This window comes from Melanotaenia boesemani, chromosome 19, assembly GCF_017639745.1.
Source record: "Melanotaenia boesemani isolate fMelBoe1 chromosome 19, fMelBoe1.pri, whole genome shotgun sequence".
NCBI classification, from domain to species: domain Eukaryota; kingdom Metazoa; phylum Chordata; class Actinopteri; order Atheriniformes; family Melanotaeniidae; genus Melanotaenia; species Melanotaenia boesemani.
The window spans coordinates 20,189,710-20,331,465 of NC_055700.1; the positions used below are offsets into that span (position 1 = coordinate 20,189,710).

Genomic DNA, 141,756 nt, shown 5'->3' on the forward strand with positions numbered 1-141,756 from the left:
GTTATCTGTAAAGTTAAATACAGAGATGGTGGAGAAACTCCCCATGCCCAATTCCCTGAGTAAGGCTCCTACATAATTGCTCTTAGTTGGTTTGTGGAGGTTTATTATGAGTACTAAATTTTCTCAAATTAATCTGAACACTGATTGTTAAAATTATGCTATGATTCAGCTACTTCAAACCCTTGTTAGAACGTTTTACACATGCTGAAGTGGCATACTAAATTATTGGCAGTAGGACATGCTGCGTGAAAGCAATGACCCCTTAACCAATCCTCTTGATCCATCAAGTGGAAAGGCTTTTGTGTTTTGTGTAAACAGAGCCCATGAACTCAACTTTCCAGCAGTTTTTGTCCCAGTCACATAACTCTGAGATGAAATTTTTGTATGATGGTGAAATTATGTTTTGAAGTGAGCTACTTTCTGAAAATTCTTCACATAACTTTTATATTTACAGCAATGGTGGGAAAGTAGGGTCCTCAAGTGAAAGCGGGGTGGGGGGATTTGATTCCTCTTCAAGTATTTAATGAAGCTCTCCTATGAAAATTAATTATCTACATATTCTAATGCAGTGATGCATCTAAACCTTATTCCATGTGCAATGTATTTTATTGTTTATAGTGGAAATAATTAGTCTAAGACTTTGAAGCTTCCTCTCAGTATTGTTTTGATTAACCTGCAGAGGGCAATGAAACACTACACTCCTAAAACCTGTTCTACCCTAGTGATTCTTGTACATGTACATTTATGTGTAAGCAATATTAAAGAAATACACATTAAAAGGTAATAATTAAATAAATAACACACATTAATCCCAGTAATCTCCTTAGAAAAACACTTATTTTTTTTCCTTTTTTTTCTGTATTCATGCTGTCACACTCATCTCTTAATTTCTCTGGGGTATTTCACCAGTTGGTCCAGCCTGCTGTTTTAAAACAAACTTTATTGATCTGACTCTGATTGTGACACTTGCCAATGAATAAGGGATCAGGTCTTCTCCTCTGTTTTGCTCTGATTTGCCAGGTTAGAAAAAAAGGAAAGTACATTTATTCACTTGATCTCCTGTGTTTTATCAAGGTGTTGCCAGAAGTATGAAATTGAAAGGTGGAAGTGAGGAAAACTGTCTGACAATCTAAGAAAGTTACCATACCTAAAATCTATAAAGAAAAAAAAAATAACTAATGCCAAAAGATTATGTATAATTTTATATATTTTAATTCTGCATTTCATAATAGATTTATATTACTTGATGTATTTCTGCCATTCAGAAATCACCTCATAATTATGATTATTTTCAACCTGGCATACTGTCTTTGCTGCTCAGGTGAACAAAAGCTGCATTTATTAATGTAAAATGGGAGTAGGTTAAGACCAAAGGTCAAGTGGTGCCAAAGAGGGCATGAGATGGTGGAACTAAAGTCAATTATTGATTAGCCCAATGTATCAGTATGAATACAGACATCCCCAGACTGTCTGGGGGCTTAGAAGTCATGAATGTAAAACAGGAAAAAGTCAGACGGTCCTTTATTTTGTTGTTTTCTGTCAGTGTCTATGTTGCTGTAAAAAAGAAGCCAGATGGGGGACCATCATAGTCACGGTGTTAACTATGAGTCTATACATACACTGCTCATGCAGACATACAGCTTATTTATAATGTACTTTAGCATGGGAGTCAAGCTTCAGTATTGTCTATACTGAAAATTAGTTGAAAAGTGTGGAGCATGTTGTAAATTTAAAAAATTACCTCTTAAAATTTCCAGCCTTTGTCTCCTTCTGTGATTTAGCTTGGTAGTGATATAAATTCTCTTTAAATTCTTAGCAGCTGTGCTTGCTAACTGATATAAAGCTAATACTTTTTTTGACAATCCCAGATGGTTGCACACCTGTTTCTGCAACCATAACAGGTTTTATTGACATATAATATAGTACATTTGAAAGACAGCCAAAAATCAAGTGTATTTATTTTTATCCTTTAACATGTGGCAAAAGATGACAAGCTGAGATAAAGTTGATTGTCTGCAGGTCCAAGTTACATACAAAAACATAAATCAGTGTACAGAAGACAGTTATGAGCTTAGATTAAAAAATGTTTCCATAGGTAGAAAATCCAGGTGTATGATGCCAAACTGAGCAGCTGTGAACGTTATGCAAACCATACAACAACATTTAGAAATCACGAAGAACAGAATGTGAACAAACACTTTGGGCAAGGGGTTTGTGGGCGGGCTTGTGTATTTCTTTTGAATTCATAAGACATCTGGCATCCCTGAACACCCCCCTGCCCTTTATTCCAGCACACCCACCCACCCACACACACACACACACACACACACACACACACACACACACACACACACACACACACACACACACATGCACCAAGACCTGAATAATGAGGTGTCATGTCTCTCTAACACCCAGGGACCTCCATTCATGCCTCATCTATTCACGTCATCTTCCAAATCCATCTCTTGTGCTGCAACTCTCCTAACACACTATTTCTCTTTTACTCACACACAAGCACACATACACACACATAATGAAGCACGCACATACCAACACACAATAAAAGTGTGTACAAACCCACACATAGCATTGGGATTGAGGTCAGGTCATGGTGCTGAGAGATGAGACTTCTATTGAGAATAATTACAGTTGAGAATTTGCAGCTCCCTAGCCTTTTCAGTATGGACATTTCCTATTGGTTAGACTGGCTTGTGTCTGGCCTACCAGCTGCCCTGTTTGTCACAGGTGGTGAAAGTGATTATTATGAATAATGAAGATATTATTTATCATCTGAGATAATCTGACAGGAGAGCTGCCGCTTGCTGCTTTGCCACAATGGCTGCCATTGTTAAGGTGCCCATAATTTATGTTTTTCATTTGTCTTGCAGTCGTGTGAAAATGACAAAACACTGAGGTGAAATTAGAGAGCAGCCACGGCTGTCTACTTTTCTGGCTGTTCAGCAATAAAGGCAGTATGCTATCTTTAAGGATTCAACAAACTTATAATGCAGTAACTTTTGTAAGTGAACAAACATAAAATGTAAAGTCATAAAATCATGTGCAAATCAGCCAATTGCAAACCTAAGCTTTGTTTTGTTGAAACTATGTAATGAAGAATAGTTGCATAAAACATATGACTATTTCCTCTAGTGTGTTCAGTGAAAAAAAATTTTGAGAGGTTGATTGTGACATAGGATGTGCAACAGTTTAGTGTGTCTTGCAGAATTTGGTTTTAGCTGTTAGCTTTTGTGCATATGCATGGACTGCGTTCATCATTAAAAGAGTGTCATCAAAAACCAAGAAACAAACCTGCTGTGATTCACTTCTCACAGCTACCATCATTGTTTAAATATTCAAGCTCTTCAACATCAAAAATTCACAAAGAAAGCACAAAATATATATTTATATCAAAATTTAGTCAACACTGAGCATGAAAGCAATAGAAGATGTTAGTTTGCTTCCCTCAAAGAGTAAGAAAGTTTTTCATGTTTTTCTAGAGCATTAAAACCAAATTTAAACGGTAAGTTTGTCCCATTAGCTGATAGAATAGCAATGCCCCATTGAGTATTCAATAACAAGGTATAGGTTAAAGCAACAAGGACACAGCTGCTTACATGTATGCACAAATACACGTGGTGCCATGCCTCACCTGTCCCTTACCTCCAGTTACCTGCTGGCTGCATCGTGCTGATGACAGCTTTATAACATTGCAAAGAGCAAAAAATTCATCAACACTCTTATGTAAATGTGCGTGTACGTGTGTCTCATGAGCATGAGCAAGACCGATAGCAAACTTCTTTCAGTAGCTGATTTAATCTAATGTCTATTTTCACAAGTCATCTTTTTATTGATTGACGAAAGTGTTGATACAAGAGGAACGGAGGTGGGATGTGCAAAAAAAAACAAAAAAAAAAAAACGTGTGGAACAAATTAAAGGAAGCGGGTAGCAAGTGCAACCATAGGAGGGTTAGTAGATCGCACTGGAGCAGAATAATTTATTCAGCCAGCGTGTAAATAGTGTGAAGTATAATGCTATTAGCTGTGATTATATTAGGCAGCTATTTCAGGGTGAATCTGCACCCAGCTGCTATCACAGATGTGAGAGGAGAGGAGAGGTTGATGCAACTTCCCATCCATGAAACCAAGGATTTATTAAAGGCAAACAAAGCACCTATGGTATATATCGATATGATCTTTTTTCTTATTATTATTATTGTTTTGTCTGTACACTTGCATCTCTTTTTGAGCTACAATCTTTCCCATGCAGGGGAACATACATGTGCATCCCTGATGAGTCCTGATGATTGCACCGTTTTATCTGTGCATGTGTCTTTCATGTACATCAACGTCTTTCTGTAACTACATCCTTGTGACATAATATATTAGCAAATAACCCCGCATATCCAGGATTTGTGTTTGTGTGAACACCCTCACCACATCTTCCAAGCCCCCGCCGCCCTCCTTTACTGTGTTGAGGTATCCTTGTTCGCTGTATTGTGATGTTTTTATCTGTGTGTGATTGCTACAGGTCCCCTCAGCCAAAACACGCAGCTCTCCGAAGGCACACACAGTGCCAGCTTTAGCTGCCCTCTGAGGACTTTATGTCAATAATATATGAGCCCTGATATACACACAGTCCAACAAACATTCATGTTAACCCTCACTTTTACGCACATTCTGATGCCTGTCTTAGCCTCTGCATTTACACTGCTCTGAACATCAACACTAAGTGGAAGTTTGCACGCAAACATGGCGGAAACCAGAGTCACCTCAGGCCAGCTGCTCTGTCATCCAATGAATCAAGCTCAAACTTGTGTTCCCCCTGTCCATCATCACTGTATCTGATTTGACTGTGGAGGATGTTTAATTAACGAGCACTGTTTGTCCTTTTACATCCTCGCCTGATCTTTCAAGACTTCCCATCACTCCACTTTCTAGCGAGGAAGAGATGGAAGAGGATCAAGGAAGAGTGATGTAAGTGAGGAAAGGAGAAAACTGTGTCCTCATGGGAGTGTGTGTGTTGGGGTTAGCGTGGGAACTGTTGGTGCAGCAGGCTTGTTTGTTGGTGCATCTAGTGATTGCAACAAACTTCATGTGAAAGCTCTACAGGCCAAAGTGCTCTAAGTGGGAACGTCAGCCCAGCCGAGGATCACAGTGTACTCACAGCATGAACACACAGTACATCTAAATCCAGTACCAATACCCATAACCCATTGTCAATTGGACAATTTGTATATTAAAAGTGACCATTCACAAGATGTACTAATTAATTACAGTGCTACTGTACAGCTGTAAGAACTAATTAGAAAAGCCTCTGATTCTGAGAGTAAATTAATCATGAATTGTATTTCTCTATTTAAACCACACTACTGAACTTTGGCAGATTTTCTCAGTGAGGTGCTCCCTGGTGATAGCTAATTTAGCATCCATCTTGCATCCTACCTCTACTCTGAGCTCACTTCAGTCAGTAAAAGTCAGTCCAATGTGGCCCCTGAATGATTCAATGAGACATAGCCCTATCCCTCTAGACATTCCGGTAGTTAAAACATTTAAATACCTAGGTATAGAGATCTCTGCCTCGTTGCAATCTATTGTCCAAACTAATTATGACGGGGTCTTGTCCAAGATTACAGCTGACCTTGAGAGGTGGTCATATTTGCCAAATTCCCTTAGATCACATGTCTCAATCATCAAAATGAATGTTTTACCTCGTATCAATTTTCTGAGCTCTATGCTCCCACTGCCACCATTGGCTCGCTATTGGGATAGATTGCAGAGAGTTATTACTAAATTCATATGGAATGGAAAACGTCCCCGTTTGAAATTATCCACAATCCAAAGTTTTAGGTCCGCTGGAGGCTTGTCACTGCCCAACTTCAGGCTGTATCACTGGGCTTTTACACTGCGTCCATTGGTTGCCTGGTTTAACAGCTCAGTGGATGTGTCTTGGCGGATATTGGATGAATCTTCGGCATATCCATTAAAATTACAAGAAGTATTATTTGCAAACACCCCTCTGAGGAGATGTCGGGCACTATATGGTCCCATCTTGTCTCACGCTATTGCAGTTTGGCGTTCTGTAGAGAAAGCTTGTGGTGTTATTTCTAATTGGAACCCTTATTCCCCCATCTTTAATAATGAAAGTATTTTGATTGATAAATGCTCTATTAAACAAGCTCAGTGTAGACATTGGTTCGATAAAGGTGTACGTTCCCTTGGCGATATATTCGGAGATAACGGCCTGCTTTCATTTGAAGATCTTTGTGTCAAATTTAACTTACAGTGCTCCACTTTCTTTTTCTTTCTGCAGTTAAGATCGGCCATGAAAGCCTATGGGGTACCATGGAATGTTCCACTAAAAAGTCATCCTTTGCTTAGGTTTTTTAATTGTACCAGTGGACTGAAAGGTGTAGTTTCTAAGCTGTATGTTTTTATTCTAGAGATGACTTATGTTCCTTTACGCCTGAACTCTTGTTGGCAATCTGATATCCCTGATTTTCCTCATAATTTTGATTGGGAAGCAGTATGGAACTCTGTATTACACTCATCTAGGAACCCCGATCATCAACAGATTCATCTAAACTTTATCCATAGGACCTATATGACACCCCGTAAACTTTACAATATGAAACTGAAGGCTGACCCAAGCTGTTCGCTCTGCCACACGGGCTCAATAGGTACCTATTTTCACATGGTGTGGGAATGCCCAGGCGTGGCGAATTTTTGGGAGGGGGTAAGGAATAGTCTGTCTATTCTGTTGTCTTGTGATGTTCCCCTTTCACCTTTGGTTTTGATCCTCGATGATACTTCTCTGCTGAAATGCTGTAAAATGAAAAAGAGAATCTTTTTGGCTGGCTTGACCGCTGCTAAGAAGATGCTAGCCTTAAGATGGAAACCTCCACACTCTTTGTCCCATCGTCAATGGGTACTAACATTTATCGATGTATCCTACTTGGAACTGTCCACAGCGCGGATGCATAATGCGAAGGAAGAAACTATAAATCTTTGGAATCGAACTGTGTCTGATCTTAAGGCCCTTTTGGAATGAGGCGTATGTGTGTTTATTGTTTTCTTTGTTTTGCTATACGACTATATATTGTAGCATTTTCTCATGTGCAGATTTACCTTTAATGTCCTGGACCTGTGTTGTATTGTATTCTGTTGTTCTGTATTTCAAAAGATAATAAATATTTGATCACAAAAAAAAAAAAAAAGTCAGTCCAATGTGGACTCCTATCTTGCTCTCTCCCTTTCTCCATTAATTTTCATCACTTCCTCCAACACTGTCCTCTTGGGTTTCTTTGCTGAATCAGCCACGGTGTGCATTTAAAAAGTCCAGAGTGATGATATCCAGTTGCAGGCGTGTGATGCAATGCCACAAAATAAAATGCTGTTGTGAAGTGATGGGGGGGGGGGCGCTGTGAATGCGGTTTCTCAGCCTTTGGGATGCTGCTGGGTAACGATGGCTTCAGGACCATACATAAGGAATGTTAGTGTACCATCAAAATGAGTTAGAAAGACATATTTGTAAGGTCACAAAGCCACTTTAATGAGCCCCTTTTACTATTAGCTGTTTTTTTTTTTTGTTTTTTTTTTTCTTGTTTATCCCATTCTAGGCATCACTGACATCCTTTTGTAAAGCTGGGTTCACACAACAGTATTTAGGCCCAATTTTTAATAGATATATGTCAAAGGTTGCAGGAAAAATAACAAAGGTCTGATGTTTGATTGGTGGATATCAATCACCTAAATTCTTTAAAGAAGGATTTTTTGCCTCCTGCAGTCATAAACATGTTTCAGAATCCAACCGAGTGGAAGCTGGATATTTTGGAGTTTTGGGGAAGGAGTTTGAGGACATGAAGATAATATCTAACAGATAATTACAAAAAGCTTACATCCCAAAAACATAACAGAGAGCATTGTCATTTGGTTAAATTAAAACAGAAACTATGAGTTCATTTCTACCTGCTAAGTAAAACAGATTTACCAGGAGCTCCTTGTATCATAGTATGATGCACATAAAAAGAAATAGACTTGTCTGCTTGACATCTGGGACTGCTTGATAAAGATCTGTTAGTTGAGTTGGGGGTCGTAGTGTGTGGCCCCTGCTGGTGATTGCTTATGCAAAGTGAACTAAACAAGTTATCAACACCCAAGATCACAAGAGAGTCACATCGGTTAGTGTAACAATAACCCAGTAATGGAAATCTTGATAGCATGAATTTCACTGAAATTTTACTTCCAGGAAGTATCGCTGATGAGTTTGCTTCCATACGCCACCCACACAGTCTGCTTTAGAACTTCCACTTTAGAAGGTTTTAAATTGTGTTTTGCCTTACCAGCAAAGTGTGACAGCTACAGTCTGTCTACATATTTCAGTTTATTATTTTTCAGAAAACATATCCAGTCTCATTTTGATCAGCGCAACTGTAACACAAGTGAATTGAAAGATTCTGCTTAATGTATAAGTAAGCCTGCAACTGAACATTTTACACAGATCTAAAAGCTATGCTGTATACTTTGCTGAGCATCAAACTTCAGACCTTTTAAACTGTGGACATGTTTTTCTTTTCTCAAGTTTGAAGTTCTGCACCCTGTAACAGCTCTGTAAAACTTTACTAATTAGTATTGACAATGAGAATTGGATTTATAATAATGAGAGTGTTATCACTTTAGATCCAGGCTATTGCAGTATTTCATGGTCTGGCTGTGAGGACACCAAGCGTGGATTGACATTTATGAGCTATAACAAGAACATTTTTCTGGTCATTTGGAACATTTAGTCAGCTACTGAACTTTTCAAGCCTTCAAAGTTAATAATGGTTACCTTTTTAAGCGCCCACCCCAACTCCATCTCTCTTCTATCATACTCTTTATTTCTTTAGTCTACTTGTTTTGCACCAGCCTTCTGTCTGTCTTTCTTTCTGACTGGAATGAATGGATAGGAGAGCTCATTAATGCAATTCTTTATCATTTAATGAAGCCATTGGATTAAAGGTGATGCTTTGACCAATAAAAGGGGACAAATGAGGAGTTGCGAGGGGAAGACGTAGGAGGGAAATAAAACCATCAGCTGGTAAAACCAAGTGAGAAAATATCTAATTGGTACTAATGAGTCAAATTATATATTTTTTACAAGACATTGGTTGTTTATGCATTTATATTTTCTGCACTGATTTCAAGTCAATTCTCCAGTGTTAACAAAACCATCACTGATTTTGTGTAATGTTGCTTTGCATTTTTCAAATATTTTACTGTAGTTGATGCAAATAATCCATTATCAAATCTTTTTTTGAGACTGTCCTTCATTTGTTTACACAGGAATCCCACAAAAGGTTTTGCTAACTTGTGAAAGTAATTTGTTTATTTTCATGAAACATGAAAATGACAGGATGGACACATGGACACATAAAATGTTATTGAATGGCCCCATTAATGCAAAAAGTTTAAAGGAAATGATATCTAAAAAAAATGTCAGAGGTCCTTTTCTCATCTAGGGGGAAATTACCAGTTGAACAGACTGGTTTTGATCCACTTTGCCTACATGCAGCCATTGAATAAATATGTCCAAAATGAGCCAATAATGTGGCCTTAAAAGTTAAACATTTACTGTAGAACAAGAATAGAAATTGTTTTTAAGCGGAGAATCTCCCACTCACTGCAGCTGCTGCTCTACATACCTTCATGCAGGTGCTTCAAACTGTACAAAGCTCCTGTTCAGGAAGCATTCACTGTGGAAATGTTTCCATTAGCTTCTGCAATGTCACAAAATTTATTCCCATTCACAATTTGAGCCCAATCAATCCTGGCATTGTCATCATGGAATATGCCCATCAGGGAAGAAAAACAGATAGACTGCCCCCACATGCTTGTACAGGCACTAGGCATGATGGCTGCATCACTTCATCTGCCTCTCTTCTTAACCTGATGCTCCCATCACTCTGAAACAGGGTAAATATGGACTCATCAGACTACATGACCTTCTTCCGTTGCTCCACAGTCCAATCTTTATGCTCCCTAGCAAAATGAAGCCTTTTACTCCAGTTAGCCTCACTGATTAATGGTTTTCTTATAGCTACACAGCTGTTCAGTCCCACTCCCTTACGTTTTCTTCACATTTTTCATGTGGAAATATTCTTACTTTAACTATTAAACATAGCCCTCAGTTCTGTGGGTTTTTTCTTCAATTTGATTCCACCTAACGTTTTAGTGATTACCAATCATCATCATCCTGGATTTTTTCTGTCCACATTTCTTCCTGGATTACGATGGGTCTCTATGATCCTTCCAGTTTTTAATAATGTATTGAACAGTCTAACAGCTAACAAGTGTTACTTTAGCTTTTTGTTTTTTGTAAGTTCTTCTATTTAAGCTTTCCAGCTTAAAAAAAGTTTTAGTTTTTTTTTAAGTTTGTTTTATGTTTGTTTATTTAATGTTTTTAATGTTTATGTCAAGCACTTTGAACTGTCTTGAAATACAAATAAACTTGCCTTTGCCAAAATATTTTCCACAACCACAAGATGTGACTTTCTACATGGCTGTTTATGCACAGCTGCACCCGTTTAGGCTAAATAACTTGTTGTTAGCTGTAACATAATTATTAATGCAGTAATTAATTATTATTTAGTAATATTAGTATCAGTAATTGATATAGGAGGCTCCTACCTACTTGTTTAGTTAAAGGGGGATATATCATGAAAAACCCACTTTTTTAGCCCTTAAATACATGTTTTTGAGCACTATTAGTGTTTATCAATGCAGAAAATTTAAATACATTCTCTCTTGATGCTGTGTCTATATCTTTATATTCTTTTTGGGTCATATTTTTCAGTCTGTTTTCTCTTTCCTCTATTACGTTTTCTTATCTATTACGTCACAGTATTTGCTGTGGGTCTGCTAAAAAAGGTCATGGATTTCCGGGTACCCAATTTTGTGAATTCGTTTTTTTTTTTGTTTGTTTGTTTTTTTCTCAAAGCAGTTCTGTAGTCTACGTTTAGTTATGCCGAGGTAACCAGCAGACAAGTCTAAATGTGCAGTTGTTGGGTGTATCAACCCACACAATTCCTTACATCGTCCCCCGGCATCAGAGCCTCTTCAAAGTGCCTGGTTGGATTTAATTTTTCACAGAAGAAGTAGTGGGGAAAGTCCTTTTTGTTTGCACGAAGGACTTCAGGGACGAGTGCTTCAGCAACCTCCGTCAGCTTAAAAGAAACAGATGCTGATTTTGACTTCTAAATAAAAACTATTGAAATGCAGCAGAGAACAGGTGGGTCTTTAACCTTGATTTAAATAAACTGAGTGTTTCAGCTGATCTGAGGCTTTCTGGGAGTTTGTTCCAGACATGTGGAGCATAGAAGCTGAAAGCAGCTTCTCCATGTCTGGTTCTGACTCTAGGAACTGATAAGAAACTGGAACCAGATGACCTGAGGTTTCTGGCAGGTTCATAATGGGTCAAGAGGTCACTGATGTATTTTGGTCCTAAACCATTCAGAGCTTATAGACCAGCAGCAGAACTTTAAAATCTATTCTCTGACGAACAAGTAGTAGGCTGTAGTAGTAGTAGTAGTAAGCTGGCTGTTTACTGCTTAACAAATACATTTCTAATTTCTGAAAGTTTCTTATATTACTTGTTATTTCCCTATGAGAGAGCGGACATGTTAAGCTTGACAACATCCAACTGCATTTATATAATGTGATGAAAAAATTAAATATAAATGTAAATACTTACTATCCACTGTTTCAACCGCCAATAAACAAAGATAAAATACTAGTAGTAATGTCACTGAAAAAATCAGAGGGTTTCATAAAGGGCCATTTATCCCATAACAACAGGGTGGACAGTGATTCCAGCGACACAAATAAGTTACTGTGGACAGTAAAAATATGTAAAAAGATTATTGATTTATTATATTATAACCACTTATTACACACAGAGCAGTGTGTGGGACATGCCAAAATCATGTACATTCAAAGAAAAAAATATGTATAAAATGAAAAAAACATGTTTTATCAGACTTTTTATTGGGCCAATATGTGTGTCAATGTTTGTTCATTTATAATAAATCCCCAGAGTTTTGATATTCTGCAACATTTTCATGATTATTGGGCGAGTCTGATCAGGACACCAAAAGGCCCCTTGTGGTGATCTTGACTAGCTGATTCTCCACACTGAAGTGGAGACTGACTAACAACCGAGAGTTACTGTAAGTTAGAGTTAAGCGTAAAAACTTACACTCATCTTCTGAGACTATGGTTGCCTCTGAGGAAGTGAGGTGAAGAACAGACTGACTGATCTGATGTAAATATTCAAGCAACATTAAAAAAAAAAAAAAAAAGTTTTGAGATTCAGTTTGAAGAGGCGCAGGACGTCAAGCTCTGTCCTGTTGTGGATTCTTGTGGGGATATGAACATCAAATGGGTTTCTGGAGCTTTAAAGTGCGGATGAAGACTGCACTATATCCCCCTGACTCCTGCCAAAGAGACTGTATTGTGTACATGTAGCAGTGTCAACATTGTGATACCTCAGCCTAAAGAGACAGAGCAGGCTCATCTCTCTCACTCTTTCCATTTGTTCTCTTGCTTCATGATTGCTTTCACTTTTTTTCTTATTTCCTCTCACAGTAAGCATTTCTCTGGATCACTGCCTTACCCTTTTTGCACGTTTTATATGTCTCACTGTCCTTCAGCTCAGTCATATCCGTCTTTCTTCTATTCTTTTCTCAAACCTTTTACTTTTTTCTTTTTTGTTTTTTTGTTTTTTGTTTTTGTGTTTTTTTACTACATTTCTGACAAATTCGTACTTGTTAATGTTGGGCTCGTGCAACCCTATTATGATGAAGACAGCATAGTCCTTTCTCCTTGCCTTGTCTTCTCTCTCTCCATTCTTTCTTCTTTCAACCCTGAGCACCATTAGGGAGTTTGCATTTCTTATCACTTATATTAGAATAATGCATTTAGAATTAAACATTGGCTTCAGTAAGGTGGAATGGACTGATTAACTTCTCAAATCACCATCATTCAAGGTTCAGACAACGTAATATTATCTTGCTAATACAAAGGTTCAACATCTCTCATGTTTCAAGAAATAAAAGAGAGTTGGGCATGTCAACTTTTATCCTGCCCTTTCATCTTCCATAGTGTGTCACCACCACTGTGTCATCTCAAAGGGCTCTGACAGAAAGAAGGCATAACAGAATTTATTAAAATTCTTTTGCCTTGCCTTTGACTGTGCTGGACTGTCCTCTTACACAGCGTTTTTCAATGCTTACACTGTAATGGACACTTGGAAAATGATCTTATCTTGACTGTGCATCACACTATTTATAACTTACAGTTAAGTTTTCATGTTTCCCTATGCATGTTAACTAAACATGGTCAGTAAACCACTAAATACTAATAACTGTGCATTATTAGCATGAATGTTATGGAATCTAATATAGCTACCAACCTGAGGTGTTACAATATAAAATTAGATGAGTAATTTTACTGCCATCATAAACTCTGGTTCATAATCAACATTTTTTTCTAATAGTATGCCTTAAAAACTTTAATTACTACCAAGATAATACATACAAAATTGTCAACAATACAAACAAATACAACGTGCATGTTCTTCTGTGTTTGATCATCTTTGTACACCAATTAAACCAGATTAGCTGGGAGAAGACTAGTTAAAAAAACTTCTGTCCAATAAATAACGTCACACTAACTTAAAGGTCCCATATTATGCAAAATTAACTTTTTAATGGTTTTGGAACAGTCATACTGGTCCCCCCGCATGTGTAGGAGACCTGTAAGTGTGAAACTCTTTCAGGCGCTCTCTCTCCCCCCTGCTCCACCTCTAGGGAAGTAAGCGCTGAAATGAGCTTGTTTGAAAGCGTGTACGTTATGACGTCATAAGGGACAATAACCACTCCCCACAGAGCGATGGACCCGTCTACCGGCTCTCAAAGCCCGCCCTCTAAAAATCACCTAGCGCCCAGTGTTTTTCCCTCTTCGGCAACCCTCGTTAGCGGACATGGCTAAGCGACAGAAGCACTGTTCTGTTTGTGGCTGCATAAATGAACACGAAAACGTTTTTTTACTTCCATCCACTGAACCCACGAGGACTGAGTGGATTAATTTTATTTTTGGAGGAAATGTACCCGGAAAACTTCCAAAGGTTTTGCATGTCTGTGGCCAGCATTTCAAAGAGGACTGTTTCCACAACATGGGGGCATGGAAAGCAGGCTTCGCCAACCGTTTGAAGCTGAAGCCAGGTTCAATACCAACTGTCCGTGACACAGCTGGAGAGGTAAGAGCTGGCAGTTATTTTATCGTTTCGGCCTTATTAGTCTGATAGCTTGAAAATATATTAACCTGTCAATCACCTCATGACGGGCGATGCGATGGGCGGAGCCAACAGCTGAGCTGCTCCACCAGGGTTCCGCCCACCATAAACGGCACATTTCTGAAGCTGCTAAAAAGAGGGAGGTGAAGAGAAGCCGCTGCACTCAAACTGAGGGTCGATTTGTCCATACCATGGCGGAAATATTTTATTTAGATATTAATGAATGGTCTCAGATTGGGAATAAAGTGTATAATATGGGACCTTTAAGGGAACTTGAGCAGTCAGTGAAAAAAAATGAAGCTTCAAAACATCCAACAGCAACAATGTGTCATACACCTGCAGGAAGCACTGTGGGAGCAGCACAGCAGACATAAGAAGAGTGCATGACACAGGTGAAGACAGAATCGATGAACACACACGCTGTCTGCACCAAGGCCAAACCTAAGGCTTAACATACATGACAGGTCTCTCCTTTGACATTCTGCTGTGTAATGCCATCTATTAAATCTTTCAGACTCAGCTGGCAGGTCCCTTATAGCTCCTCTGAAACCTTCTTTTGTGTGGTATGCTACTTTTTGTCAGTTTCTTTTAGGCCAAAGTCATTGCAAGTTTTGTAGCTTCCACAAAGCAGGTTCCCTTGGGGTGCATGACACTTTTACCTTCAGCAAGAACTTACTTCCATCTTGCCAGAAAGAGTGTGCTTACTTTCCATTTATCTGTTAAAAACAGCCTTATTCAGGTAAAAATGATCTAATAGTGGAATTATTTTGGTTGCCTGGGTTACACTGAGAAAGATTAGACCCAAAATTGAATTTCTCCTTAGCCTAACCATGTAGGTTTGATTCCTGAACTTTGCCAAGTAGTTTTAATAACATAGCTGAAACAAGGCAGTATTCAAAATAGAAGCTGAGACAAAGGGATTTATGTGTGAGATTTATCTAGTTTTTGAACCTTTGATGCAATTAAAGGCTTTGTTATAATCATATGTTGCATTTCAGGGTTTGGACAAATGTCTGTATGGTTTTCTAGACTGGAAGATTGGTTAGTATTTTCTGTTATTCAGAGAAATTCTTTGTTTATTCTGCTATGCTACATTTATTTAGTTTGGCAATGAGCTCAGAAACTGTCCTCTTCACAAATGAAACTGAACAGCTTAACTGGTCATGATTAAAAGTTATTACAGAACAATATAAGTTCATGCCAAACGTGATAATTTTTTATTGTTACTCTCTTTAATTTTCTATCACACCCTTTTATTTGTCAGCAGCCCTCCTCTTCCTCTTTCTTTTATTTTTGTTCACATTGTTGTCCTTCATCTGAATCTGCTCCCTCTCTCTTTCGCTCTCCCCTCTTTTTCTCTCCCTTAGTCTGCCTTCTCTCTCCCTTCTCCTTTTCTACCCCCACCCCCAACCTGTAGAGATAGAGACCCTGTAGAATTACCATCCTCTTGATCTATAATTACCACACAACTGTTTCTACCCCTGGCTCTCCTTCTCCTTGCTTACTTGCCAGAAAGTCTTAGATTGTACATGGGATACATATATCATCTATTAAAGCTTTTTTTCTACTTTATCCTCATTTTTTAGATAGCAGCCTTGTGTTTGTGTAAAGCAATGTGTGAACCACAGAGATTCAGCACAGGATATTGAACATGTGCATGGCAATCATATGATAGGACGACCTAGATACTGGATAAAACATTAGGCAAATAATCCCATCTTTTCACTATAACCACAAGTGTAAAGTACAGAGTCACACTGAGGATTCCCATCACATAACTGCAGCTGCACTTCAGCTGTCTTACATGTCTTTCTTCTCAGCTTATTCTCTTTGGATATTTTGGCTAACAGCATCTTTTTCATGTTTGCTTGTTATATAACCACGGTATCATCCTCTCAGCATGTTTTTGGGATGATGATAGAATGCAGATAGATCCAGTTTTTGTTAATATCCACTGCTTTCCTGATCCTGTCTAGCTAGTTTTCTGTTTTTAGAAGAGCCATAACATGCCTTTGAAAGCTAGCAATTTGACACAAACTAAATGGAACAACGGAAATGTGTTTCTAAGTTATAGACTGTGACAAAATTATGCCCCCAAATGTTCCAACCTTCATCAGTGGAATCACCATTGATGACACAGTATGTCCTTTTCCTTTCACTCCACCCTACCTTCAGCTCCAAAACGTACCTTCCATGTGGAGCTGCACTTGCAAAAGTAGGGTTTTTTTTTTAGGACAGAAATACTGGCAAACTTGAATTTTTTTTTTCCCCCAATTCATCACCTTAAAAAAAGATTCAAGGCTCTTTTCTGTTTCAGTGGCAAACAATTCCACTTTTTTCAGAAATAAACAGGTAAAATTGTCATAAATCTGTCCTGTTTAAATTTAATATTAATTTAATATTTGTAGAAATGCATTGTTTCCCTTCATTAATGTGCCATGACTTAAATTCCTATATGCACTCTCTTCCACTCTGGACACAAAACTGACATTTCTCTGTTAATCAGTTTGACTTCCTCGATAAAGTGTCATTGTTGGAAAATTTTACCTAACTCATTTAAATCACGTGTACAGAACTTCTGTGCACATACAGAAGTTGAGAAGAGTGAAAAGAAAAGTGTGCCTTACATGTATCCAAACAAAGAGTAAAGGTGTGAAAATCAGCCTGATGTGTGACCACGCACTGAGGACCAGAGCTTGTTTACTATCAAAGACATTTACTTCAACCATGATGGTGACAACGCTGTCAGCAATGCCTGCACATATATACAGTATGTAGAGCATTTTATTCATTTCCAGATACGTTTAACACCTGTATACATTATATCTGGAAACAGGTTTTTGAACTGTCAATTCTTCTTTTAAAAATCACTGAGTTAGTCTATTTCTATTTTCCAGATAGAGATAAAAGTCATTCCTTGACTAAGTCTTAAAAATCCCCTTTTTATTTTTTTTTTTCAAAAGTTAATATAAATATTCTTTAAGAAACAATAAATTTAAAACAATAATTTCCCAAAACATAATAGGTTGTGTTATTCAAAACTGCTTCATCTAGTACCTCCCTTGTACTTTAGAAAGAACCATATGCCTCTATTAGCTCGAGTGGCCATATTACTACTACCATATTACTTTTTTTTAAAAATGGACCATAGTTATTTGTAGGACCATGATGTACAGTCATTAGTAGCATGTGTACCAGCTTTGTCAAAGAAGCAAAAGCATTAAGAAGCAAAGGGAATTTACTATCACTACTGAATGATAGATGTCAGTTATTTCATTATGTTCTCTGAAAGGGATATTGGTGCTCCAGTTGTTAGGTGCTGCCAGTTATCCTCATCCATCTGAGAGTAAACTAACCGGTCTGCTACAGGTAAGACACTGGCAACCTATGTGTGCTTCTCACAACCTTTACCTTTGTTGTCTGGAGCTAAATTAAATTGCACAAAAAGGAGTGGTGTAGAAATGAGAGTAAAAGGTTGCAAATTCTATTCACATGTTCTTTTAAAGAAATTAGTGCTCAAAAGCTGGAAAAGTGCACCTCCTGTGGGTAATGAAGATAAACAAGGCACTTGGTTTAAATGATTTAAACTTTACGGTTTGCCTCTTGTGCCCCTCTGATACAGAGATATACCGCAAGATGTTCCATCAGTCTTTTAGAGAAGCAGGAGATAATGACTGGAGACAGGTTTGTCTGACATAATATTTAGCTTCACAGCTGAGATCAGGAAAACTGAGCATGACAGCTTAAATTGGACAGAACTTAACAAAATTAGCCAGTTTTTTGTGTGATGAAATCAATAGAGCAGCATGAAGCAGTGACCCAGTATTCTTAGTTTCTCCATCTATGGTAGTTTTGTAACCACAGTGGCTGCCTGTTTTAAACCAGTATGTCATGTCATAAAAGTCAGTCAGTTGTTTGACTATGACAAAATTAATAAGGCAGCAGATGAGGCAGCAAGGGTAAACACAGTTTGTAACCTACACTTCTATTCTCCTCAACATCTATTATTCATTGGCCAATATGATTCTTTCATGAGGCAAGCTAGTTGCACATAATTCATAACGCAGGCTGTGGAAACTAGGACAGAGTGAGATACAAGCAGTGAGGGGGAAGGGGGAAGAGGAGGGGGACGGATGAGAGAGCTGAGTGAGAAAGAGGGTGACGAAAAGGATGAAGACAGAGAGGGTGTCTGGATGAGGAGGTGAGAGCAAAGAAGAGAAGAGAGGCAACAGGATTTGGGTTAACAGCAGTGCAGTTGAACAACAGCGTTTCATGGAGTGTTGCAGAGAAAAAACAAAGATGGAACTTGGAAGATAAAAGGGTTGGGGAGGAAAGGGAGAGGAAAAAAGAGAGTTTAAGACATCGAAGGGGGGTTATGTCTAGGTGATTTGACAGACATCTCTATCAGACAGAGGAGGGAGGAGTCTGAAGTGCAAGGGGAAGTTTATCCTTGGTGCTTTGTTTTACCAAAGCAAAGAAGGAATAGATTTGGTGAGGCTTAACTGTACTGCCTGCTGGGGAAATGAATGCATTTCCTGCACATTTCCCAACAGAGTTTATAACATATATTTAGCTATCTGCTATATATTATATTGAAAGCTCCATAATTCTTAATTTGGCAAGAAACTATAGAAGAAATTGCAAAGCTCAATTAAAATGGCAAAAAAAATGGTTTCTTGCACCTGTGGTTATTACTGCCCATATCTGACAAAAGGAGGGAAAGAAGAGAGATGTAAATGAACAAAGATAGAGCTGTAACTTCCTGGTTAAAGAGGTGAGACATGGGGACCAAAGTTTAGTCTGCTTCTTTTTGATGTCATGCTGGGAGCGAAAAAGATCAAAATTCAACACTCATTCAACAGCTGTGTGGATGCATGTGTATGTGCGTGTGTGTTTAAAGGAAGGCAGGAAGAAACAGAGAGCGAGAGATCACAGAAAGTGTGCACTTTCTCCCCTGCTATATAGCTCTGGGCCATGTACACAGTAGAAAGTCACGACCCCAAAGTTCAGTACATGATCTGAATTCCAATGGCTTTCTGACTGAGATGGAGCATTTGTGACTGTGCAAGCATGTAAATGTGTGTGTATGTGTGTGTGTTGGAGGGTTGGGTGGAAGTATACGAGGGATAGAAATTCCTGTGGGAGCTGAGAGCAGAAAAATAGAATGCTGAACTGTGACAATGACACACTACCCTGGTGCAGACACAACCATATGCACACAACACACACAAACACAGGAAGAGAGCTTGGAAAAGGTGTGAGTCCAGGGCAGGAGAAGGTGACCGCAAACAGAGTAAGAACAAAGCTGAGCATCTGGGAATCTGCATCCATATATCTGTGCCAGAATATTGGAGAAGCAAGGTCTTTGAAAGAGTTTAAAAACAAAGACATCACAGGTGACACAGAAACTCACTGGGATATCTCACTTTTGAGAAAGACACACAGGTTCAAACAATACTAAGGCTACCAGTTCAAAGGATACTTCAACTGAGTTATTTCTGAGCAACACAAAGGCCGTGCTCCAAATCTTAAAATTTGTAGCATTGGAAATTTATAAGGCTTGTTCAAATTCTAAGAAATGCAAGAACAAATTGAGATATTTTTTAAACCCCCTTAAACCGCGACAATTAAACCACAGCAAAACAGATTTTGTTTGAAATGTTTTCTAAGATCAAGAGGTATCCCTAAATGAGCCAGCCCTGCTGCCTTTGTGGTGCTTTCTAATTGTGATGGCTAGCTGCACCAAAACCCCTCAAAAGTGACTAATCTTATGTGGCCTTCCTTCCGCTTTATGCTTTAGTTAGTAACTACCAAAAACAATTTCAATTGGAATCTTCTTCCTGCTCCATGGCAAAAAAATAGTCATGGAGTGGTTTGAAGAGCATCACAGAGAAGATGCCATGTGTGTGATGTGCTGGGAAAACAAGTCTAATCCGCTGGGGTCCCACTTCACAGCTTCCAGAGCTAAAATGTTTTTCTGTAAACATTTAGGTGAAAGGAACCTTTAAAAATCTTGTAGCATAGCAGGTTGTTGACTTTGAGCTGTTTTTTGCATAGGTACCAAAACAATTTTAGACAGGCATTTTTAATGTTTTACTATCCTACTGTATATCTCAGCTGTAAAATCTCCTGTCTGGGCTCATTTGCCTCAGTATACTATATCAAGTAAACTAAAGACTAATTATAGTTGGGCAACTATCAGAGCTGTGTTTACAAATTTGTTAAAAAAAAAAGTTAATTAATCTGTTATTGCAGGCACAAACTGTGCAAAAGGTATAACATCCAAGACAAGTTGTCAGTCCATCACAGGACACAGAAGACCCAAAAGGACCCTGCATATCTTTAAAGCACAGAAAAATCAACATTAAAACAAGATTGACCTCCCTATCATCCTGCTTCTTAACAAAAAGAAAAGAAAATATATACTTGCACAAATACAAATGTTAAAAAAAGGCATTTTACACTTTTTCTGTGGCCCCAAAAATATCACAAAGTAATTATTAGATACCTGACCATCACGATGAGATTTTGCTCCTGTGAGGGTATACGGCAACATGACCCCATCACTGCGGTTTAAAACAGCTTCCTGACTCATCCGTTTACATTTCTCTTTTCTCTCCATCATTTGTTGCTTTATTTGAGTTCATGCATGTGCGTACATAAAGTTTGATTTTCTAATCTTATTCCCAGTTTTACTTTCTACCCAAGCATTAATTATGCAGACTGATTCAACACAAATGTATATATTTTTTTTTTCTAATAACACAGTGGAGCACTTAAGGAGTGCTGCATTTGTCTCTCACATTACAGTGTCTGTTACACGTAATAGTCCCAGAAAATGCTTTTCTCAGACTGTCTGGTGGCTTTTCTGGATGCTAACGCTATTAGAGCAGTAAAATAATAAATTAAAAAAATGTGATTGATGGGGCTGCTAGGAAACTAAATGATCTTTGTAATGTAAAATCGAATTACCATAATTATTCTGTGTTACATAGCAACAGTTTTAGAAATGTACATTTTTAAATGAATAAAGACATGTACAACAAAGTGAAGTGATGAGTTTGTACTGTCAATATATTCACATCGTATTTACTTGTAACTTAAAGTACAGTGGTATAACGGTAATAAAGGCAGACAGGGTGATCTTAGGCCATCTATCTCTGGAAAAAGACGTCACCCAAGGTCACAAGGAAAACTCAGACCTTTGCTTTATTTCTCCAGTGTTATTTTAGAAGTCCGATTCTTTCCATCCTTTACTTAAAACCCTCAGATTAGCACTCAAATGAAACTTAAGAGGATCCTCGGGCTACCAGCACACCCATTTAAAATCAATAGCAGGAGACACTGCCCCCTTGAAAGATCAATAGTTGCACTTAATGGAAGGAGTCGAGGTAGGATTTGTGTTTTGTTTTGTTTTTCATCTCATCAAGACGTGCATGAAAAAATGATTTAGTCAGAATCTGTAGTAAGAACAAAGTTAGAAAAAATGAAAGATGGAAGCAGTTTATAGGAATTGTCATTATTTAAAATGAAAATAAATTGGTCACTGGTGTTTACTGGTGTTTTTTGACCTGAAACAGCTAGTTTTGTTGTTTCTCTCCGGGACCTTCTCTCTGATCCCTCACCTCTGACTCACAGTGTTTCACATGGATTAGTCCTGGAACCTATTCTATTTACCATGTATATGTTACCTTTGGGCCATATCATACCCACTTTTATTATTATGTATCACTTCTATGGAGGCGGAGGCAGACTGGGACAAACAAGCCTTTCATTTTGGCCCTATACAGTAATTTGTTAATAAAATAAACATCTATACTTCAGCACAGTGATGAATATTAAAGCAGTATTTATCCCACTTTGTGTTTGATGGAGAATGAAAATAGAAAGAACGGGCATAAGAAACGATGGACCAGATGAAAACTGTTCCTGGATGAAGTGTAGAAGCAGTGTCTGTGTCTGTTGCTGTTCTCTTCTTGAGATGTTTTCTCAACCAGGTTTAACTAAATATCGAGATAAAAAACTTAAAAGTTAAAAAGTGAAAGTAGTCATCGGTCCACAACCAATAACAAATTGCTAAGTTAATAAATAAAATCTGAAAGCTGCTGACTCACTGCTGATGTTGATGAATGATGGTTAAAAATCCTCTTCTCACTTTCAATATGATGATTTAGTTCAGGAAGATATAAAAGAACCAAATTTAAGATCTGCTGTTTTAACCTGCTGGAAACTCTGAAGTCATGAGACAAACCAATGGGTAATAAGACAGCTGTTTTATCACTTCATCATAACTTTGTAAACAGCTTTGTGTGTGTGTGTGTTGGTTGTTTATTTAACTCCAAACCATCTTATTTTCTCATTGTATTTATTTCTATATTCATTCTTTCTCTCTTTCTTTCTTTCTTTCTTTCTTTCTTTCTTTCTTTCTTTCTTTCTTTCTTTCTTTCTTTCTTTCTTTCATTCATTCATGTATTTATTGTTATGTTCTCAACAATCAGCTGTTCTCCTTAATGCGCCTGTTGGTTACTGTGTCTTTAAGGGTGACAGTAGCAATGTACGGCAAAAGTCGTAAAGTGTGTAGTGTGCGTCAGTTGAATAAACGCCACAAACGGAGCAATACGCAGTGGTTATTGAGTCCTGCACAAACACAATATTTATTTCCAGAGCCAGGTTATAAATCTACCAACATGGCTTGGGTGTAGAGAGAAAAAAAACTAGAACAGTGAAGGAAAGTAGACACGCAACATAATTGTTGGTTTCCTGAAAAAGTTCATTATTAACCTTTTAATTTTTTTGATGCCTGGAATGTTTCATCATGCGTCTATCAACACAAATTATCCATAACACTGAAACCATGGACATCTGCAGTAACACTGCTCAGTGTTCTGCTGGGAAAGCATCCTGGCATTCACATGAATGTTAAATGGACACTCAACCCCCAGTCAACCCCCCCACACTCCACTGTAGTGGCAGAATTCTTCTGCTACAATAAGATCTGATGGCGTCTGAAATCAAACCCATCCAATAAAGAGCTCATCAACTTATTAAACATGTCTTTGGACTGCAGGAGAAAACTGGAGCGATCTGAGCAAATTTCTGTAAACATTAGTCCAGTCACAAGTAAACAACTAATAGCTACATATTAACAGTAAACTTGTAAAAAATTGAAACAATATATTTCCTTAAACCACTCCAAAGTTTTCATATCACTCTTAGGTGTGCCAGCAGCTTTTTAGTGACGATTTTTTATTCAGTTTGACAAGTTGAAGTTTCTCCTTTCTGTGTGTTGCTTGTTTTCTCCATATTTATTGTTTTTTTTTCAGTTTCCAGTTCCCCTTTCACTGATTCCTCTGTAAAAGTAGGTTTACATCCCCTCTGAGAGAACTTCCTGTAGCATCTCAGATGATGTCTCAGTCATCAGGAAAGCTCCATGCTCCTTTGAAATCATGCACACTGGCAATATACATGTGTAACTGAGTGTGCGCTAATGTACCAAATGTGTGTGCTACAGTATAATAATTGTAATTAGCTGTTTTCCTGTGTCGGGCTGTTTGCAGTTTGAAGAATAGGCTCCGCAAAGTGCCCTAAGGGTTTGTGTGTGCACAAAAGTGAGAGTAATTATGTTTGTGTGTGCATGACTCTGGTGGCTTTTTTGTTTATTTTGAGGTCAAGTGACACCACCCTTCCTGTGCATGCATGTTCCCTCTCTGGCAGTGTGCATCTGTGTAAGCATATGCGCCTGTATGTGTTTGTGTGCATATTACCACCGGCAGAGTGATGAGTGTGCACTCAGAGAAGTCTTAATAAAGCTGTCACCAACCAACCGTCTCTACGTTTCCCCCTCTCACCATCTTTTTTTTTTTTGCACGATTTTGTGGTTTAATTCCTTTACCTCTTCTTTCCCTCAGACGGCGTCACAAAAATAAAATTTGTGCCATGTCCCTCGTGCTATTCTGCACTCCCATCATTAACTCCTGTCAGTATCATTTTCTTTTTTATTTTTTTTCTATCACTTTCCCCCTTTTTTGTCCTCCCTTGCAGAATTGAGGGATTATGGAGATGAGAATGGGTATTGTTGGGGATATACCCTGGGTCTGTCATCCTCTGGTAAGAACTCTCAATGCCCCCCCAGCAGGAGAGAGACACATCACTAGAATAAACTGTATGTAACATAAATGCTATTATGCTGTTGTTAAGGTATCTGGTACACATACATAAAGATTTACGCACTAAAGTCAATGCAAATATGCAGATAAATGCTTTAATACACAGCAAAATGAAACATGCACATCTTTTATACATGTAATAAGCCAGTGAAATGTATCAGAAAATAAATGCAAACACAAATGAACACCTAGAAAAAAAAAACACAGAGACAACTAACAGAGCTGTAATAGCACAACTAACTAGATGAGGCAACTGCCAGGGGGGTTGATACCGCAGAAGGGGGTCTGCTCACTTATTTTCTATCTCTACCAGCGTTACCGCCTTTGAAGTTTTAATTTCTTTCCCTGCATGTTTGCTGGTTGTGTTTGCTGTATATGGAAGAGGAAAAATGGAAGATATTTGCACAGTGATTGTTGTGTGATTCATCAGCAATGGAGTATTTCCTAATCCAATAAAATGTGTGCACACTGCTATGGATTTAATCTGAATGGGCAATTCATGGTGCAACATTGAACATGATTATATAACTGTTGTAGATAGGTTTTGCTTAAGGCTATCACACTCATTTTAGGACTGAAAATCCTCAGTCTGATTTTTAACTGTATTTTAATATGTTCATGTTCCTTTACTGTCTTCTTAGACCCGGTGTTTAATTTTTTAATTTTAATTTTTCTTTTTTTTTTTTTTTTGTCACATGGCTATGCACAAGCAACTCAGAAAAATACAAAAAGAAATCAAAAGCACAGCTTAAGGCACAACCATGCTTGAAAAGAGCAGGAAGAAGAAAACTTATAATACCTGCCCCTTTTTAAAAACATAATACACGAGTAAATAATTTATCAGTTACCTAACAATACTTAATAGAAATACTCATATATATTTTACATATTAGTCATTCAGCAAATTCATATGCTCATACATACATATATACATCAAAGGGCTTCTGTCCTATATTTATGTAGTATATGATTTTTCAAAATACTTTTAAGTTTATTAAGAGTTTGACATAATTTCATTTCATCACTTAAAGTGTTCCATAGGTTAACTCCTTTAGTTGTAATACAATCATATATATATATATATATATATATATATTTTTTTCTTTTCTTTCTTACCATTAATGTTTTTAGCATGCTTGTACCTCATAGTGCATATGTACTTTCCCTTAGCTGAAACAACTCCTTGATACTTTGAGGTACTTTTTGATGAATTACTAGGTACATGAATTGTATTATTTTAAAGTCAACTACATCTCTAAATTTGAGTGCTTTCAGACTGACAAGGAGTTGGTTTGTGGGTTGTCTGTACTGAGCATTGCAAACAATTCTTACTGCTTTTTTCTGAATAATATATATGAGCTCTGTATTTGTTTTAATATGCGCTCCCCCAAAGTTTCACACAAAAAGTCAGATATGGGAGTATGAAGGAGCAGTACAAAGTATATAATGAGGTTGAATTCATAAGATTTTTGGCTCAAAGTCATATTGCAATTGATTTGGATCTCTTTGACTTGATGTAGCTTATCTGTGAGTTCCAATTTAATTTCTCATCAATTATTACTCCAATAAACTTGACAGCTGTTACTCTTTCTATTTCTATTTTGTTTATTCTCAGTTTCTTGTTTGAGTTAATTTGACAATTTCCAAAAATTATATAATTTGTTTTATTTAAATTCAATAATAAAAAAAAAATAATAATCAATAAATAATAAATTCAACAAAAGAAATGGATGTTAGATTGTTTTGCAAAGGTTTATCATTATTATTATTTTTTTTTTTTTAATTATTTTTAAAGGACAAAAACAATGGAATTTGTAGTCTTTTTCACACCTAAAGCCAAATCGGAGAATACAAAACGATCTTGGTTTGGGACAGTTTACCAGACAAATGCCATGATCTCATAAGCTACAAATCTTTATTATTGCTTTCTTTTTTATTTCCTTGCTGAGTTACTAACCATCACTAAAACAGTCCTCCTAGAAACAATTTTGTTAAAAAAATAAAAGCATAAAACTACATAATGTACCAAACAGCTTGCAATAATGTGCTCATCTAAGAAGAATAGCTAAGTGAAAATCTGATTTTAGAAGTGAGAGTCCACACATATTCTAGATGAGAAAATAAAATATGAGCTCTAGTCCCCAGGATGATTAACTATATTGGTTTTATGGGACCATCTAACCTTTTAAACAAGTTTTGTTTGGTTTGTTTCTTTTGTGCAAAGATTTTTTCACATTTATAACTAGCTATGTTAAATTGAAATCATAACAAAGGGTTATTGTCATTATACCTATGATTCTGTAGTTTTGTATTAAGGTCCATTAAAATTGTTCTTTTTGTGTTAGAAGAGCACAGAACATTTTCTATAGCCTGCCAGGTTTGTAAATGCATTTCTATTATTGTTGCATAGAACACATTTGACATGCAAAACATCACATGTTGTAAACTCACATATAACATGAGGTATTTGACAGTATCCCATTTTTTGTAACCTTATTATATATATTTTGTAATCAAAATATACTTTCTACTTGGTTAAATAAATTACCAGTTTTTTTTTTTGTTTGTTTGTTTTTTTTGCGTCTGTGTAATCTAGACTGGGATACAATCAACATGATCTCTAAATTATAATAACTACCATCCTGTCCATTTTCTAAACTGCTTACACACACACATAACACACATGCAAACTCAATGACATCCGGACCCCCGCTTGTTTATTCATTGTTTTTGTTATTCATTCCGAAAAATTGGATGACAAATTGGAACGCAAACTCATCAGCTACTCTTTTTATACCAGCATTAGTTGAATAGCAAGCACAGGTCCCCACAGAGGTGGCAGCGAGGGGATTGGAATAAGCTTAGAGGCGAATGTGGACTCTTGTATTGTTGAACCTGTCCCTGTGCATGTCTAATACTGTTAAAAGTTCTAGGTGTCCTTTTTGTTTGTTTTTTGTTTGTGTTTTTTTATAGTCTTTTATAAAAACATTGCTTATAGTGAGTAGAAAAGTGGTCTGCTACCTCTTCATGCTTTGTTTTTTGACCCTCATTCTTTAAGATGAATGGCTTTTTTCACTAATTTTATGTATTTGTTTTCATCATTTAATTAGTTGTTTTGTGCCTTTATAAAAATGCTCTCCCATCACATGTGGGTGAATTAGCATTTTTGTACATGCACCCATGACTGAAATAAGCTGTTTCAGCACTTTTAAATGCTCTGTCTCCCATCACATGAAAGAAACATAAAGCCATCATGTCCTTTTTATGTCTCTTTTTATTGCTGTCCTATATGTGTGGCTGCAAGCTGTTCTCCCAGCATTACCAGCTGTGCCAGTGCTCCCCTGGCAGGTAGATGATGAAACCTGATGAAGTGAGATGGCACTGGAATATTAGCTTTTTAAGCAAAAATTTGTTTTGCATCCCAAGTACCTGCATTTAACATGAATTAAGAGTAATGTAATGTGATACGGCATATGGCAAATAGACAAAATAGCTGTCACTTTGACTTTCAGGAATCCTTGGCATGGACAATAAAACCAGGTGAGTGTAACTGTGTTTATGGAATACCTGTTCATTTGCATTTGAGACTTTAAAGGTTTTTAGCCAGACTGGGTGGATTTTTCTTTTCTTTTTTTTTTTTCTTTCCCTCAAAACAACCCATTTTTGTTATTTGCCCCACTGGTTTTTATCTATATAGAATGTGAAGTGGCTGAATTCTTAGAGATGTAAATTTGAGAGTAATGAATGATCTATTGGGCACAACAGGCATATTTTTTCTACTGATGAGCATCCAGTGAGCCCATACACAAGCTGTTATTAGAGAGCCTCTACAGTGTCTAACAGCTGCACCAGCACTCTCCTGGCAGGCAGCATAGTCACAAAACCATCTGTGTCTGCAAGCATCAGGCAGCAACACCAGTGCAGTATATTTGTCCTCCATTAAAGTACCTCTTCTCCCTCAACAGCTATAGGGACAGAGAGAAGCTTTTTTTATGCTGCTCAACATAAAGTCTGTGATAGTGTGTGTTGGAACAGATTTTACACATCACATAATCAAATTCCTCACAGTGTTACCTAGATGGTCATTTTTCCAGCTAAACAAAGCTGATAACACTGCATGTAAAAAAAAGCTGAATATGTTGGGAAAAATGTGAAGTTAATCAAAAAACAGGTAAGAAGTAAATTTGCTGAAAAAGATTATCTCTGGCCTGTAATACAGGCTGGAGAACAGCTCACTGAATCAATTTTGCAAGGTATGGAAAAAATGTTGGTTCTTTGTGAAAATGACAGACAATCCCAGATTAAGGAGGGCAGTAAAATCCAAGACTAGTCTGTTGTTCCCACACAGTTATTCATTATAAAAAGAACTGCACATCCACATCGCTTTACAAAATTCCATTTTTGTAAATGTCAAATAAGCTGATGTGTATCTTTGATTTGAATTAGTTTACTTGTTCTTTTCATCTTTTTTTCATGCAGGTTTAACCAGTTTAATTAGGTTTGCATTTGGAGGTCAAGCTCACTGTTTTGATAAGTCTAAAGTAAGATGTATGATGTTACAAAAGCTTAATTTACCTTTTGACTATATCAAAACACATTAAGTTCTTCCAGTAATATCTGTTCACATCTGTCAAGCTTTGCATCTACTTCATTACCTAATTTCTCACTACCGAACATTCAGAAATAAAGAAACTTTCCATGTTCGTGTGGCATAAAATTTATTACTCAACACAAACTCAAGATTTATTCATTTACTTTTGATAAATATACAAATAACTGCATCTTTATAACTATAACATTTGTTTTTTCTTTCTTGTATTTGAGTATAATTTGTGGTTCATCACAAAAAAATTAAATATCCTACTCACTTTTTAATAATCATCCACACAACATAACTCTGTCTGATGCTGCTCACTGGGGACTCATTCAATTTCACATTTCATTTAATCTAAGCACCATGCGTGGTAAAGAGGCTGACACGTGCATGTGTCTCAGTTGAGGTAAATTTAAAAAATGTGGAAAAATATATATAATATGTGTATGACTGTTGCACTTCTTTGAGTTTTGTTGAACCAAAATCACATGTAAGTTCCTAATTAAACAGATAAACAGCGTACCAGTAAGCCATGATAGCGTCGATGTGGTTGCGTTCATTTCCTTGCCTTATAGCATACTTTGATTTTATCTTACTGTGGTAACGCTGGTAGATAATAAATCAGTAAATTAACTTAATATATTTTTAATTTTCTGCTAAAACATTTTCTGTTAGTAGCTGCACAGCCACATTGTGTTTTTAAGTAGTTTTGTTTTTTTTTTTTTTTTTTTTTTTTTTTTTTTTTTTTGCAAAACTGCAACTGCAAGCAAGAGAAGAAGGAAGAAAATCAGCTCATCAAGGTATGGAGACATATTTTGGCATCTATTATTCTATTTACTGTGTTTTAAGTGGAAAAGCCTTTGTGGAGCGGACTTGTCTCCACAACTCATTCTTTTGCATCTACCTCTGTTTTCGTCCTCCTGATAATGGGATGGTTTTTGCTAGCTTTCCATTAGGTCAATGAAGTTCACATGCTATTGACCATAACGTTGCCGGGCACCACCGGGTGCAGGACAGCATTAAAGTATCAATGATATTGATAACATGGCCCACTGCTTTGCTCCCTTCAGCTTTGTATTGTTAGAAATAACAACGTCAGCATTCAGAACTGCAAACAGCTAATAAAATAATGCAGTTCATACATTTTTTTCTTTGCTTTGATGTTCACAGATGTACACGCACACTATTCTATTGGCAAATAAACGCTTCTGCTAGTCAGCAAGGTTTTTGTAGAAGCAGTCTGTAGATAAGTCTGTTTAATTTTCCTGTAAGACATTGTGTAGACTGTGCTCAGCTGAGAAAAGAAGATAGAAGAGATAAGAAATTAACACAAAACTGAGAAAAGGATTGATTTTAGTAGGACAGTTGTAGTGGAATAACAATTGATTGAATTACCCTGGGTGTGTGCTCCTGTGTGAGTATGTGTAAGTACAATGTACAAGTTGTAGGTTGATAGGAGGAGGAAATCCTGCATATGGCTTTTGTAATAAGTGTGTGTGTTTATCTGTGAGAACACGTCTACAATTTTTCTACTTCTTGTTAAAAGCTAATAAGATGTGAGATGATTACAAAACAAAGGTTATTGTATTTATGCGACTGGATACAACTTTGAAACTAATATATTTTAGCAGTAGGTTTTTCCTCTTGAGTATTTTGCAGACGGGAGAGATTTATCACCTGGTAAAGCAGAGAAAATGAGATTTCAAACATGTGGCAGACATAGTGAGAGGTTCTATTTAAGAAAGGCTATGGTGTTTTCCTTACCATAATCACATAGTTTTTATCAGCTGAACCTGATCAAAATGAAAGTGCAAAAGAAAAGGAAAGTAAAACATCCACATATCCTAACTTAATGATCAGTGTATGAATTAGAAGATCCCAAGAGACAGCCAAAGTTTAGTTCTAATGGATTCCTCCACCTATCCATCCATCCGGAGGATAGTCCAGCTGTGATAAGGTGAGAGATTGGGTGTACCCTGAATAGTCCATCACAAGGTAACCATACACACTTACAAATCTTTAGATTGTGGGAGAAAATCTGATCAGGCAGGAAAAACCCAGGCAGACACAGGGAGAACATGCAAACTCAGCACAGAAAGGCCTCAACTTAGATCAGATCCTTCTCGCTGTGAGGCAGCAGTGCTAACAATTAGGAGAAAAAAAATGTTCCAAAATTAACTACTGAAATTCTGCAATGCCTAAAGGACAATGGATAAGCCCCCAAAGCAAGCAGTTAGTAAAAAATAAACTGTCACTGCAAACAAAGCATTATTTATTCAGGACTATATTCCTTAATCAAAGCATTCACAATACTTCTTCAAAATCTGCAGAGGGTGAAGTGCAGAGATGGCTGTTTAAAGCTTATGCTTCCATTAACTTATTTATCAAATTAGATGATTTCTCAAGCATTTTCAAGCAACCTACCAAAATAGCTTCTGCTGTGCAGGACACACTAAGCACTGAGTAAGAAAATGTGTAATAAGCAAGACAACAGAAGAGTCGCTCCATTGTTCATGAGTAGAGATGAGAGAGTGGTGCAGACTGTGCAGTTTGTTCATAAAAATTAATTAAATTGTATAAATAAACCAATTAAAGTATGCACACATTAGTCAAAGGGAGGAAAGATATTGCAACCCCTTAATGCTGCACTTGATTATAAGAATCTGAGTCCAAAACAAGAAGTACCAGAAATGAAAATAAGACCCAAATTGGTACCTTTTAAAGAGCTTCTAGAGTTCTCTGTCTTAGGAAGACCAGAAAAAGATTGACTCTGTTCCCATTAACTCGGGTCCTTTCCATCATCTGTTCAAGGCATCTTGCAGAATTTATAGAAATAGAAATAACTATTCATTATAACCTGTGAAAGAGCAGCGAGTGTCCGTTGATGTAAATTATTGGTCATTTAAAAAATAGGTGAAGATAATAAGCACATCCCAGATGAGTAATACTGGGTGCTGGACCAAAAAGGTAATATCAGAAAAAAATATATAGTCCGCACAGCAGAAAATGCTCCTTAAAAAGTTTAATGTGTGTTACGTTTAGAGCTTCTTTGTGTCAGAAGAAGTGCAGAAGCCCGAAACGTAACATCATAGTATCGCATAAATGATCAATTTAACTTCTGAGTATCTATGGTTACAAGTGGATACACAAGCATATGCAAAACAAATGATTGTTCAGTATGCATAGGTTCAGCACAGCTTTGGGTGTGTAGTCAACACGGTACATGTAGCTAACTAAAGACTAAACTGAAAACAGTTTTTCTTTTTTTATTTATTTTGGTTTAGAAACTATAAATGGGAAAATCAAGTGGTTTGGTTGTTTTTTCATTTTTCATTTCAAGGGATAAAACAAACTGCTTGAAAATACTCAGACCTGAACAGATCAGTCAGAAAATAATACAAAGTTACACAAAATAGAGCAAATCAAACAAAGTGCATTAGACTTACCTAATTAGTTCAGCTAAACTCTTTGGCCAATATTTGCATTCTGTGTTATTTTTTTGTCTTTCTTTTTTTTTTTTTTAATAATAATAATAATAATATATTAGCTAAGGACAACCTTACATACACTCAGCAATATGTGTTCCTGCAGTAGTACTAGCTTTCTTGCACTGCAGCTCACAGTAAAAAGTACATTACAGAAGCCTATGTACATTAGCACACTACCTTTGTACTGCACTTGAAGGGCCACTGTTACCAAAAATGCTACTACATTTTAAAGTTTTTCTTGCCATTTTTTAATACAAACTGTATACATCTGTGCTTAATTTCACAAAACTGTACTATTGTAATATTGAACATTTACAATAATTAGTGGACTGGCTTGATTTCATGGAGAGAAAAAGCAATTAGCCATACTTAGAGAAAAAGCTGAGAAGAGTGAGTGATAGAAAGTGCAGGGACTGATGTGGGGAAAGACTGGCAAAGAAGAGGGAAGGAGGTGGGGGTAGATTGGAAAAGACAAAAAGGATGAAACAGATTAAAAGGATAGGGGAGTGGGGCTTGCCTGTGGGAAATGGAGGCAATCGATGGAAAAAGATGCCAAAAAGAAGCAGAGGAGGGGGTTTTGTGTTATATAACTCCAAGATGGCAGCCCTGGTTTTTTAGAATAATCTGAATTCTGGAGCACCCTCATGTCTCCTCCAGGCAGGCTGATTTCTGTGTAATCAAATCACAGACTCTGTCTCCTGTGACTGGAATTGCCAGAATCTGAACATAAGCTGAAGTATTGTTTATGCATCTGAAAATGTCAGAAGACTATAGTTGACAAATTAACATTTTAACACAGGGATTTCTATATTGTACATTTTGAACAATGAGGGGTCAAAAGCATCTCTAATAGGATATAATGTGACCCCACTTGTCCATCCATTAGGATTTCTTTGCATTAGTTGGCTCAACCAAACTCCAGTTTAAAACTTTCTTCTTCAGGCTCTGTGCATGATCCCATAAAAACAGGCATTAGATTTGTTGTTTTACTGCACAAAATTCATGATGCTGGAAAACTGCTGTTGGAAATGATGCAAGAAAGGAATGTTGCCCAATAAAATGGTAGTCATGTAATCTCTTGGACACTTTAATTAACCATGAATTCTTATTTAACCACTATGCTGCAGTTTTTTTTTTTTTTTGACTGTACATTTATAACATGTGAAAAGTCCTGTTGGAAAGGTTAGCAACAGCTCTTTTAGCCAAGTCTATCATTACCATGGAAACAAAGACAAAGAGGCATATGTTTGTGATATTAAATTAAATAGCTAGCTGCCCACAACCGGGCTTTGCAAGCCAAAGACCCCAGTTATCCAGTCCACACATAAAGTTGGAAATAACCTTTTTTTTTTTTTTAAATAAGAAACGACAAATCAAAATTATTCTTTAGACTCTATAGATTGAATTTTAATTATTATATCAATGGGCTAACCTGTTTTCTAATGTTATCAGTGTGAACCTCATCATAGTCTCACACTAGATGGTATAATACCAACATTGGTTCACAACACAAAACTCCGTAGTTTCAAGAGTTGTAAACTTACCCCATTTTCTGGGCAAATAAATCATTACATTCCAACATCTTCTGTTTTAAATCATTACAAGCCAACGTTTTGAATTACTTGACTATTCATGTTATTTCTTTGTTTCTTTTGTTTTGCTTTTCGCCTTTTGAAAATGGCCTGAAAATGAAGAAAACTTCATTTATTTATTTTTTACAAGGACTTTATTTAATATTTATGGAACATCTCATCTTTGATTCTTTCACTTTTTTTTGTTCTTCTCTGATTGCACTTGGAAAAAATGTACTACTCAGCCATTACACACTCTTTTTTTTTCATGTAAAGTACATCTTCTGTATGTCCTGAGTTAGGAGATAAAATGTGTGAAATGAGAGCAGTAGGATTTGGAGCAGCATTCAGAGGGGAGCAGCCAAAATAAAGAGAGAATATAAGCAGCACTGCCTGCCAGCCTCACTGAGCTGCTAAGCAGGGCTTAACGATGCCCAGGGGGGTGTGTATGTGTGCGTACGTGCACATCAGTATCAGTATGTGTGTGTGCTTGCTTGTGTGCTTTCCTTCGTTATAAGCCCAAAAACAAGAGCTCCATGTTTCGGGGTCAAAGAGAGGCCAGAGAACTTGGGGTGCAGAACTTAGTTTGAAGCCTGGTAACTTGTCAAGTTGTTAGCAAACTGTCACAGTGAAAGCTGATATGTTTAATTCTTGCCTCTGCAAGTATTGGAGTCCATATGAGGTTGTCTGAGGTCATATGACAGTTGTTAAGCTTTACTGGGTCTTCTAGACTATATAGTGCTATAATGGTCCAGCTGAAAATCTTTCAAAACAGTCAGTTCTGCAGCACTGTGATGGAGTTGTCAGCTGATTTTTACTGGACTAGAAGAGTTTCACCATGAGAGTTATAGCTAATAAGGTTCACACCATCACCCAGACTCAAGCTCCTTTCCTTCACGGACAATGAAATGGTTAGAACAGTCTGAAGACCATTTCTGTCACCCTGAATATTGTGTTGGTGCAGGTTGCACAAAACTTAAGCCTTTAAAGGCACATAATTCACAAATTTTCTGACCTGATGAGTTAGCATTCCTATATGGATGCACTTGGTCCAGGTGATGGAAGGGTCTTTACTGGAACATCTGTAAGAAGAAATACTGCTGTGGTGCTTTTTTTGTTATAGGAGGATTATGCATCCTGAGATTAAGTGGAGTTTCAGATGGGATATAGAAGCTGCTGAAACGTGTGAGACTGGTATCAGCACTCCTTTATGTTTCCATCTGCATTAGGCCAACAGGACTGTGGCATTTGAGAACGAGTAACCAGAAAGATGGAACACCGAATACAAAATACAATCTAAAAGTTTGTTTGCTAATTTAGTTTGTCTTTCATTTCACTCTTATATAGAACAATATACAAATAATGGTCCACCACCTGATCCTTGATATTAGGTTCTGTTTTGTGTTCCATCTAATACTCCTGAACTAAATATGGTCATTTCAAAGATTTATTGGCAAAGTTACAGGATTATAAAAACAAAGTAATAGTTAGCTAATACTTGCTACAGCACAACAGTTCAGTCCTCAACCGGTTCACATCACTGCAAATTATTTTCTCTCTGATAGATTAAATTTTTCCAGATCCTAGACTGTTCCTGGTCCATTTCATGCCCATGATTGCTCATTTTGATAAGGCTGTGTGTATTACACTTTTCTCCTTAGTGTCAAAATTCTTATAAAAGACATATGTAACTCTTCTTACATATATATGCTGTGTGTTTGTATATATAGACATATATATCTGTTTTTCTCACCACATTGTGTCAGTGGGATTGTTAACTTGCAGGTTGCACTTTAATATTTCACTGAGCCATGCCAGTGAGACAGCATGAACAATAGCAGGATCCTGGAACTGGAACATCCAAAAGGATTGCTGCCATCACTCATGTTAGTAATTAGACACATGCTTTTCCTGGTGTGAAAAACAAAAATATCTGCCATGAGTCCAACATCATACTTGGAACACAATTCATGAGGTTTGCTGGTGTTTCTCTTCCACAGTGCTCCATCTAGGTTTATTTTATTTTATTTTATTTATTTATTTTGAATAAGCAAAAGATTTGCCTAGCTATGTTTATACAGTATCAAGTTAGGTCAGAAAAGAAAAATTGTTGCCCACAAGGAAGTAAATATTTTCTTTAATGCTATTGTGTTGCAATGTGTGAGCAAATACTGTCATGGCATTCCAGAAAATCCTGCACTTCCTTAAAGCAGAAGCCAGCTGGTCAAGCCCCAAAGCTGATTAATTTGGGTATTGCTTGTGTGTAGTGTGTAAATTGTGTTTGTTAGGATAATAATAAATAGAATTATAAAAAAAAAAAAATCAGAAATGAGAAAGAAGCTTGTGTCTGTGCATGAATACTATATATTTTAAATATACCAAATATTTTAAAGCATTTTGCAGTAGCTGCTTGGATAAAACTTGGAGCATGTTTCATCTAAGTTGCATTCAGGAAATCAAATTCAGAGGAAATGATAAGTGTGACCGCTTAAAGTTTGTTTAAGCTTTATCCTTGATCCAAGCCATATGGACCACTAACACTACACATATTTGATAGAGAAGATGAGTAAATCTGGAGAGATTTAGAAAATAAATGAAAAAAGGGGCCTTCAAATGGAATCTAGATTTTGGTTTTATTAAAGAAAATAGTGTTGGACCAAATTTATGCAAAAAATGTTAACAAAAAAAGAGGCACTGTACAAACTCAGTGTGTGTATGGCACTCACAGTGTAAATACAGAGATTGTTTTGTTGCAGTCTGGAATATAATGAGTTCAGTTTGGGCATTGCTTGGATGCTTATGATGTGAGATCTTCTCATTTGAAAATCGGCTTTGACTTCCTATTTCCTGCAGCAGACAGAAGTGCCCTTACGGTGCCAATAGAGTATTCCCTGAAACAATTGTGTGTCACTGTGTATGTGAGACAGACAGAGAGGGACGTGCAGCCGTGCATGTGTGTGTGGCATGAGCTCAAATGATTCTCTATGACCTTGTTTTCCCTTTCCCTCCCCTACTGTCATGAGTGGGCAAACCGGAAAAAAAACACAGCTAACTGTTCAGCCCCCAAGCTACCTTCACATCAAATGGCACCAAACATGCTGGTCCTAAGGGACACTTTCATTTGCTCGAACAAAACAAACTGAAATCATGTAAGACCAACATTTTCTGGTTTTCTTTTGACTGGCAATGGCGTTTAAATATTTTACAATATATGTTATGATTTTGTTATGCTTTAGGTTTTTGTGTGTGTGTAGTGTGTGTGTGTAGTTTACAATCATGTTCTCTTTTACAACTCAACATGTACTTCTGCTTGATAAAAAAAAAAAAAAAAAAAAATATCCATCTTTAGTATACGTTACTCCGTTACTGTCACCCACCAAAGCACATGCTCTATGACTTCCTGTTGCCAGTTACTTGTCTTTGTCAGTAAGTGATGCAAAGGCTGCACCAATAGTAAACAAAAAGTAACACAGTCCTGTTAAAGGAGAGCAGACGGATTAAGATACTCAATCCTCCTCATGCACATAATGATACAAGAAGAGTTTTCCAATCCAGTGACCTGGTTGAGCTAAAACTGTAGCTTGACACTGTTGCATCTGTACAGTGATAGTTGCTTTGTTTTGACTCACTAAATAGATTTAGATAAGAAACTTATATTGTTCCAAGTAAAATGCTGGCACCAAGGTTACTTGGTTAGGTTTAGAAAATTGTCATGATTTCTATGGAACTTCACACCAGTGTTTATTTCGTTTAACAGTTTTTGTCATCAACTAAAACAAGACTATTAACTAGTTAATAGTTTAATAACTAATACACAAGAACATAAACTGTGATGTGTATTGACACTTTCCTTAAATAAAAAGGGGAAGAAAAAAAAAATTGTGATGAGATCCAGACTTGTTGTCAAACGTTGTCACACGACGTCATCTTTTTACTTCCATGTGTGTGTGCCAGACACCATATGGCAGAAATAATGCATCGGTATAAAGTTGTTTTCAACTACTCAACACACCCTAAGCATTCGCATATAGTCTTTCTTCAAATACTCGCACAATTTCTACAGTTGTTTTCCTGTCTTCATTCTTCTTCTGCTGTTTTGTTCCCGTTCTGATTCTTTTCTTCTTCTCTAGTTTGTTTTGTTTCCCTGGTCACCTTTCAGCTATCCTGCTCAGCACTGTCTATGTGATTTTCTGTGGTATTGCTCTATCTTCTGCATAAAGCGTCAGATAGCTAAGCTCCTTAAAAAAACATACATAACCAACACAGAAGACCGACAATACTGTCTGTCCATCTGCAAATCCGTCTTCTGCATCAAGCATAAATGGGCTTTAAATCCCAATGTGTGGTAAGGTCCATGCATTCGATCTTCCCATGGAAAGATGGTATAGATTCAATTAGGGCTGGATGATTAATCAACAAAATTGATTAATCAAATTTGCTGTTTAAGATGATTTATCTTCATGAAAATTGGGATTTTTTTTCCTCGTTTATATATACCACAAATGCTCTCTTTTGGCTTCCATAGTAAGCAGCGGACTCAGCCCTCCCTCGCACCAGAGCTATGACTGTCTGAAAGCACCTACAAATATATGAAGTGAGCCTTCGCTCACGAATTTAGCTGTGCACATAACCCCAGTGACAAATGTTGCTCTCTTTGAGAGGCAGAAGACAACTTCAGCCCACAAACTCTCATTTAGAGACAACCAACATCAGGGGAATTATTTCCACAGTGTATCCCATATGATAAAGATACAGATCAATCACATTTTTATTTATAAAGTACTTTACAACAACCCAAGATGATCAAAGTGTCCCCAAAGAACACAAATTGGTGTATCCAGCATCCTGGATTTTTATACCACAGACATTCCAGTGATTGCGCGTGCACTGCAGACGCGTCTTTGTGACTTTACATCAGTGTTACGTCTGGGGAAATGACACCAGACAGGAGATCGGACAGAGAGCGAGAGAAAAAATTAAGATTGTTCATGAGTCTCAAATTGTGTCCAAGTCAAGTCTCAAGTCACTGGAAATGCAACTTAAGTACGACTTGAGTTCCCACCGACACAAGTCTCCATCTCTGTTCAGGGGAAATCTTTTTAGAATAGTGCATAACCCTTACACTTCATATTATAGTTGACTAGATTTATTATTTTATTTCACTGACAAAACTGAACTAAATCTCAAACAATTCAGATGACTGTGTTTTAACTAAAACTTTAAAAAGTTTAGTCATAAGAATGACTAAATCTTAATTTTAAAATAAATGAAGTAAAAAATAAACAAACATTTTTATGAAAAAAATCAACACTATTTCTCTCAGCCTTGTTCTTGAAAAGATAGGGGTTTGTGTCATATTAACAGTGAGAACAACCTTGAAATTTTATGTAATAAAATCATGTTTTTAATTCTGGTAAATAAGGGAATTACATTATACATTTGCTATAAAAGTAGCCTCAGGTTTTGCTCTTTACTGACTATATGGTCATGTCAACTAAAAATAGGAAAAATTACTGACACTCCTAAGTCATTTACACAGGAGAATAAATGGAGAATGTTCACACGAAAAATTGGCAGCAGTATATTTTCTGTGTAAGATGCATTTCCACATTTGGAAATACTTCAGAGTGGCACTTAAAAAAAGCCCACAGAAGGCAGAACATAATGGGAAAGAAAATATGCTCCAAAAATATTCATGATTTCTTCATTTATACTACATCATCTTATTTGTGCTTATTACCAAACTATCTTTGCTATTAGGAAAGGCAATTTCCATAAAAACCCTTTCATTAGTGATCTGAAAATATTTTGAACTAGTCTAACTCCATCAATTTACCAAACACCCTTTAAGACTAAATAAATAAAGACAAATCAACAATAGCTGAAAGTAAGGGTGATTTGGAGGTGGATTTTTCTTACACTTTCCTTTCGCAGATCTTTTATAGAATTAAATCGACACCTCCAGGAGACAACAACGGTTTCTGGCATCCCAGAACCACCTCCACACCCGCTGTCAGTGCTGATCAGACCCCTACACATCTACAATACACCACCATCCTGGCATTACACTCTCAGTTATGCTTATGCTTGGCGAGGGAATTTGATTACTTATTGGCTAAGTAGTTGTGTTTCAAATTAGAGGTGGCTAAAAACAATTTTTGTAAAAATAGGAGGTGGGAAAGTGTACAGCAACGTGGGCTGACATGGGAGGTTGCAGTGGGGTCACAGGAAACATTAATGTGTTCCTAACTTGTTCAAATAAGGAATAAATCAATGCATGTATGTGAGAGTGTGTCTGGGTGCGTACACAAGGAGCGTGGGAGGTGTCAGCAGGGTAAGCCACAGGAATATCACTAAGAACCACTCAGTGATCAAAGAATCTAATTATACCGTAGAGAGTGGAGGAGAAGAAGAGAAAAAAAAATACAGCAGACACAAACAAGAAGCAAGTGGTGGAAGGCTATGGAAAGTCTCATCTTTGAGTTTTCAGTCCCCAGAAATATAAATTACTTTGACATTCCTTTGAGCAATCCTAACCATCCAATGCTTGATTTAAATGAAAAACTACAAGAAGAATGCGTCACTGCAGCCAGAAAACTGCAAAAGAACAGAACGACTAATGATTTGTGTGAATGTGTTTGTGTATTTGTAATAAGTGTGTACAAACACTGTGAAACTTAATAAAGAAGTGTTTGTGAGTACATTCATGAGAAACTAGTCGATATTAAACCTGATTCAGGGCAGCCATCTAATTAAACAGACCAGAAAAACTACAGCTACTACGTTTAGAACCTTAAAAATAGGAAGTCTTAAATTAAGTGAATAAATCTTGTAAATAATGTTAGATTAAAAGATAAAACAAAACAAAGTTTTTTTTAGTATAGCAAAGATTATAGAAACTAGAGTGATGGAGCAGGAACAGATCAATAGGTAGAGTGGCAATCTTCCATGTGAGAGTGTAGCATACTTTGTACACCACGCATACTGCATATATGGAACAATACATAACAGTGAAAGTTGCTATAGGTATGTATTTGAATGGGTAAATGAGAAACATGCTGTAAAGGACTTTGAAGAACCTAAATAAGGACCAAATGTGCCATATAAATGTTGGCCTTTTGATTCCTTGTTACAAGAATGAGTTAAAGTAATCCTTTAATAATCATTTTAAACTACTGTATTGTTGAAGTAGAGTTAAGGTTGAAAATTATAAGTGATAAATTATTTGTTAGTCAGAAATGAGCTCTTTAAGTTTTTATTCTAGTGGTTGATTGGATGGGGTTGTACTGGAAACACAAATTTCCCTGAGGAATTCCAAAGGGTTTAATAAAGTATTTCTGATTCTGATGGCAGTGGCAGGAATGATCCGCTGTATCCATGCATGACCGGGGTCTTAACATTAACATCTAAAACATTTAGCAGAGTTTGCTGACAAAGCAGCGTTTCTGCATGAGGCTGCAAATAGTTGTCATTTAAAACAAAAATGTCAAAGGGAACTTGACATAGATATTACTGATATTCGGTGGGACATGACTCGGAAAAATGTGAGAATGCAAAACGTCTGCAATAGAATAAAAGCTATGCAATTAGAGATCCTACACAGGATATCATATCATTGTAACATAAGTTTCAGGCAAGACTTACCAATGTGCCTCAAGTGCAAAACAGAGATGGCCAATATGACTTATTGTTTGTGGTCATGTTGGAAAGTACAGAGGTTTTGGAATTTTGTTGGGCAGGATATGGAGACTGATCCAAAATATATGCTGCTTGGTATAATAAATAATTATTTTGCTGACAAATACAAAGCAGTCTGTATGATTTGTTGACATTCTGTGCAAGAACGTGTATACTCATTAGGTGGATAACAGTAAAGGCTCCATATATAGCTCAATGGCACAGCACAATTACTGAGTGTGTTTTTGGATTATTTGACATGTCTGTTAAACTCTAAAGATCATGTGTTCTATAGAACATCAAAGCCTTTTCAGTCTTACATGGATCTGAATATTTTGTCCAATATTACAAGGGGCTTCATATAGTTCCTATTGCCATAAATTTCAATGTATATGTGAGCCAAATATTGTGTTTTGTGCAGTAGTGTGATATTTTTTCTGGAATTTTTGTTGTTTGTTTTAATATCTAAATCAAATGAATAAATATGCTGAAGAATAAAAAAGGTATTTTATTATGCAACCTGAACCCCTCTGTCAAACCTACCTTTAAATGACTGGAAATGTCTTGTGGATGCATGTGCTTAAATCACATTACAGTTGGTACTATGGCTTCATTGCTTCAATTGGCTTCTTATTTGTTATATGACTGATTTTAATATATCATTGGTAGTTTTGTGGAATGGCCTGTAAAGATGAACTTAAAATAATCTTATTCAAGAATACTGACATCAACCAACCTGATGCTCAAGATGTTTGGAAATTTAACACAAAATTTAACATCTAATGTCTATACACTTCATATTTGATTTGCTCAGATTTCCTACCTTTGGTTTACTTAATAATTTTGAACTGATATCACCTTTTGACTGGAAACCAAACCAATCACCAACTTGTAAGAGTGAAATATATATATATATATATATATATATATATATATATATATATATGTCAAGACCACAGTCTATGATTACATCTTGAACATTTATGTAGCCTAAAAAATAAGGTGAAAAAAATATGATATTAATGTTTAAGTCTGAATGTTCTATATATAATTTCTTTCCGTTTCTTTAAGTTTCTTGCTGCAGAGCTGCAGTTACCAACCCAATAGACGCTGATTTTATTATTCCCTTAAAAAAGTACAACACAAACCCTCACAGGGGTGTTGGATTTGCTCTTTGGATTCACGCATCAGGTTAAGTATTGGCGTTTCAGTGGAAAGTAAACCCAGTCGACGCTGCAACAACAGATTCCTGCTGTAATTTACTTCTTTTATCATGATCCCAGTGGCTCTACAGTCTGCACTGTGCTGCAGAATATCAGTTATTTAAAGTTCAACAACCTTAAAGGGGCGATGTAATTCAACTGTGTGAGAGTGTGAAACTAGGTCTGGAGATCTTTTCCGTTCACACATCGTCTCATACAGCCTCCCGTTCATGCAGGAGTGCTGCGCGGGCGGTACCAACTTCTCGAGATCCACAAACTAATGCTTTTTAAGCTTAAGTGATGACGAGCGAGAAGTGATCGATTATCATTTGAAAAAAAAAAAACAAAAAAAAAAAACAGACCTGCAGTGGCGGGGTTCACCTGTGGAGGTTCTGTGATTGGAGAGACATTGCACTTCACTCCGCCCCCTTGGCTCGCTGCCCGCCTCTCCAGGACCCGGAGCGCACTCCGCTCCTCATTACCCTCCACTGGCCGCAGCGGAACATGAGCCTCTGTTTTACTGAGTGGACGTAGATCGACACAAATGGTTCTACCACGTTTCCCCGTTTTGTGCTGACCGAAACTGTTGTCTTGTAAAAAGAATCTGCTGCTGTCACCGGTTCTGATTTTCTTTTCTTTTTTTTTCTTTTTGGATGCGCCATGCAATCTCGTTGGTGGAGTTGTGGCATTCGGCTGGTGGCATGGACATGGGCTTTGAGTCTGGTATTGCTTGGAGCGTGGTGCATCCCCGCAAATGAAGGTAATACGATGCACTGACACCAACTGTGTGTGCCCGTTTGGGCTTTAACTGGTACTGAAAAGTCTTCGGTTAAGATGCTGCTGTATCAAGTGCACTATGAGTCTACGCGGCTTTAACCTCATTTAACAGAAAAAAGTCCCTTTATAGAATTGTTTGAGCAGGTGAATTTATGACAGCGTTGTTTCACAAGCCTCTAATGACTCTGTGTTCCGACACGATAAAAACTGAATTAAAAAGGACCTTTGAACAGAACATGTCTGTCTCTCTGATAACCAGTCCTATAAAGACATGCCAGCGCCGACAGACGCGCAGAGAGCTGCGAAAATCTGTGGATCAGTCTCAAACATTTTCCCGTGGAGCGTGTAAAATGCTCATATTAGTGCATCACAATGACCTTTACGTGCTGCATTATTGTTTTCTGAAAAGGCTACGGGGATTCACATCTTCTTGACGTGGCTTTGATTAGTTTGAGGCTAAATGTCAGGGATTTTAAATCGATGTCCCGGCTTTTCTATTTTTTTTTTGTGATGCTGCCTCTAACTGTTACTGGGACGCTGGTTATCCTATTAATTTTAAACTGGTCTAGTTTATTTAAGCAGTCTTTGAAGATGCAGTTTGCAGCCTTTTGAAAGCCGCATTCTGAGATAGTCCTACATAGCAGACAGATAGCTCAGATCTTTTGCAGGCGATACATAGTTGCCAGATGTTAATAGTTTAATTTGTACCCTCTTAGATTTGCTTGAGCTGATGTACATTTGCATGTCCCCAACTGAATCTGGGATGTGGATAACTGTAAAGTAATTTAAATATTAAACTAAATGGGAAGAAATAGAGGTATTAACCAGTGTGTCAGATATTGTTCCCACGCTATTTTGCACAGTGACCAGTATTTGAAAAGAGTCAGATGAATAGTATTGTTAGAAGCTAATGAGAGAGCATTATCCGGGAACTGGAGAACATTCATCAGCCTGCTTATTCTGCACATGACAGATTTATGTGGTCAAAGTTTAGATTTACAAAAGTGACTCCTAATGTGTGACCATAGTACAATCAAGTCTCCTGGTGGGGGTTTGCAGGGCATCCTTCTGCAGCCCATAAAGTCCAACTACTTTGTCTTTGTCTCTGTGTCCTCTGGATTAAAAGGCTAAAACAGCACTTTAGTTAGGTGAAAATACCATTTTCATTGTTCCATGAAAGAAACATGGTCCTACAAGTAAAATCTATCCCTTTAGGTTACTCAGATGAATCTGTCTTTAGCAGCAATAACAATTCTAAGATATACCTAAATCCCCATGTTGTTAAAACACACCTTTGGTTAAGGTTAATCACCAGGCTGTGTTGAATAAAGATTAAGAGACAGCCACAAAAAACACAACCGCATTTGATCTTTCACATCCTGAAATTAGTCACCCTTTGTTTTCGTCGTCGTCTCTGATTATCAAGCCTCTCCTCAGATTTTTTCCTTCCCAACATGTTGATAAAAACATGTTTTAGTTTCACACAAGGGTTCTTTTTTGCCTCCTTCTGGAATTTAACTAGAAAAGTCATGAGCTAACAAAGCATATAAAATATTACTGTTCAGTGGCTCATCCCTCAAAAATGATTTGCCAGAAGCTGCCATTCACTGCAAACTTTAGATTGATTTGGCACATGTTTGCATTGTAATTGATAATCATACAATTGAACGCATAACTGGAGAGGAAAGTTAAGCCAATAATTGAACAAGCCTGTTCTCTCATTTTACTTATTTATTGTCATTTTAAACTGTTAAAAAAAAAAAAAAAGGGGGGGGGGGTTGGACTTTTTCCCGATTTTAATATGAGCTGAACTTACTGTTACAAACAAACTGATGCTCTGCAACAGATTATGTCCTTAAATTTCATCACATACTTGCCTCATGTAGCTAATTTTCATTTAAAGTTCAGCTTTTGCTTAGATCAAACTGGAAGGAGGGACAAATTAGCAGGAACAAACATCTTTTTTATTGAATTTAAGGACTTCTGACAGTGGGGATTATTTCCTTGCAGTGATGTATCTGCTGATGAATGATTTTAAGGGAAATTGTGCACACTTTGCCAAGTTGATAAATTTCCTCTGCTGAAGCTAATCCATTCTTATTTAAATTGATCAATTTCAGAGTATGTCTGAATGCGGAGCCAGCTGCCTCACATCTGCTGTGGATCATTGTTTTGTCTGATTAATTTGATTGTCTGGTGATAATATGCAGAATATGAGCCCTCAGACTAAGGACTGTTAAAAACCCATTATTTTACTTGCTTTTTGGTTACAGTTTCAATAAAGAAACTTGGAATCTGATAGAAATATAGCAACAGGCTTGAGGGAAGTGGATGTCTGCTTTTTTTAAAATGTAAAAACAGGCCATTAAACCCAAAGCGATCAAAGCCAGCATGTAAATGCTACAGTTAAATATCAACAGATACAGGGAAGGAGGAAACAATATGTTGAAGAAATGAGCTGGTGTGTACTGTAAACATTGGTTTCTGCTAAAATATTGCATTAGGGCTCAATGCGAATGTAGGTAAAGGCTATTTTCTGCTGTAAGAGTGTCAAGGGTCCAGTTTACTAATAAATACCAGCAGCCTTGTGTCTCAGAATGTATATTTAGTTTAATCTTTTGAATTTTGTCAATTTTTTCAAAGCTGCAAATCCACTTACTCTTCAGCAAATCTAAAATATGTATCCTTGAAGTATTGTCACTTAAGACTTTAAAGTTATTTCAGCCATCCAGTGATGATGACTTTTAGTAATGCATGCTAACATGTATCTGGTTTGATCCTTGGAGAGCAAGAGAGAGTAAAGGAGGTAACATGTCCCTTATGATCTAGTTCAGTATCACTTATCTCTTCTTTATGGCCTAATTAGTTGTCTAATCACCTCCTAAGGACATCTTTTATTATTCTGTACAGAGCGGTGGAACCAGTAAAATGTGTGTATGTGGGGAGGGGTTACACAAGTGTATTTTAGTTTAATCTTACATTCACAGCTTGTTCGTATAGTAGGTTTTAAAATAAGCAGGAAGAATTACCAAAAAATAAAATAAACCATTGTTATGAATTTACAAAAATCCTAATCCTTGGATGTTTTGTGCATCACTTCTGTCATTATTACACTGCAGCTAAGATGGTGTTTTATGTCTGTTGGTGGTCAAATGACTAGCTATTTAGCTTCTCCCATTACATGCAAGTCTAAAGGCTTAAAAGATCATTATCGTAGACTTTCTCTTTCATTGTTTAAGTACACTCTGCACACTTTGAGCACAGACGTTATCTTAGGGCAGATAAAGTAAACTGAACTCCGGCCTGAGAGAACTTAATTTTACAACACTTAAAGCTGTAGCAAACAAAGACATATACAGGCTGTCATAGAAGAGATGCGTCATGCGTTCATGTGATTTATGAGGGTCTAGGTAAACAGCGGCTAGGAGTTTGTTCTGACCCAGTCATCTGGAAATAAGTCTTTGGCCTCTGTCAAAGTCACTTAAGTCATTACACCTGCCTATTTCTACCACAGCCAACACGTTTATGATGGGAACCGACTATTCATTAACTGCCTAATGTATCCCGGACTTGTGTTGACATGCATTGAGCTAACCAACCGACCAGCAGAGAAAATGTTGCAGCTGGAAGACTGGGTCACTTTGTAGTCCCAACATATAATATTACCTACTTTGTTGTAGAAGGAGAGTTCAGACTGTAGTGAAAGGAAAAAAAGGAGATTTCACTTTAAAGAGGACTGCACAGATGGAGATGGAAACATGTTTTGAGGAGTGGAGTGGTCAAGTAATTGCACTTGACTGCTTTCAGCTAAGAGGCTGAGCAAGGAGGCTTTTTAATGGTTAAATCTGAGTTACAAGTTGTTTTGAAAGACACTGAATTGTGTAAAAAAAATTGAGTTTCTGGTAAGGAAGATGTGTTTTTGCTATAAAGGCTGCTGAACATTTAATGAACACACTAATACAAGTAAAACAATATAATGCAAAATGGGGAAAACAATCTGTATTAAAGTAAAAAGCACACACATACACACTCAAACTAGTAGCAAATTCCAATCTAATGAAATAGATTTTTAATTGGACGTTAATTTAGACAAATGCACATCAATAAAAATCATTTCACATGAACTAAGATTGAGCTGAAGAATAAATGTGAAGCTTTCAAAAGGTACTTCCAAAGCCTCATTTTGTCATTAAGGGTTTGTCCATTTAAAAACTCTCAAATCAAATTGTGATGCACCTGCAACAAGCCCTGACCTTCTTTAGTTGATTACTTGATGAGTGTAAATGGTTTTTATCTTGACAACATTAGTGAAGATAAAACAGAGAGACAAACACAAACATCCCCACAATATGCCATAAGTGCATGACTAGACTGGGAATCACGCGGATTTGGTATTTGATGGTGGCTTTTACAAAGAGCAGATACACTTAGTCTTTTCTGTTTTTATAAATGATATTTTTTTGTGGTTGTTTTATGCATATTTTAGAAAAAAAAATTTTCTTTAACTTTTAACAGTGAACCTGTTGGATTCTCGCTCGGTGATGGGAGACCTAGGATGGGTGGCTTATCCGAAGAATGGGGTGAGTATAAAAATCTCTAAGACATGTGAAGTTATCTTTGAATAAGTCAGATTTAAGTAACTCTGCATCTACAAAGGGATAGACTTAATTTTATAGTTAAAAAAAAAAATGTTTTCTGTAAAGACGGAAATGTTTCAAGAAATGTGTTTGTCCACTCAAAACCAGTGAAAACACAGTATGTCAGGCCTGTAAGGGGTAACTGCCACAGAAGTGCAACAAAAGCAGGATTAGAGATGATACACATAAACTTGTGTGATTTTAAAATGGTAAATGGTCTGTATTTATATAGCGCTTTACCGTACCTGGAATGATACCCAAAGCACTCTCATTCACCCAATCACACACTGGTGGCGGAAGCTGCCATGCAAGGCACTAACCACCACCAATCAGGAACAATTTGGGGTTTGGTGTCATGCTCAGGGACAACTCGACATGAGCTCGACAGGCCAAGGATCGAACCGGCAACCCTCAGGCTACAAGACGACCTTTCTACCCACTGATCCACGCCGCCCAAACAAACAAAGATGGCGGAGATCTAAAAAGGAAACAAAAGTGTGGACTGATGAGAAAGAGAAGTTTTAAAACCATTTCATGTTATGGAGCTTCTGCAGCACAAACACAACACTGTAATTCGCCGTTGCTGTTAGATGTTAGCAGGGTTTGTGTAATGGGGGTTAAGGGAGAGATGGGGTTATGTTTATGGGTTGTTAACACGGAAACATAACAATGGCATTTTTGGTTTTATTCACTTTGGGACCCAATCTAAAAAATAAACATTTTTGGGCTCCTGAAACCTCATTATCATGTGGATGAAATGGAGACACCTAAACTCATCTGAGTGGGGACATGGCCTAAATTTGATGTTTTATATTTGTAGCCGCTGTGGAAACTTGTCATCGACCATACTGCTACTTTCCTTTTTTAAGAAGTCCATGTTTTGTTTGTTTTATTAAGTTATTCAGAACCGAATTTACAATAGTTTCAGAAGATCCATCGGATGAAGTTAGCAGATTATTATATACCAAAACATTATAATTTTTCTCAGTCTAAAAGCTGTTTCTTGTACACTTCAGGTAACTTAGAATTGCATTGCTCCCCTTTTTTAAAAATTTTTTTTGCAATAAAGTTCAAGTGCTTCATTTGTGTTTGTTGAGGTTAAAGGTCATTTAATTTCCAGGAACTTTCTTTTCATTATCAGGGCAAATTGAATTCATGAATAAGATATTGAAAGTCACCGTGGAATATATTATTCTCAAGCCAGGAACTGAATATCCATTTCCAAGTATTCCCATAGTGAAGGCTAATTAGAGAATGACTTACTAGAGTTGTAAAAATGTACCTTTATGCTATAATATACTGTAGTTTAATGAAGAAGAAATGGGGCTTAAAGAATTATTGGGTATTCTGAAGTTTCAGTGTAACCTTGACTCAAAAAACAACAGTTCTCATCTAAATTGTCCACCTTTTCTCGATAAAATCAAACGTTCAAACCTCTTTAGAGTTTATGTTGTGTTTGGTTTAAATAAAAGATCGTGCATGGATCCGTTTGATCCACATGAAAAATCGTTCATATTGTAGCTCCTCTCTGCAAACATGCAGCTTTACCCAGCAGACAGTAGTGCTGACCTTAGTGTTTTCTCAGCTCTGAACATTCAAAGCACCACTCTCTGGCTGTACAGTATAAAGATGGGAGCGATTGTGCTGACAAAAGCAGGCGTATGTGCAATAATATTAATGAAGACGTGATTATGATGTACTTTTGTGTGTGTGTGCGCTTCAAACAGTCTGGCTGCATTATTAACTACATTCATGGGAGATGGAGAGGAAATAAAACTCATGGTAAAACATATTAAAGATCTCATAATGATATCCTAATTAGCCATTTGTATTCAGCTGCACTTCAGGTAATAATGTTTTCCAATATTTAATTTGTAGTCCAACACACAGAACAAACATGTCTGATAGAATAGATAATCCTCTGTTTGGCATGTTGAAAAACATGTATTTTTTTGTAGTTGGCTGATATAATTTGTGTTTGTACAATAGCATACCATCTGTAGCACACTCCACACACACACACACACACAAACACATACATTCACAGTTCCAGTCTTGGCTGAATAAGTTGTGGAAAAGGGACAAAAAGTCTTTATTACTTTAAGTTTCATGTTCCAGATGGTTCGTTTTATTCCTGGTTTGTCTCTGCTTCATTGCCTGTTCTCATATTCATCACTTCTCCTCCTTTACCTTTGGTTCAGGTCCTATTTTTGTTCCCTTCTCCTTTCCCTATCCCCAAACATTTGCTTGACTCCTTCTCATCTCATTTTCTTCTTATTCTTTTCATCAGCTTGTCATTTCATTCCACTGCTTCTCTGCACTCTCTTCTGCTTTGTGCTCCCTTCAGCTTTACCCTTCCAAAGCTTAGAAGTTCTTTGAAAGTCACTGAAACCTGCTTTTAAGCCAGATAAGGTAAAATAAGGGCTTTACCATGTACATATAAATTAGAGCTGTGATTCTTTGTTGGCCTCACAGTTTGTTTCAGTTGTGATTAATCTGCAAATGAATCAGCTCATCTAAAAATGCATTTTAATGTTTAGTTATATATGAAAGATGGATCAAATATACTTGATGTATTCCAAGTAGTTGGACCATTGAGTACAAATTGCCATGGTAATATAAGCCATCTACATATGATTGTCTTCATAGTTTGGTTACTCTGACTCTCTCTCCTAATGCCACTCTCATTGTAGCCATCTATCTCCTAAATGCATGTTTTAGAGATGAAAAAGAAGCATGGAGAAAGCCACTCCGGTCAAGTGAGCCTACACTAACAAATACTTGGGCAATATGTAAGTGTGAGATCACTTGATTGCAACAGAAAGTCTAAGTTCATGCATTGAGCAAGTTTGTGTGTGTTCAGACACAGAAGTTAAATGTAAAATGGACGAACTGGTTCGGAAGATAAACATCATTGGATCTATCACCTGGCAGTGGTTCAGGTTTCACAAGGAAAATGTTAAATAAAACAAGGTTACCTGCAATATGTGCTTTCAAACCATGCCACAAAAGGCAGCAGTACCACACATTGTTTCACCCCCTGCAACTTCATCCAATACAACATGAGGAATATCTCAAAGTCTGCATTGTTACATCTCCCCCCACACAGAAGAAAACGTCAACCTACTTAGCCAAAAAGAGGTATGGCTGCAGTAACAAAATGCATCACCAAAGACATGGCTTCAGAAATTTCATAAAGACACTTGACCCAAAGTATGATTTGCCTGGTTTCAAACTCTTTGCAGAGAAAGCACTACCGAGATATAAAATGTGTATTACGATAAAGCCTAAAAAATATCTCAATATAATTGTAGGCCATAATGCCCACCCCAGTCTGGATTGCATTTTTATTTAGCATTTTCAAACAGCAGATTAGTGTCTAATGAAAAAGGAGGGAAAAGCTACAAATTTTAAATGTACTCTAAGTGTCTAAGTGACCTTCCTGATTACTGTATATTACATTAAGGTCAGTTACCTCTAAAATGCACAAATCCAATGACTACATGACTAGCTTTCATACAGAGTGCATTACCTGGGCTTTTGTTTGTGATGGAAGCTTACATTGCAACTCCAAGGTCTTCTGAAATCCAGAAGTTTTCTACCACCACATAAGTATATAGATCATTGGCTATGAAAGCTGCTGCAGATTTGGAAGATATTTTCCTTTTCTCAGAGTTAGATATCATAGTTAAGTGTTTTGTTATTCTACTGAGTCAGAGTGGAAATGGTTAACATAGTTCCCTATGCTGTCTTAGTTGTATTACTAAAAAAACAATATTTAGTAAAGCAGATTTTATACACTGTGTCTGTTGTATGTAATTCATTCTTTTAAGAACTTCACAAAATCCAAAGTTGTCTTTTGATTGCACATTATGTTTTCCTCTGCCATGTTAAGTATTAGCGTAAGATTGGAGCAAACTTCTTGTTTGATATTTTGCTGGCTCCTCGTCTTTGATGTGCATCTCTAGTTGAATGCAACATGCTGTTATAACTGCACCTTTTTCTGCCCAGTCCATCGAGAAAATCACTAATTCAGAGTTGTAGACTATAATTTTGTGCTGGCTGCATTCTCAGAATTTATTCTCCATCACCACACTGATGCAAAAATTGTTCGCTTCCACATAGAGATGCATCTTAGATCAGCCCTCTTCTACAAACTTCATATTCGGTGTCAGCTCTCTTATCTATCACCTCTATAACTTCTCGTTTTATTGCACTAGAGAAGAATGTACTTGAATATTGGGTGGGCTGCTTATCACATGACATTGACCCTTTGAATTTTATTTTTTTTTTAAGATTTTCCTGGTGCATTAGTAGTGCAGTGATCACCAACTGTGGACCTGCTAAGCCACTGTCCTGCAGATTGTATGTGTTTATTTGCTGCAATACACCTGAGTCAAATTATTAACGGGTCATCTAGAGGCTTGTGCTGAACTTGACGACAAGTTGCCATTTGGATCAAGTGTGTTGCAGCAGGGAAATGTCTAAAACCTGCAGGACAGTTGGTGATCTTGCACTAAAGTACAGCATATTGGCCATCCTCTCTACCTGATAAAATGCTATGAACTGCAGTATTTTCACTGTGGGTCCAGATGGATTTTTTTACACATAAAAACTTTTGGATAAGTTATGTTAAAAAAACATATTTACCAAATCTAAATAAATTTCCATGTTCATCTACAAGTTTGCTGAATTCAGTAAAGCAAAGAAATTATCCAGATGACAGGGACAGGGCTTTTGTCAGTTTAAGCTAAAGATCAGTGCTGTTACTAAATGCTGGTACATAAAGGGTGAGTACGAATTGTAAATTCCTTGGATATTATAGTGCGGTCTTCTAATGACATGACAAATTACCCATTACAACTAAAAGTGACTTGGACTTGCAAAAAATGGACTTGTGAACATCTCTGCAAAGGAAGACAAATTCCATGTGCTGTGTGGCCTTCTTTCACTCTAACTGTTGTGTTAAACATTTAATCAAATAAAGACACAAACACAGTGGGTGACAGGTGATAAGCTAATGTCTAAAAAAAAATATATATAAACCTGCAAAGACACAAAGCTAACTTACCATCTTACTACTAGAGATGGGACTTTAACAAGTTTATTGTAATTAATTAAAAAAAAAATTATTGTGTTAAAAAAATTGTAACATTTAATCTCAGTTTGCATTCGAAGCAACACGGAACGTTTGTCAGTGCACATGTTTTGTTTTTTTTGTTTTTTTTACTGTCGGTTTTACTGGTCTGTCTTAACGTCCACTGAAGTGTCCTATGAGTAATTTCAGAGGTTTTAACAGATTCAGCGTCCTGTGTTGTTGCTCTTGTTCTGTCCCATTTCACGAATGTTAAGCGGACTAAGAAGTGTGTAGGAGGACTCTGTAGCCTACGTAGTCTGCACACTCTGAAGTGTGCAGACCCTGAACTGGGACACACCTTAAGTCAGTGTTGCTATTTTAACTACTTTAGTGCTATATTTAGTGAGTTTTCAGACCCGTCTAATGACTCTTTCTCAAAGAAGCAGCTAGCAACAAATCTAGAGACTTTTTCTGGTGTTACAGGAGACTTCTGGAAACTGATGTGAAAGCATGTATAGTTTACTTCTTCTCAATGAGCAGCACTTCCGCAGGCCCCTCCACCGTCCATTAGCCCCCACAGCTGCAGTCAGAGCAGGAGACGTTCACCTCTCCTCCATGACCAGACTAAAAATGAAACGCACAAGGTTGACACTAGCTCATCCCGTCTTGGCTTATCGTCAGATATTAATGTCTATTATTAAAGAGTGTGGACGAAAACATTTAAAAAGTTAAAAATACTGTAACATGTTATATACTTTTAATCAGAGAACAGCTGGAGCTGTTAGTTAAACTACGTAAAACAACACTTTAACTGTAGGTCTGTTCATTTTGGGCCAAGGATATTTTCTACTTCATTTTATACTGTTTGGAATTGAAATGCAATTAAATGCATTTTCCAGAGATAACTAGAGCTTGAGTTTACTATATTAATGTTTGTGTCTATTATTTGATTTACTCATCTACTAAAATCCATTTAAATTTAAATAATGTTGTTTTTTGGGGCCAATATTGTTATGCAATTAAAATTGGATTAATTGAGATTAATTAATTACAAAGCTTGTAATTATTTTTTTTAATCGAGTCCCACACCTAATTTAAACATGTAAAATATATTTCCTAAATAACAGTGACTGTGAAGCTTGTTTGCTTCTAGAAAGCTTTGGAGAAGAAAAAAAAGACTAAATAACACTAACACTGTACAGTAGATTAAACTTGGTTAAGTTTATAAAAATGTAGTAAAACTTTGGGATAGATTTTTCTAAACTTTGCTTATAGCTGCTACACATTCTAATTATTTTATCATCACCAACTTGCATGTTTCAGAGCCACCATTTAGATCTTTCAGATAAGCTTGAAAAGTGATGAATGATTTGGTTCATACTTTCACTTCTAGGCCCACAGCCCTTAAGTTGTGCAAGACAATGAAACAAGAAAAAAAAAAAAGAAGGTGGAACTGAATATGAGTGGAAACCACACTAAATTGATGTAATCGTTGATTTGCTTGGCCGAGCAGCCAGTTATGATGCTCTCTTTCATCTGGAACCTACCCTGTGCTCAGTTGACTGAAACGGGAGCAGGCTAGCGTCAAAAGGTGCGAGCGCACTGTGAAAACTCAAGTCAAGGGTTGGGCAGATATGCTAAACGATACCCAAGGATAGATGACAGCTGAGGTGTACTTCAGGACCCTAAACTCTGTCACTAATGAGAAAATCATAGCTGTTCTTTGAACAGCTCAAGAGATGTTTGCCAAGGGATTTCTTGTTAACATTTGCTGGTGCTATTTATTTTTCCTGTTCTTTGTGCGATACACTTCCATAAAGGCTGGAAGATGAGATGGAGTTCAAGGGATAAACAGACAATCGTAAGAGAATGGTGAATGTTTACAAATGTAGCAAGAGGAAGTGAGAGGAAAAGTGTAAACTGAAAAGAAGACAAGAAAACCAAGGACAGGATAGGCGACAAGAAGTCAGAGGAATGTGGAAAGAAGATAGCAGGAGAAGGGAAGAAGCAGTCGAGTAGTGTTTCTAGGTTAGACTTGAGATTTGATAATTGATGGAAGAATAGAGGACACAAAGGGGAAATGATGATAGACACGGCTGAAATTAAGATACAAGATTGAGAGAAAAAAGAGGGATGAATGAGAGGACCGCAGACATGTGGAAGGGGAGTGGGAGTGTTGTCAGGCTTATAAGCAAAAGGGACAGTTCTATTACAGTGTCACGATGGTCAGCGGTAATGTGTGGTAATAATAAGTTGGAGACAGCTTTATAGAATTAGAGCCAGGAGAGCACTCAGCGCAGCCACAGGGGGTCTGCTGATGGATGTGTCTCACAGAAATGCACCCACACATTTAATAGTCAGGAAAAACTAAACACACACACTAAGGAGGAGCTGCAGGGATGCCTATAGGGGTAGTTGCGCATTTGAGAAGAGAGGATGCAGAGGTGACTAAGAGGTTAAGGATGGATGAGGTGGTTGTTGTTTATTTGGACCACTTACCATCACTAAAAACTCATTCAGTTTGTTGGCTTTTTCCTTGTTTACATTAAATCAAACATTTACCTATATTCTAGTTTTTTTTAATAATTAACCAAATGTAGTCTTTCAAGGTAAATTGCTCATGGGGGAAAAGATTATGAAATAATGTATAGAACAAATAGTAAATGAACAACTATATCCCATGAAAGAACTGCAGTCTCAGCAGGAGTAGATCTATGATTAGCTGAGACTGCCGATTACCATCAGCAGTATGCCATTATATTTTTTTTTCCTCAGCGCCTCACGTAGCAGCATGGGTGGTCCTGACATGCAATTTTAGAATGTCACCTCGCTGTGGGTATGGAGCTTTGTGTGTATTTTACATGTGAGGACGCAACAACTCATTATGCACATACTGTAGTGATCAAGAAACATGTTTCTCTGTTGGTTGTTGCCAAAAGAAAAACAAATATAGACAAAGTAGTCCATTTCTTATATCAAGAATTCCATTTCTTGCTATGCTAACTTGTGTTTGAAGTGTTTCTGGCTCCTTTAAAAGAATGTTTGCTTGCAAATAGGTTGTGTGAAATATTTGATGACTCAGTTGAAAGAGTTTGCGCATGCAAGCATCTTGTCCTATTTGCGTGTATAATCAAACACTTTTAAAAAAAGAGATAAGATCTGAGCCTCACTTCCATACACAGATACTGAACCCATCTGGTTCTGGGCAAAATGGAGAGGAGGTCATCTGTTCAATTTCCTGCTAGGATACCAATAATAACTGGTAGCTATGTGTGTGCACGTGTGTGTGTGTGTGTGTGTGTAAGCCGTGTAAAGCTCAGAGCAGGCTGGTAGATCTGTGTGATCTAACCAGTAAGAGGCTTAATGTCTACACTGGAACTGACTGGGCTGAAGTCGTCTGAAAGAAACGGTGGGCTCAGTCACAGACCAGCACATAGAGATTGTGTGTCTATACTTGTGAGGACCTTTGTTAATACAATTGTATTGAAGCTGAAGCATAACTCAGAAACAAAGTGTTAAACCTCAAGTGGCTATTAGTAGTTTACATAACGATCAAAATGTCATTACTTATCTGAAAAGTACAATTTTTCCTCACAAGGATAAAAGTTCACAAGCATAAATACATCTACATAAACAGTTTGGCATTTGCATGTTGTCCATTTAGCAATATGCAAATGCTTAATAAGTAAATGCCCACATTAATTTGGAAATGGTTCAGTAACTGAATAATTATAACCATAAAACAAAAGACTCAAGTAGGGAGGACCTAAAAACAGACAGATGGAGAACAAGACGGAGAGCAGAGAGAAAAGACAAAGACAGAAGGTTGTACACAACAGCTTCAGCAAGGATTGATTAATATGGGCTATTAAGCTATAACACCAGATCATAGTCTGGTCCCTCTGGCCATATTACGGTGACATGATGAAGCGGCTGTATTAGCCATGGGAGAGTGCTAGTGATGCAGATAATAGCCACATCCCAGGAGACCCACAGTGGGAATTAATGCTGCTGTCTTAGAGACACAGGCATGGATGTAGATCCACACACATACACTTTTTTGCTGACAGAATAATTTACATATATGCACACACACGCAGGAATGGATTCACACATGCACACACAGAGTTTTGGAGGTATGGTCATACAGATTAACACAATTATCAGTGCACTTTTTCTTCTTCTTGCTTTAACGAGCCCCACCCCTCCTTCATGGTAAATTCATACATACCCTTTAACACCATCTTATTCCTCTCTATCTGCTGCAGTTGGAGGAAATGAGGTGGAAGGGATGAGGATTATTCTATCTATACCCCCACACACACATACACACATGAATGCACACTTTTATTTTTTTCATTTCCTCACCACTGTTAAGCCTTTCAGAAAATGCATTGCTCATTTGTTGCTCATTTATACTGCATTTCCATGGGTTTCAACCCTGAATGTAAGTTTTCATTTGGATATGTTTCCTTGCACAGACTTGATACTTATTCATAATAATACATGCTTGCTTGTGCTCTAGTATATAGGCACATATTTCCTCAAAACCTATTTAAATGAATGGGCACAATGTAAAGTCTAGTTAAAATAGCCATGCTGTTCAACATGAATCTGAAAGTGATAAAACTTCTGACAAAAAGAAAAAAGTAGGATTTGTGGCCACATTTTAATCATGGCAGTATAGTAAGCAGTGAGAGAAAGCAGGGACGTCACAATATACCAGTGTTAATGATAATTATGATATCAGCCCTTCAGGCCCTTTGTCTATTGTGTAGTAAATGTCTGCAACAACTATATATGTTGACAGATAAAGAATAGGTATGGATGGCACATTGCACAAATTAAAAAGTTTCAGGCTTGCATTAAAAAAAATACCCTTTTAGGATGAACATAAATTTCCCTTTTTAGAAAGATGCAGCTGTAGCTCTAAACCTATCAGATTACAGTACAACATTTGGACATTATTTTTGCAAAGGCCAACGCTGATAAAGTGAAGCAGAACAAAATTAGAGAAGTTTAATTACAGGTAATTTAGTGAGGTCTTAGAAATGGGCATTTTGTCACAGTTTGGGACCATTCTTTTCTTTTTAAAAGAAGCAAATAACATCCGTGAGATTGAGTTTAGCTCAGTTGCCAGAAATGTTCACCCAAAAAAAAACTCAGAGAAAAAAAGATCTTTATGCTAATTAAAGCTAATTAGCAAATTTTGTCAATGGACAACCTTTCTCAACATTTCTTAAATGATTTTAAGTAAATGGACTGTGTCTAACAGCCTTTTATCTTCTGTCTACCTCAGTGGGAGGAGATCGGGGAAGTTGATGAGGACTACGCCCCCATCCACACCTACCAAGTATGTCGTGTGATGGAGCAGAACCAGAACAACTGGCTCCACACCAACTGGATTCTGACTGAGGGTGCCCAGCGAGTATACATTGAGCTCAAGTTCACCCTGAGAGACTGCAATAGTCTACCTGGAGGGGTTGGGACCTGCAAGGAGACTTTTAACATGTATTACTATGAAACGAACGGTGATGAGGAGGAAATGGAGGATGGAGAGATGAGAGATGATGTTGGCATGACAGACGAGGAAGACAGGGCAATGAAGGAGAGCAGATACATCAAGATTGACACCATAGCGGCGGATGAGAGCTTCACCGAGCTGGACCTGGGGGACCGCGTGATGAAGCTCAACACCGAAGTCCGTGATTTAGGTCCTTTGACCCGGAAAGGCTTCTTCCTGGCATTTCAGGATTTAGGGGCCTGCATCGCTTTGGTGTCGGTGCGGGTTTTCTACAAACGCTGCCCGTTCTTGGTGAAGAGCCTGGCCGAGTTTCCTGACACCATCCCAGGATCGGAAGCATCGCAGCTAGTGGAAGTCGTGGGCCACTGCATCAATAACTCCCTGCCCTATGAGCCTCCCCGGATGCATTGCAGCACCGAGGGGGAGTGGCTGGTGCCCATTGGAAAATGTGTTTGCAAACCAGGATTTGAGGAAATTGGTGGATCTTGTCAAGGTGAGAGGGGAAAGATTAAGTAGTACTAATGATCATTTCACTTTCTAAGTGGCTTAAATAATTTAACAATATCCAGCCTTTTATGCTTTTCTTTTATCTAACTTTTTTGTTGTTGTCCATTCTTCCAGTTTTCTATCTTCCTATGTTTGTGAGTGCACATTGTGTATGTTTGTTTTGGTTGCCATCTTCATCCTGTGTTTATTTTCATACCCATGTGCATGTTTATTTTTAATACTGTGTGCTTGAGCGTGCACAGATCTGTTTATTTTTTTACTAACAGTGTTTCTTATTCTGTGTGTGTGTGTATGTCTTTGCAAGTCTGTGTTTCTGCTTTGCTTAGTGGAGGGTATTCCCCGAAGCCCTGCAGCACTTTGCTGCTCTCATAAAGCAACTGTTCTGCTTCGGCTCGTGCCCAAACACTCCCTCCGCCGACCTTAACTGCCATTTCCACGGGCACCCAGGGTTTCTGTGTTTTTCTCTGCTTCCATCATCTCCAGTTTTCCTCTTTACTGTCTTCTGAATTACTCAATTTTCTGACTTTCACTCACTCTACCTGTGCCACCCAGGGCAGCTCTGAATGCCATGGATACATTTAGAATCCAGAGAACAGCTGAAGCATAAAGCTTTATAATACAGGAATTTTTGGTATTTTGAGTGATTATCTTTTGAAAACCTGTTGGTAAATTATATAGGTTCATTCGTTGAACTAAAGAATTTATCTCAGGTCCTAGGGTGTAAAAGGTCAACTCTTTGAATGTGCAAAGATATGAACGATTCTATAACTTTTATAAGTTATATTTATATACACGGAAACTTGTATAGAAGGCATAAATCTTTAAAGAGGCAGCAGTATTTTTGCACTTGTTTCCTCTAATAGTAGCTGGGTTTCCAACCAGTCTGAAGCAAACTCTTGAAGTGTTGTCATAGAAATCAGGTTAATTTCCATTACCTATAAAAAGTAGGCACCTCTTGTTCCACCTGGACAAGTCCTCTTGTGATAAAATTTCCAACATGGCTCTTGTAAGGGATTTTTGCAACCTACCACAGAACTCTGTGATCACGTCTACTAATCACAAGATGGCTGCCATTTAGCAGAGAGTTAGCCATCCCTGCAGAGGCTTTGCTTCGTCAAACATGGAATCTCTGTGGGGAGATCATTAGGAAACAGCTGTCAGTAGGCCGCTGGTCTGCCTGGAGTCATGCTGCCACAGACTGTACTGTCAGCCAGACTCCTGTTACAGATGTATGTTTACAAGGATCATACGCAACATCCTATTCAAGTGCAGTAAGAATATTCAAAATAATGTAGATCAAATTGTGCAGTGTACAAAAGCACCATCTCTTTATATTGTATGTGGTACATGAGGGTGCTGCTGCAGCACTGTGAGCACAGTAAAACTGAAGAGAGGAGAGTAAATCCATGTTGTACAAATCAACAGGATGAAGAGATGAGCACAGAGACAGATGAAGGGGAAAGAAATACAAGACATATTTTGCTGAGAAAGGGGCGTGAATGCTAAAAATGAGAGAACATCTGAACTGTGTTGTGTGTTATGATTAGTATTCATCAACATACCATACAGTCTTAAACAGTTAATGAAGTACTTGAACCCTTTGCCTATTTTCTTGGACCAGTTGAATGAACTGAGGTCTGCAGGAGAGAATTAAGAATTATATTAAATGAAAACTTGTATGCAAGTATAAGTTCACTGGCTTTAACTTTATCTTTTGTTTATTGACAGTGTTTCTGTATGATGGGAAAGTTGATTCTGAAGAGCACTGGACAGGTTGTTATATAATTGTTTGGGAATACTTTTTTTTTTGCCAGGATAACCAAATGCAAGCCAGCTTTTTATAATTCTAATCTGCATATTGGGTTATTAGTGATAAACCAAAAGTAATATAGAAGGATTTTTTTCTTTTCTTTTTTGTTTTAGTGTGAATCAAAATTAACTTGGTAAAGATGCATGAAAAATAATTCTGTACAAGTCTGAATAGATAATTTGGCCCAAAAGAGAAGATTTTTTTTTAAGCTGAATGGAGCTTGTCTGGGCAGCATAGTAAATTAAAACAATATTGTCTTTTATGCCGTAGGCTGGGCTGGAAAGACGCAGACGAAGGTGACGTTCCCTTCCTACTGATATTCTCAAAAAACTTGAAAAAGTAAAAAAAAATAACTTGCAAGAAACTGGTCCCTGTTTTCCCAGGCTCGTTACAGCAGAGCAAATATTCAGGTTTTTACCTGATTTTAATTTTAACGAGTTTGAGTGTTTTGTATTCTGAGAAGATGAAGTTTCAATATATTTGCTACTGGTTAAACTATTTGAAATAAAAACTTAGACGTTTAGAAAAAAATGGTCCATATTTACATGAGCGAGTGAAACGCATTCCTAGTAATTAATGAAGCAGCTGGATTTTTTTCTCCTTATGGTTTGAAATGCAGATGAAACTGGTTAACTGACAGTCTTTGAAACCGTCTACAGAGACAAACAAGGCAGGGTTTTTCCTCTCTGGCAGCTTTGTAGTTCGTCGCCTCAGTAAACACTTTTTCGTGCATTTTAGTCACTCACGTTATTGTGTGTGAAGTGTTGAATTTTATTTAGAAGACACTGAATGTCTGAACTCCATACTGGGAGAAGTTGAATGTATTCATTGTCTCTTTTATTGGGGGGAAGGAATTCTGAAATTCTGTCAGAGTGGATTTGTAGAACTTTTACTGGGTGTAGTGGTTTAATTTTTACTTAGTGGGGGGAAATAAAGAGATGTGGGGTATGTTTATATGTGGCTTGTCAAGATGTGGTTTGATTAGAACTTCGATATACCTGCCAAGAAATGTCAATACCAGTACTGAAACAAACAGCAGTAAAAACTTAGACCTCGGGAAAGTAATGGAAGAAACTGGGAGAAAATGGAGCTTTTATTTCTTATTATTCATAACAGTTTTTAGTTTGATAGCTTGGAAGATTGAAAACGCACCCTGAGAACTTGTTCTAAATTGTCATTTTATGATCTAATTTAGCTGAATAAAGGATGATAGAAAATGCATGTAGTTGAGAGCCGACATCTGCCAAGCTGGAGTATTGAGCTATTTTGTGTTTAGTCTACTTTTGTGTTTAACTGCAGTGTGTTTTCTAATAATCCTGCATCATCATTACCATAAAGGGCTAGAGTTACAGCCGTGTTGTGTTGGTTGGTTTTCTTTGTTTTCCTTTTTTTTTTCTCTCCAACATCTTTTTCTATGACAATAATTTGACATTAACATTCAAAATGTTTTACTTGTATGCACTGATTAATAGGGCTTAATCAGTGCATCATCACTAATTTCCTCAATCAGTTCGATTCACAGCCGCCAGTTTCAGTTTGTTTTCGATATCAAGTCATTAACAGCTAATTGTGTAACGCCACCTGTTTTTATTAAATATTAAGGACATCCTCATGAAAACTATTTTTATAAAACACTGAGTGCATTTACTTGAAAATCAAAATCTGTTATCTGGGAGTAATCAGATTACTGTAATAATCTGATCTGACTACATTCATTTCTGAAGTATCATAACAATAGTGTTTCCTAGATTCAGAGCCAGAAATGCTGTAATTAAAAAAAACAAAAAAACACTCAGGACAGAAAAAAGTTAAGTTCAAATCGCAAACAACATGTTTATGTTATTAAAACCTACAAAGAATATTGGATCAATTTTCAGCCATAATGATGGTAGATTCAGCTTGTTCAACTATACGTTCCCGTGACACTGTTGGCGTAACACCGGAGCCGGAGAAAGACTCCATCTGCTCCCCACTGGAGCAAGAGTGCTGCCTTCTTCACCTGCCTACAATAATTTTTAAAACGTTCATGTTTTTGTCTGATTTTCAGCTGGTTGACGGATTTATTTCAAAGTACATTCGTGCATGGTGACATCATTCAACGTGGCAGTGCTCGCTGTCTTTACATTAGCTGCTAATATGACAGCCCCTTGGTCTTAGTGTTAGTTGCTAATGTGAGCAGTAATACGGTGCAAACACTGGTGAATGATAACATCTAAATTTGACATGATCCTGGCAAGAGAAGCTGATTTTGGATGGAGGGGACACGTCAAGCGAGAGTGGGGTCACCTTACCCCTGTTTTACACCGGGTGTGTGTGCAGCATGTTATGGCTGCGCTGTGGCCTCTGATGCTATTCGCGGCCGTTTTAGTCAATGGTTTGGTTTCCACCGGTTGTGTTGCAGCACGTATCAGAAGCGCCCCAGAAGTGCATTGTCGCAACGCTCCACTACATTTATGCACAGAGTCTATTTTTGATGCTTCACACACCCAGAATGCATCAATTCCGCAGTTCAGATAGGGGCAAACAGGAAATCAGACACAGGAACAGTGTAAAAGCTTCCGGTATTTTTCAAAATAAAAGCCCCTGTTCAGATTTGCATTGCTGAACCAAGTAAACATTATGTGTTTAACCGCTCAGGGGGTCTCAGTGTTTTTTTTTTTTTGTTTTTTTTTGTCACCATAGATGACAAGACATTTATCATGGAAGTGGAGAATGACAAGATTCTCAACTCCTCCTGGGATCTCATGATCTCACTGATCCTTCTAGGTGGACTGCGCTCGCGGGCGTTCTACACCTGACACGCCCCCAGTAAAAATTGCCGCGCCACAGAGATCGGAACAAAATCAAGGTGCAGCCGTAACGTGCCGTACATGCACCCGGAGTAAAGGAGAGGTTACAGGAAAAGAGGACATACAAAAAACAAAATTGTTTAATGAATCGATATTGGATTTATTTCTCTTGATTGATTCAAATCGATAAATCTTTTTTTTTCAACCCAGTTTAGTGTTCAAGCTTTAATGTTATGTGGTAATCTGAAGTCTCCTGCACTTCGGTTTACTGTATGTTATTGTTTTAATACTGTGTTAACACAGATCAGTATTACCTATTGAAACGGATCCAATCAAATATCGGTATTGGGCTTCGATATTGACGTGATTCACGGATCAGATATCGGGCTGACTTCCCTGATTCACCTCCGAACCACAGATAGACTATGTTTACAAATTAAACATATTATGAAGGTTTCTGCCAAACAAAATATGCTGACGCAGAATAAGTTAAAATATTTCCATTAGAACTCAGAAATAAATAATTATATATAATTTTGTTGTTTACTCTAAGTTTCTAGTTCAGCTGTGGTGTTATCTACACTGACAAGTCTGTTGAGGAATAAGCTGCCTTTGCTTATTTAGCATGTCATTTCTTTGGATATATTTTAGTCTGGAAACATAAGAGCATGAGCAAGTTATAATATATGTATAGCCAATGTTTATATGTACAGGATAATTTCTTTGCAGTTGGTGTACCATGGCTTTCCTCTCTGCTGGCTCAATATTTTGCTTTTTAGTTTTGCTTCAGATGCAAACTGTGGAAGGTTGGTTGGGCTTTTGGATTTTCAGTCATATGTTGTCACTGTAAAAGTTGTAGGGAGCAGAGAGGAAAAACATGCACCCACTGTGCCTGCAGGGAGTGGAAGCATAACACACACACACAGAGTACCCTGCTGTGGCACATCGACTAAAATCATTGGAAAAATGCTCTGTATTATTAACATTTTGGCTAAAATATCAAAACTCATATAATGTGTAGATGTAGTTTTTACCAGTTAGGTATTGATTAGGATTGATTTTTTTTTAAGTGTTAACCATCTGTGTGGACAAAGTTGTGTGTGCTGCCTAGTAGAGCATAACTGAATGTAGCTTTTGTGAATGTAGGGCAGAACTCATTATGGACAGCTCTTTCTTTTTCTTCTTTTTGTCTTCTTCCTCTCTTCTGGTGGTGGTTCCACTTTTTTTCAGTTCCACTCTCTTCCTCTTTATGTCTTTCTCGATACCATACTTGTCCATTACTCACCCTTCTTGCTCTTTTTTTAACCTTGTCCTTTGTCTTCTTTCTGCCAGTGACAACTTATCACTCATTTCTTTATCATTCCTCTTTCTGTCTCTTTCTATGTTGCTGCGGTGCACATTAGCACACTCCCATCTTTCACACTTTATCTCTGCTCCTCACTTCACTTTTCTTTCTTTCATCTCCTTATAGATCTGGCCATTTTGCTCCATCAATACATAAATGCACCTGACAATTGCCTAATTTACCACTCATCTACTCTCTTACACAGACATTTAAATACACATGCACCTTTCTCTACAAAAGTCTCAACACAATGCCTACAATGCTGTCTGTGCTGTGATGTTGCCAGATAAAGATATTGTATGTGATTGTGTTCAATGTGTATATACAGCTTCAGCAAGGATAAGTGGTGCTAGCCTGCAGCACTGCTGGTAAGAATGGTAAGAGTAAAGGGAGGAGGAGGGAACATCAGATAAATGGATGGATGGATAGCGGGAACAGTGGGATGAGTACAAAGAGGGAAGTGAAGCCAAAACAAAGGGACTCAAGATAAATTGTAGATTTCACACCATAGGGTGCGAGGGCAGAGAGATGGATGAATGTTGTTTCAGGGGTGATGGCGACAGTGGAAGGATAACGGCGGATAGAAGAGGGCAGATAGATGAAGAGATGGATGATAAGAAGGAGGGGTATTGTAGATTTAGTTAGGCCTTGAAGACATGACTGGAGCTGATGGAAATAATGGCTGAAAAAGTATTGAAGTTTTATGAATTATGAGTTAGCTGAATATGAACAGAAGGACGTGATCAGTATCCTGGTTTTAAAGACATTATTGTCAGGAAAGGACATTTACTGTATATGGATCGTTACATATCTGCTTAACTAATTAAACAGTCCATCAGCTATGCATGACAAAATCTTGTGTGACAACCCCACTATGCATAAAAAAAAAAAGTTTGAATTACTCTTTCTGTTTTATACATGTCAGTAATTACAATAGTTCTTTCATTTTTGAACTCCAAATTATCCATTAATCCTCATTAATTCTCAGTTTCTGAGTTAATTAATGGCTTGCTTCTAAATGCAAACATGTTTTTCTACTCCTATAATTGTATTTATTTTTAGATAAATGACTTCTGTGAACCTGTCATGTCAGAAGCTTGCCTCAGAGATTAAATGGCTTATTGTCATGTTTATAGCTCTAACTGAACACACAGTGAAAATCTCAACATATGAGTCCTAATGCAGTTGTATTAGTTGCTTTTATGGTATTTACAACAGTATCTCTGTAGGTACCAAACAGAGTTTTCAGGAGAATTTTATGATCAACCATTTTGCACTTAATTCTTTCAATTTAAACAAACTTTAAACATTATAGTTTTAACCACTTTTGCATGCTTTCCAACCAGAAGTTAATGTGTCAGACAATAACTCGCCCTGCTTAATTATCACACAAAACACTTAACATCAGGCTAATTAACAAATTGTAGCATATGTATATTACTAAGCCATTTTTTCTTCTCAGTAACTATTTGTTATCTTCAATGTATATATTGTACATGCATGCTGGTTAAATTGACACATGTACTCTTTTAATAGAAATAAATTATTCATTAAATTGTACTTCCCCATAATTTTTTTTCCCAGATATGGAGAAAATCCATAATTATTCCATCATGACCATCACATAATCTTCCTTGTTTAGTTTTCTAACTGTAGAATATGATTGTTATATTGGCCTTTAGTGTTGAAATAGCAGAATGAGGGCTAAAACATTTGATTAGATGAAAGGTTGCTTGAATGAAAAATGAATTAACAGTTGAAATGCTATTAATGTTGGAAATGGATGTTTCCATAACAATTCCTGGAATGATGGAACAATGGTACATAAGCTGAGGGGAATGGTATGATGACAGTGGGGGGAAAAAAGAAGCTAAATGATGGGAATGGCATGGAGCTGGTTTTAGTGTTGGAAAGATCGAATAAGGGATGGCCAGACATTGGAATGACAGGAGAGAAGCTGAATGTCGGGTTTTGAATATAAAAGAAATGGTGGAATTGAATCCTGAGATTGACAACTTGGTAATATTGAAATTCAGGCTGCTCTAAATTCCCAGGACAAAAGAAATAAGACTTGGAGGTACAATATGGGCAGCTAAGTCTGTAGAAGGCAGTAGAGGAAGTGAGGGGGAGGGTAAGAATAGGCAAAGAAGAAAGAGGGGGAAAGCAGCCGATGGGGAATATGAATGAAAATGAGGACAACTGTTAGTATCATCAATTAACAGAATTACAGAGAAAAAAATGGAAAAATAGCCCCTCACTATAGGAATAATAAAACCATGGAGCATTTTGTTCAGAGATTACAGTTTAAGTGTGTCATGGGTAAGACTGGATCCCCCTTGATGGTACTTTGCCTCAGTGCTTGGGCTCCCCTGATGTTCCTCTGTGTTTCCCTGTCTGTCAGATGCCACTGCAGCATTATGTCAAACATGATCTGGTCACAGTGGTGGCCCTGCTTTCAAAACTGTCTTGATGGAGTAGCAATATGAGGGAATTTCTCTAGAGAATTATGATATCAAAGGGGCAGCTCTCACTTGGAATTGTGGAGCTTGTGGTTGACGATTTGGTGACAAGGGTGTTATAGTCACTTGCAAAACACAGATCCATGATCTTGGCAGCATCTGTCATTTAAAAAGGATTAGCATCATGTTCTGATAAAGATATGAGTTCTGATTTATTTGTTAGTTTATTTTTCTTAAGCAGAACCATGTTTTGCCCATCATTTCCCTTTTTCTGGTGGATTTTAATTCATATCCCTGTGTATAAGTAGCTAAGGAAAGAACTGGTTTTATCAATATTTCATAAGAATGCCAAATGAGACATTGGTTTTTCTCATCTGGTATTCATCTATATGCATTAATTAAAATTACTGTTAGTTATTTGATTGTGTCAATGCAAGGTAGCAACCCAACATGCTGGTTGCAGAATTTTAACTGTAACTCAAAACCAGCTACTTATCTGCCTCTTTATGAACTATATGAACATGAACTATATTCAGTCATCTTAATCCTGCAAGTAGCAGAAAATAATGAGAAGAAATGTTTTGACTGAGTTTGTCAAGCAATTAAAAGTATTCACTATTTTAAATCATGTGAAACTGAATGGCTTCCCTGATGGAATTCACCCATTCTTTACTGTCCTCCTTTATCCATCCTTCTCCCCCTACTTTCTCCCCACCCCCTCCATCACCCCATCATCTCAACATGGTGATGCTGTCATGACAACTAAAGTGCTTTCTGAGTGCTTGTTGGGTAAACTGACTTTCCCAGAAGTGCATCCTCCCTCTCACCCCCGTTAATGTGCATACTCATCCTCATGTTTTTCTTCTCCACTTGTGAGGCCTTCATATGATGGAGACTCCTAACCTCGGTATTAATCATCATGGCAATCGTATAACGCCTATTGGCTTAACATAAAAATAAGTAAACCTAAGTCCAAAGCTACCCTTTAAAGAACACCCTTTTGAAGAACACAAAACCAGAAGAACCACATTGTACTCACAAAGATAGATGTGCAATAGCTCACACACACACGCATAGATGCACATTTCTGAAGTTGATGAAATATTAATAAAACGCTTCATTCAGCAGAGCTGGCTTTTTTCCATGAAAGCCTGGTCGTCTCCTGAGCCCCAGTCAATGCTTAGAACTGGTTAGACTGGTACTTGAGTCCACCTTTAACGCATTTAACTCAGATAGTTGAATAGGCACTGAAATTGTTTTGTCACAGGGACAAATTAATTGGAAGGTGACAGTGCATAGCCAGATGTAATACGTATAATATGCATCAGTTAGTCATACCTTTAAAACCATTGATGGGTAAAGTGTATAAAATTACTCATCTTTAACAAAGAATCTTCAAAGAGCCCAAAGGATGTGTTGTAGCGCTTTCACTCTGCAGCTCAATTCTAAGTTTTTGCCCATATGTGACTCATATCAGATATTTTAATGACAGTCTGAATGGCGCAAATCTTTGTTTTTTGGGTTTTTTTTTTAATCCAACCCGATCTGTGTCGAAGTGACCAAAGTCTGAAGGGTCACGCCACATTTCATCCGACTTTGACTTCACAGAATTCGCATCACAATTCTGCTGTTTCACAATATTTAGTGTTGTCTTTTCCTTTTTTTTAAAATTGTAAATAAAAACGACAACAAAACAACACTATGGGGTTTATTTACAATTAGCATGTATTAACGTGCAGGCCGGGTCGCGTTTTATATCCTACACATAGTTTTACATCTCCACAGGTCGGGTTTGGTAACCATCCTGACGGGTTGGGGCGGGGATGGCTTGGTAAAAATGGACCCATGCAGGACTCTGCACAGACTGACTCTGCTGCATTGTTAGTTCATGCCTCTATACAGAAGTAGGAGACACTGCTCCACAAAGGCTATTATTAACATTTGTGCTCTCCTTTTTCTCAGTCTCTTTCTTTCATTCATCAATAAATTTATCAGTTCAGAGTGTGCAAGTACTTCCAAATTGATAAACAGACGTAAAGCATCCAGTACATCCGTAAATACTACGCGCTACGTGATGTCTTGTTATCCTTTGCGTATGCGTGCCACTTTAGGGCCACATACATACACACTTCAGCATGATGAGGGTCACATTAAAATAACAATGTGAACAACCATGCAAAAAAATCTGATTTCATTAAAAAAATCGGACCTGCAGCGTGCACAAGCCTAGGATTCCTTTTGTCTGCAGCCTGACTGGTTAGAGCTGTTTAGGTGACCTGAGGAGGACCTACACTAATATAGGCGTGTGTTTCTAATGTTATAGCTTGTAGGTGTAATTAATATGAAAGAAATTGTTAGTAAGAAAATATAACTGTATTTACAGATAGTCAAATGATTTAAGGATGGATATGGTATATAGGAACAGTGAATATGGTTAAAAAACATAGTAATAATTTATTTACAACAGATAAATTAATAAAAACACTTTGCATTAAATAATAAAGACTTTAAAGTTAGTGTGTCTGTGTCTATGTGTGTACATACAGTATATCTTTAGCCCTGACAAGTTTTTTTCTTTTTCATAATGTCTTCCTGATTTAGATGATTTTCTGCTGAAAACAGGTTTAGATAAAAAAAAAAAAACACACACACAATACTGCTCTAGTAGAATAAAAATTTTAAGAATCTGATTGTGAGGCTTCAGGGGGATGGTAGAGGATGGAGGAAGACTCATAACCGACTAAAAATCAGTGGAAATGCAGCAGCCGCTGTAATCAGGAGGAAGCTGATTGATACCACAGTGAGCCATTTAACGTCTAGCTCTGAAAAACAGAGCGACAAGAGCTTCAGAGTTGGCACAAAGGTCAGCAGTGGCAATCAGGGTTTCTGTGACAGATCAGACAGCGATGGACACTAAAACAATAATCCCTGTATGGCATCCAAGAAAAAGAAAAAGTATATTTATGTCTTTAATACTGCAAAATTAAACTAAATAAAACTAAGCTTGACAAATATTGGGAGACATGATTTGCACATTTGATAGGAGCCATCATATTTGGTGTGAACCTGGTCTGGCCTATGGTTTAGTTGCTGGTGCATTGATGAGGACTAACATCTGGAAGTCAAAAGCTAGCAAATTTTGATGTGATGAAATGATGCGAGGGCAAAAGTGATGACTGGTTTAATAATTTTACCAAGACATCTGGTCAGCATACATTGACTTAGTAGTTATTATCATCAACATCAAGTATTGATTGGAAATCTCCCACGCTACCCTTTCACTATTCCAAGAAGTAATCTCTTTTCAAAAGCTTTTGAGAGAAGCTTGACCTCCTAGTTTATTCTTATTGCCTGATTGTGAGAATAAATGGGTGCTGAACAATGACCTGCTCTGCTATCCCCCCAGACAGGAAAATCCCACTGACTTGATTGTATATTATTATGGTATAATCATCTGTCTTTGTTTGCATTCACACAGAGACATACAGTACACAAATACGTGCATGCACATACAGGGGCATTCACACACAAACACGATGAGAAAACAATAATACGTGAAGGTATGAAGCCCCATGGATTCACACACACGAATAGGCCAGCTCATGTTGTGTTTATATTTCTTAGACCAGTAGTTTACTCTAGGACAAATACAGGAAAAGGATATTTACTGTGTTTCCCTGACTGGTTTATTAGTTCACAATCCTATCAGCAAACATTATAGGCTCTGCACTGAAATGCAGCCTTTTAAATTTGTGTTTGGGTGTGTGTTCCTTTTGGTAATGTTTACTTCTATGACAGTCCTGGTAAGTTTCTATACCACTGAAAGAGAGAGAGAGAGGTATAAAGATAATGAAAATGGATGTTGCATGCAACAAATGGCGTTTTCATCATAATTGATGATGCAGCTCTGTTTGAATTTTAGTGGTTTTACAGTTTCATTCTCCACTAAATGTCAGAATATAAATAATACTTTTTACGTTTCACATTGAAGTGTATTTATTGGGTAAAACTGGGTAAAATCTATTGAGGGAATTTTTTCAACTTACAACCATACAATATGTGCTGGTGATGTAATCTAATGCAATACCGTCAATTGGCCCAGTGATATATAGATTAGTTGCATATGGATGCACTTCAGCCAGCTATGCTGTTTTAATGTTATTGAGTATGATGAGTAATACGCCAATATTTGGATCCATACTGTGTATATTTCCAGACATATGAATTTAAATCCTTTGTTGATACACATTATGCTGTCTTTAACTTCAAACCCCGCCCCCCGCTTCTTTCACCACATCCTCCTCTCTCAGCCTTAATGGCTTACTCTTTCTAATCCCTCCAAAAGACAGCCAGACATATAAATCAACATGTTTACAGTGAAATGTTTCCAATTAAAAAGGACGTTTGTTAAGAAGCATCAGCGGACACTGCTGGATCCTTAATTGCCTGGGATGCCAGTGTGTGATGCATATTAATTACATATTAACCTCACACTCACAAATGCACACACACAAATCCATACAGACACATTAGTGTGTATTGCATATTAATTACCTATTAGCCTTTGTTCTTTGCATTAAGAGCTGCGTGGCATTAGAAAGACAGCTTTCCCAAGGGCAACATGCATACACACTTGCGCACGCGCACACATTAATGCCACCTACGCCACATATTCAGGTTGCATTTACAATGAAGAATGAGCCTTTTTCAGTTAACCGGCTGTAACCATTAGACATTTAACTCCAGAAAGTGTGTTTCTGTGTTTTATGTGTGTATATTAATTTTCAGAAAATGTATTTGCAGATGTATATGTCTGTTTTAGGACAGTTAAAGAATTAAATCAACTCATCCTGATCTAATAGCTTGTTTCTACTTGCACACAAATAGAGGGGATTTAATTAGCTGAAGAAATTTACATTTACAAAACATTTACAGTAAAATGGAGAAAAAATGGAATGCGTGTTTGCAGAAAACCGTTAAATATCTTTAAATGACTATACAGTACTTTATGTGTTTGTCATTTAAATCAGCCACTTGATTTGTAATAAATCTTTAAATTCCAGCTGCCTTTGCTCCTAAAGCCACTCGATGGACATAAAGCCGTGACTTGGTCTTAGATCCCAAACAGACATGCTCTTATCCGCACTCTGTGACAGTAATCACTTTATTCCACTTTTGGCCTCCAGCACTTTTTCCTGACCTCCATGCCCCTCTTTGCCCCCAAATCCTTTTAACATATTAGATGAAGACAGTCAAGTTGCTGTCTGACATGATGTTACTGTGAAGTCATTAACACTTTGTGTTGTCATGAGTTGTCATTCCATAGTGTCACATTTATTTTGCTGTAGAGCATAAGCAGTCTGCTTATCCTAAATGGAAATGAGCTGGAATTAATGTTAATAAATACCTAAACATTCACTCTGTCTGTGCTTGTTAGTCAGCTTGAACTTGTTTTTTATTAAATTGACATGCATAGGAGCTGTTTTTTTCCCACTCAATCTGCACATTTTAATTGCAAATAGTTATATATTTGTCATTGTCATTAGCAACTTTCAAGGGAAAGGAATTTTCATGCCGTATTTTAATTAAGTTTAATCAGAGCACATCATCACATTTTGTACACCACCACAATATTAACAAATATCTGTCTTTGCCAGTGTGTGTGTGTGTCCATCTGGCTGGTTCTATGTCTTTCTGCTGTTAAGATTTTAAAATATTCAGTAATATTCTGTGCATTACATGCCAGAGAAATGTAAGGATGTAAATTTATAGACAGACAGACAGACAGACAGATAGATGGTGAACACTATGCCATGTATTTCCAATTTGTGGGAAATAAGTAAAAAAAAAAAAAAAAAAAAAAAAAAATCTAAGCCGCTATTCTCTTGAGTAAAAACTGGCCAAGATTTGGGTAACAGATAAAAATTTTTTAAAAATCTGCAGAAAGTCTAAACTTGAACAAGAAATCCTTGTTGGGTGCCGTCATGGTAACATGGCCCACACCATACCGTTTCACTGACAAGGAATAGGGAAGCACAGACAAAGCAGGATGTGAGAGCTTATAAAAGAAAAGGGAAAGAGTTGAAGTATATTGTTTTTAAAAAGAATCTGTTGTTCTGACATTATACTGTATCAGAACATATGCTAGTATTGTAAATTATGAGTTATGTGCGTCTGTGTGTTAGTGTGTGAAATGAGCTGGCATCCCATTTATTGATTTGGCCATGGGGTTTTGAGGATGGAGTCAAGGAGAGCTACAGACTGCATGATGGCAATAAATCTACTAGAAACCATAAATGGTGTGTGTGTCTGTCTGTCTGTCTTTTTCCTATCTTTATGGTATAAACACCAACCTTGTAGGAACTAATAGTCCTAATGTGGCCCAAACCTGGTCCTATTAAGGCTAAACATCATATATGGTGTTTTTATTAGGTATTTTATCAAGCTTAGTTTTAAGTTAATGTTATGCATTATTTGATTACAGTAGCTACACAAAATGAGTAAGTTGATGCAATATTCTGTTTTAAGGTGAATGCACATGCTCATGTGCTAGGCACATGGTGGACAATGGATTTGTTATCATTTTGCCTTAAATGCCACACTAACGTGATATTAAAGTGCATCAATGAGTGAAGTCAGTTAAACAAAACTGAAGATAAGTAATCAATACAACAGCTAGTCCATTATAACACATAAATATCTAACTTTATTCAGTTTTTACATACATCTGTCTTCAGCCTTAGCTAACTCTGTAATTAGGGAATGTGTGGTATCCCACATGCCAAACACATTTTATGAAAGGCTTGTTCATGTTGTTATGTGTGTGTGAGGTGAGGTGAGACTCGGAGTGATCCAGGGCAGAGGGAAAATTTTTCAGGACTAATGTTCCATGACAACAGACCAAGGTTCCGTCAAGGTGAATCAGAGCCACTGCTGCCTAACGACTGAAGCCACACAGTCTCACACACATACACACACACACACACACAAAACCATCCTCCTTTGTCTCTTCTTTTCTCCTCCTCTCTCCCTTTGTCACCCTTGTAAACTTGACTTCTCTCCTCTCATCATTCTCTTTTCGCATCTTATCTCCCTTTTGCCTTTTCAGTTTTCTTCTTTTCTTTATCCTGCTGTCCTGTTACCTGAAATTTAATTATGTAGTTGTTAATTAAAGCTGCAGTCTGAGTGGGCTTCACAACAGCCACACTCCAACAATGGGTGAAAACAACAGCTCTTAAATTTAGTGGACCAGCACAGAGGAAACAGTTTGCTTTCTTCACTCCTGTGTCTGGCATCCTCATGACTTCGTGCCTTGCTCTTCTAAAAAAAAAAAAAAAAAAATCAATTTGTTATTTATTGCACAAAACCAATGGATTCATTTTTCTACACAACTCTCAACAAAAACCTAAGCTCTTCTTAGTGTTTCCACCTCTATTGCATGTTTGCACCTACCAAGTTAAATTATGCTACAATATGTCAGTGATCTGTTGGCTTGGGGTTGCAGCTGCAGCAGAAGCTAAACTGTTTTTGGGTGTTAACATTTAAAGTACATCCCCCTCCTCCTGTCTGCCTAACTCGCATAGATCAGCCGCCGGAGCTTTTGTTTTTGTGAGGGGGAAAGATATCCTGTCAGTTTTTTTGCTTGTATTATAGCCAGTATGTTGCACATATGGGAGCATTATTGGGCCAACACTCATGCAGATGCAGATTGTGCTGTGTCAGGTGCAAATGCTAAATTACCTCCCTGAAGTCTTTGAAGAGTAAAAACCAACTGTAAAAGAGAGCCTAACTTTATGACTAAGACAATGGAACATGAATAATAGTACAAGATTGTGTGGGTTTATGAAAAAGAAATAATCCCTAGAGAAACATAAAAAGAGATCAAACTTCAAAAGAAATATAGTAGTGAAAATGTGTGAAACCCTTTTTCTTTTCAGGCTCTGAAATGACTGTAAACCTCTAATGAGGAACTTAAAAACAACTACAACCATCCAAGGAAATCTGTGTTCTATAGAGATTGCGATTTCATTTTTAAGGGAAATAACCATGCCTTTTTTTTATTTATTTGTTTCTGTTACTACTTACTGTATCTCCCTATGACTACTTTCACATCTTATCTCTTGCTAACTCTCTATGACAATCTCTCGTCTTCCTCTCTTTTTAGTCTGCCAAGTGGGGTTTTACCGCTCGCTGCTGGAGTCTACAGCCTGCAGTAAATGTCCACCTCACAGTGTGGCCAGACAGACAGGGGCCACAGCCTGCAGCTGTGAAGACGGATACTATAAGATTGATTCTGACCCTCCTAATATGGCCTGCACACGTGAGGATTTTTCACTTGTGGTTATACAGCTCATTGTTACAATATTTTGTCCATCAAGAATCAAATTGTATAATTCTTTTCTTTTTTTTTATCTCTCCTAGGTCCTCCCTCTGCTCCACGTAATGCAATTTCCAATGTCAATGAAACCAGTGTCTTTTTGGAGTGGTCCATTCCTATGGAAACCGGTGGGAGGAAGGATGTACACTACAATATAATCTGCAGACGGGTCTTGCCGGACGGTAGGGGGTTGGAGGAGTGTGGCCCCAACGTACGTTTTCTGCCACGCCGCGTTGGCTTGTCAAACACCTCGGTGATGGTGGCTGACCTGCAGTCACACACCAACTACAGCTTCCTGCTGGAGGCTGTCAATGGGGTGTCAGAGCTGGCCAAAGACCACGCTAAGCAGTATGTGTCTCTTAATGTGACAACCAATCAGGCAGGTATGTTACACATCAACTTTTTCTTTTTTTTCCCCCACTAAAGACCTATCTGAAGCACTATTTCACATAAAAAGACTTGCAAGATCCACTAAAATTTAGCTAAGAATTGATGCTAGCTAAAATTACAGTTGACATTGCTACATAAACAAGTTAGTTTTGATATAATAAATACTGTGAGTGCTCCAAGCAAAAACACAGCTGCCTCATTTTTGTTCCCAATGTTCAAAATTATTCTAAATCATTGCAGAAAATGTTTTTTTTTTGTTTTTTGTTTTTTTTCCTTACTTCAACTGCCACAGGCAATCAGCATGTAGGCTTCCAGACAAAAATAGCTGAGTTTGATAACAATGACACCAGATGATCAAATTATCACTGTATTTGTCCAACAAATCTGTCGCTGTATTAATTTTCGCTTATGCACCATCCCCGTCGTGAACATTGCACAGCAGAAAGCCTTTTTTTTGTTTGTTTTTCTCTACTGCATCCAAATATGTAATCGAAAAAGCAGCTTGGTCCCCTCATTTGGGGTGAAACATTCCGCCAATGTGATTCACGGACATCCCTGGCATAATGAAAGCCATTGAGTTGCAGGCTGTTATGTGTATTGGCTTTCTTGCGCTGTTGCAGGTGTTATTCTGCATGCCTGTCAGCAGGGATGAATAACGATGAGTCAGGTTACATGTTCATAAACAAGGAAGTGTTGTTTTTTGGTAAACTTTAAAATAACATTTTAAGCTCTTATTTTGCAAAGTACTAAAGCCTAAGAGCCCCCCCCCCTCTCCACTCATATTAGGCAAGGACATAGTCCAGCTACTTCATACGTTTACTGCTGCTGTAGATGTTGTCTCCCTTTTTGAAATGAAGATGAGAGCTGGTATCTGCTTTGGGATCCCATTTTCATGTTTACAGGAGGTATGCACACTTCTAGATTATTTTTTCCATATAATGAAATGGGTAGCACACTGCATAATGAAACATAAGAAATATGAGATTATAGCTCTCATCCCCTAGGCTTCCATCTGGAGGAGAAGCAGGAGGAAAAAAATGAATGTTGAAGGATTCTTTTTGCTCTATATTGCTGAACAGATGGCACGTTGGTATTCAGAGAATAGTAGGTAGTATTAGTAGCAGATTCACTAGAAGTAGATGTAGTAATAGGGCAGATAGCAGTTGCAGCATGTGTTGAGGGACAGCACAGGCAGATAGAAAGATAGAGAGGTGGAGGCAGATGGCTGTCTTACAGTCAAGACTGCTGACAGTCCTCTAACTGTTTGGTCACTATGGCTGTCAGCAGACTGAGTGGATTACACCAGACTAAAAATGTCAAATTCAGTTTACTGGACTTGTGGCTGGATTAGCAAGTCACTAGACCAAGAGGAGATTTGGGATTATGTAAGATTACATGTGGCAGCCAGAGTCACAGACAGATAAATTGTGCTGCTTTTTTAGCATTGATTGGGTGCTGGCTACTGTAGGTAAAGGCATAAGTTTAAATTTAGAGAACATTGGGTTTACATCATCCTCAAGGTTTGTTGTGTTTTATAATAAACACAATTAGTGATTTTGAATAAAAAATATTTTATCATACAGTAAATGCGCATAAGTGTTTACCACAGTAAGCAATAGACACCAACAAGGATAGTTCACTCACTCAGATTCACTCACCAGAATTAATATTGAATTGAGATATTTTGAAAGCTATACAGAATGCCTGAGAGTTCGACTGCATTGTCTTAAATGCCATTTTAACTGTCATAGTACATTAAGCTATTTGTATAAATTTATGCATAAAGACACAAAAGAAAACCTGTACCTCCTACGTTAGGAAATAGTGCTATCACAAAACTGCTGTCTCACATTGACCAGTATTGTGGTTGTATAAAACCTAGCTGTGGATAGCAGTAGATTTTTTTTTAATGTAATTCTTTATAATGTTATCAAGTAAAACTTGGGAGGTACTTTCTGGTTTGAAAAATAATAATGCATGTCAGCAGTTGTCTTTCAGATGGTGGCATGTCTCGTGTTATTATCTTTATACTTACCTGCTGACACAATTTTTCATTTTACACTAAGAGCAGCATTAAATGAGTTTTTGAATATGGGTCCTCTAAAGCACATGAATAAACAAGCTAATTGAGCCAGGAGAAGCTGCTTTTTTAACCTATTTGAAAAGCTTTAGTAATGTAATATAATGAGTCCTTCGTACTACCTCTGAATAATTTGAGTTTGTTGTGCTATGAAGCAGCACTACTGAACTTTCACACTTTGGCGTCTCTTAATGATGTCGAATTTAGCATCCATCTTGCATCCTGTCTCTTCTCTGAGATCTCTGCAGCCAGCAAAAGTCAGTCTGATGTTGACTCTTGTCTTATCTCTTGCTCTGTCAGTGTCTCTCTCTATCTTTTCCTCACTTTGTCCACTTCGTCCCTATGTATTTCTTTTTTTTTTTATTTTTGTTTTTTATTTATTTTTTTTATTGCAAGACAAACAATCCAGACCAAGACCAGACAGCAACATGGTACAGATAAACAAAACAAAACAAAACAAAACAAAACAAAACAAAAACAAAACAAAAAAAAGAAACAGAAACAAACAGGAGGAAGAAGAAACAAACAAAAAAAAAAGAAAAAAAAAGAAGAAATAATAATTAAATAGATTTGTGTGTGTGTGTGTGTGTGTGTGTGTGTGTGTGTGTGTGTGTGTGTGTGTGTGTGTGTGTGTGTGTGTGTGTGTGTACCGATATGTGTATATATGTGTGTGCAATTTGTCTGTGTAAGAAGGGCATCAATTTTGTCAGGTTGGTTATCGGGGGGGGGCAAAGGAGCAGAGAAGGTCAAAAAATGGAAGAGTTGATACTATGAGGTGAGGCAGATGTTTGGTTGATATGGTTAGTAAGAATGAGATGGATGGAGGGTTCCTTTCTTCCAATTTTCTTATTTCTTCTTGATATTAAAATTATCATCACCATCACTGTTTTTCTTTTCTATTTCTTAAAAACAAACAAAAAAAAAAAAATAGAATAAAGTAAAATAATTGAAGTAAAATAATAATAAACAACAGACTGAAGATAATACAGTAAAATAATAATAATAATAATGTAACAAATTATGATTATATTAATAATAGTATATTAGTAGTAAATAGTGCGTCTTTAGAGCAGTAAATGAGTAGATAAATAATTAAATAAACAAATACACGTTAAATGACAGCCATAATAGGGTTGGGTTCAATTATTGGACTAAATATTATGGGAAGGGAATAATAGTAATAATAATAATAATAATAATTAAAGTCGCGAGTGACATCCATCGGGTCCGAGCTCCTTCACCCCGCCACCCGTTTCATACACCTTTTGCTAGCTTGTTAGCTAACAGCCTGGAGGAGATGTGGATACCTAGGTCCCTATGTATTTCTTTGCTGAATCAGCCATGGTTCGTATCCAAAAAGGCTAGTGTGTCGATATTACGTTACTGGTGTGTTGCAGGATGTTGTAAAATATAACACTGCTGTTACATGATGCCCTAAGCTGGAAAAAAAAAGAAGTTAAAATGCAGTTTCTCAGTCTTGGGATGTTGTTGGGCATTGACGGCTCCAGGAATGTATTTATTGAATATTATGTATGAGTTTTTAAGTCAGAAACTTATGTAGTATTGCTTTAAAGGCTTTGTGAATCATTGTTTGAACTGAAACACTGGCGTCCTAGTAAATGACCGAGCCCGAGTCTTTGTTTCTGTTAGGTCTCTGATTTAGAAGCAATATGTTGTGTGTACGCAGCCTCTGGTGAGTCACAGTTTGAAGATGGTTCAAGCACTGTTTGTGCAACATGGCACCCTTTTCAACTGTGATTTATATAACTTCAGTGCTGTTATCCAATATTTGTCAATATTTGAAAGGTAACCACAGTGTTCATGTTCAGCTACCATCGAATTAATTGAAAGATGATTGTGTGTGTACAAATTCTGTAAAATCAACAAAGTGAAAACATCAGCAACTGGAGTTCATTGCATCAGCTGACGTTGGATATGCATGACTAGAGAATTTTAAGCAGGTTTACTTCACAGTGACAGTTACCATGGTAACAGACTCAGGGGTAAAACCCAGTTTCCTTAAATTTGAGGCTGATACACTTCTACACAAGCTGCTTTCTGGAACAGACCCCAGAAAAATCACCATCAGTTGGGCGATTGATGGTGGTTTTTTTATTGTGATCCACAAACATGTTGGATTCTGGGTAAAGTTTCTACTGAAGTAACTAAAATCAGCTGATCTGACTTAAAGCTCAAAGTTTTTGATTAGATTTTCTTGAAACTGCTTTCTTGGTGTTTTGTTTGTTTTTATTTGTATTTTCTTTTTTATTGGGTTTTTGTGTTTTTGTTTTATTGTTTAAGCAGTTTTAATAAGCAGTCAGATAATAATAGTTTTAATATTATAATGATGAATGATCTTTGTTAAATCTCTAACCTTCATTTTTCACATTTTTTACAACATTTCATCTCATGTTTTATATTTTTAGACTCACAGAAAGAAATAAAAAAGGATGGAACATAAACCATATATTTGTTTTGGGTTGTTTATTTATTTTATGTTTTTTTTTTTTTTTTTTAGAGGGGATAGGAAAGGAGGAAAGTGAAAAAAGAGGTGTGGTTAAGGGTAAAGAGTAAAGGAGAAAGATCCACTGAGCACGAGACACTGATGTTTGGCTGAAATTTTTTTTTTTATGGCTGTGGCTGTTTTTCAGCTACAATCGTCTCTGTCATTGTGTGACTGTAAAATTTCTGTTGAACTATACAGCTACACTTTCAGGGAATGAATACCTAATTATACCATTAAGGAGACAAAGGCTTGCCACTGGGGTAGAACCCTTAAAGGTACAGCTGAACCCTCTACATCACAGTTTATGCTTCATATAGACCAATACTGTTCCTCTGGGGACCGTCTGGTCTTAAAATGGTAAAAACTGCACTGTTGAGGGAACAGCAGCACCTTTGAGGGTACCACCCCAGTGACAATCCATTTTACCGCTGAAGGTACAATTAGGTATTTATTTTCTGAAAGTGTAAACAATGACAGAGATCTTAAAATCAAATTAGATGTCTTTTTGACATCTTTTCAGTCAAATCGTGCTCAGTGGGGGTGGAAGGACAGGGATAGAGGGAGAAAGTAGGCATATTTAAGGCAAATATAAAAAAATAGGGGTAGGTTTTCATGCCAGAAATTCCTCAGCGTCCAGCGGCGAGGATTTTCTGGCTCACAGATGTCTTTTAGTCTTGTTCTTCCATTAACATCAGAGCTTCTAGGTTCTGAACTCTGTTCAGTAAGCTCTCTCTGAAGCTTTTTCTCTCTCGTTCTTTCTGTTCTTGAAACTTCTTCAGAGAGAATATTGTTTGTAGAAGCTCCGACTTTTCATCTTGCTGCTGCTTCTCCTGGTCTTCCAGTTCTCTCTCAAACTCCATCAAGGATCTTTCTGTGGACATGTTAGTTTCTTCCAGCTCAACCTGTAGAGGGTTCTTGTGCTGCTCCCATTGGTGTTTCTGCTCATCAAGTTCTTCCTGGGTTTTCACCAGAGCAGTCTTTATTCTAGAGCTCTCCTCCACCTCCTGGGCCAAGCAGGTCTCAGCTCTCAATGCTCTGGTCTTCTCAGCAGTTAGAGCTTCTTCCAGCTGGGTGACTCTGCTGGAGACTTCTGCATGCTGCTGATGCTTCTTCCTCAGTTCAGAATACAGGATGGCTGCCTCTTTCTCAGACACGGATTTCTGAGATTTCATTCGTTGTTTCAGCCTCTCTACCTCAGTCATGAGAGCTGTTTTCTCGTCACTGATGTCCCGTTGTTGATCCTGGAGTTGAATGTGAATTTGGCTGAATTCAGTTTTGGCTTTCTCCGTTTCACGTTGCAGCTGAGATAACGAAGTCTCAGCCAATTCTCTTTTCGTTTTCTCCTCTTGGAGTTCTGCCTCCAGTTTCTGCACCTGCTCAGACGCTGATGACTGCATGATGGTAGTTTTGTGGACCTGATTTTGCAGTTCCTTTACCAGATTCAGCAAGTACTCATGTTGTTTCTGTAGATCTGCAATCTTTTCATCTTTTACAGTTAAGGTTTGGTGAAACTGGAGTTCTGGGATCATCAGCAGACCTGTGCTGTGAGGGATGTTCTGTTCATCAACATGGTTCATGTTGACAGACTGGTTGTTTGTTGGTTTTTTGGCCAGCAGAAGTTTAAGGATTGGATGTGGATCTGTGGCTGGAGGTGCTGGCAATGAAGGGATCAATTCAGGCTGTGGTTCTGTTGGTGGTATGAGAACCACAGATTCTGAAGAGACCCCAACAGGGATTTCTGATCCTGGGTTTCCAGATGTTATCTGGGAATTCTCCAGCTTTTCAGGAATCTTGAGGTCTTTCTGACTCCTGTCTGTGTGCTGTTCAGATGTTTGTCTCTGTTCCTGAGTGTTCAGCAATGCACAAGAGTTAGACTCATCTTTGGCCTGGACATTTGATGGATCTTTAACCAGCTCTGATTGTAGATCCCAGACTATCTCAGGTCGACTTTTCTTGCTTTTCTTGTGCCGTTTTTTCTTACTTTCTTGTTCTGCTGCCCTTGGTTCCTTGATGACAGATTTTATTTCTTGAGGAACGGGCGTGTTATTCTCCGACGCTGGTTTGGTGGAAATCTGTACAGACTGTTCTCCAGGGATCGGAGCAAGCATGTTGGATAGATGTGCTTCCTCAGAAAGGCTTGATCCAGGCTGGGGAACCTGGTCTGCAACAGGCATATTGACAACACTGTTGGTTTCCATTACAGAGAAGTCTTTTTCAAGTTCTCTGACTGGAGGCTGTACAGATGAAACCACCTCAAGACTTTCCATCTCAGCCTTTGTGTTGTCTTTCTGTCTCCTGTCTATTGGATGTTCAGGTGTTCGACTCTGTGCCTGATGACAGGACTGATTCAGGTTTTCAGGCAGAACATGAGAAACTTCAGTCTCTGATGGTGGATGACTGGATTCTGTATCTTTGCTTAGAACCAAAGGTTCTGCAATGAATTGTACTGATATCTCTGATCCAAATGATACCGGAGGAGTTACCAGGTTTTCTGATGTCATTGTTGTATTTTCTGGAAGGTTTGATTCCAGAAGACACTCGTGCATGGGATCAAGTGGTACCAAAGCTGCAAGTCTCTCAACTTTCTCAGGATGTTGGCTTTTCCTTTGATGTCCTTGTATACTCGTCTGAATGGCGAAATTATGCAGTTCTTTGATCTCATGATGTTCCTCGGCCTGCTCACAGGACTTGTTTGTGTTTGCAAGGACCTTAGTTAGAATTTGTGATCCTGGGCCTCCAAATGCTTTCTTCTGGGGATTCTCCAGGTTTTCAGATTTCTTGCAAACATCAGTCGTGGTGTTGTATCTTTCACCATTGTTTTTGTGATCTTCAGACGTTTTTGTCTGCAGAGTGTTCAGCAATGCGTCAGAGCAAGAAGACTCACCTTTGTCCTGGACGTTTGATTGATCTTGAACCAACTTTGGCAACCGAGGGACTTCCTGAAGATTATCCTCATGGTTTTTGTCCTTGGTTTCCGATTGTACATCCCAGACTATCTCAGGTCGGCTTTTCTTGCTTTTCTTGCGCCGTTTTTTCTTACTTTCTTGTTCTACTGCCCTTGGCTCCTCAATGACAGACGTTATTTCTTGAGGAACGGGCATGTCATTCTCCGACGCTGATTTGGTGTAAATTTGTACAGACTGTTCTCCAGGGATCGGAGCAAGCATGTTAGATAGATGTGCTTCCTCAGAAAGGCTTGCTCCAGGCTGGGGAACCTGGTCTGCAACAGACATATTGACAACACTGATGGTTTCAATTACAGCCATTGTGTTGTCTTTCTGTCTCCTGTCTATTGGATGTTCAGATGATCTGAGCTCTGCCTGATGACAGGACTGATTCAGGTTTTTAGGCAGAGAATCAGCGATTTCAGTCTCTGATGGTGGATGACTGGAGGTTTCCTCAAGCCGAACTTGTGTTGGTTTTATTAGAACCAAAGGTTCTCCAATGAGTTCAGCTGGGATTTCGGATCCTGGGCATCCGAATGTTATTAGGCGGTTTGGGCTTCCAGATTTCACTGAAGTTTCAGCAACTGAGGCCTGAGGACAGGACACCTCAAAGATAGGTGCCAAAGGTTTGCATCTCCTGACTTTTCCTCCTTCTCCATCAAGTTCTCCTTTGAACTTAAGATGTTTCTTAGCCTTGCTGCGCTTGTCTGTGTTTGTAAGGAGTTCCGTGGGGATGTCTGATCCTGGGCCTCCAAATGTTATTTTCTTGAGATTGTCCAGGTTTTCAGATACCTTGCAAACATCAGCTGTGGTGTTGTCTCTCTTACTCTCGTGATCTTGAGATGTTTTTGTCTGCAGTTTCTTAGAAACTTTGCATGTGTTAGCCTCAGTGCTGTCCTTCTTACTCTGGTGTCTTTTGTGTTCGGATGTAATTTTCTGTAGTGGGCGAAAATTCTCAACGCCGAACGACACGCCAGAGTTGCTCTCACTTACGTTTTGGAGATTTGATGGAATTTCTCCAACGTTTTGTGAGCTAGAAGGCTCCTGGAGATGTTGAACGTCCCAGTTCGACTTCAGAGATTTAGGTCTTGTGACCATCTCAGGTTGTCCACTGGGGACTTGATCTTTTCCATCTATTGCCATTTTCAAAACAACTGATTTGTATTTCCTTTCTCCAAAGACTGGAATCGGGATGTGTACTGAGATGCGTTCTCAAAGTGTACTGACTTGATGACAAATGCGGGAGGGGTATTATAGAAACAATGATGTCACAGTCATCAAAGCAAACTTAGGCTCTGCCCTTCAGCTAGCTACATTCTATAACTGTTGCTAGACAACACCAAAGTGGTCTCCACCCCTCGGAATATTCCATTAGATATTCGAAGACCTGTTGGATGTTGCCTGGCAACGGCTGTAACTCAGTTTCTGCCTGCATGCAGCCAAAGTACTGCAGAGGATTTTTATCATAGGAGCACATCAGAAAATGTCTTGTAGCCATACAATTAAAACTCTACTGACTCAAACACCAAGTCTGAAGAAGATCAGACAAACCGTTGTTGGTTTGAATGAAAAACAGACTAACAGAGATTCCTTGATCTAGTTGTGGACCTGGGTTTTTTCCTCTGTGCAGTAAATTTGCGTGTAGAAGTTAAACCTTTTTAATCCCAGTTATCATCCAGACATTATTTTTTCAAAACAGCCTTAGTTGTCAGATTATGGGGCTAAAATCATGTAAAATGAATGTATCAATAGAGCAGATAAATGAGAAAATAGTCCTCACCTTCGTCAGGGTGCGCTTGTTTTACTGTCTGAAGTACTATGAAGTAAAACAAGCGCACCCTGAAGAAGGCTGTGACGATTTGCTCGGTCATCACTTATCTCGTATTCTTTTGGCTGGAGGAGGTTTGACAGACAGCTCTTTCAGCAACCCAAGAGAGAGAAAAATACATCTAAGAGCAGAAGTTTTGAAAGCAAGAACAATATATTTGAAAACATGAGGGGAGAGTAGAGTTTTGAGAGAGAGCAAGATGATATTTGAGTGTGAAAACCAGAAATCTTGCTCGCAAAGCAAACAATTACACTCTTGATTAAAGATAGAAAAATACCCCCATAGTTTAATATCTTATTTCTCTGTAACAGAAGCTTCTCTCTTTCTGTGACCACATTTACAAGAAGTCCTCAGAAGTTAACCAGATTAATTTTATTTGTTGTGGCACAAAGCTAAGTTAAATGGCAGGGAGGCCAGACAAAAAGCCGCATATATATCTATATATTTACATATATATCTCTGAGAGTAATATACATATATATATATATATATATATGAGATAAGATCAATAGTTTGAGAAACAATTTGTGTTTTGACTTTAATGCTTTGCATATTCTATTGTACTTTTTTGCCTGTGTTTCTACTTTGGGTAAAGAGACTGAAACAAGCAACAGAGACAAAATTCCTGTGAGACGAGGGCAAGAGAGAGGCTAAGTCCAACAGAAGGAAAGAGGGAAAACTCAGAGGATCTCCTGTTTGATGTGTGGGAAGTGTCACACACGATAAGGGATCCATGAAATAGGTGATTTCACAGTATCTCTGTGAAGCCCTGCTGAATAATAAAGTGTTGGTACTCGTAAGGAGGAGATCAAGAGAGGTGAAAGGCTGGGGAGAAGTTAAAAAAGAGAGGGACACAACGACAGGTAGAGGGGGCAAGCTGTGGAGGAGAAGATGATTGGGAGGTTGTTATAAGGACAGAAAAGGTCACATAGCAAGAGGATGTAAAAAGTAAGCATGTTGGGTGGGAAACATGTCAGATAGTAGAATGGAAGTGGAAAAAATGACTGCTTCTCTCACCAGTACATCAGTATCAGAGAAATTAGTGGTAGTAGAACAGATGGATTCTCGCTGGCTGAAATATTTTAAAGTAAACCTAATTGTCTTTTCGTAGGAGGGAAAAACAAACCATTCTGGCTACACTTGATTAAAGACGTACGTTGGTAGCTCAGCATTAATGTCTTTTTTCCAGGTTATTTGTCCACGTTCAGTGTAGGAGCGTTGCATCATAAGTGGTCCCATAAATTGTTTTTGCTGTTGTTGGTGATTTATCAAATGAATTGTGATGCATTACCTCGTTGTGTTGGTGAAAATGCATTGCCTTGTCCTGTGGCCGTGTGTCTTGCTGTGGCTGTTGCTGTTGGAGTGCATTTAGTGGAAAGGTTAGAGTGAAATGAATTGAACTTGTGATAAAGGATGATTACAGAGAAGGGATACTGTGGACAGAGCCTGAAGCTGCAATAAAATCAGAGCAGAGATGATGCTTAAATCAAAAATTGTTAGGGAGGAAAGAGACATAACGGAGCACATAACAGCAATAACTACGTGGCTCAGTAATACAATGACACATTAAAATTTACAGGCATAAATAAATAAATCTGTGCTAAAACAAACCATTTTTCCTGCCTCTTTACACTTGCAAGGTTAATTACACATGTTTTCCAATGGTTTGTTCATTCTTTTCAGCTTATTTAAGCACATACAAAAAGTCACTGATTTAATAAAGAACAGATGTTGGAGTTCGAGGTCAATGCTTTGAATTTCCCATAAAATCATATTTGATGGTTAAATGTTTGTATGGTCTGATTTACACTTTATGTAGTCTTTACACTGGCCAAGTAATGACAAGTAAATTAATTTTGATTGTTTTTAAGATATATTAAGTGTATAATTTCCCAGCAAACAATTTTGAAATGGCCATGGCTCATTCTCCACTTGGCTGTGGACTAATTTGGCACCCAATCGAGTCCTTTTTCTGTTTTGATTTCCATCGGAGCTGAGTTCAAATCATGGCGGTGTTTAATCAGGCCATTGAAGCTGATGGATCAACCAGATTTAGGCTTTTTTTGTTGAGGGATTGCAGCCTCCCAAATATGAACATTTGTGAATTTACAGTATACAATCATAAATGAATTGAACTGAATATGCAGGGACAAATTAGTATTTTAAAACCTTTGGCTTAGAAGTATTCTTCCTTGTACAACTTTTATCAGTTCCTGTGCAACTCCAATATGCAAGCAATCAGTTGTAGGCTTTCTGCTGAGTCAGCAGAGAGTGGTGTCAAAAACAGCAGGCAAGCAAATGGTTAAGTTGCAAGTCTTAATAAGGGTATCTCTGTCTCCCATCTTTCTTTCATTCTGCCTCTCAGTCTATCTTTCTACCATTCTCTGAGGGTAGTTATAGGATAATAAACCAGAAAGTTGAAGGTCCATATTGATTTTGGTGATGGTGCAGACAGATAGTGGTCTGAGAGGCTTATGTTCAGCACTCAGATAATGTTGTGCTTATCTGAGGCCAGAGTTGTTACACTGGAGGGTCTGCACTCATCCACTGAAGTGATTCTCAATCTTTTCCAGGCTCTCTCTTTGTAAAAAAGATTTCTTAAAAGTATCGTTCTGTTAGCAAACATAAAAGTGGGTGTTATCATAGCACATCAGGAGACGTTTGTGTCCATCTGTGTTCTGCATAACCATACAGCAGGTTCTCATTAGTAGGTGTGATGGGAAGTGTTTAAACCATGAAGTGTTATTACACTGTCTACACTGTTGCTAAAATAAAAGTGTTGCTGGGGCTCTGTCAACACTTTTTTAACATGTCTCACTCTCACTTTGTCTCTGATATTTTCTCGCTTTTTTCCTTTTGTCTTCCCACCTGATTGTCTTTGATTTTCTCCGCCTTCTGCACATCCATCCCTCTCATCACCTTTTTCTGTCATGCTGTAGAATATTCTGCCTCTTGCATCGTTTCTGAGCTCAATATTGCATTAAGTTAAGAGTCGTGAATCTATGATTACTTGAAAATGGAAGAGTCGCCACTAAGCAAGAAAAGTGAGAATTAATTGATCACGATATTGGCCTCTAATTGACATTTATTGTTTTCAGAAGTGAAAGAAGAATAACTTCATTTGGCTGCTGCATGAAAGGAAAAACAAACTTCACAGGTATTAATTTACAAAACAAGAGTAAATATGAAAGTTAACTATGTTTCATGGTCCTGAAACTTGTAAGTCAGTCCAAAAAAAAAAGAGTTTTTGTAGATAATTAAAAGCATTTGCTTATTTTGTCTTTATTTTAAATGTAAAAAAAAGAGAAGGAAAATCTGCATTGAGCAATACAATTTCTCAATACATATAATTTGCAACAAGTAAAGAAATATTTGCTTTTTTTTGGTATATGTTGTGTTTCAGGCAGTGGTTGGGGCCATTCAAACTGAAATAATATTGAAAAATTCAATCTTAGCAATGCAGTTTATAGATTGCTTAGCCTGCATTTTGCATTATATTTATTTAATATTTTTCTTTTATATAAATGAAAAAAGCAAATCAGTGAATTTGTCTTGTTTTCTTAAGAAAAAAGGACTAATTGGTCCCCCGAGTAGGCGGCTGTAGCTCAGGAGGAAGAGCAGTTGTCTACCCACTGGAAAGTTAGTGGATCAATTTCAGGCTTCCATGACTACATGCCGAAGTGTCCCGGGGCAAGACACTGAACCCAGCGTTGCCTCCCCATGTGTCTATCTGGGTATGAGTGCGTGTAAAAGGAATAAATACTTAGAAGTTCTGTATATGTGTGTGTGAATGTGTCATGCAGTGTAAAAGCATGTTGAGTGGTCAACATGTGACTAGAAAAGTGCCATATAAGTATAAGTACAGCCCATTTACCATTCACCCAGTTCACATTAACTTATTTTACATGTAGAATGTCACATTCGGTTTATTTTAGTAAAACAATAAGCTTTTATTTGTTGCTTTTGCAGTCTGTACATACTCATATGTCTCTATGTATTTCTTTTCAAATCCTTTTATTAAATATTTCATGAAAAACTGCCTCCGTTTTTGGTGTATTGTTACACATAAAGCTGCTGAGAAAATAAGCCCTTTCACATCATCAAATCCTAGACTTTATACCATTTAAGCATTGAAAATGTGTGTGTGTGTGATTTTGGTCTCTGGTTTCAGGCTTTTAAGATGTTGCAGATAACACTTCTGTGCAACCATCCACTCAGGATACAGTTACCGTGTTTGTAGCTATGATTTATTCCCTGTGGAGTTCTGCTGAGGCTATTGAAACCTAAACGGTGTTTAGCATTTGCAGTAGACACTCACTAACGTGTGCACACACATATACAAAATACACACATTCACACTCGTATACTATCGGGATGTTGCCTGAGGGAGCATTTTGCCTGGTTAAAAGCTCTTTATGTGTCAGACTCTCCAACTGTCCCTTTGAGAGATGGCTCAACAGTTCAGGTTACAACAATACAGCTATTGATGCAAACTCACACAACTCACTTTGCTTTGAAACTGAGACAATCATTTTCTAAAAATATAAAAAGAAAAGTAAAAGCTGCAAAGCTAAATGGGCAAGTTTCATGAATTTAACAGCACATAATATAAGGTATAGAGACAATTTAGTTTGTTGGTGTATTTCATGAAGAGTTGTTTCCAAGGTGACAAAGTTGGTACAAATAATGCTCAAACTTAAAAAAAAATCTCCTAAACTGATTTCATGGCCTCACCTACATCCATCTGTTCAGTAGCAAGATGTTTAATTAGACATGGAGGGAGACATGTTTTTGGTGGCTGAGCATCTTTAAAACTAGAATTTTTTTCTGCTCTAGTTAGAACAAGCAAACAGATATGTGACTTTCAGGGAAATTTGTGTAAAACTCTATTAGAGAAAACCCCTTTCCCCTACCACCAGTTTAAAAACAATTACATATTTTTCCTCTTTATGGTGGGTTTATGTTCAGTTTAATATTTTACAACAGTCACAACAGTTGCATTGTTATCTCTGTGTACACATCAAAGGACATAGAGGAGTTATTAAAAGAGGAACCGTTTTAACAGCATTAGCACCAGTTCTCTCATGTCTAATCACCATTTATTAGGATGTTTTGAAAGAACTGTTCGTTTTAGTATTTGGAAATGGAGATGCAGTGTCTGTTTTGTTTTGTTTTTTATCAAGCTGCTACAGTTGTGTTACCAATATAATGCTAACAGATGCTGGTACCTGAAAGTGTGCTAATACTGTATCTTTTTATCTTTTGTGTGTGCAGCACCCTCCCCAGTAAGTGTGGTAAGGAAAGGACACACGGGGAAGAGCAGCATCGCTCTTTCTTGGGCAGAGCCTGATCGGCCTAATGGCATCATTCTCGAGTATGAGATTAAGTATTTTGAAAAGGTAAAATTAAGAAAATTATCTATAAATGATTTACTTTTGTGGGTGTATTTGTAGGTGTGCTTTTGTCCACAGGCTTTGTTAAATCTGTGGACCCATTTATTGTCAAAGCAAGCTTATGTTTGGATATTTGTTCTTCTATTTTTTTTATAGCTATAACACTTTGATTAGCAGACCATGTTCCTTAAAATTAAAAATTCACTTTGTTTTGTTAACATGAGTTATCCTTTGAAAGATTTATTCCTATTCATTATAAATAGGTTCTAGTAAAATAATAATAATAGTATTAATGGTTATAATGAATATGATGTAACAATAGTAATAGTTGACTCAAAGTAGATGCATTTTTTCTGCATTTATAACTTATTCATCTAAATGCAGATGAACATAATTTTAAACATCACTGTCAGGGTCAGAAAAGAAATGTATTTCTTCGTGGGTGGACAATATTTTGCTATGCAATATCGTCTTCATGGATGCTGTTATGCAGCTGAATATTTTTGCCTGAATATGGGCGCATTTTATTTCTTTTCTGAATAAAAACAGAGTTACTTATGCTTAACATAGTCTATTAGCTTGTAAGAAAAAAATAAACTAACTCCAGCATCACCTCCTCTCTGCTCTTTTCCAGCCTTGAGCTGCACATCTTTTATGTATTACCATTACAATAGCTGAATATAAAGTTAGTGAGTTTTTTTGTTTTTTGGTTTGATTTACGTTGGCACAGCAATTGATGCTTGTATTTCGATCATTTTTCTACTTTCCTTCCTCTTTTCCTCCTCTGATCCTTTCTTTTCTTGGAAGGTCAGAATAAATGTCCACAGGAGATCAAAGCAGTTTGTGGTCAGTGGTTAGCTAATGGCTTTGGTCTTAATGGAGGGGGCATTTAGCTATGTTTAAACCTGACGCGGTTACAGGCAGGAAACCGATCCTCACACACATTCAATTAAACACACTTGCGCTCACATATACCACAGTGAGCAACCACATAAATGCACAGGTGAAGGAGCAGAAATCAAGATTTAAAAACAAACATATCAACATAGTCCTCAAATCTAATATACATAAATATTTATGCAAGTAGAATATGTGAATAAATTAGAGTAATCTTCTCTTTATTTCTCTTACAACAGGAGCAGGACTCCAGTTACACTATAATAAAATCCAAGGACACTGAGATGGTGGTGGAAGGCCTAAAGCCTTCTTCAGTTTACATTTTCCAGGTAAAAGACAAATAAAAGAATAAGGAACTGAAGGAACTGATAACTAATAAGATGGTAAAATGAAAATATTTTAGTATGCAAGCATTGCAAAGTAAAGTCTGATTTTAATCAATTTTACAGACAAGAATTAAATTCAAGTGTGATGCCTGTGAATAAAGAAGCATTGCAATGACATTTGTGATGTTTTCATATTAATACATTACAGGTACGAGCCAGGACCTCAGCAGGCTACGGTGCGTTTAGCCGACGTTTTGAATTCCAGACCAGCCCTTACTGTGAGTACACCAGATGGGGCATGACAATCAACAATAGAAAAATGTGATTTTGTGTGCTTGCAGTGTGTGCCTAATCCCACATCTTTTCTTTGGCAGTAACCGCCACCAGTGAGCGTGCTCAAGCTTCGATAGTAGCGGTGGCCATCACGCTGGCTCTGGTTCTTCTGGCAGTGGTTGCAGGATTCCTTCTCAGTGGACGGTAAGGCATAAATACACACCTGAAGACAATGAAATACAAGCAGGTGAGCTTGTATGTATCGATTTGTTTGCAGGTGTAAGCACCAGCAGGTACATAGCGTATGCCCACATCTTTCTCCTGTGAGGAGACGGTGGTTTGAAAGTAACAGCAGTGATTTTTATATCTGCATACCAACACTGCAATTAAGGATGTTATATAGTAATAGTATTAGTTAAACATAATTCTTATGTTCTGCACTGATGATATGTATGCCTGTATCTTAAGAAGTTCAGTATATATGTGTGTGTATATATATATATATATATATATATATATATAGCTACCCAGCCGCAGTGAGTAAGTCTTCCACGCAGGAGATCCGGGTCCACATCCCGGCCGGGGCAATTACCAACATCTACCAACATATACCGGCTCAGACGTCGCCCGGTCAAACAAGGTCTGCGTCAGGTGCTGGGGAAATAGAGCACCCTGGCGAGAAGTGGGCTACTGGAACAAGACGGAAATGGACGAGAGGCGAGAACAAGGCTCTGTTGGAATGCTACTACTCCAGTAACCCTAGTCAGAGGGTTACATGCAGAGAATGTGGGAAATATAGAATCTTCAAAACCCACAATCAATACTCACTGCCAAACAACTAGTAGCTCAACGTTCCAACATCCACAGACGGCAACTGCTATCACAGCTTGAGATTGACGAGGTACAACACAAATGCTACGGCAAGGGGGAGCCAGGATGCCAGTTCAGGGGGGGAGTTAACAACAACTCCCCATCCAGAGTTTGGGTACAAAGAGATAAGATCATGACAAAAATGAACATCAGGCAACCCCAATGCCAATTACAGAGGCTGAGTGAAGCACCATCGGAAAGTCTCCTGGAAGATGTGAATGCAGCTTTGAGAACAATTCCCACAATGACCATCACTGAAACCAATGAGCTGATCTACACCTCAGCATCAGTGATCCTTGAGGTGCTTGGCTATCAACCAAGGAGCAACCATAAAGATACCTATCCACCTTGGAGAGGAGGTTGGAGGCTAAAATCAAGGCAGCTTGGAGAGAAGTGAGCCAACTATATGAGCTCCAGAAAGGTGCAATGAAAAAACAGGTACCCAGGAGGTACAGCCAGATGTCCATACCTGAAGCACTAGAAACTGCCAAACAACGACTCCAAGCCTTAGCCACCCGCTTAAAGAGGTACACTAGAGAAATTGAAGCAAGGCGAATAAACCGGCTGTTCTCAACTCACCCAGCTAAAGTGTACTCTCAGTTGCAGGGTAATAACAAGGCTGGAGAATGAACAATACTGGAAAAGCATATGGGAGAAGGAGGCATCACACAACAGCGGTGCACAATGGCTGATGGATCTAAGAGCAGACCACAGCAACCTCCCTGAACAAGAACCAGTAACCATCACAGTGGCAGACATTCAACAAAGTGTCTCAGGTATGAAAAACTGGACAGCACCAGGGCCTGACATGGTTCACGCCTACTGGCTGAAGAAACTAACTGCACTCCATGAGTGCCTGGCAGCACAAATGACCCAGCTGCTAAAGGATGGGACCCACCCTGGATGGCTAACTAAAGGCTGGACAATCCTGATCCAGAAGGATCCCCTGAAGGGAATAGTTCCATCCAACTATCGGCCAATAACCTGTCTCCCCACCACATGGAAGCTCATGTCAGGCATCATAGCAGCTAAGCTAAGTGGGCACATGAATCAATACATGAGCACAGCACAGAAGGGCATTGGTAAAAATACCAGAGGAGCAAAACACCAGATGCTGGTAGATAAAACAGTCGCTCGAGATTGCAGAACCAGGAATACCAATCTGTGCACTGCCTTGATTGATTACAAGAAAGCCTATGACTCAATGCCACACACATGGATCATGGAATGCTTGGAGATGTATAACATCAACAGGACTCTAAGAGCCTTCATTGCAAACTCAATGCAGCAGTGGAAGACCACCCTTGAGGCCAACCGCAAGCTAATTGCACAAGTGCCCATCAAATGTGGCATATACCAAGGAGATGCCCTGTCCCCTGTGCTGTTCTGCATAGGTCTGAACCCCCTCAGCCAAATAATCACCAAGACTGGTTATGGATACCGACTCAGGAATGGGTCCACCATCAGTCACCTCCTCTACATGGATGACATCAAGCCATACGCCAAGAGCGAGCGAGACATCGACTCACTGATCCACACAACCAGGATCTACAGCAATGACATTGGAATGTCATTCGGACTTAAGAAGTGTGGGCGAATGGTGACAAAGAGAGGGAAGGTAGTCCATACAGAAGGGGTCTCACTCCCAGACGGCAGAATAGCAGACATTGAGGACAGCTACATATGAGGCCAGATCAGTCTCAATAAGAATGAACTCACGCCAGGTGTTTCACAAATGCACACGCTCTGGTTTGCATTCGTATTTCAGAATCGGAAATGCACACGCTCTGGTTTGCATTCGTATTTCAGAATCGGAAATGCACACAATCTGTTTCACAAATGCACACGCTGTGGTTTGCATTTGTATTTCAGAATCGGAAATGCACACAATCTGTTTCACAAATGCACACGCTGTGGTTCACAAATATAATTTTGAGGCACACTTGTAAGATTATACGAATTGCTGAACGTGCATTTACGAACTGCTTCTCATTTGTGAACATCTCTGCATTCGTGAGAGAATTCTCTGCGGTGGATTTTGAGACTCCCCTGACGCCGCAGTGTAACGAATCTCACCATTGGTTGACTAATCTGTCAATCAAATTTCCGAGTGTGATTGACAGATTCATCAGTCAATCAGTTAATTCGATAACATTACATGATCTACAACGAGGGAATGTAAGATAAATGTGTTACTTACAGGTTGTGATTGTTGCGTCTCTTCCATGTCTGCCCGCTAGTTGGACTTTAACTACCATGCTCAAATAGCAGTATTAGCTCTGCGACAGGTCTAAAAGTGTGGAGAAAATGTAAGTAGCAGTATGATTGGCTGAATGCAAACACACCTGATTGACTGATGAATCTGTCAATCACACTCGGAAATTTGATTGACAGATTAGTCAACCAATGGTGAGATTCGTTACACTGCGGCGTCAGGGGAGTCTCAAAATCCACCGCAGAGAATTCTCTCACGAATGCAGAGATGTTCACAAATGAGAAGCAGTTCGTAAATGCACGTTCAGCAATTCGTATAATCTTACAAGTGTGCCTCAAAATTATATTTGTGAACCACAGCGTGTGCATTTGTGAAACAGATTGTGTGCATTTCCGATTCTGAAATACAAATGCAAACCACAGCGTGTGCATTTGTGAAACAGATTGTGTGCATTTCCGATTCTGAAATACGAATGCAAACCAGAGCGTGTGCATTTCCGATTCTGAAATACGAATGCAAACCAGAGCGTGTGCATTTGTGAAACACCTGGCGTGAGTTCATTCTTATTGAGACTGATCTGGCCTCATAGCTACAAGTACCTTGGAATCCCACAAGCAAATGGCAACCTCGAACAGGCCACAAGAAAAGCAGCCACAGCCAAATACCTCCAACAAGTAAGGCAAGTCCTAAGGAGTCAGCTCAATGGCAAGCACAAGGTCCAGGCAATTAACAGCTATGCCCTGCCGGTCATCAGACACCCTGCGGGAATAATAAGCTGGCCAAAGGAAGAGATTCAGACCCCAGATGTGAAAACACGAAAGCTCCTGACCATGCATGGAGGGTTCCACCCCAAATCCAGCACCCTGAGACTGTACACTAAGCGCAAGGAAGAAGGCAGAGGACTAGTGAGTGTCAGAACCACTATCCAGGATGAAACATCCAACATCCTTGAATACATAAGAAAGATGGCCTCAACGGACGAAGTGCTCAGTAAATGTCTGAGGTAGTGGAAAACAGATCATGTGGTGATGGAGGAACCATCATGGGAGCAAAAGCCCCTCATTGGGATGTACCACCGACAGATAACTGAAGTGGCTGATATTGAGAAATCCTACCAATGGCTAGAAAGGCCTGGACTGAAAGACAGCACAGAGGCACTGATCATAGCTGCACAGGAGCAGGCCTTGAGCACCAGAGCAATAGAGGCCCAGATCTACCATACAAGACAAGACCCCAGGTGCAGACTGTGCAAAGAGGCCCCTGAGACAATCCAGCACATAACTCCAGGGTGTAAGATGCTGGCAGGGAAAGCTTACAAGGAGCGTCATAATCAAGTGGCTAGTATAGTGTACAGGAACATCTGTGCGGAGTACAGACTGGAAGCCCTGAGCTCAAGGTGGGAAACACCTCCGAAGGTGGTAGAGAATAACCGAGCTAAGATCCTGTGGGACTACCAGATCCAGACCGACAAAATGGTAATGGCAAACCAGCCGGACATTGTGGTGATGGACAAACAGCAGAGGAAAGCCGTTGTGGTTGACATCGCAATACCAAGCAATTGCAACATCTGGAAAAAGGAACATGACAAACTGGAGAAATACCATGGCCTGAAAAAAGAACTTGAGAAGGTCTGGAAAGTGAAGGCAACAGTGGTGCCCGTGGACAACGGAGCTCTCGGGGCAGTAACCCCCAAACTGGAAGAGTGGCTACAGCAGATCCCAGGACACCTCAGACATATCGGTCCAGAAGAATGTAGTCCAAAGAACAGCACAGATACTGCGCAGAACCCTCAAGCTCCCAGGCCTCTGGTAGAGGACCCGAGCTTGGATGGATGAGACCGCCCACAGAGAGCGAGGGAACAATTTTATATATATATATATATATATATATATATATATATATGCAATGTTTGCCATGAGAAGCTAAACTGAGCTAAGCAGCTATGATGCATTATCTTTTACAACCAAATTAAAAGGTTGCTAATCTAATCTATGTTTTTGACTCTTTAAACAGGTCAGTAGAATTATATGCACTTCTTCTAGCACTACATGTCAGCACCTGGGTCCAACTGGACTCACAGCAGTCTGACTACCACTTAATTATGATGTCCCATCTTGTTTGAATTCTTGGTTGAGTTGTTCTTACTCTCAAATGTAAGTCGCTTTGGATAAAAGCGTCTGCTAAATGACTGTAGTAGTAGAAGAAGAATCAGTTATCAATTGAACAGACCCCTCTTTCAGGCCTAATATGAATATATTGTGAATGATGAGCAGAGAAGTCACAAGCAGAATAGAATGTGGCCAAAAATGCTTTTTTATTTAAGCAGAGAAGTTTCCACTTTGGACAGTCTTTTGGAGTCTGAGATGTTTTATAGCCCAAAGCCCTCAGTGGTACTGAAAATGAAAGCAGCTGTACAATGGCTTTACTTTTTAGCTGGTGGCAGTATTTTATACAGTCTCCAGTTTAATCAGAAGTCTTCTCTTTATCTTCTTCTGACCTTTTGCCTACTAATATGAATTTCAAACATCAAATCTGGTTTCTGCTCCGGATATCTCTGTGTCGTTGAGCAGCATTATGGGATTAGATGGCTTCAAGTTTAGAGTTTTGTAATGGATTAAGTGGTTATGTTTTAAGTTACAACTTCAGACTAGATGTACAAGTCAGTTTCCTTATCTAGTAACCACAGTTGCTGTTATACTCTGTATGACACACATTATACACTACAATCAAATTATATCAGCATATCTTTTAGCTTACATAACCATCACTTCACCATGTTGTGTAATTAATATAAACAGTTTTCTTTGCTATTACAGAAATACATTATAAGCAGAAAACACTTAATCACTGTCCAGTGTAAAGTGTATTGACCCTCTTCTCTTTTTCTTTAACTTTATTACCTGTATTACCTGTATAATCTGTATTAAATAAAGATCATTATGAAATATAAATTAAATAAAAAAATACTTTAATAATCCCAGAGGGAAATGGTGTGTATATATATATATATATATATATATACATGTCGTTCAATATTTTATTAATGAATCATAATTAAGGTGATGCACATTAAAAAAAAGATCATTGTCCATTTTCTCTTTACTTAGAATCTGATCACATTTCCATGATTAAAAATAAATCTTTCTACAAGCTCTGTTTTCTGTATTCATCTTTGTTTAACCCTTAAATGGTTATTTACCAGTATATTTGATCCACGATCAGCTGTTTTGTAATAGGATTGCTATTGTGTTGTTTTCTACATCTATTGTCCGCATCGCTGGTGTTCAAGCATTAAAACATTGAATGATCACAGAGCTGACTTTGGTTTAGCTGCTCACAGATCGAGGTTACTCATGGTTTTGTGTGGGGGAGGAGAGGAATGCCACAGTTTCCGGTGGTGGATTTGGGACACGGGCACCACATCCCCCTCCAACCACTGCATCACCATTCTTCATGCATGACTCTCCAGACTACACATGCGTGCACACACACATCCCACACACATTGAAGATGATGGCATATACGCATTGATGTATGCATGAGTTCATACGCATGCATGTTGTTGGATGGGCAGCTGGGAATTAAGCGTGCTCCGACCCATTGACTCAACATATCCAACAAACTAAAGACCCTCCGGATGACACATGCAGACTCCCCTCCCTCCAAATTTCCAACTGTCCGCTGCAAACCCTTGTAGCGACAAACAGACAAATAGAGTGGTGTGATGGGAAAACGCTTGGACAAGACAGGATTCCTGTGTGTGTGTTTGTTTGTGTGTGTGGGTGTTATGTTTATTTGTGTTTAACAACAAAAAAGAAGAAAAAATCCAAATAAAACATTTGGGTGACTTTTTAAAATTAATTAAAATAAATCAGTTTATTCATCCTGCAAATACAGAAAATCTGTTTGTTCTTTGTTGTGTGTGTGTGTTGGTGTTTGCATGTAGGATCACATTTAAAATCAATCGTCTCATTTAATATTTATCTGTGTTATCTGCGATTATCTCTGATACCATTTGTCTAAATATTGACATACAAAAGCTTTTGGAGCTCAGACACACACAGACATACACACATGCATGCGCATCCACAAAGCAAACAAATACAATCCAAGTTGCTGCAGAGATTCACAGATGTTTTTACACACCTGGACAAAATACAAAAATAAAGCAAGCACCCTCATCAAAATCTTGATTTTTATAGTATTTGGCCTCTACAGTATATGTTCTACACCAACATCCATTTTTTGTTGAAGTTAGCTTATTTCAAAATGAAATATTTGAAAATTGCGGTATTATGCTTACAACCTAAAAGCCTAGTAGATTTAAGCTTTTTCAGCAACATTTTTGAAGCGCTTGAAATGTCGGTAAGCAGACTCCATGAGGAAATAAAAAGCTTATTTTGCACTTAGATCCAATGGGGACGCTGACCTGTGTTCACCAGGGTTAGCTTTTGTCTGGCTTGGCTATTTTATGACATCCTTACTGTTTGCACATATTTATGTGACTATACTCAGTATTAATTGCAAGATATGTGATGAAAAAACATCTTTTTGTTAGTTCTATTATTCCTCCTTTTTAAAGATGAGTTTATTTCTTGATATTTAAACTCCCTTGTCATGATATTCTGCCAGAATTGTTCTTTATCAGTGGGTTAATGAGACCTGTGGAATCGTGTATATGCTGCAGCACCCCAATGACACAAATGTATTTTGGTTCCTTTTTCAGGAGATGTGGCTACAGCAAAGCAAAGCAGGATCCCGAGGAGGAAAAGATGCACTTTCACAATGGTCACAGTAAGTCAGAAAAAGCCAAATTCCTACATAGATTATGTTTATTATATACAGTCTGTGTGTATGTTTGCATGTCTGCACAAACACAAGTTCACCCCAAGTTTACACTGCATGTACAGCAGAGGGTTCAGACAGTGGTCATGTCTCTGTGAGTTTATTCATTTCCATAAATATGGGTGCGTGTTACCAGTATGAATGACAGTGCTGGGTGCCAGGAGCTATTTTCTGACAGCCAGCCATGTCAGTAAAGGACACATAAAGCAATGCTGCTTTATAGGCTGTGACAGCTTAATATATTTATCCACAGTTTTAGCTTTGCACCCTGCTATCCATCTGTTGGCCTCTAACTGTAATGAGTAACTCCAGGAGAAGATACCTTAGAGTCAGTATGTACAGGATTCAGTCGTAGTAGTTTGTGCCTCTATTTTTGTTTTATTCGATATATAAACAAAATTTTATTCAGATGATTATTTGGGGATAATTAAAGGTGCTAAGTTTTCTTTTTAACTCTTAAACCGTTCTAAGTTAGGTGTTTTTAGAAAGGACTTGACTGATGCATCATATATAATTGTAAGGGTAAAAGTTTTAGAGTTCAAAGCAAGAGAGATGCAACAATAACTCTGAAATAACTGTTATAGCAGGTGCACAACCTTTGTTTTCAAAGCTTCTGGTGTACCCTGTCAATATCCACACCATAGACACACAGCCCAAGACTTCTTGAGCTGTTTACTGTTTCAATTGAGATAATATAATTTTAAAAGCTTATGAAAAGCTAAATTTTCATCAGTCAAGGCAATCTGGCCGTTTTACTCTCTGGAGGACTTTTAACTTGCATGCAGCCCATTTGCATGTAATTGTAGTCGGTTTGTTTTTCAGTTGCATTGACCAAAAGCTTCCAGTACCAAAACTCTTGTCCCTTGCCAGCAGATTATGCACGTTGATATGCAAATAGCATAACTCAGCCAAGTGCCAACACTCATGATTGCAAATTAGTTGTAATTTCCATGCTAACAGCAACAGTAGAATTAACTTTGAAGTTTGATGTAGCAAAGGTGGAAAAATCTCAAAATGTGACCACTCTGCTACTGTGTTATGCATGAATTTAAGTGTGCACTGTTTGCAAAATGCTGTGGATACAAGCCTAGCTAAACGTCAGTAAGCTGAATGACTTCTAAATGGCAACGATGTCATGCGTGTTGTCTCCTCAGTTAAATTCCCTGGGGTGCGTACTTATATTGATCCCCTCACCTATGAGGATCCTAACCAGGCAGTGCATGAATTTGCACAGGAGATTGACGTCTCATTTATCTCTATTGAAAGGATCATCGGTGCCGGTGAGTAAAATCGCTGTCTATTACCGTATACATGCATTTCTGTTTGTGAATGGCTTAGAAAGGCATGCATTCTCCTTATGTGCAGACTGAGGCTGATTTGGACAGAATAACAAGGCACAGAATGCATCTGTTTTGTTCTGAGTCACTAAACTGAACTTGTTTAGTGTCCTGGAAAAGTATATAAAGCCAGTACTTTGAAATCACAACAAATTTAAGGAGAATATGAGTCAAGCCTAATTCTGTCATGTTGCATAAAATTTTCTTCTTAATGTGTGATATTTTTCTTGAGCTCATAAACCTGTCACATTCATAACTTCCAGGTTTATTTTATGGCTCGTGGGTTTATATTTTCAGCTACATTCACTGAAGACAATAAGCAAACAAAATTAATTCCAATTGCTATAGATCTTTAAATGGAAACAGAACATGGCTATTACAACTATGTTTTGGATTTTATGTAAAATCATTAATTAACAGATGAGCAATACACTGCGAGTTGAATGTTTGGGCACATTTTCCTATTGGATTTAATAGAAAAGTGTGTCCAAACTTTTCACTGGTACTGTATGTTGTAAGCCAAATTTAAATAAAGCTAGGACTGATTATTGATTTGGCCTTTTTTTTTCTCTCTCTGAAGGTTGGTTGAACTGTTGAAGCCACACTCAAACTGTCTGTTCCTTTTTTAATCTTCAGGGGAGTTTGGGGAGGTGTGCAGTGGACCCCTGAGGCTGCCTGGGAAAAGAGAGATCCAGGTTGCCATTAAGACCTTGAAAGCAGGCTACACAGAGCAGCAGAGACGTGACTTCCTGTGGGAGGCTTCAATCATGGGCCAGTTTAACCATCCAAACATCATTCGTCTGGAGGGGGTGGTCACAAAGAGTAAGTGATCAACATGCATCTGGCCAGAGGCAAAACAGTGTTTTAGCCCCAAGTGCAACATGTAGGATTCCCATGTCATGGTATATCAAGAAATTTAAAGGAAAAAAATAGACTATTTGTTTAGTGTGGAAATTCAGAAACGTTTGTTTCTTCTCAGACATTGCTGAGATTTATTTAGTCCACTGTTTTTTTGACTGGAGTATTTCTCAAATGTTCTATACTCGTTGGGATAATGTATCTGATTTCATTAGGGAGAAATTTCCAATCAGTTCATTTTGCAATAAGTGAGTAGCATAGAAGAGTTTGAAATTTCTACCTTCTTGAATCTTTTCGTGTTTACCTCTTTGTCATGGAGAGGAGTGCAGTTTAGACCAGTTTTGCATTTAATTTTTGTTGAATATCATAATTAATCTATGAGGAATTTGGTAAGACTATTTTAAAAAATGCAAGAACTACTTAAATAATTTATTACTTTTAACAATGAAAAAAATAATGCTATTTAACAGCCTATTCCTTATACTCGATACAGTCCCATAGCTACTTAAAAAAATATTTTAAACCCTAAAGATGCTCTCATACCAGGGTAAATATTGCACAAAATATAATGCACAAAATGTTTTCTTAATGTTTAATAAAGTATTACAATATTAGCAAATGTAAAGTTGGTGAAGAGAATCAATACACCACTGGCTGCACTACCCAAAATGCAGCTGCAAAAAGAATACTGAATTCAATGACAGTTAATATGTTAAAATGTTACACGTTATTTCCTGCGAGTAACACCTGTTACAGCTGTTATTCTTCTTTTTTTTCTTTGTTTCGTTTATGGTTTTGTTTGTTTGTTTTTTTTTTAATTGAGAAATCTTACAGCTGTTTTTAAGGAATGTTTGAGTTACAGTTAATCTTGACAAATGAAAGTATAGCAAAACCCCAATATACCTTCATACTATAAGAAAACCAAATAATCTGAAGCCTTGATCTTGTTCTAGAGACATTTGGCTGTAAATGTAATGCATTGAGTTATATTGGTCCGATTTCCTACTGTTTCAAACTTTTTCATACCCACTTTTCGTGAAATTTATAGTTAAACTTTTTCAGGTAAACTCACATCTGTCATGTTTGAATTGAAGGTTTTGTGTGTGTGTTCTGCTTCTTAGGCAAACCTGTTATGATCATCACTGAATACATGGAGAATGGATCACTGGACACCTTCCTCAAGGTAAGACAAGACTGAAGAAGAAAATATAAGAGAAAATGTTGTAAGGAAGTGAGTAAGAAGGAAAGGACTGTCTGTAAGGATTCAGGGAAGGACAAGCATGAAAAGAGGAGGACAGTAGGGTAATTATAGTAGGCAGACAAAGAGTAGTGTGAGAAGAGAGCAATTAAAGACCACAACTCATTTCCTTAAATTGACTGAAAGGAAATATCTGAGTCATATTGTTGGCTTCATTGAAAGTAAAATGAGTCAGATTGAGGTCATAGTTGTACTAAAAGGCTTCAATGGATGGAGTATTTGGGAAACAAACAGGAAAGGATGGCTTAATTGGCAGTGAAGTTATCACAGATGTAAAAGAAGCTTTGAATGGTTCAGAAAAGCAGCATTTAGAATAGAGATGCAGCTCTGTGGATGAAGAATATGACCACTAAAGCTATCATTTTTCCAGCTCAGTTGCTCTTCATTTTACATATTCAAGCAGAAACTCACATGAGATGAATATGCTAAAGTTATGTTTGTTTAAAATCTTTGCTGGTTTGATTCTGCATAAAACATAAAATCCTGCATGGATATCAAGATGATCAGGTATAGCAGTGGCATCTTTTTCATTTCCACAAGAGAGTGCATCCTCTGACAGAGCCTATGCAGTATTTTGCTATTATAATTATGCTAATCTGCTCCAGAATTTAATGTCCTTCTTTTCCCTAAATCTTACCCAAGTTTCCTAAAATGTGATTTTTTTTTTTTTATTTGATAATAATCAGAGCTCTCAATGTTGGAATAGTAAGTAGAAGTTGAAATGTAATTGAGAGCCAGGCTGGCAAATCTGAGTGCAATGATCTCTCTCCCTTTTCTTTGACTGATTTGTAATATCAAAATATGTATGTGAGGCTTAAATCATGCACAAAAAAGTAAAATCCTGCAGCAGATGGCTAATAGAACGGTGACTCTGGTGATGGTGCTGCTCCTAGGTGTAGGTGCACTTGAAAGACTAAACCGATGACAGCCCTCAGCTGAATGTGATGTTCTCACTGTGACTATTTGGAAAAGGAGGATGTTGTATACAGAGACAGAGTTGTGGTCAGTGGAAAATGCTGACACAGCTGTACTATGTGCCATGGGCAATAAACCTAGATGGCAAAGAGGAAGCAGAGGAGATTGTGGACCAGCAGGCGAAGAAGCACAGAAAACTCTGTAAAGTAATTACATGGATGGCTGATGTACTGAGGCTAGTACAAATGACACAGTCATGAGAAAACCAGAGGGCTAGCCCAGGTCCTGAATTAGCTGTCACTGCTTTGGACAATGCACTATAACCCTCATAACTTACTTCTTTGGCTTAGCATCACATTTCACATGTAAGTGGGATGTTCTGCTGTGGGCGGATGGAAAAAGTAGTTGTAGCAGTGATAGGAACAGAGGTTGAAACCATTAGGGGAAGTGGAGTGTTCTGCTGTAGCTACATGCAGGCTGTGGAAATGAAGAGTGGATAAGAGGAAGGTTGAAGAGCTTGCATTTGGATTGGAGGGAGCTGAAGCTTAAACTAACAATGAGAACTGTCACTGGGAGAAACCTTAAGCTCATTTCAGACATGCCCTGCTTTCCATTAATCTGACTGCTACTGACCGTGTGAGCTACGTGTCTGAATGAGCAACCCTGCTGCTTTTCTAACTATCTGCAATCTTATTAGGTCTGACCTAATATGAAACATGGTCTGCTTTTTGCAGGGATATATGACAGCATTGTACTAATGCATGGTTTTTCCTGTAAGAATTAGCTGCAGGGTCTGAGCCAAACTTAGCCAAAAAACTTTGCTAAATATCCACTGCAGCATTTGAGCTGAAGCTGCAGCCCCTGCTGTCAGTGTGACATATGAAGATGGACATAAAGTGCAGACAGTGACAGTAAAAAAAAAACAAAAAAAAAAACATATATATATAAAATATATATATATATATATATATATATATAATATATATATATATATATATATATGAGTAAATAATCCCTTATTGCAACACATGTTGTAGAAGCTTAAAACTGTATAAGTGATATCTTTAGCTGCACCTATTCACCTCTGTTTTGTCGAGCACAGTAACAGCATGCCTGTTAGACTGATATGAACAGTTATGGCAATATGGTCTAGTGTGTTGAGAAAACTGTGACTCCAGAAGGAATTAGAGTTTTGGGGCATGTCGCACTTTTTCCTAACACGCTTACATCTCTGATGGTAAAGATATTGTTCCCAGGTGAAGAGAGAGATCACAGTTTTCCCAAACTTACACAGCATTGCTGCTTGATAAACTTATGTGAATTGTCTAGTAAGATAATGTGATGTTGCAGGGAAAAAGTCTCTATCATGTTTGTTCTTTGATACACAGGTTAATGTTTTTGAGCACCATCACTTTAGCAAACTGCTGAAGCCCTTACTGTTCTTCTTCTGGTGTCTGAAAATGTCTTACTCATAAGCCTTACTCAGGGAGCCATAATAAACTCTGTCTATATACCTCCTAAATAATGATGAACAAAATAATGTAATTAATGTTTATATCGGAGACTTGTGTAATTACCCAGATTGTGTTCAGTGATAGTATATTTGCCAACAGTTTCAAGAGTATTACAGCAGTAATGCATGTCAGCTACTTAACTGCTTGATGTCTGTTTTAAAATCAGAGACAGGTCTCTTTTTTCCTAAATAAACTCAACATGTGTCAAATAATAATCGCAGAAAGAATGTGGTTGCAGTTTTTTTAAAAATTATGTTTAATCAGCTGTCACAAATGCAGGAAAGGTGAGTTAGATTTGCAAGTGGGGAATGGAGGTGACTTTCAGGGAGAGATGTGTCTGTACTAGAGTCATAAATTTCATAAAACACTAATTTAAGGCAGCGATGCAACCCTGAGCTTTGATCAGAATTAGAGGAATCCTTCATCTTGGTTCAGGTCTGCCCCTTTGAGCATGATGGCTACTGATGAGGTGTCTGTAGATATTCACTACAATCTTATGGCAGCTTGTGAAACTGTCATTAAGCGTAAAATATTGATTTTTGTTATGTGTTACAACTTTCTCTTCTTTTTGTGCACACGTATATATAGAAGACAGTGTCATGGTATTGGATTGTTTAATAGTTGTGCTTTACTTAACACCTGAGTCCTTTTTTAAACCAAGTAATTAAACAATTTTTCTTTGTAATACTTCTATAAACTGTTTGTGACCACATATAGAAAAAACTGTTTCCTATTTTCCTTTCCATGGAACTTCCAGAATGACCAGAGGGTCATTGATTGTGTTCAGTGGGCTGCCATAAATACCCAAAGAAATATAATATAACATATACAACATAACTTAAACATCAGGCAATATATAACCAATAAAAAAAAAGCTGAATCACTGATTCATTTATATTCTTTCATTGAAGAATATAAATGACAAAATTAAATCCTGAACAAAGTATTTAAATTCTGTGGCCAAAAATAAAGTTGTACAAAAGAGACAAAGACCAAACTTTATCCATAAATTATCTGTGCTTTTTCATTTTTCTCTCACTCAAAAATTAGAATGTCAGTTTCCATCAGCTGCTTTTTATCTGATATGAATAACCACAAACACTTGATTCTGCTTATCAACATAAGAAACAAACACAGCTGGAATAGCCATCCCTTTTTTTCTAGAGATCATATGAGAAGCAGACTGATTAAGTTGTACATAAATGTACTAGATTAACTCAGCTAACCATCTTAACTAACCACTTTCATGCTAACACTAAGTTAACTTGGCTTAAAGTTCTCGATCTGTCACTAAAAGCTGAACAGAACTGAATAATATTCATGAGTGAAGTCATATCTATGTTAATCCTTTCATTTGAAATAAATGACTCCATGAACCATACATGAATCCCAATGTACTGTTTTCTGAATCATCCAACAAATCCACCCAAACACCATCAACATGGGAGCTCTTGGGTTAAGGAGATGTTTAGCATGTTCTGTCTATTCAGGAGGACCTCTGTTGTGTAGAGTTGTTGATTGGTTTTATTTCTCCCAGCAGCTCTCTTTATTAAAAAAAAAAAGGTGGGGGGGGGCTATATATGTATCTGCTTGGACCAAGGCCGGCTTTACGCAGGGGCAAGAGGGGGCAGTGCCCCCTCAAACAAACATTCTGCCCCCTCAATCAAATGCGCCGAAATGGGCAAATCTCTCCAAACGCTCTCTCCCCTCTGTACTGAACTCTGTGTGTCGGAGCTTCACAGGATCCATTGTACTGTCTTCAACAAGTCCTTCCCACCACCACAGAAAACAACCAATCAGTGTTTAGTATGCAAATGAGTTGACATACAGCCTGATCTTGCGGTGTCATATTTCTCCCCCTCGTAGAGAGAGCGGCTGCTGAGCTCCAGCGGTAAAACTTATAGAGTAAAGCTCTGTTAAATGTGTTGTAGCGATACTGAATAAATACTTATAATAACAGACGTATTTATTGCATCTATTCTGTCAACTGGGGTTTGTTTCTGTTCTATTTAAACGTGTCTACGCCTGTTAGTAGGAGCAGTGATCAATCACGCACGGGCCATAGATGTGACTGCCTCCTCGGTACTAGACTGAGGGAAAACGAGCTGCGCATATGAGACCCCTCAAGCTCCGCCCAGCCTTTAGTTCAGCATGCTAGTTTGAAGAAAAAAATAACAGAAAGTTTCACTCTACATTCCCGCTGCTTTCAGCAGTTCAGCTCAGAGCTTCATGTATGCCTTGTTGGTTCTTAAAATTTTGATGAAGGATCATTTAGTTTTTACTCATTTTCATTTATTATTATCATTATTTCCCCCTGAAGGTTCACTGCCTTATTTTGGTAGGGGGTTTAATTTTTTGCTCTGTTATTGTTGTGCTTGATAGTTATGATTCTTTAATCATTATGGTCTATATACAGACAGAAACAAACACACAGATAGTTGAGTTTATTGTTATTAGTTTCAAATTTATTCAAAATGCTTAGACATCTAATGGCTGTCCAATAGGGCAATTGTTATTTTGTTGGTTGTTAAAGCTTTGATAATGGATCATTCTTTTCTTTTTTCTTACTTCATTTTGTTATTGATATTTTCTGTTCCCCCACTGAGGGATTGCCACCTTATTGTGGTCAGGGGGTTTGCGTGCCTCAGTGACTCTAAGAGCTATACCAGCAGGAGCTTTGGTTTCAGGTGGGACACCCAAGCTGGACAGGTCTTAGAGTAGAGGCCTGACAAAGTGCAATCCATTTCTTTGAAGTTGGACTCCACTAACAGCACAGTTCCGTTAAAGAAACACTTAAAAAACAACAACAAGAAAATGCTGAAGTATGTACTCATAATGCCCCCTTCAAATTTATGCCTGCCCCCTCATGTATGCATTCCTAGAACCGGCCCTGGCTTGGACTGGTCTGTCTATGTATAAAAATAAACTTAGGTTGGGTTTGTACATAGCTTACCTTATAATCAGCTCACATGTCTCTCTCATGTTAATAATTTTTGTTTGTTTTTTTTAGCTTACTGGGTAACATGTCACTCCATCTGCAAAATAACCTCTTAACCACACTTGATTTCTCCCTCAGCTCCTCTCTAACATTTAATTTGTGATGGGGGATTAACATGTCAGGTCCCCTTTAGACATCTTAGATTCTCAAATAAACACTTCACCAGTGTCCCTCCCTTATAGCTCTCAGTCAAACCTCCTCTGTCCTCCAGGTACATTTTAAGAACTGAAGCATCCTTCAGAATATTTGGCTGCAAACAATTTCTGGGTCACAGACAGGAGCACAGAGGAGAGAGGAGGAGACCAGGTGTAGTGTTTTTTTGTTTTTTTTTAATTATAGTATATGTTTATTTTGTGCTCATTTCACAATTTACCATTAGACTAGGCTGATACATATTAGATTAATTAAATGTGAGAAATGCTTATCATTTGAGAAAAATTTAGCCTCAAAATTAGAAGTAATTGTCTTTATCCTCAAAATCCCCCTACAACTGGAACATTAAAGCTGGATATAAAGAACTGTCTTTGTTATTGACTTTGGTACACTGTAGGATAATTTGCTTTGTAGTGATTAGGGCAACCTTAACAAATAGCAGTTGGACGTTTTTATAGTGCATATAAAACAATTTATTTTCTCTCCTTATTTTTTCTAAAAGTCCTACAGTAGTTTTAGAACCGACAGAGCAAACTGCATGGATGTGGTTTCAACCATAATTTCCACTTATTTTTAGTAGGAAACACTCCAATATGTGTCCATATAATACAGTGAAGAAGCACTGTACTTACTATTCTACTTAGAAATGGGGCATCCTGAATACTTTGGTATAATACCATATTTCTGTATTTTCCTTGATAGTCTTCCTTTTAATTGTTTCTAGTGATTACATGCAAAAGCCTCACAGTGTCTTTTCCCGTTTGTCTATTCTTTTTGACAGAAAAATGATGGTCAGTTTACTGTAATCCAGCTGGTTGGTATGCTGCGTGGCATTGCATCTGGCATGAGGTAAGCACACTCCTGGCACACATGTTACAAAGTTATTGTTCATGCACAATAATTGTTGTCCCCATATTAATTCATGCAGATACCTGTCTGACATGGGCTACGTCCACCGTGATCTAGCAGCTCGTAACATCCTGGTCAACAGTAACCTTGTGTGTAAAGTGTCTGATTTTGGTCTGTCTCGAGTCCTGGAGGATGACCCAGAGGCTGCATACACCACACGGGTATGGCTGAATGCTCTTTGATGTGAATAATGTCTCTTGAGCTGATTGTCATACTAACTGATTAAGTCTATGATGCGTGCTTTCCAACTTCCAAAATTGCTTTGTCTAAAATCTGAACATATTCAATTCACAGTAAATAGAAAAACAAACTGAAGAGAAACCATGAAAAAAAGCAGGATTATTTTTACTGCCTTATTGTATTAGCACTGATGCAAGAGAAAAGACAGCACACTGTCATCTTAAAGACATGTAAATTTACAGGGTGTGTGACTGTATATCTAACTTTGCATTAAGTGGGAAACTCTGATTTAACATAGCCAAAATGCACGTATGGTTTCATGCTTTGACACAACAAGAGCACAAGGCTATAAATTGAGTCGTGTATCCTTGGCTGAGTCCTGTCAACCAGAGACAGGCTGCTTCCTGCAGGAGGACGACCAATTAGTACTCGGCTCAGTCTCCACAACACTCAATTAGCACTGAGTTGCGCCGCCTCAGCACTGAATATCCTGTCAGTCACCTCTCGCTTCCAGGCCGCATCTCCTCCTGCTCTTTCTCGCTATCGTTATTGAGCTCTCCTTTCCTGACAAGTGAGAATAACATAATTCACATCCTTTAAATAATCAGACCCTGAAACATCCTGCTGCTGTGTTCATCAATACTGCATCAAGCTAATTTCACTGCTTGTCAGCTGAAAACATATTACGCATCCTGTGGAACTCAGCAGCCTTCCCGTGAACTTATGATTTAATCGTCGCAAAGAAAAGAGAGCCGGATAATGAAGATGTGGAAAACAAGTAGAGCAATCTCAGGACCCCGACAGTTTCGACATGGAGTTTGTTCAAGAAAGTGAGAATCGTCATTACAAATGGGATGCTAAATGGGTATTCATTAGTGGAAGACGTGATTATTTTCAATATGTGTCACAAAACATTAGCTTTTTTTGGATGGCTGCATCTGGATTTAAACATAATTATTTTTGCAAGTGTGACTCCAAACCAATGTTACGTGGTAATTTCAGATTATTTAAAAAAATGGAAAACAACAGATTAAAATATCCAATTATATTCTCAAAGTCTTGTAACTTTTAAGCAGGAGCATTTAACATTTACTGGCCAGCAGTGGTCAAACCTGGCTAGTGGTTAAATGTCTAAATGTGCTGACTTAGCTTATTATCCAAAACTAGCCAGTTAACACATTGGCCACCACAGCTGAATATCAACTAAATGCTTCAACATAAGACATAAAAATCAACATTTGAACTTTGCTGTTGAACGTAAGAAAGCACAATGTTGTGTTCCCCTCCTGTTTTTTTTTTCTTTTTTTTTTTATCTCACTGAGTTTTGATCTGCCTGGACATTAAACAAGTTGAAATGCTGAGTCAGGGTTTGATATTATTGAACCAAGCTTTTCATCTCCTTAGCTGTAGCTGATTTTATTTATTGTCCATTTAGCAAAAGTTGGCCAGTAAAAAGCGGAAGAATAGCTGACCTGCTTGTAATAGCCTTTAGCTTAGTTAGCAGCCCTGGAGATTGTACAGTGTGCGCATATAACTTCCTCTTGAGTCTGTACTGATGGACTGTGTTGCACCAGTACCCTTTGTGGGTTTTGTGTTCTCAGTGGCTGTAATTATCTGCGCTCTTCTCTCTGCATCTTTGGCAATGCGTTCAAGTTCCTGGCAGTGCACTTTTCCTGAGAGACTAAACCCACTGCTACCAGATTGGGCATTTGACTGTTACAGTGAACCATCAAAATTAGTTTATTTCGAGTTGAAAGTTACTAGATACTAAAGCTTTAAATTCTCCGATTTTTTGCACAATCTATTAAAAAAAATTAAAAACTTTATTTTGTAACAGGGCGGAAAGATTCCTATTCGCTGGACAGCTCCAGAGGCGATTGCTTACAGGAAGTTCACTTCAGCTAGCGACGTATGGAGTTATGGCATTGTCATGTGGGAGGTGATGTCATACGGAGAGAGGCCCTACTGGGAGATGTCCAATCAAGACGTAAGTTTCATGACAGATTCTATAATGGCTATGTGTATTTTGCTGTGATCATTTTTTTTTTTTTATTTATTTTTGTATCATTGATACCACTAGAAAAGATTAATAGTTTTACGCATGTAGCATTTGATTCAGATACCAACACACATATATACTTGCAACCCATCCACTCACACAGGCAACATATGTGTCCACAACCCTTAACTGACCTCTCCATCTCCTGCTTCAGACTCCTCCCATCTTTTGGTTATCAGGCTATCTGTCTCAAAGACTGGAGAAGAGTAGGAGAGGAGGGAAGATGAGGATGAGAGGAAAGGAGAGGAGACGGCTTTTGATGTTTAATTGAAAGCGTTATGCTGGATTTTCTCTGATCTGCACAAGAAAGTGCAGGCTCTCACATCCTTTCTCTAAGCTGTCTCCTTCTGTTTCCCATTCTCCCCCCTCTCAGTTCTCACTCTTGTCCCCTCTCGTCTCTCCAAAATGTGATCGCTGTATCTACTTTTTCTTGCCTCTCTTCCGTCCTTACTGTCTTGCTCCCGCTTCGGTCTCTGATCTTTCCACCCTGCCAGTTTGCTAAAGTGTAGTTCTTCTCCCTCTCAGCACGCAGTTATGATTTGATGCTGTGCGTCTCTTTTTTGCTTATTGTGTACGTATGCATGCTCCCATACACATGCATTTATATTGGAGTGCTATCACATTGGTCTTTTTCTGAGAATTTAACTCCAGTAAAGTCGGTCATGAACTCAACAAATCAATTCCCTGTAGTGGCTTGCACTGGCAGAACCATGCTGAAACTCCAGCATGCTTTTCACTGCAGGGCCTAACGAAAAGATTTATTTATTATTCATCCAACACCCCCTCCCGAAAAAGCAAAAAAAAAAAAATCACTGATTTTGTGCTGCATCTTCCCACATGCAGACATGATTAACTGGACTATGCCGCAGTTCGAATAAACAAATAAAGCTTTAATGTTGTGTTGCTCAATCCTTGAAGTGGAGGTTGGTTGTGTCTTAACTTCACAGGAGTTGGAGTTTAAGGTCAGATAGAGAGCAGGTGCATTGCTTCTGCAAGTATCAGGATTCAGAATCTTGCCCAGGAGAACTCAATTTCAAAGTAGCATTACCTTACTGAAGTGTGTCACAGTCCTGCTGTGGAAAAGTTATTACTAGTTCACATTCAAAACATGTGTCCTCCATGCTTCAAAATATGTCTTTCCTTTACATTTTGATGGCATAGTCACTGTCAGATGAAGTGCCAATTCTTGAAGCAATTGCATCATTATATTACTTCAAACAATGAAAGTTCAGTAGCAGCATGTATTATTTAATTAGGGTTATAGCAGTAAGAGAAAATGACTGTCTCTTTTCTTTTAAATTAAGAAAATTCATTTGGATTGTCCTAAGGTAAAATACCATTGCACAGATTTTTAGAAAAACTAACCTTCGCCTGTCTTTCTCCATCTCTCATATCTGTGTGCAGGTAATAAAAGCAGTGGAGGAGAGCTATAGGTTGCCAGGTCCCATGGACTGCCCTGAGGCACTGTACCACCTGATGATGGACTGCTGGCAGCGAGAACGAAGCAGCCGCCCCAAGTTTGATGAGATTGTTTGTCTACTTGACAAACTTATTCGCAACCCCAGCTCATTAAAAAAGCTGGTCAACTCCTCACACAGGTACTGCCGGGCGTCAAGCTGCACATTCATACCATTTTAGCTTGGACATGCAGTGTGTTGCAACAGGAAATCGATCCTAAAAACCAAGTTATTTCAGTTTGATACAGAAAGTCAAGAGCCAGTTATTACAGTGATTTAAGAACAGTGATGAGAATGTTGATAATAAAATATTTATTTTAACTCAAAGTGAAGTTGCCTTACTCTGCCTGTGAGATTGTTTTCAGTTTCACAAGAAATTTTAGAATTTAAATATCATGGTTATACTTTTCTAGGTACTTAAAGATAACTGTTGAACCCTGAAAGTGCTGCATATTCATTTTCCCACTCATTTTAATGTAAATTGAACCCCGCACTCGAAGCCTATAGACTCATCATCATTTAAATTAAGCTTAAGTAGTCTCTGTTGAAGTGTGGCTGAATAATTAAATCAGGATGGACATTGTCTCTTGCAGCTTTAAGTCAGTAGAGACATGAATAAAAGCGGCTCGGTGGGGTGCCCTTTGATTTTAATACATTGCAGTACTCTATTAGTATATTCCCTCCGATGTGTGTGCATTGCATCCATATATAATGGAATGAAGTGGCTTCAAGTGCTGTAAAGCGGCCATTTTTTTCCAACACTTCATAACCCTACTTTCTTTGCTTAGATAATGAAATAATATTAGATCTGAAGTGGACTTCTCATTTAATCTAAAAAGGAGCATGCTTAATAAATCCCTTCCATATCTAATAGCCTTGCAATGACATATGAGAGTTGTCAAGATTAAAGGGACACCAGCAAGGCCAGTCCTTTCTCCACAGCCTCATGTTCCTGCTGTAGTGTGGAAAATATTGTTAGCCACTGTGAATATTTCATTTGATAGCATGGGGAGTTCTATTTGTCAGCATGAGGAGTGAGCTGAATGACAAAGAGTTTTGGGTGGGAAAGCATTTGCAGCTTTGTGTGATGGTGCATAACTAGCATTACCAGTGAAGCCTCACAGGTAAACTACTCTAAAATGTATGTGTGAATCCAGCTCGCATTTTTCAAAATAATGCTGCCGAAACACGTTGTTTAATCTAGTTTATCGGCATCCTGTCAGTCATCGATGGTGTTTAGAGGATTCTTGTATAATCACAATCTTTCTCTTACTGTTATCTCCATCTGTGCACTAGGGTTTCCAACCTGTTAGTGGAGCATGCTAGTGTAGAGGGAGACTGCAGCACTCGAAGCCAGACTGTAGGAGAGTGGCTAGATTCCATCAAGATGGGGCGTTACACTGAACTCTTCATGGAGGGAGGCTACTCCTCACTGGAAACGGTGGCTCAGATGACATCAGAGTAAGACCACCTACATAAAACATAAATGTTTAGGTATATTCTTCTAGTTTTGAAACATTTATCTATTAGCTTTCTTTTGCCTCTTCAGTTCGGTTTTTTCTTTCTTTGCAAAAGCACTATTTTATCAAAATGCAAATTTTAATGCAAAATGAGAATTTAGGATTGAGATTGCAAGCTTGTAAAATAATCTGCAGAACACTGAGCTTCTAAGGAGATGGATGCCCAGCTTCAGTAAATCAGTATGACATGCATGCATAATTCAGTGGTCCATAAACTTCCATAATAGCCTTTTATTGTTTAGGTCTGGATATATGTAAGAACTTTGTCTTTGAGGGAATTACATATTGATCTTGCTTGATATAAAACTGCTCATGAAAATCAAGCATTCTAAAACACTGATAATCCATTTTCCTATTTAAGTTTTCATTTTATTTTAAGCTTTTCAGCAAAAGAAAGTACCCTTGTTTTAAGCTTTCTTGAAAATAGTGACATGTTTTGTGCTATTTTTTTTATTTTTAGGGACCTACGAAGAGTAGGAGTGAACTTGGCTGGACATCAGAAAAAAATTATCACAAGTATTCAGGAGATGAGAGTCCATATGAATAACACTAACTCTGCTGTAAACATCTGATGCACATGTACAGGCATGCACGCATCCATACATCCATACCTGCACATACGTAAATACAATATATGGACCTAGTATGTAATCAAAGAACTGTTGGACCTAGAGCAGCTTAGCACTTTCTGCGGACAAAGAGACGCAGTGTTCTGTGGACCTGCACTGGATGATCCACGATTTCGATGGTTTTTGTGTGTGGAGTTTGCATGTGGTGTCACTGGAGATATTTGACATTGCAGCGCTAAAACCAAACTGAACTGGACTGAGTGGTGCTATGTGGAAGACAATGAGGATGGTGATCTGAACTGAACTCATGGGACACTTTTCATTTTAGTTGTCCTAACTGTGTGAATTGAAGGGATTCTTACATTCTTTGCACTGCTTGGATTCTCCCAGCTCCAACATGAAACAAAGACCATACATCTGACCCTTCATTTTTTTGTTTGTATCTCAATGGGAGTTTCAGAAAATAGGCTCTGGCTGAACTTTTTTAACCTGTCTCAGGTGAACTGAGCCCAGATGATCTGAACTGAACTAGCTTATTCTCTGGTAATTGTCTCTGCAAGTACATTTCCATAAGAAGCCATTGAACTCAGCAACATTCTCAGGCAGGGACCAAGAGCAAAATCTACATAACTGTCAATTTGTTTTGTCATGTTGATGTGCTTTGCTTTTCATTTTGCAATCTTTGATGGATCTTTGTGCCGCAAACCTTCAGCTGCAAAATTCACATTTTCTGTTATATACTTACCTTCAAAAGCAATGCAAGACAGTAGACAATACTGCAATCTTTGTTAAAGATGCTGAACTTTTAAGATGGGCTCTTAATGTGGTTAAAGAAAACTATATGTATTAAAAGAGGCAAATGTTTAGGCATAAGGAGACTAAAGATGCTCTTATGGCTGAATGTATAACAATAATAGAATGTGGCAATAACCATTCTGGTCCTTAAAACTAGCCTTTGAATAAAGCCACAGATTGTAAAACATTCAGCTGGCTAATTTGAAAGTTTAAAAATCTCCTCAAAGATCTTGAGGATCTTCTACAAGACTGAACTATCAAAATTACATGGCTTCTAATTTACAACACTTTATAAACTGGATACTTCACATATGTTTTAGTTACATGTGAAATCAGATGCAAGGAACCTTTGTGCAGTTTCTAGCAACAGCTCATAACTTGCATAGCTTTGCTTTAGTGTAATACACCCTTCACTTAGACTCTGGAAACTTCACCGGCCATTCAAACTCAGTCACACATTTTATCTAAGATGAAAATGTTGCTTCCAGTACGCCTATACAGGACCAGTTAATCTAGAGAAGATTCTGTTATGGGAAATTCATGGAAAGCTCAGTCAATCTTGATGGATCTATTGCTTATTCTTTAATGGAACTGTCTCTCATAGTATGGTATCCTTTCTGAGAGAATCTTTAATAGGACTATTTACTGGTTTTTCTCTTGAAACCGTCACAAGGATTCCAAAGCCGCCTTCTCCAGTCAAGAGTTCACTCAGATCTTCAACAAGCCTTCACTGAGAATCAACAACCTTCAGGTACCACATAAAACCCTCAGCAATCTGTTTAGTTCACCATGCCGCAGAGCATCACTCACACACACATCTGCCATACCGTAGTAAACCTCACTCTAACAGGACTGCTGAAAATACGGAGGCAATATTGATCAACTTGATAATCATTTATTTATTTATACTTGTAAAGAAAAAAAAAAGCAAAACTTTATGTGTATAGTTTGTTTCCTTATAATACTCTCGGACTACTGAGCAGCTCTGCCTATATGTCTTTCATGTATATAATGTATTATAAATTTAAAGCAGGGAGCATTGTTCTTCTGTCTAGCATCATTTGGACAAGTTGGTATTGATCGTGCATCTCAGAGAAGTACACATGGACAAATGATGACAAATATTTGAAATCTGCATTTCCACTTATGTAGATCTGAACCTCTTGATGGGGGCAACCAGCACATATATCCCCATATAAGGGTCATCAAAAAATGTGCAGAAAGATTTTTATTTTACATTGTTGATGACTGTTTCAGTTACAGTTTTGGTGCAAGACTGAAATATGTTCACTGACCCTAAATGAGACAGTAACGTATGCTCTGCCTCAACAAGTATGGTAGAAAGATGCACAGGGACTGTATTGTTTTGGTCTAAAGGTTTAAAAAATGATGTCAGTGATTAAGCCTGTGCTTCTCTTTGGTAATGAATAATTGCTACTCTGCTTTCTTCCTAAAACTTGACCCCTTTCACCGCTGTGTCCACCTAAGCAGAATCTAAGTTCTCACACTGTATCCATCTTTGCAGATGACATGCTTATATTTTTCTTGGTCAGTATACTGTAGTGCCAGGGCATAAGATGAAAACACAAAGAGATTGTAAAGATACTTTAGTGATTCTGATTGATTTTTAAGAGGTGGTATCACTTGACCATATGACAAGCACACAAGAGGAATGTAAGGTTTTAAAGGGGTATTTTGCCTTTTCAAAGTGCATGTTTGGCTTTTAAGCTCTCAAACTGTTGCTTACAGGTCAATATGGGTCGAGTTTTAATGGGAGTAACTTGCTGTACTTGTCTTTTTCACCTGCTTCAAAATCATACTTAGATGATCGAATGTAAGGCGGGGTTGGATCACACTTGAAATTCCAGAAAGGGTTTTATGTTTCTAAGAGTCAAAATGTTCTACTTGAATGAATGTTTGGTTGGAAGATAAACATCTGCATAGTCTCACTAGTCTACATTTATCACCTATGAGTTGTGTCTCCAGCTTTTTCATTAGTATACTACATTTTAATTACAATTTTTGTAGAATGAAAGAAACTTAAAATTTGTTATTTTGTTGTTTTTTTTGTAACAAATTATTTTGTGATTTGTTTTGGTTTTAATGAGACTCTTCTTGTTTTTATTATTGAAAAATGCAACCAGGCTTTTGGCTTTAAAACTGCTCATGTGGACTATTTGTGACTATGCAGGTATTTTAGGGGGAAGTCATCAGTAATCGGGTACACAGTATAAGGCATGTACAGGATTAAGTATCTATTGGGTGCATCTAATTTCCCAACCAGCAAGTTTTCAGCTGATGCATCCTGAGGCACAATAATACTATGAGCAATTTTATAAAGTTTCACAATGTTTCGGTTCTTACCAAATTTCGTATTATTGGCTGTTTTACAACCACCCTCTCCAGCTTATTTTTCCAACTTAAGTGTGTGGCATGAACAATTGGTGAATATTACACATTTATAAGTGCCTCGCATTTTCTGAGCACCATTGTTTCCTCTCCTGTCAAAATGCTATGGTCCAATTGTACCCCAGCTTTACAATGACACTTACTCTGCCAATGATATCTACAGGCAATAAGAAGAATGTCAGACAATGTGTATGTTGGAACTAATTTAATTTGCACTTTATAAAGAATTTGTTGCCCTTTTGTTTGACTAAAATGTCTATAGGTGAATTACTTACTAGTGTCAAAGTTTTTTTTCTTAATTATTTACTATATGATTCCTGTGGTCCCTGATGCATATTATATCACTTCATCTTGTCAATGCTTCTCATGGTATGAAATTTGACAGCTAAGCACAAATATTGGTAACATTTTGGAAGAAATCCATGCAATCTTAACATTGCTGAAGAGCACCATTTTCTTGTGTATGGCACATCATCACATCTTCAGGGCATAAGCACAGCGTCTGACAGACATCTGTTAAGACAGTGAATGGATGGTGACTCTTCTTAACAGGTCAATGTCACACTCCCTTGATGTCAACAGATTCCTGCCATTAGTCTAATAGTGTGGGTTTTATTTTAGAATTACCACAGCTACATGCAAAAGTGTAAAAAAAAAACAGGCATTTATTTGTTGACATTGCTGACAAGGCACAATATAATTGATGAGCATTCCTCTGCAAATTATCTTCATAAGAAATTTGTCCTTAGCACTTTTGCAATGGCATGATCTTTACATTTCTCATTTAGATGGATGGAAGAAAGCACAGCATAACAGTATCTATCAGTTAAATTTGTAGTTTCACATAACACATTTGGTTTAAAACAACAGGTTAGATGTTTTAAAGAATATAATGACATCCCAAAAAGAAGTGGTAGTAGAAAAGAAGTTCTTGCATTCATATAAATGAGGATTTGGTAAAAATGGTACCACATTAAAAGCATTGAATAAACCATTAAAAACTGGGAGTGACTGGAATCCAGTACTCTGCAAAAGCAATACCTGATCCCAGATACTATAAGCAAAAATCTTACTTGCATACACAATTACATGAGGATATTAAAAACAATACAAGGTTGCACTACACATCTAAATGGTTTTAAGATACTTAAGCATCATTCAAAGCAGGTTTGGTTATATTTGTACGCCTCATGAATAAAGATGTGGATAGGGTTGCACCAGGGGACAGGGTAATTGTAGTAGCAGTACTAACTTCTCTTATTGCTTTTATATGACTACTGTGTTTTACATTTACAATACTTGATTAAATGAATTTCTTCCACTTGAATCATGAGATGAGACAAGAAGAAAAGTCCAAGTCTTTTAACTTTTTTCTTTTTTTCTTTTTCCTGGTTGCAAGGATGTATGGGATAAGCTTGAACTGATCTAACCTCTTCAGCAGACATTCATCACAGCAACTGCTTATAAGGTTTTGTAGTACAGGTTGTAGTACTTTGTGCCATATGACAAATTTGCTGTAGGTTGAAAAGCTAGGGAGCGTAATTAGACACGTTTTGGAAACAACACTGAGGTTTTTGTCAGAAATAAACCATTAACTGTAAGCATGCAGTTGTGGGGGAGATACATGTTTAAATTGACCCTACCCACTTCTCAATCACTATTAGCTTTTCAGGAAGTGGAGAATGGGTTTTTCCATTGGCTGGTCCTACATCTGGGAAAAATGTGCAGCGTTTTCTCAGTGTACAAAAACAGGTATGCAGTTAGGTTTTTTCCAGGTCATTAACAATAATTATGTTATCAGTAACACACATAAGGTTTTGAACAACTGAATAACTGTTTTGTGATTCATTAAAAGCACAGTAAAAATACCTAGCTATTGATGTGCTATTGGTTTGTCTTTGAGAATGTTGTGTATAACGTTTGTGTTGATGTTTTTGTAGTGTCCAATCAAATTCTATATTTTTGCAATAAAACTTGGGAAAAATTAAAACATCTTGATTGAGGTCCTTCTGTTTCCTAACCACACACCAAGTGTTAACATTGGGGTTTTATTAGTTGTTGCCTCACGTACTAGAGATAATATGGGTTCAAAAGTGACTTATCAAGACGTACATTCATGTTTTATTTGTTGGTGATGGAGAAACATTTCCACCACTTTGATAAAGAAAGATAAAGAACATCTATGTCAAAATATCATTTTATTATACCTAATATAGTTTAAATATCACTGCTGGATTTGTTTATCTCTAGACATATTTTCTTCAAGAAGTCATTAAATGTTAGCATTTACACATATACTATTAGGTTTTCATTATGTTTTCTCAAACACTTCATTTATCTCATCAATTGACACAGTCTCACGCTCTGATTATTCCAGACATTCAGTACTTGAGGCATCCGTTTACAGCCATCCTATCTTATCCCCTTCCACTTTTCTTTTGCTTTTTTTCCATAAAAACCAGTGGTTTCCTCCAAAACCTGCAGAATCTGTACATCTGCATCTGAACCAATCTTTAGTAATGATCTGAATATCTATTTGTCTGTCAACACTTGTTTGAAGAATATGCAGAAAGCCAATTAAACTATCTTAAACATTTTGAGATACTATCTTGTTATTTTGACATGAGGGTATTTATCATAATTTTTTTATCATTATTATAAACACAGTGGTAGAATTAGGCATTTATGGCTGACAAAAGACTTAAACTTCACAAATGTATACAAGCTACACTAATAGAGGCGCCTAAGAAATGCCTGGTAACACTTTAACATACTATATATATTATACTATATATAATATTTTATCTCAACCACTATTAAAGCCCTTACTGATTTTTGTGCAGACAGGCTGAGTCTCCAGGGAAAAGATACCGATCACTGTTCTTTTTTTTTTTTTTTTTTTTTTTCTTCAGTTGAACCAAAAGGTCAAAATATGACCTTTTACATGACTTTCATTTTTCAAACAGTATAGCTGCAAAACAAAGGCTTTTACACTTGCAGCGGAAATGCATTCAGGTAAAAATGTTATCGGTCTTTGAGACACTACACGTAAATAGGGTAAAATTTGTAACTAACTGGTATCACCATTAAACATTTCTGGTTTATTCAGCACATTGAGACGATTATTTTTTGTATTGAAAGTTTTCTGAAATAGTGTGTTTAAATGTGCAAGTAAGGCATTATATAGCCAAAATTGACTACTTTGCATACATTTCTAAGAACAAAATCTAAGCACTAGCTTGAGCCAGGTTCAATGTTCTTTTTTAGTTTTGTTCACATAATATGTGATAAATATAGATTTCAAAGTTGTGGGGGTTTTTTACAGAGGGGATTTTGTATATTCTATCACTTCATAATTAAGAAAATACGCCCAATAGCCAGAAAAAAAGCTCCATGTTTTGGGGATGAAATGTTCTAAAAAAATCAGGCTGTGAATGACATGTAAAACACTTCAAAGCCGTTGAAGGTTTTATGTGAAGTGCAAGAATTCCCTAAAGTTTTCCATTTTTTTTCAAGGGCAGCACAACCCAATCCTAATTAATGGGCCAAGAGAATCTGCACATTGGTGTCAAAGGCGACATCATGTCCTGTTGTGTCCTGAAGAGGGGAGGGAGGATTATACAGTTATTCTGTGATGATGTTGTTCAAACAGACTTCACTTCAGAAGCAAACAGCTATAAAACCCTGATTTTATTCATTGATCTTCTGCTCAATTGGGGCAAATTAACTGGCTGGTCAGTTCGTTTGAATGCGCAGTGTGAGCTATGAGACGCCGCTGTGCTGCGTACTGATCAGGTCGCCATGCTCCTGTTCTGATTGACAGCTTTGTGTTGAAGAACTTACGGGCGCTCCACCATTTGATGTCACATATTGTGTCATCTTGTCATCTCTTACATAACTCATCTTTATCAAGTAAATAATAACCACCGGCAGCAGTTGTAAGGTAAGATTTGGATCAGAATAATTCAAACTTATGCACCCCACCAATTTATCCTTTGCTGATGAGAATTATTTTGAATTATTGGTCATTTGCCTTGTGTTGTCATTGTAACTAACCCATGACTCCATATTCCCATGATTTGACAGTGAGACTATTTTGGATTTCCCCTCACCAACAAATTTAGTGGTACAACAAAAACTAAGCAGGCTACAATTAACTTCTATGCAAAACATTGTAAGTCAAAAATTTTCCACACAAGAACATTTTAGTAAACCAGAAACACCACAACATATTAGAATCATAAATTGTAAAACAGTACCACTATAAAATCTGCTATACAGCATAAAAAGAAAAACAGAAATAAAAATAGAATGAACTTTAGAGACATCAGTGCAAATTTTTGAGTAAACATTTTGAATAGAACTCAGTATTTTGTTTCCAAATACTTTCTGTCCATAGATGCATTCACATGAATGGAGCGTGTTGGACATCAGAGTATAATGACATCCCTGTGTTTTTGTATATAAAACTGAACAGTTGCAACTGTGACTCAGTTCTCATCGTTCATTATGAAGAGCTGTTCAGAACATTTAATTTGTTTATGAAAGTTAGATTTCTAGTCAGAAACTGAGACCAGCCAATTAGAGTCTGAACCTAGATTCCCTTTTATCATCAATTTTAGTTACTAACGGGGGGAGGGCCTGGTTGATATGACAACCACTACAGCGTGTTTGTCCTCCTTAAGAAGGCAAACTTTAGGTGAGTTTTGTGCATGCAGACAAAGTTTCATGAAATAAACACCTAAAATGTTTATTTTTGTCATTTTCTTTAAACTAGTGAGAAGAATAGTGGCACTAAACAAGGGCCCCAACATAATTGGAAAAGGTCCTTGTAAATCTGAAATTAAAGCAGGCAAGTAACCTACTGTGCATCATTGTAAGAATTTAAATACACCTGTGCTTTTATGTCTGCACCACTCTGCAGTTACACCAAAACAAGTCATCACTGATGTTTTTATGTGCATTGAGTTTTTTAAAGTATTTAAAACAAAAGCTCCTGAAATATTAAATTACTGGATGCAGACTCACTTCTATTTAAACTACTGCAATGCAGGAATTTTGAGGAGATGGTGTGTAAAATCATCGCACAGAATATGTGTGGTTATGTATGCATGGGCTGGTGGAGCAGTTTTAACAAGAAAATGGCATATAGGCCAAACATCCACAATTCAGATATAATTACAGCCTGTGGAAGTTTGCATTTTTATTTCACACAAGTATTGTGTTTGACTAAAGCATTAGGCTGTGTAAACACACAAGTAAGCAACGGAGTACCTTTCAGCACCCACTGTGGTGCACTTGTTATTCTGGGGTGGGAGACGAAGATGTCATCTTCTACTTGCTTCAGCGAGCCCACTCCCATCTGGACAAAGCAGGCAGTACTGTAAGTGCTCACTGAGAGTGATCATGATCCTTGATTTCTCCAGTGCATTTAACAGGATCCAGCCTGCACTGCCATATGAGAAAATCCAGAAATGTACAGGTGGATGTCTCCATAAGTACCCAGATTATTGACTACCTGACAGGACCACAATCTGTGCAACTGAGGGGTTGTGTATCTAAGCGGATGCTCACAGGATCACCACAGGGGATTGTTCTGTCACCTTTTTTTTACAACTCAGTCCTGTAATCTGTTGTTGTGGGGATAATACAGTGACCAACCGGATGCTAAGCACAGAGAGCTGGTGGACCCCTTTGCAGCATGATCTTGGAACAATCACATCATCTTGAATGTGAGGGGGATAAAATACATAATTGTGGATTGTAGGAAAAGTTGGTGTGAGTGAAAAGTAATTTTAAATAGAAAAAAAAAGTAGAGCTGGAGATTGTGGAGAACTACTGATACTGGGGTATTCACCTGGACAAGAGATTGGACTAAAAAATGCAACCCTGAGGCTGTCTACAAGAAGAGGTAGAGCAGACATTATGTTTGACATAAGCTTAGATCTTTTACCATTTGTAGTAAGATGTCACTGTACAATATTATGCTCTAAAAATCTGTGGTGGAGAGTGCAATTTCCATTGCAGCCATCTGTTGGGATGGCAGCATCAGATGCAGTGACTCAAACAAACTCACCAGACTGATAAACATGAGTAGCTCTGTGCTGGGGACTGCTTTACAGCCTTAGGATTGTACAAAGATTAATGTTGCGTATGGTTTTCAACATCATAAAGAACACTGCTGCACAACATAGTGATGAAACAGTATGTTCAGTCAGAGGCTTCTTCAACTGTGGTGCAATAATGACTGGTACAGAAGATCATTCCTGTTTTATCAACTGATTCATTATAGTTATTCAATATTTTATGATTTAGCTTTTATTGTAACTTGAATGAACTTTGTTTGGATTTGATGTGTTTCTGTCCATGTTTGTATCCCTTGTTGCCTCCTGCATAATGAACTTCTTCAGATGGACAATTTAATTGTTCAAAGATGTTTCCCAGCAATGCAATTAGACAATGTTTATTGGCTGAGATACCAACTGTGAGGGTAACAAGGAAGCATGCTACATTTATTTTCTCTCTACAATGGTGACATGAGAGAAGTGGGGAGTGGGGAAGTCTTTAAATGCAAAGACAGTTTTTGATCTATACAAAAATCAAATGCTGTCCAAGATATTTATCCTTAGTAATAGGTCCTATCTTTTTCCCTCTCTCTTTATCTCTCTTCTTTTGTATCAGCCCAGCACATTATCAGTGGTGCATCATGCAGAATCCAGGGAAACACAGTTCATTGCTGGGTTACAATGATAATGAGCTGCAGCGTTCGGTAAAATGCATGATATTTTAAAACCCAATGATGCAAGTCCTGGTAATAATGGGTCTGTCAGTGAAATTAACCGCTGATGTCAGCAGTTAATTAGGTGCCATTATGCGAATGTTTTTATACAAATCAGCCAATAATGTGAGAGCCTGGCTAGCAATATGCATAGAGATGGATTTTCTGAGTCAATATCCTTACTTGAGACAGTTTTGTCTTTGTTAATGGTTAATATTCTAACCAGTTGTTTTAAAAATGCTGTACTGTAAAAAATTAAATACTGTACTAACCCATTAACCCATGCATATAGAACTTGAAATATTTAATATATATTTTTTTCATTTTGAATCATGTGTAGGGGTGATACTCAGTTATAACAGTGCAAATATCACCACATTTCTTTTATACTATATATATGTGACTATGTTATGTTGAATTCAGGGTATGGGCTCTCTGGGGGATTTCACTGCCTGCATGGCTCAAGGTGATTATTACATTCACACACATAAAGTTTCTGAAGGTGAAATTAGCTATCACACAATCAGCATGGCTATTACCAAAACCTCTGTATCAGCGACTTGAAAGAAGTACCTGCAGCTTGTATATGTGTGCATGTGTGTGAATGTCGACTGCAGTGGGGCCATATTCCCACTGCTGCTGACTGGGATTGTTCTTTGATGGATGGATGGGTTTCTGGCCCTGGGCTGGCCCAGCTCTCTCTGTATGCAAACCTTTCTGTCTGCTCTCTGTTTAACTGTCTCAGTCTGCCTGGCTATCACATGCTTGTACTTCTTATACTTCTTCATATCTGCATAACATTTAATTTGTGACTGGTGGTTCTTACTGTCCACCTTCCTGGTTTCCTTCACATTGTACTGGAGGGGGTCACCATGTCAAACTAAAGCCAGGTATCCCAGGGCAGAATAAAGTAATTTTCTCTTGAAGAGGTGTCGATGGTGGAGGCATCCCCAGGGTCATTTGAAAATCATTGCAGAGATGCCTCTTTAATCATTATGAATGACCTTCAGCAGAACCTTAGCCGTCAGTGTAGGTGTGATTGTTAAGGTGTCTTTGAAAACATGTGTAAGAATGGAGCCATCTCTGCATGTATATCCACACATTTGTGCATATTTGTGCTGCATCTGCATAAACACTTGTCCTTTTGACTGTGTTCATTTTTATGCATTCATTTATTAGATTTCTTGTAATTATATTGTAAGGGTTGTGTTAAAAAAATAGCAGCAACATTGTTGTGAAGTCTGAAAAAAGTCTATGAGAATTGTTTTGCATTAAGTCCTGGAAAACATGCATGTGAAAATTCTTTGCAAAAGGATTTTTTTGGGGGGAGCAACAAGACAAAATATCAGCATATACTGCATATTTTTTTCCAGGCAAATTGAAACCCTGGTAGTTGTTTATACAGCATACCCAATGAGGCATGTAATCAGTAGGGTGGGGAAACAAAAACACCATCTTAGAAATCTGACACTGAATCTTTTGACACATTGTGGCATTTTGAAGAGTTACAGTACTAGCAATTTATACTGGCAATTTTATAACTCCAAAGTTTTAGTTTTATCTATTTTTTGTCGTTTTATGAAAGCACATTTTGCTGCCATTTTCCTGAAATAATGTTTTTGCTCCATCCACCTCCTGGCCTCCAAGCTGCCAGAATGTGATTTTTCAAATCACTTTCCATGCAGATGCAAGCTCAAGGTGCATGTGGACAGATAAAGCAACACTCCTCTGTGTTCCAGCCACCCTCAACACCCATTAAACTGTTACCGGAGGTCTGACCCACACCAAATAAGCTGCTGGTAAATAGCCTTATCCATTCTGCTACTGATCCAAGAAGCCTGCCATGAGAGGGCTGTGTGATGTCAAGTGGTTGGCAAGGACTCACATTTTACACACACAGACACACACACACATAAACCTTGCCAGCAGTAGCAGTCTGGCAGGTCTTTGTGTAGCACAGACGATAACTCCACACACACTCTCTCTCTCTTCTACTCTCTCTATCATGCTCAAGGTATCTGTCTCCTTCATACAAAGGCAGCCAGGGGGACATATTTGTCACTTGCCCAGATGTTTTTCCAAGGTCCTTTATTCAAGGCAGTCAATCATATGAGCAGAAATGTTGCTAATGTGAAGTCCCTTTGGTGTAATATCTCCACGTGTGCTCCATCATGTGAATGTGCATCCATGCATGCGTGTGTGGAAGGTCATTCAAGGTGGTATGAAAGCATGGTTAGCCTGAGACACAGGGAGGTATTACACCAACCAGCCATAACATTTATGACCACCTGCCTAAAATTGAGTGGGCTGCCAAAAGAGCGCTGACAGTTATGGTGTGGACAAAGAGCATGTGAGGGTGGCCTGGACTATCTCATGCCAGATAGTAAGAAAGAGATCCCTTTTGCACTGTGGATGGTGGGTTTTTCTGGATTGGGCTAGCTTCCTACAGTTGCTGTCAGATCAAAATCTTAGGATTTTAAAGGTGGGATGAACACTTCTCACTCTTTGTCATGTTTTTTTAAAGCTTTTTGTAAGCATTTTTTTTTTGTATAGGCCTTCTACAGCCTCACTGCTGGGGGAAGCTAGAGAGAGCTGTTGCCATGTCTGGGTTTAGACAAAATGAGGAGATCTGCAAAAATGTTTAGGTTGGTGGTAAGTGTCAAAACAAAATCCATGTGAATGACAAGTTGCAGTTTTTTTCACACAAACATTGCATTTTACTGACAGTGGATAAAACCTGATGTGAAATAAAGAGAAAATTCTATATTTTGCTATTCAAACTTCTTATTGAGGAAATTGTCTGCTGTTTTCTTTTCTTTTTTATGTAGAACTATTTGCATAACTATTGGCAGTAACCCCCTTGAAAATGACTCATTAAGCAGTGTTTTTAACTTATATATATATAATATTAATAATTCAACTGCTGTGGCCACAAGATGACAAAATTTAAAGAATCATTTTGATGTTGTAAATGGTGCAGAAGTCTTAGAAACACATGTATCAACTATAATACATTTAGCATCATGGCTGTTTGGGTGATATTGATGTGAAACACTGCACAATCTGCACAACACTTTAAAAAAATGCAACAAAACATAACAAAACAAAAAATAAAAACAGAAAATTAACATTATTTCCTATTTTTTCTCAAAAGCAAAACTAAAGACATCTTCTTCAACCACTAATGCCTACCTAGTATTCGTCAAAACATGTTTTTTCTGTTTGTCTTTTAGTAGACTTCACTGTTTGCTTCTACTTGTGCATTAAATATTAAGAAGTCAGTTGAATTACAAGAATTATAAATGTCTGTATTTTTAATTCATTTTTGTAAAACAACTCCCAACAACTTGTTTAACTTAATAATAAACCTGAGTCTTGTTACCCAAGCAAAGACCAAAATGACACACATGAACATTTCCAGAAAGTTCAATGTAAAGTGTTGTTGTGAAATACTATGAATGATCATGGGGGAAAAATTAATAATGGACAAAAGTATTGCAACAAAAAATATTGACAAACAATCATAAGCATGAAATGGATTTGAAGAGCTTCATGTTAAGCTTTGCGTGTTCTGTATAGGGGTACATTGGAGGCTGTTAGCCCCATCAACCCTACTATAATGAAGAGCTGCTGCCTGCCCACTGAGCTGTCTCGTCTGATAATTATTTTGACATTACCCGCTGTGAGCTGGAGGAAAATTATCCTCCACACTGTCTGCTTGCCATACATTCGCCATAATCAGTGTTGCCATGTATGGAAATTGCATACCATGTGCTTCAGTGCAACATTTGTGTATAATGTGCAGGAGATAGCAAGCTACAAATTGACCACAATCACATTCCTTTTGTTTTTTTTTTTTGTTTGTTTTTTCTGTAATAAAAGTGCAATCACTTCAAGTATTATAGAACATTAAAGCATCAGACCACATGGAGACAGTAACATAGTCATGTTTTTTTAAATAGGGAAGCACATGTCTACTACCACTTAGTCAGTTCCTGCTGATTTAAGTTTCACTTAGTTATAATGCAATGATAATGTAATGAGTAGGAAATTCAGAGATTGTAATCCTCTTGTAATCACAACTTTTGACATTTGTATTCAAATATTAAAGATGAATGTTTGTGCTCATGTCTCACAAAGCATTGGGCAATCTGAGCTCTCCTAAAGCATAGATATTGGTGGGTAATCTTCTTAGTTATAATTGTTAAGTTATGTGTTATAACAAGGGTGTCCAGCTCCGGTCCTCGAGGACCACAATTCTGCAGGTTTTCAATGTGTCCCTGCTCCAAAACCACCTGACTCAAATGAATGTGTCATTGTGCAAAACTTAATAGGCTGCTGGATCTATTTAATTTGAGTCAGGTGTGTTGAAGCAGGAAACACGGAAAACCTGCAGGACAGCGGCCCTCGAGGACTGACTTTGGACACCCCTGTGCTATATATAACTTTCACTACTAGAAAAATACCATCTTAAGAATGCACACCATGACTTTGGGTGATGCAATAAAACATGTGAGTGACTAAAGGGCCCAAGGTTTTACTAAAGATGTTTTTGCTAAATCTCTCCTGTTTTCACTATAAGTGAAGACTTATAATGTAAGAAGTTGCAATATTTAAATTTTAAGTAGTTAATCTATTGATGTGAGACTCACATCTTCATGAATATGTTGAGTTAATTTAATTTCTTCTCTTTTAGATTAGCAGAATTTCATTTGGCGGAGAGTAATCTGGTTCATTTCTGTTCATTAAAAGCAGTTGATCGTGACTTAGTTAAAGTAAAATCCAATCAGCAGATAACAGAATGTTTCCAGGAGGGAGTTCAATTTGAGCTCTTTACTCAGAAAATAACAGAGAGAACTTGACTCATCAATGCTCTACTTTTCACATGACAATGCAAAATCGTCACTAATCGTAAAAGAAATCATGAGGTACATGAAAATTAGTGGTTCTCCTCAGATATGTATGAGCCGAAGTTAATAACTTTAAGAATTTTCTGGTGTCTATAAAAGACAACCCATCTGTTTTAATATTCCCTGTGCTCAGCATAGACTCAGTAATGACTGCAATGCATCACCTGGATATTACATTTCAGTGAAAAGCATGCATGCAAAGTGTGTTTGTCTACCATTTCAGTTCATGACAGCTTTTCTTTCTCACTCAGTTTCCCCATACGTCACTGCAAAGTCGCTAATTTGACGTAAATGATGTGCTACGCATCATATATGTCCGAAGAACTGGCTCTCAGTTAAGCCCTCTCCTTCATGCCCATTCAGTGAAAATGAATTGAGGGGTACTTTCACAGGCCAATGCATATTAACTGCCAGCACGCATATGCGGGAAGTAAGTGGATATTGGTAAGGCATACAAACTATTTCACTTTAACACACTGAGGCTCAAGTGTGTGTGTATGCCATCTTAAACTTCAGCATTGACCTGCATGTTGGCATTCGTAATATGAGCTGTTTTTAGTTCAAATATCAGCTAAGGGGGCTAACAATAAATTGAGCTAATATACATATATGTATATATGTATATACATACATACATATATACATTTGTTACTTCTACAACCAGTCAGAAACATGGATGTATTCACACAAGCAACCATAGTTTGTATTTACCAGCCACCACACATTTCACATATTATGTACAAAGAAAGGTCATTTGCATCTCAGGCTTGGGTAACAATTGTCATCATCGTTACCTTCTGTAGTTTAAAGCACAAGATATTTTCTGCCTAAGTAGGCATTATATGACACTTCACACATCTGCATCTGTTAACTCATTAATTGTCTTTCTTGTTTTTGTTCACCATGCTGCTCACCTTCAAATTCTTGATCCATTCTGGTTGGTACAGCTGGATTTGAGCTCTTCTTGTGTTTGACAACTTCATATGTTTGTGAAAGTTCATCCTTTGCTTACAAGGTGTAGCAACTTCCTTTCCAGTAGTGCACATTTGCAAGTCACCATCAGCCCTTCCCCAGCTTCCTCTACAAGCCTCCAGGAATTAGACCAATCACAGAGCCCCTCCCATAAATCCTCTTATTTTCAGGATGATCCTTCCAGAAGAAAACTCCCACACTTTTTTTACAATGTATATGGAATTGTGATGAGTGCAGAACTAACCAGAAGGTCCTCAAAATTAAGAATTAAATAAATGGAATTAATGTGGGATCTCAGTTCTGAAATGAAAAAAAGAAGAAGAAAGTTTTGAGTCATTCTTTTATTACATTTCTATTGGGATATAAAATGCAATATTTGAAAGTCTGCCATTACGGCAGTTAAGGTTAGTATAATTTTATCTCTGCTACTTTTATTGCTTAGGCAATTTTTCTAAGGTTTTCAATTTCTCTTGCAAAGGGCTAGGTGTTTCTCTCCCCACTTATAATCTGGCCCTTTCCGAATAACTATGGAGGCTAGGTTTTTTTTTTCCAAACCTGTAGATGCAGAAACAATTCATCCACAATAGCCATGTGCATGCCTATTCCTCCACACAAACTGGTATTTGTAGTGAATATGGGATGAGAATGTGCTCACCTCATGCTATCTTCACATTTTTATAGCAGTGTAACCTGATGTGAATCAGCAGACAATTTTCAAAATATATTCTTATTTACAGCAATTGTGGTTTCTATAAATAACAGCAGTGAGTTGTAAGTAATGGCAGTGGAGGACCCCTCTAATGCGGTTTTTTAAAAAGATGAGTCTTTTGAGACTTGTGACTTTCTGGCACAAGTTTGTCTCATAGGCTTTCATGCAGGGCTGTTTAAGGAAGCAGCTTAAGAAAAGTGTGTCCCTCCTGACCATTTAGAAGCAATATACTGTTCAGGCAGTGTGTTCATCCAGGTGTCAATCCTTCAATGTAGCCCTGATATGATGTGTGACAAAATGCACATCTTCTGGTTATACTATTTCTGTTTTATCTCTGCAGTTGTTTGTCTTTAGCTTGTGGAGCTGATCACTTCATAATATTTTTCATTCCAAAGTTTTTTTTCTGTTTAGTTGTAGTTCAAATGATGTCTTATGTCAAATAAGGTGAGTGTGTGCACACATTCATAGTTTAAAATGGGAGTGGAAATCAGGTTCTAAAACATGAACATATTTCACAATCATTAAGATTTATAAAACATAACCATTCATACACTTAACTCTATAAAATAAAATAATCTGTTTTCCACCTTTGTGCATAAACACAGTTTTAGTAATGAAACTCACACAGTTATATACATCTGAACCCAAAACACAGTGTGTAATACTACTGCACATACTCTACAGGAACATGTGTTAGAGTCATGCTTCACATCACCTAAATGGGAAAAGTGCCAATGTTAATGGAAAATGCCGCGTAAAAAGCTGACATATGAATCCACATTAAAGGTGGGAAGGTTGAGGACTCTCCCTCTTCAGTCCTGTTTAACTGTCTGCTCTACCAATAGTTAGACTCAATTTTCTTTGGGATTATAATGAACCTCATTAAAGATTTCTGGAAGTAAACCTCCTGAGTCATCTCTATTACTTAGTTTGTGTATGTAATACCAAAAGTGTGAAATGGTATCTCAATTGTTTGTTTTAAAAAAAACATTGATTCTTATTAGTATTGTAATACCACAGCAAAATGCTAAATAAAAATAAAAAATTGGCTTTTTTTCTTTGTGCTAACATTAATACTTAATGCTATCTACTTAATATTATCTGATATATGTTATAGAGACAAAATATTTGTCCTGACTGTGGTTCAAGTGCTCAGTCTGACCTTAAGAAATGAATATTTCTAACAATTTGTGGCTGAATGAAATAACTCAAGAGGGCATTGAAAGACAAAATCATAAAAATGTGAAGTAAACTTTTTGTATATATTTGAAATGGTTGCTTTTAAAATCATATAAAACAGTAAGATTGCATATGGAAATAAATCTCAAAGCAGGTTCTTCAGTCTGACTTTCATTCTGCCAGTATTCAGTAAAGTGTGTAATAACTCATTATTAAGTCATGTTTCTAAAATGGCTATTGATTTCCCCCCACAGTCAGAGCAGGCTGCCAGGGGCCACGACAAAATACAAACTATGAGTGAAGTTTCTATAAAGATAATCCCTGCAGACAATTATCGTCCACAGTAGTGATGAATCACTCACAGCTGTACTTTGATCACTTTGTGCTTTCCCTTTGCAATCATATAAAAATACCCTCACAGGTATCCCCTTCTAATTCTGTATTCTTCCTAGCAAAGGAATCAATCACAGTTTGATTCACTCTGAATGGGCGAATTTATGCGGATGGACACGAAATGAATGATTGTGGCCACAGATGGGCACATTTCAAAACATTCAATTTAGAATGTTTCAACTGTATAAAACAGAATAAAATTAATTTACCCACTGCTTGACCTCATTTGGTGCAATGACTGATCCCGTCTAATGCTACTGCATTTTACCGCAGAGAAAATTTAAACACAGTTATGAGAAACACGCATGTTTATGTGCATGTATCAGCATGTGTATGTGAACCCATTTAGCTTCATGTCAGACCATCTGAAAGTGCATGTGGTAATACATTCAAGTCCATTAATGCCTCTGAATGAAACAGAATCCAAAAGAGGACAGACACTCGTGCATGCACATACACATGCACACACAGAGCACTGTATGTCTCTGATAGCTTCTATTATCTAGGTCTCCCTCCTGGCTGCACATCAAACATGGATGAGCTCCAACCATAAAAGGCTCCATTTTCCTTTGATTTATACAAGGAATAAAAATCGGAAAGGTGAAAAGTCCAAACCATGCATATTTTATCTGCTTACTGACACCAAAGGCAAGACAGAACAAATTTTAACATAGACCACAACTTAAAATAAACCATGATAGGACCAAACACAGGTGCTGCAATACCAAACCTTCTGACCTCACTTGCCAAAAAACTTTCAACTTTATTCAACAGTAAAAAACAAAACAAAACGAATTGTACAGAAAGATCTTCTAACCATTTTAGAAGCTAAATTTGACTTGACCTGATTAATTGTTCAAACTATATCTGATATGTCTGCACAGCAGCGATGGAGCGAACAGATACAGCCTCGGGATCAATAAGCCAGTCCTCTGGGCCTTGTTTGTCTTATTCATTGTTAAAGGACAGCAGTGATTGCATCAGTACTCTGGCTAAAAGAAGCTTTATCTCAGTGTCCCCATAGCATTTTCACTTGCTCCGATGGCAACCAGGGTGGGGGTTGTTTGGAATATGTGTGTGTTTGTATTTCTCAAATTGAGGATAAATTAATCTGTGTGAACCTCTTGGATGAGAAGGACAGCATGATGGTCATTTTGGCAGCACAATTGACTCACAACAAAAAGATGCTAGTTTCTTAGTTGCTGGCTGGCAGGAGTCTTTGTGTGTTGGCATTGCTTGTTCTTAGATTGATTAAAAGTCTGAGCCTGAGCATGAATTATTGTCTGTCTCTCTCTGTTAACCCTGTCATAGACCTATTGGCCTGGTGACTTGTCTAGGCTGTTACACACTCCTCAGCCCATCCCATCTCAGCTGGGATAGCCTTAGCCTTTAGTGACCCCTCTGCAGATTAAATAGGTAAAGCCAATGGATGGATGGACCTTGTTTAATTTTGGCATTAGGATCAGAGCTATCAAAATAACTGTTAGGATCACTGGAGTGTGGAAGCCCACCTTGTGTTAAATAAAACCTGAACTGTCAAACACCAACATGGTGTCACTACAAAATTACCATGGCATAATAGTGCACAGTCCATTTATCCAGCAACTCAAAATCTTGCTTTTGCTAATTTTATTTTTTTATTAAATTAAATAAAATTACGCAATGTGCCAAGATCTTAACAAGACTTTGTTAGTAATTATATGTTTTAATGTCTTTCCAACAGATCATCAACATTCCTTTTATCTTTAAAGTTTAAAGCATATAGTTGCTGTTGCCTTTCCACATAATGATCTCCACTTTTCAGCTCTCGTGTGAATTTATTTGACAACTAATGCTTACAGGGAGAGAGGTTGGAGGGGGGTGGTAGAAAGCACTTATTCACCTTTGGGACACTCCAAAACCTTTATGCAAGAGATCACTGATTTGAGACTCACACTTTTCTACACTTGTGAACCCTTACTTTTCTTCTGCACTCATACCAGCTAAATGATTAGCATTATATTATCATTTGACAATTGGCATCAATATTTTCACCCATTGGTCATTTGTACTACACATTTTATAGAGAGGCTGAAAATACAGTGCATGACACCCTGCCATCACATGTTTAAAACTTTGAATAAGGGGGTCTGAAATCCAGTACAAAAAAAAACTGCAGACACATCTACCTCACCTTTTTCTTGTTAATTTGTCCACAAGCCTATCAATCTGTCCCCCAGCACCTCTCAGTATTATAAATCTATCTATTCTCCCCCCACCACCCCTCTATTTCTTTCCATAAATTGCTAAATAAGTATCCCACTCCCATTCTATGCTTCAGTTCCTCCTCTCATGCTTCCTTCCTGTCCCCTCTTGTTTCCAAATCCTTTTTTTTCCATCAGCCATCCTGTCTGAATAATGCAGTGGCCACGCAGCGGCACTGCCATTGTCCCCACTTCAATGTTAATGTTGTGTCCTTGTCACAATTATTGGGTCACTATCATCCATCAGTGCTAATCATTGTCATACAGACATGGACAAACAAAACACATCGGAGAACAAAGAAACACACATTTAGAGAACAAAAGAACATGTGGAACAAAGATCCGTGTTATGGTATGATGCTCATTAATTATCATAAATTAAAATTAACTTTAAACAGGCAAACATAAAATGTGCTTTTTCTCATCACTGTAACAGAATCTGCTTTTAAAATCAATAGATATGTTTATTTTCATTTGTCTGTTCAGGGGTTTCTGTATAATCTAAGTTGTAAGTATAGGAAAATACAGGCTTAAAGCATGTTTAAACTAAAATACAGGAAAGTTACAAGTTTTTTTTTCCATCTACTACATCAGTATATCTCAGCTATAGCGAACTTTAGTTTCAGAACATCATTGCTTAGGGAATTACTCTTGTCAGTGATGTCATATTCATCCCACACAGCCTGAAATGCACCAACAAACTGGAAGCCATAATGAGGGAGTTGGATGCTCATTCATTGCAAAAAAAAAAAAAGCAGGAATACTCATCTTCATATATGAAATTGTCTTCCCTGTGCACCTGTTTCCTGATATTTAATCCTGATTACCATTATTATTTTGGACAGGAAGGTCTGTGATAGCCACCATTCCTGTCATTGTTTATTTGTAATGTTTTCATTCTCTTTCTAGTGCTTTCTGTCTCAATAACCTCTTTGTGCTTTGCCTGTTTTCTGCCTTAGTTGGCTTCTATTTTTTTTTCTTTTTTTTGGGGGGTAATGTCTTCAAACAGCCACTTCTCAGTGAAGGATTCTGTATAGATTTTGACTGCTGCTGGGCTAAAGTTTCAGGACCGCTATGGATTAGGTTAAATAAACCCATTGAAACATGAAAGCGTGTTGATAGCTGATGTGGGAGTATCAGACATCTCCTTTTAGAGACCTGGGGCTTTAGAGTATTGGCCATGTGCATGTGTGTGCGAGCACATAGGGGGTGTGTTTGAGTGCTGCAAATGAATCGATAGCAGTGGGAGCAGACTGGTTTCCATTGCCTTTTTAATTATCCTCCATTAAACAAACATGATCGCACCATGAGATCACTCAGACTGCAGTCCTTCATATACACAGACACTCACTCAGAGATGTTTTAAGGGTCACTTTTTTCTTGTAACACTGAGGCTAAAAGAATGAAGGTCAACAAAGCAGAGAAAACAGAAATGTGCTCACAAAAGAGCAGAGATAGCAGGTTCTTTAATTAACCCTGTTCTATGACCTTTTGAGTAGAGGACACAGGGTAGAAAAGGTGACAAATGAGGCCAATTAAGTAAGATAGAATTATCCGATTGCTCTCAGGTAATTTTCTACAAATGGGCAGTTTTATTGTCTTCGGCTGTGGAAATGACAGCCTGTGCTGCCACTGATCTCATGGCACTTGGGCTTTGTCTTAGCTGTGGCACGACGAGGCATGGGGCTTTGTTTGCCTGTCTGTTACAGAACAATTTAACAGTTGTTGTTTAGTGCTGCCATCTGACTGCATGACTGATGAAAACTTTCTGATTAAAATCAAAATGACATGATGATGAAAATATGATGATTTTGTTCAAAGCAAATCCAAACCTACAAATCATCTAGATTTCACACAAGAGGAGTGCCTGGCAATATGTTAGTTTATTAATCCCTGACTGATTATATCCTGACTTGGTGCGTGTCTCCCATCTTCCATCATCACATACACACACTTACACACACAAGGTGAAAACACTGGCCATGCTGTTGCTGCCAGTAACAAGCCATTTGGATACTGCAGCTTGGAAAGAGCAACACAGCCACTGTCGGCTGACAGACAGCTGTGTTTGTGTGTGTGTGTGCTGGTGTCTGATTAGTGCCACTTGTTCTCTCTCTTTCTCTGTCTCTCTCTCTCTCTCTCTCTCTCTTACTCTCTGGGTTTCTGTCTCTCTGGCATGATTACATAACATGGAATATGCTCTATGTATGTGTGCGTGTATGCACACTATGCACACACAACAGAGAAAGTTTGTGTATCGTCTGACTCAGTGTGTGTGTCTGACCCAGAAACATCCAGTGGTCTCTCATGGCTTCATTAGGGCATAACCAAACGTTCAAAATCTGTAACCTTCAGATTATTGCCCTGGTTCCCTCTTGCAACTGACTTTTTATGCGTTGTCATTTTTCTTATTTTCCCCTTCTTTATTCCTCATGCATGTTTTGTTTGTTCCTCTTGTTATATTCGTCAACTCTACTTGTTCCTTTGGCTTTTCTTTAATTTGTATTTTCTAATCCTTTTATTGCTTCTTAAATCAGAGACGCATGCATTTTCTGGATGATTTATTCCAGATAAATCACATTTTATTATATTATTAATATATAAAACAGCCATTCATAAGTTTACTTCAACTGTAATTGTCATTTGGATTTGCTTTATATATATATATATATAAATCTGGCTTCCCCAAACAAAGGTGATCAAGTATTAAGTGGTGAGATGATCTAATCAGACTAAACCCAATAAAGCTATGTGTTTGTTGTGGAATTAACGGTGATGGGAAATTTAACAGGGATTTATTCTGATATGAGATGGCATGCATCCCAGCATGACAGGAACATAAAGGCAGCTGGCATTTTGGATTGCATATCTATGTAAGCAATTTTGATATAATTTGTGCATATATACCAGAAGGGCCTGGTCTCACTCCATACCCCAACACCATCACAATGTGGCAAAGTGTGTAAACTATTGTGATTTTTTGTTTTTTCCTTAAGTATGCAAGAGTAACATGATAAGGTGTATTTAAGTCAAGCTATGATTTTTGGTAATCTATATATATATATATATATATATATATATATATATAAATCAAGAAAGTCATTTAGCGGTTTAACCAGTAATTGTGAACAAAAAAGCCTCATCCAGGATTTAAAGTCAAGTCTTGAGGATGAAGATTCTGCTGTTTATCCCCTACAAATCTAATCCCCTTATAGGATTTTGCCACTTGTTCCAAAAGCAAACACATTATGTCCCTTGAGTGTTTTACCTCTACGATAAATATTACTGTAGCTGTTTTAAAAGAAATAAGATACAAACGTTTAAAATGTTTTTGTTTTTTTTTTACCCAGACATCTCTGTTGTTTGGGACCTTTATGCATTGATCAGCCGCAATGCTAAAACCACTGACAGGTAAAGTGACTAACATTGGTCATTAGCGGGACAATGTTCTGGTGGAAAACCATGGGTGCTGCCGTTCACATGGATGCTACTATTGACGTGCACCATCAACTTACACTAACTGCAGATGTGTTAAACGTATCCCAGCAATGACACTCTATAGGTGCATTCACACTGGTGCTGTTTGGTCGGCTTTAAATTAACCCTGGTCCATGGATAGTAAGGTTCGCTTGGAGTTGTGTGAATGCTCATCGGCACCCTGGTGCAGACCAGAGGAGCTAGCTCTGTGGAAACTGGTTTCAGTTCACCAGCAAGAGAACTCTGGTGTGGTTTGTCGTGTGTGAAAGCAAGTGGACCATCCAGAGAGCCAAACAGAGGAAGTGACGTAGAACGAATTGTAGCGTAACATGCGGGAAAGCTGGCTGCGTCTCCTGCTACTCATACAGCAGCTTCTTGGTAAAAAGAAGGTAAAAACAGAAACGTCAAGATTGCATAAATTTATTGCTTCTCTGTTGTTTACATGCAGGGAAAAAGCCATTTTTGGTCCTGGCCAATCAGTGAACTGGATTTTTTTCTTCCTGCTTTTTTTCCCTTCTAGGTCAGTGGTCATTTCAGTTAATACTGCCCCATAGCGAGCAGTTGTTGCAACTGCATGTTGTCCAGGCAGTTTGTTCTGCTGGAGTAAAGTACAGTGTCAAAACAAACCAAACCAAATGAAGATAAAACATTGTTCCGCATTCCCCACCCAATAAAACCGATTCCTCCAGACTATCCTGGTGTTGATGCGCCCCTAGATGGCAGCAGCCTCTCCAAGCAGCCATAACACACTACAAAACTGTCTTCAGTCCTCAGATTGTGATCCAGTCAACATCCATATAAATGCATTCAAACATCAATTAATCCATTGGCCTTAAGGAATCTAATGCTCTTAGACATCTTGAGTCAACGCCATCACAAAGGCTCATAGATATATTTGCAACACGTTATTGTATTTGACCTGTGTTTGACTCCAGTGTGTCTCCAGACCTTAGTGATGCAACATATTGCTTCTTTGTTGCAATAGGGAAGAAAACATTGCTTTTTAGTTGCTACGCTTTTCAAAACTAAACCAGAGTCAAGATTTCTGACATCAATTCACCTGCCCATGAAGAAATGAAGAAAAGGCCAAGACCTCACTAAAACTCAGCTGCAAGTAGCATCTGTAATAGAGTCATCATTTTCCACAACCAAACCAGAATCTGAAAGTGTGCTTATCAAAACGGATTAATGTTCTATCATTATTTGCTCTTCTGTCTTGTTGTAACAAGGACTGTGCTATCTTTCACCAGTTAGGATTCACCTG

The 141,756-nt window shown here is 37.8% G+C and overlaps 1 protein-coding gene across 1 annotated transcript; it reads left to right on the forward strand.

Moving 5' to 3' along the window:
- Positions 1-43,405: 43,405 nt before the first annotated feature.
- Positions 43,406-117,339, forward strand: LOC121630218 (ephrin type-A receptor 5). The gene is made up of 19 exons (XM_041970368.1): positions 43,406-43,790; positions 48,323-48,387; positions 58,821-59,538; positions 76,120-76,275; positions 76,377-76,715; positions 91,356-91,480; positions 92,611-92,700; positions 92,906-92,975; positions 93,072-93,174; positions 100,782-100,849; positions 102,055-102,180; positions 102,874-103,059; positions 104,217-104,278; positions 110,715-110,782; positions 110,862-111,003; positions 112,860-113,009; positions 114,486-114,679; positions 115,835-115,999; positions 116,519-117,339. Exons 1-19 carry the CDS (start codon positions 43,691-43,693, stop codon positions 116,628-116,630), a joined length of 3,039 nt encoding a protein of 1,012 aa, XP_041826302.1. The 5' UTR covers positions 43,406-43,690; the 3' UTR covers positions 116,631-117,339.
- Positions 117,340-141,756: the final 24,417 nt, after the last annotated feature.

Excerpts from the sequence above, each read along its gene's own strand:
- LOC121630218 (XM_041970368.1), top strand. The coding sequence starts at position 43,691 with ATGCAATCTCGTTGGTGGAGTTGTGGCATTCGGCTGGTGGCATGGACA. Across the intron at positions 76,716-91,355 it reads TGTGACAACCAATCAGGCAG|CACCCTCCCCAGTAAGTGTG; the intron begins GTATGTTACACA and ends TTGTGTGTGCAG. Across the intron at positions 92,976-93,071 it reads ATTCCAGACCAGCCCTTACT|TAACCGCCACCAGTGAGCGT; the intron begins GTGAGTACACCA and ends TTTCTTTGGCAG.